Source organism: Siphateles boraxobius, unplaced genomic scaffold (genome assembly GCF_051911475.1).
Source record: "Siphateles boraxobius isolate OS27281-9 unplaced genomic scaffold, OSU_SipBor_1 61, whole genome shotgun sequence".
Classification (NCBI taxonomy): Eukaryota; Metazoa; Chordata; class Actinopteri; order Cypriniformes; family Leuciscidae; genus Siphateles; species Siphateles boraxobius.
Genome location: NW_027509188.1, coordinates 3,985,008 through 4,123,796, shown reverse-complemented (window position 1 = coordinate 4,123,796; position 138,789 = coordinate 3,985,008). Strand labels below are relative to the sequence as shown.

The 138,789-nt window shown below is 42.1% G+C and overlaps 2 protein-coding genes, 2 long non-coding RNA genes and 38 other non-coding genes across 43 annotated transcripts; all 42 read right to left on the bottom strand.

Annotated features, from left to right (window-relative positions):
* Positions 1-37,869: 37,869 nt before the first annotated feature.
* LOC143718510 (uncharacterized) lies at positions 37,870-43,442 on the bottom strand. 2 transcript variants are annotated; one of them, XM_077209552.1, is made up of 13 exons: positions 43,297-43,442; positions 43,071-43,167; positions 42,869-42,978; positions 42,517-42,642; positions 42,259-42,373; positions 42,104-42,166; positions 40,650-40,704; positions 40,382-40,473; positions 40,099-40,216; positions 39,864-39,971; positions 39,611-39,778; positions 39,267-39,431; positions 37,870-38,372 (listed from the first exon to the last, which is right to left on the bottom strand). In XM_077209552.1, exons 1-11 carry the CDS (start codon positions 43,401-43,403, stop codon positions 39,735-39,737), a joined length of 1,035 nt encoding a protein of 344 aa, XP_077065667.1. In that variant the 5' UTR covers positions 43,404-43,442; the 3' UTR covers positions 37,870-38,372; positions 39,267-39,431; positions 39,611-39,734. The 2 variants fall into 2 exon arrangements, with proteins under 2 accessions (XP_077065667.1, XP_077065668.1); XM_077209553.1 differs by having other exon boundaries at positions 40,382-40,469.
* Positions 43,443-56,868: 13,426 nt separating this feature from the next.
* On the bottom strand, positions 56,869-65,272 carry LOC143718509 (uncharacterized). The gene is made up of 7 exons (XM_077209550.1): positions 65,049-65,272; positions 60,859-61,015; positions 60,643-60,756; positions 59,195-59,275; positions 58,794-58,876; positions 58,005-58,048; positions 56,869-57,039 (listed from the first exon to the last, which is right to left on the bottom strand). The coding sequence occupies exons 1-7, from the start codon at positions 65,199-65,201 to the stop codon at positions 57,003-57,005; spliced, it is 669 nt and encodes a 222-aa protein (XP_077065665.1). The 5' UTR covers positions 65,202-65,272; the 3' UTR covers positions 56,869-57,002.
* Positions 65,273-87,349: 22,077 nt separating this feature from the next.
* Positions 87,350-87,423, bottom strand: trnan-guu (transfer RNA asparagine (anticodon GUU)). Its single transcript has one exon. It is a non-coding gene; the product is annotated as a tRNA-Asn (tRNA).
* A 126-nt stretch (positions 87,424-87,549) lies between these two features.
* Positions 87,550-87,622, bottom strand: trnak-cuu (transfer RNA lysine (anticodon CUU)). Its single transcript has one exon. It is a non-coding gene; the product is annotated as a tRNA-Lys (tRNA).
* Positions 87,623-88,416: 794 nt separating this feature from the next.
* Positions 88,417-88,490, bottom strand: trnan-guu (transfer RNA asparagine (anticodon GUU)). Its single transcript has one exon. It is a non-coding gene; the product is annotated as a tRNA-Asn (tRNA).
* A 126-nt stretch (positions 88,491-88,616) lies between these two features.
* On the bottom strand, positions 88,617-88,689 carry trnak-cuu (transfer RNA lysine (anticodon CUU)). Its single transcript has one exon. It is a non-coding gene; the product is annotated as a tRNA-Lys (tRNA).
* Positions 88,690-90,047: 1,358 nt separating this feature from the next.
* trnan-guu (transfer RNA asparagine (anticodon GUU)) lies at positions 90,048-90,121 on the bottom strand. The gene has a single exon. It is a non-coding gene; the product is annotated as a tRNA-Asn (tRNA).
* Positions 90,122-90,247: 126 nt separating this feature from the next.
* On the bottom strand, positions 90,248-90,320 carry trnak-cuu (transfer RNA lysine (anticodon CUU)). Its single transcript has one exon. It is a non-coding gene; the product is annotated as a tRNA-Lys (tRNA).
* Positions 90,321-91,485: 1,165 nt separating this feature from the next.
* trnan-guu (transfer RNA asparagine (anticodon GUU)) lies at positions 91,486-91,559 on the bottom strand. The gene has a single exon. It is a non-coding gene; the product is annotated as a tRNA-Asn (tRNA).
* Positions 91,560-91,685: 126 nt separating this feature from the next.
* On the bottom strand, positions 91,686-91,758 carry trnak-cuu (transfer RNA lysine (anticodon CUU)). Its single transcript has one exon. It is a non-coding gene; the product is annotated as a tRNA-Lys (tRNA).
* Positions 91,759-92,552: 794 nt separating this feature from the next.
* trnan-guu (transfer RNA asparagine (anticodon GUU)) lies at positions 92,553-92,626 on the bottom strand. Its single transcript has one exon. It is a non-coding gene; the product is annotated as a tRNA-Asn (tRNA).
* Positions 92,627-92,752: 126 nt separating this feature from the next.
* On the bottom strand, positions 92,753-92,825 carry trnak-cuu (transfer RNA lysine (anticodon CUU)). Its single transcript has one exon. It is a non-coding gene; the product is annotated as a tRNA-Lys (tRNA).
* Positions 92,826-93,619: 794 nt separating this feature from the next.
* Positions 93,620-93,693, bottom strand: trnan-guu (transfer RNA asparagine (anticodon GUU)). Its single transcript has one exon. It is a non-coding gene; the product is annotated as a tRNA-Asn (tRNA).
* A 126-nt stretch (positions 93,694-93,819) lies between these two features.
* On the bottom strand, positions 93,820-93,892 carry trnak-cuu (transfer RNA lysine (anticodon CUU)). Its single transcript has one exon. It is a non-coding gene; the product is annotated as a tRNA-Lys (tRNA).
* A 1,825-nt stretch (positions 93,893-95,717) lies between these two features.
* trnan-guu (transfer RNA asparagine (anticodon GUU)) lies at positions 95,718-95,791 on the bottom strand. Its single transcript has one exon. It is a non-coding gene; the product is annotated as a tRNA-Asn (tRNA).
* Positions 95,792-95,917: 126 nt separating this feature from the next.
* Positions 95,918-95,990, bottom strand: trnak-cuu (transfer RNA lysine (anticodon CUU)). The gene has a single exon. It is a non-coding gene; the product is annotated as a tRNA-Lys (tRNA).
* A 794-nt stretch (positions 95,991-96,784) lies between these two features.
* Positions 96,785-96,858, bottom strand: trnan-guu (transfer RNA asparagine (anticodon GUU)). The gene has a single exon. It is a non-coding gene; the product is annotated as a tRNA-Asn (tRNA).
* A 126-nt stretch (positions 96,859-96,984) lies between these two features.
* Positions 96,985-97,057, bottom strand: trnak-cuu (transfer RNA lysine (anticodon CUU)). The gene has a single exon. It is a non-coding gene; the product is annotated as a tRNA-Lys (tRNA).
* A 3,830-nt stretch (positions 97,058-100,887) lies between these two features.
* On the bottom strand, positions 100,888-100,960 carry trnak-cuu (transfer RNA lysine (anticodon CUU)). The gene has a single exon. It is a non-coding gene; the product is annotated as a tRNA-Lys (tRNA).
* A 994-nt stretch (positions 100,961-101,954) lies between these two features.
* Positions 101,955-102,027, bottom strand: trnak-cuu (transfer RNA lysine (anticodon CUU)). Its single transcript has one exon. It is a non-coding gene; the product is annotated as a tRNA-Lys (tRNA).
* Positions 102,028-102,821: 794 nt separating this feature from the next.
* Positions 102,822-102,895, bottom strand: trnan-guu (transfer RNA asparagine (anticodon GUU)). The gene has a single exon. It is a non-coding gene; the product is annotated as a tRNA-Asn (tRNA).
* Positions 102,896-103,021: 126 nt separating this feature from the next.
* trnak-cuu (transfer RNA lysine (anticodon CUU)) lies at positions 103,022-103,094 on the bottom strand. Its single transcript has one exon. It is a non-coding gene; the product is annotated as a tRNA-Lys (tRNA).
* Positions 103,095-106,923: 3,829 nt separating this feature from the next.
* On the bottom strand, positions 106,924-106,996 carry trnak-cuu (transfer RNA lysine (anticodon CUU)). The gene has a single exon. It is a non-coding gene; the product is annotated as a tRNA-Lys (tRNA).
* Positions 106,997-107,990: 994 nt separating this feature from the next.
* trnak-cuu (transfer RNA lysine (anticodon CUU)) lies at positions 107,991-108,063 on the bottom strand. The gene has a single exon. It is a non-coding gene; the product is annotated as a tRNA-Lys (tRNA).
* A 1,932-nt stretch (positions 108,064-109,995) lies between these two features.
* On the bottom strand, positions 109,996-110,069 carry trnan-guu (transfer RNA asparagine (anticodon GUU)). Its single transcript has one exon. It is a non-coding gene; the product is annotated as a tRNA-Asn (tRNA).
* Positions 110,070-110,195: 126 nt separating this feature from the next.
* trnak-cuu (transfer RNA lysine (anticodon CUU)) lies at positions 110,196-110,268 on the bottom strand. Its single transcript has one exon. It is a non-coding gene; the product is annotated as a tRNA-Lys (tRNA).
* A 794-nt stretch (positions 110,269-111,062) lies between these two features.
* On the bottom strand, positions 111,063-111,136 carry trnan-guu (transfer RNA asparagine (anticodon GUU)). The gene has a single exon. It is a non-coding gene; the product is annotated as a tRNA-Asn (tRNA).
* Positions 111,137-111,262: 126 nt separating this feature from the next.
* trnak-cuu (transfer RNA lysine (anticodon CUU)) lies at positions 111,263-111,335 on the bottom strand. Its single transcript has one exon. It is a non-coding gene; the product is annotated as a tRNA-Lys (tRNA).
* A 1,357-nt stretch (positions 111,336-112,692) lies between these two features.
* Positions 112,693-112,766, bottom strand: trnan-guu (transfer RNA asparagine (anticodon GUU)). The gene has a single exon. It is a non-coding gene; the product is annotated as a tRNA-Asn (tRNA).
* A 126-nt stretch (positions 112,767-112,892) lies between these two features.
* On the bottom strand, positions 112,893-112,965 carry trnak-cuu (transfer RNA lysine (anticodon CUU)). The gene has a single exon. It is a non-coding gene; the product is annotated as a tRNA-Lys (tRNA).
* A 794-nt stretch (positions 112,966-113,759) lies between these two features.
* On the bottom strand, positions 113,760-113,833 carry trnan-guu (transfer RNA asparagine (anticodon GUU)). Its single transcript has one exon. It is a non-coding gene; the product is annotated as a tRNA-Asn (tRNA).
* Positions 113,834-113,959: 126 nt separating this feature from the next.
* On the bottom strand, positions 113,960-114,032 carry trnak-cuu (transfer RNA lysine (anticodon CUU)). Its single transcript has one exon. It is a non-coding gene; the product is annotated as a tRNA-Lys (tRNA).
* A 1,931-nt stretch (positions 114,033-115,963) lies between these two features.
* On the bottom strand, positions 115,964-116,037 carry trnan-guu (transfer RNA asparagine (anticodon GUU)). The gene has a single exon. It is a non-coding gene; the product is annotated as a tRNA-Asn (tRNA).
* A 126-nt stretch (positions 116,038-116,163) lies between these two features.
* trnak-cuu (transfer RNA lysine (anticodon CUU)) lies at positions 116,164-116,235 on the bottom strand. The gene has a single exon. It is a non-coding gene; the product is annotated as a tRNA-Lys (tRNA).
* Positions 116,236-117,029: 794 nt separating this feature from the next.
* On the bottom strand, positions 117,030-117,103 carry trnan-guu (transfer RNA asparagine (anticodon GUU)). Its single transcript has one exon. It is a non-coding gene; the product is annotated as a tRNA-Asn (tRNA).
* A 126-nt stretch (positions 117,104-117,229) lies between these two features.
* trnak-cuu (transfer RNA lysine (anticodon CUU)) lies at positions 117,230-117,302 on the bottom strand. The gene has a single exon. It is a non-coding gene; the product is annotated as a tRNA-Lys (tRNA).
* Positions 117,303-118,096: 794 nt separating this feature from the next.
* trnan-guu (transfer RNA asparagine (anticodon GUU)) lies at positions 118,097-118,170 on the bottom strand. The gene has a single exon. It is a non-coding gene; the product is annotated as a tRNA-Asn (tRNA).
* Positions 118,171-118,296: 126 nt separating this feature from the next.
* trnak-cuu (transfer RNA lysine (anticodon CUU)) lies at positions 118,297-118,369 on the bottom strand. The gene has a single exon. It is a non-coding gene; the product is annotated as a tRNA-Lys (tRNA).
* A 793-nt stretch (positions 118,370-119,162) lies between these two features.
* On the bottom strand, positions 119,163-119,236 carry trnan-guu (transfer RNA asparagine (anticodon GUU)). Its single transcript has one exon. It is a non-coding gene; the product is annotated as a tRNA-Asn (tRNA).
* Positions 119,237-119,361: 125 nt separating this feature from the next.
* On the bottom strand, positions 119,362-119,434 carry trnak-cuu (transfer RNA lysine (anticodon CUU)). Its single transcript has one exon. It is a non-coding gene; the product is annotated as a tRNA-Lys (tRNA).
* A 2,156-nt stretch (positions 119,435-121,590) lies between these two features.
* Positions 121,591-122,363, bottom strand: LOC143718508 (uncharacterized). The gene is made up of 3 exons (XR_013196416.1): positions 122,204-122,363; positions 121,750-121,959; positions 121,591-121,634 (listed from the first exon to the last, which is right to left on the bottom strand). It is a non-coding gene; the product is annotated as an uncharacterized LOC143718508 (long non-coding RNA).
* An 8,966-nt stretch (positions 122,364-131,329) lies between these two features.
* Positions 131,330-131,917, bottom strand: LOC143718507 (uncharacterized). Its single transcript, XR_013196415.1, has 3 exons — positions 131,851-131,917; positions 131,662-131,748; positions 131,330-131,574 (listed from the first exon to the last, which is right to left on the bottom strand). It is a non-coding gene; the product is annotated as an uncharacterized LOC143718507 (long non-coding RNA).
* Between the last annotated feature and the right edge of the window lie 6,872 nt (positions 131,918-138,789).

The following is a 138,789-nucleotide window of genomic DNA, read 5'->3' as shown; positions in this document are numbered from 1 at the left end:
TTATAACACGCAATTGCGACTTTATAACTCACAATTCTGACTTTATAACACGCAATTGCGACTTTATATCACGCAATTCTGACTTTATATCTCGAAATTCTGACTTTATAACACCCAATTGCGACTTTATATCACGGAATTCTGACTTTATAACACGCAATTGCGACTTTATATCACGCAATTCTGACTTTATATCTCGCAATTCTGAGAAATAAAGTCAGAATTGTGAGATAAAAAGTCGCAATTACCTTTTTTTATTTTTCATTCTGTGGCGGAAACAAGCTTCCATAGTTATCTGAATATACCTACATCAAAAAAAAAAAAAAAAAATCGAGCACACTTTGAAATAGTCAAATTTTCATCAGGCAGCTAGTAGAGTCTCTGCAGAGACTGCTTGTTATTATCAGAGATGGAACGCCGGCGAAGGAGGTACGTGACAAACTCAAAAAAGGAGAATTAGAAATAGAAGGTCAGAAAAGTGTTGCCTGGAATAAGTGTTGCTGTTATTTTCAGCGTGAGCTACTTTACAAACGGCGCCCCATACAATAGCAGCATGTTGAAATTATGTGACAAAATGCGTTTTCTATTAGGCTACAATGAAAATATTGTACAGTAGCCTATCAGATAAGGTCAGGTTTGCCGAAGTGCGTTTAATTTAGGCTATTTATTTATTTTTGTACCTGCGCGCCGATCGGAGACGGAGTTCACTGCTGATATTCTGAGAGCTTTCTAGTCTCGCGGCTGTCATCAGCAGCGCCTTGTATCGCCCAATCAGCGGATGGCGGGCGGGTGCGGTTTTGAAAATTGGTCAAAAAGGTTGGTGCGGATGGATGGCGGACGGATGATGAGTTTTGTGATGCGGTTGCGGATGAAATAATAGCCCATCCGCGCATCTCTACCGTATGCGCCGAAGAGTACTCAACGGTCAACGACGTCACTTCTTGTTTGCGGAAATTCCGATAAGAGCCCTCGAGTTTGGCCTGAATAGAGCTGTCCCCCCAAACATTTATCAAATCAGAAACCTCGCTTCCCTTCCATTGACTGGTCTCAGCATCGTCCGCTCAAGTGGCCTGGGTCGCATTTGAAAAGATCGGATCTGTGTCGTTCAGACTGTCATGAAAAGATCAGATACAGGTCGCATATGGGCAAAAAAATCAGAATTGGGTCGTTTCAACCTGCAGTGTGAACGTAGCCTATGATGATCTGAGAAAAAAGAAAAGAAAAAAAATGTTATGTAAATTCATGAAATCCCAAAACATACATATACATAGTAAAAACATATTTGCTATAGTTTAGAAAATGGTAATAAAATATGACTAGAACAGAAGTTGTTAAACGGTGTCAGAACAAATTCATTCTGATGTTAATCTGTCTGAATAATTTTTGGTCCCAAATTTTTATCAACTTTACTGATAAGACCACTGTATGAAGAATTTTTGGGTATGTCACAGTTTACTTTATTTTTTGTTATTCTCACTTACAAAAGTAAGTAGTGTCCTGCACTGTGTTTTTAATGTATGAATATTACAACAAGGAATTTGTTCTGTGTGGCTTTTTCACTTACCTTCAAAGATATGTGTTAGTTTTAAAAAATATATATATTATGAGAATGGGGTAACAAAGGACTCTTTATCAACTGCATTCAGTGCAAAACATTTCAGAGGGTATTTATTATTTTGAAGGCTGGTGCTCAAATGATGTTGTGTGAATACATCCTTTTGAAGCTTAGCTGGCAACTTCTTGCATTTCTTGATGTATGTGAGAGTTCTTAACAGCTCTTTTCCAAGTGGATACTGAAGGCTATCATGTGAAATCTGACTTTAAGAACATTGGAACTCCAAGGCACTTGAATTATGTTTTAAAAAAAAGTTTAAAAGCCTTTATTTTATTCATGGCTCAAACTTTAAAATTGGTGACTGTCACCAATTTATTCAAAAGTCAATAGCATTTTTGGAAATTGTTATAACTTTTGACCAAAAGGTGGCACCGTCTTGGTGGCAAACTTCTTGGTGGCAAACTTCTCAGGCTCATTTAGGGCAGCGTGGTGATTGCCCATACCGAGTTTCGTGACGATATGATCATGCAGTCATAGAATACATCATTTTATCACATCATTCAAAATGTCCGACAGTCAAAAGGGGCGATCTGGGAAAATTTGGTATCCTTCGACTCAGCGTGACGCCTTGAATCTATAAACACCACTTTTATGATTTTTGGACAAACTGTTCAGAAGTTATGAGCAAACACAGCCATTTTTTGTATCTCCGGACCAGTAGGAGGCGCTGTGCCGAAACGCAGCATGTTGCCTCAGATCATGCTTGTGTTGACATGTACCAAATTTGGTCTTAATCCGATAAAGCGTTGCGGAGATACAGCCTTATGTCCGTTTTCGCAAGCGCTACGTAAAATGCATTTGCGCGGTATTCGAGAACTGTTCTGCGAATCAACTTGATTTCCAACTCCAACTTGGTCTGGAGATGATCTGGTACAAATTTTTGTGAAATTTGGAGAAACGGCCTAGGAGGAGTTTGAAAAAGTATGTTTTTCGTAAAATTCTAATGGCAGAAATATTTCCATGACGCAAAATGATGTCATAGGGTGCAATAGATTCGTCTTGAGCCAAGGAATAAGAGGGAATCATAAATTTGTTAATAGGCCTTACGGTTCCAAAGTTATTAGCATAAACATGAGTGCAACTTTGGACAGCTGGTGGCGCTAAAGGGAATGAGTTGGAGACTCTAACTTTGCTATGTTGATAGTTCAGACTGTCCTCTATCAGTGTGTCAAATTTCATAAGTTCTCCGCAAACGTTTCTATGGGCTTCCATAGACGCCCAGTCGGAAGAAACGGAAACGGAACAAAAAGAATAATAAGAATAAGAATAGAGAATAACCGGAACAGATACAAATAGGTGCCTACGCACCTTCGGTGCTTGGCCCCTAATAAATACACATCTTATCTTACCTTGGCCATGGATGAAGGACATATTTTTATGTTTGTGTAGCCATTAAGGACTGGGACAAGGAAAGGGCTTGCAAGTAAATGTCCACACCAAACACGTCACTGCTCATAAAGGGGTCAATGTTGGCCCTTAAATGCTCCTCGACTGTTTGATGCAAATCCTGAGGAGTTACTGGAACCTCAACAGCCTCGGAGTCTGGTTCTGCAACAGGTCCATCCCAATCAATGCCCCAGTTTGTGACATCAATCTGTTGAAACATGATTCAGATATTGTACCAAGTAATCAGTTAAGTAGTCTTGTCTGCAGAAAACTGGACTTTAAAAATGCAACATGACATCATGACTTTTGCGTAAACATACACAGCACTTTCAAGTCAAGTGGCGTGTTATCTATACGCATTCTGAGCTATCCGCATGTATGTCCACGCCGAAACGAACCGTCATCTTTTGCGTGTATATCTACGCCGTTAAATGTCCGAGTGATTCCGCGTGTATGTGTACGCCGTTAAATGTCCGAGCGAAACGAAGCAAAATCTATAGACTCATAAATGGTATTAACCCCAGTGATGGGTAGGTTTAGGGACGAGGTTGGGGTAGGTCATATATTTATTAGGGATGAACGATTATGGAAAATAATCTAATTGCGATTTTTTTAACCAATATTGCGATTGCGATTTAATATGCGATTACTTTTTAAGTTCTTTACCTTCTGTATTAGTCGACAAAGACAAGTAATAAATCATTGTACAGTAGGGATGGGAATCTTTAGGCAGCTCATGATCCGATCCTCTTTTTTTCTTATTAATTAATCTTAATAACACTTAAAATATGTATTTAATTACATATGTAAATATACATACTTTAAAATGTATATATATATATATATAAATAAACACATTTAATTAAACCAATTACATGTTAAGAATTTTAAATAGGCTATAAACTAATATAGCTTCAAAATATAAGAGCTAGTAAATAAAGAGGAACAAAAAAAAAACATTACAAGCAATAAACAAAGAGTGCTTTCAGTATTTAAAAGTAGGCTGTCTGAACGTTTTCCATTTAAGAGCTGGAGTGATTTCCCTCCCTTTAGATACGATAAGCTGCATTCACACTAATGCACATATCTCTTTTGAAATTGTAAATGTGGTTTGTCTTGTTGGGTTAAGATATAACTGACCGTGTTTACATTAATTTCGCGTCATAAAAGCATTTTGAGATCCAAGTACATTTAACCAATGAGTCGCTCACAGCCGCATGCACGAGCGCTCTTCACAAAGCGCGTGTAAGTATTTTAAAATGAAAGCAGATTTTTATATTTTTAATATATAAGCCAACTGCATTCCAAAAGACATAAACAATGCCTTTGTGGAGCATTTGTAAGGAAAATTCCGGCGGCCAAGACCGCGCACTGCAAGAGTAACATCAAAGCGGCAAAACCTGTGCAATGAAGCCCGCGACTGTCCTTGTAATTCGCTTAAACCCCGAACTTTATGAAAGATTATTTTTCGGAAGGTTCGAGCAGTGTCGTGTGTGTGTGTATGTGTGTGTGTGTGTGTGTGTGTGTGTGTGTGAGAGAGAAATTAGAAGCAAGCAGAATACGGTTGTTTCTAAAGCACACGCAGCGTCATCACGCAGTTAAAAACTAAGCTCAGACTAGATTCTGAAATTCTCTGAATCGATCCAGAAATGTTGGAGAGAGAATAAATAACACAATATCACATACATTAAAAATAAACAGTTCTTTCCTGTATGCCAGACCTATATGCCAAGTTGATGCTTGATGCTTGATCTGCAGACTGCTTTTCTCTCGCGTGTCACGTGACCAGTGTAATCGCAGCTTTTGCGGTTACAAAATCGTGTTTCATCATATCGCGATATTATCGCAAATGCAATTAATCGTTCAGCCCTAATATTTATATATACAGTAATGTAATGTTAAGTCAACGGCGTTGATAAACACACTGAAAAGCGATTATGCGTGTTGATAGCACGCCAAAAATGGAAATACGAATTGCCGTGTCATACATACGCCATATCATGAGATCAGTCTGAAAAATGACACCTGGTAAAAGTCCAACCTGGTCAGGATTTTCTTGTTGCCCCGAAAGCAGACCAGCAATCCACAACTGCTGTGGAGACCGGTTTCCCTCTGTGGAAAGAGGATGCCTGTCCCACATCTGAATGAACTCCTTAAAGTGCCAGTTAAGTCTTGACAGGAAGACATAATGGAGGCAGATGATGTGTAGGTCTTGATCCGGATCCAGCTGATCAATACTTTCAAGGTGCCTGAAGGTAGACCAATAAACAATGCGTTTATTGTTAATAAAACATTATATGTTACACATTATTCAGATTTACAATTAATTTTAAGAATACCTTCCCCATGAACCGATTAAAATCCACACCACTGTATGCAGCATCAAAGTGTGTGTAGTGATGTAAACAACTTATTTATGTGAAAACTTAATTTTTACACTTTAACTTGGACTACAAAATGTTCAGATTATTTTTATTGTTAGGTAACACTTTACATTTACAATATAGTTCTATTACCTAACAGTAGTGAATTCATTAGTTAACCAAAACAGGCAGTGAAAGAAAAAAATATGTAAAGCATTTATTCATTTTAAAATGTAAATTTCTTATTTAATGTTTATGATTTAGACATATCAAAAGTAGAGACTATTATACTATGTACTATGCACAATTTTGGTTTTTTTGTAACATTTAATTAATTAATTTAAATGTTCAGATTTCTTTTTGTTACGGTGGCCGAGAGAGCTCAACGTGCTGCAACTGAAGAAAACGCATGCAAATAGAAAAAAACGCATGCAAATAGAAGAAAACGCATGCAAATAGAAAAAAAACGCATGCAAATAGAAAACAAACGCATGCAAATAGAAAAAACACCCACAAATTAAGAAAACATCTTCATCAGTTTCACAGCACACGTGAGCTCCAAATACTCACAACACCACCCAAATACAGAAACGCGCGGCAAATAACACAGACATAACACAACGGAAATGTTTCCAGGGGGACCAAATAAGTGACGAACCCGGCTGGGACGTGCTGGTGCTTACAGCTTAAAATTCTACTTTATGTATTTATTTATTTTTGCAAAACATACAGAGATACATAGAAGCTGATGATGATGTTTTTTTTAATTTGCACGCGTTTTTTTTCTATCTGCATGCATTTTGTTCTATTCGCATGTGTTTTCTTCAGTTGCAGCACGTTGAGCTCTCCCAGCCACCGTATTTTGTTATAAAAAAGTTAAACTAACAATATAAACTTTTTTCCCAAATTAAAATTTTTCCCTAAACCTAACTACGTACCTGGGTCTCATCTACAGTCGACGTTACTTTCCTGTAATATTTATACACTAGCGCGTCTTCAGTTGACGTCAGCTGAGTCTAATCCTATACTCTAACCCCTTAACCTCTGTTCCCCTAACAAACTTGCTGCGCTGCAATAATAAATATACAGATTTCAGCAAATGTCCTTTAAATGGACATAATACTCGATACATTCTCAGAGAATCTCCTAAGAAGAAGCTAGGCCGGAGGATCTCAGACAAATTTCAGAGAGAATCCCACCATAAAACATGAATACAATAGTTTTTAAATAAAAGGGGCATGGCAAAAATGACATGATACATTACATAATTTCCCTACAATTTGACTGGTTCTTCAATAGACCCTTCAGTTAACAGGTAGAGGCAAACTCTGTTTTCTTGAATACTTCATAATCACAAGGTTTCAATTTTAGACATCTGTCTAGTTTCATTTCCATATTTTTTATTTTTACACTCACACAATCAAAGCCACGAGTTTTCACCAAAGGGGAAAAGTAAATTTAGCCAAAGAACAGGATCTCTTAGTACATTGTTTTAGAGTTTTAGAATTGTTAGGCCTAAAAGGGGAAGTAAGGTTTATATGTTAGAATTGTTTAAATCATGGTTAGTTTAAAAGATACTTTACTATCGTATCTATTAAAAATCCATCACACAACTTATTTCAATAATTACAACAATGTATACAGTGATAAATTGAACATTTGATAGCATCACATGCCCACCACACATCACGCCACAGCCTCTCGATTCTCTGGTTGTGGACGCTCTTCCCAGTGATGTGGCTTCTTCTCTCTGATTTATATCAGTTGCATAGAAGGGCAAGACACGGAAAGACAGACAACTTATTTGTTGGGTGGGGCTTTGAACAATGAAAAATCTGAATAAAAATACATTTCCTGCATTTAATCCAATTTGGTAAGAGCATTAAATAAATCAGAAAAGTTACAGTTACCATATTAACTGGAAAAACTTTTTGGGGTTATATGACCACAGCATTCACATCCTTTGTCTATTTAATAGTCTGATTTACCAGTAATACTATTAAATGCTGTTTCATTTAAAGTGGTATTGGGAGATAACATCCCACGGGCATAACAATTACATGACAATCTTCTTACCAGGTCCCCGTTCTGGATGTTCCAACATGTTTGAAATCTTGAAAAGATTAAAAAAAAACATTTATTTGTTTATTTGTCAATCACCTATATATATTTATATATAGACTTTTGCACTTATTTAGCACAATGAGATTTATAAATGTCTAATAAACTGCACGTCAAGCATGTTATCTGCCCTTTCCTCTTTGTTGTTCTTGTAGCCTACTGTCCGACACAGAGAGCAGAAAATATGCTCGAGTCAGGAGCAATTTGAATAGAACTAAACATTTTGTGCTAATCATACTTTGTGAAAAAGTGCAGATACACCTAACACCAACACTGGGAAGTTTAATGTTTATTAAAAATAAGGAGCAAGTAAAGTCTTGCAAAATCAAAGGAGCTGAGACTAAAGGTGAGGGTACAGTGTCAGTGCAGGAGTCTTCAGGATCCACTGAATCCCCTTTGTGCTTCTTGTGTTGAAAGAGATAAAGGAAACAAAAACGGGATAAATTATATAGTAGTTAGTATATAATACAGTTATGGTATTTATAATACCCCATTTAGCCTAGTGTGATTTGATCTAGATCACGGCTTGCTGCCGTTTTAAGCATGGTTTTTAATCTTACTTTATAAACTTCCATCTCCCTTTCCCATCAATTCAAATCAGCTGCGCTGAAACATAATATAGACAGGTAATAGTCAACAGAAACACAATTAATAAAAAACTCCAACGTTTTTGCTTACTTAAATATGAAATCTAAAATAAGGATTTTTTCCCCTTATCGCACATTTGGTTTCCTTCCATATTAAATGTGCAATAACGGGATTATTGCTCTCTAAATTAGTAGTTTTAGGGGACGTTATCAGGTAAAATAAAGGTCATTGGATAAAGTTAGTACCGCATAACAAACCACGAACAGCCGTTCTATTAATGCATGTTTACGTTATCCTTTGTTATGTAATAAGACGGAAAGACTTCTAAACAACATTAATTTACATATTCAAGCATGAATATGGAATGAAACCATATTAAATGTGCAATAACGGGAAAAAAATCCTTATTTTAAATTTCATATTTGAGTAAGCAAAAACGTATGGTTGGAGTTTATTATTAATTGTGTTTCTGTTGACTAATTTTATCAATTACAACTTTCACACTCCCCAATGTTATATTTAACCCCTGTTTAGAAGTCTTTCCCTCTTATTACACAACAAAGGATAAACATGTATGGCGTTATTTTTTAGTCAAAAGTTATGAGCGTGTAAGACATGCTCACGAGCACATTATGTTATTTCACATGCGCAAAAATGAACCTTCAGCTTGCATGATAAAAGTACTCGCGCACAAATTCAACAACCGAGAGGTGTACAGATAGCTGCGAGCGAGCGCCTGGCATACTCTCATAGGTTAACTCTGCTTGTACAGTGGAATCCTGCTCGCGCGCAGCGGGCTTCTGCTCGCGGAGTGCTGTTTTTTATGTATTAGAAAAGAATTACGACTGTTGTGAGTGCTTGATGGTGTGGCTGAAGGAGTGGCGTGAGTGCTTGATGGTGTGGCTGAAGGAGTGGCGTGAGTGCTTGATGGTGTGGCTGAAGGAGTGGCGTGAGTGCTTGATGGTGTGGCTGAAGGAGTGGCGTGAGTGCTTGATGGTGTGGCTGAAGGAATGGCGTGAGTGCTGGATGGTGTGGCTGAAGGAGTGTCGTGAGTGCTGGATGGTGTGGCTGAAGGAGTGGCGTGAGTGCTGGATGGTGTGGCTGAAGGAGTGGCGTGAGTGCTGGATGGTGTGGCTGAAGGAGTGGCGTGAGTGCTGGATGGTGTGGCTGAAGGAGTGGCGTGAGTGCTGGATGGTGTGGCTTGAGTGCTTGATGGTGTGGCTGAAGGAGTGGCGTGAGTGCTTGATGGTGTGGCTGAAGGAGTGGCGTGAGTGCTTGATGGTGTGGCTGAAGGAGTGGGGTGAGTGCTGGATGGTGTGGCTGAAGGAGTGGCGTGAGTGCTTGATGGTGTGGCTGAAGGAGTGGGGTGAGTGCCCCATGGTGTGGCTGAAGGAGTGTCGTGAGTGCTTGATGGTGTGGCTGAAGGAGTGGCGTGAGTGCTTGATAGTGTGGCTGAAGGAGTGGCGTGAGTGCTGGATGGTGTGGCTGAAGGAGTGGCGTGAGTGCTTGATGGTGTGGCTGAAGGAGTGGGGTGAGTGCTGGATGGTGTGGCTGAAGGAGTGGCGTGAGTGCTGGATGGTGTGGCTGAAGGAGTGTCGTCAGTGCTTGATGGTGTGGCTGAAGGAGTGGCGTGAGTGCTTGATGGTGTGGCTGAAGGAGTGGCGTGAGTGCTGGATGGTGTGGCTGAAGGAGTGGCGTGAGTGCTTGATGGTGTGGCTGAAGGAGTGGGGTGAGTGCTGGATGGTGTGGCTGAAGGAGTGGCGTGAGTGCTTGATGGTGTGGCTGAAGGAGTGGCGTGAGTGCTTGATAGTGTGGCTGAAGGAGTGGCGTGAGTGCTGGATGGTGTGGCTGAAGGAGTGTCGTGAGTGCTTGATGGTGTGGCTGAAGGAGTGGCGTGAGTGCTGGATAGTGTGGCTGAAGGAGTGGCGTGAGTGCTTGATGGTGTGGCTGAAGGAGTGGCGTGAGTGCTTGATGGTGTGGCTGAAGGAGTGGGGTGAGTGCTTGATAGTGTGGCTGAAGGAGTGGCGTGAGTGCTGGATGGTGTGGCTGAAGGAGTGGCGTGAGTGCTGGATGGTGTGGCTGGAGGAGTGGCGTGAGTGCTGGATGGTGTGGCTGAAGGAGTGGCGTGAGTGCTGGATGGTGTGGCTGAAGGAGTGGCGTGAGTGCTGGATGGTGTGGCTGAAGGAGTAAGACTCATTAGCAAACTTAAAAAAGAAAAGCATGGGTGAATTACCATTGTATTCATGTTAAAATTACCTGGGTTGTGTCCACAGCACCCCTGGACAAAGGAAATATTACAGCTTTGCGGAACCCAGCCTTGATGGTTTGGGCTGTCACAGCAGTGGGGTAAACGCTCTTGAGGAAAGGAGAGAACTGCCTCTTCCCCACCACAAGATCCCCTCTTACCAGACCCAGCCTGGAAGCAATGGTAGAGAAGGCCGTCTTCAGCAGGCTGAAGGATATGTGTGGTGTGGGCTGGTAGGCAGATAATTTCGACCTTATTCTCCCTACAGTACATGATAACATTTTTTTGAAATGTGTGTCTCATGTTGATCCAAGATTAATATTAGTGGTCTCTCCTCAGGTGCGTATTGGATAAAATGGTGTAGCCATTTTAAGAATAGCTCAGAATCCATATATCCTTTATCCTGGATTCCATAGAGAGCGTTGGGGGGCCCATCCAGCCTATATGCATTGCTTGGAAGGCAGCCGGGGTAAATTATTAAGGGTGGAATGCTGTCCCCGGCTGCATTCACTCAGCAGTGGACTGTGATGTGCTCCCGGGTTGTGTTCTGCTGCTGGTATATGTGTTTCCTCCCAGTCTGACACAGGACCTTTTCCCGGGAACGTGGCTTGTCCCCAAAGCCCGTTTCGTCACAGTTGTAGATGAGGTGTGGCTTTTCATCCAATCCATGCATCAGATAGAGGGCCTCATATATTTGAATAAAAACCCTCAATGGCCTCTGGTGTAGCACCATGGACTCTGGCTCTGTCCAGGGAGTCTGCCGTCTGTGAGGTCAGTTCCGGATGGCGGGCCTTAAACCTGGACCACCAGACATCACTTGGCCCCTTCTCTAAGTTGACAGTGGTGCTGTCTGTTCTGCCACTCTCCTTGATGATCCCAGTTGCAAGAATTTTTACCAGGGATCTCGTCACTGGGAAGCCATGATCAGCCATCCAAAAAATAAAAGAAATTAGGGCCTCTTCCTCTGCGGGTGTCAGGGCCGAATTAGGATGAGGGTTGTGTAAATATTTTTTTTGTTTGTAGTCTTGTAGAGTTGTGTGGGGAATGCCATATTTTTTTGCAGTGGCCCTCAAGCTGGCTCCTGCTCTCACTTCCTCTACTGCCTGTACTAAGAGCTCCTTCGCATACATCATTTTCTTTCCTGACATCTTGGGTTTCACTTTTTTGTTTAACTTTCCTTTTAGAATGATTATATGTTAACATTTTTTATAACTTCAAATTATATATTACAAATTATATATTACAACTGTGTAAATAAAAACAATGTATAAACAATCATTTGATGTATGAAATCTTTTTAAAAATGTGTGAATATCCTATCATTGTGTAAACATAAGTTAACCTAATGTTAAATAACATGTTAGATTTTATGAAAAGTTGGCTATGAAATAACATCACAGTCGATTGAGTTAATGTTTAATTTGTTAAATTCGGTTCCTTGCCACTGTTGCCTTTGGCTTGCTCAGTTGGGGATATTCAAATTAAATGACCCATCATACCACTGATCAGCTCTACCAAACTTGGATGTCTTTTTCCAGTAATAAACAAACACTGTTAAGTTGTTTTGATTGATACTGTGTAGCAGCTTTGATACAATCTGTATTGTGAAAAGCGCTAACGTTATATAAATATATTTGACTTGACTTGACTTAAATAATGTTAAAATATTCAATTAATGTAACAAGTTATGTTAACATTAACTTAATTGACCCTTTATGAATATAAACATCATTGCACGCAGGATGATGGGCAAACAGCATCTGTGCTGACAGACGTGCTGCCTTTCTGCTGTCTCAGAGTGGCGCCAAACAGTCATCGCCCGCAATCGGTTAAAAATTACCATTTCAAAGCACTTAGTCAACAAAAAGGTCATATATTAAACAATTTGTGGTAACATAATATTCATTTCATAAAGACTAATACTTTGAAAATCATAAATTAAATGGAAGTGTACATTTTCGCTGCTCTAGTTGTCTCCCCACCCAAGCAACTGTATGAGGTGTTAGCTTGCCCACCGGCCATTTTTAAATGCAGTGGGCGCACCTTGCAAACTTACTGAAAAATCACAGGAACAAACGGCTGGGGTGTCTCTATCTTGATTGGATATGAAAGAGAAATAAACGAAGACGACACAGATATATATAATGTGTATGACCTGGAAGTATTTATTCAGTGATTGGCAGTAAAAGTTCGTCTGTACGGAACATCGTTGCTGTACGGAACATGGTTAGTCTACGTTACTTGAAAGAAATAACTTATTTTAAACTTACCTGGCTGTATAAGACATGTTGTTATGTAGAATTAACTGCTACTGCAACACACTGTTAAACGTTTTCAAAATAGACTATATATTATAATGTTTAATCCCGTCAATCGATACCACCTTCTCCTCGTTGCAAAACAACTCTCAAATTCAAAAGTCTACGCTAACTTCTACTAACTAACTATGCTTAACAATACTATACTAACAACTATGCTAATTAACAACCTAGGCTACACGAAATAATCTAAACTACGGTATATAAATGCTATGCTAAATAAATGCTAAAATACAGTACTCTATCCTAATCGTTTTCATTACCCAACTTCTGACTCGCTACAGTGGTTTTGATGAAACAAGATGGTTTTTATACTGCCAAGGGTGTGGTCAGGGCGTGGTAGCTCAAGGGCGTGGTGAGCTGGAACCTGCTTACGTGCAACCGCAAACATCCAATCGGAAAATTCAACTGCAGTAGCCACTGTTCAACCTGAAGAGGGCAGCACTCAGAAAATTTTACCATAGACAGTAGGTTTTTACACCACATATTGTAGAATTAAAACACTTTATACCCAAATGTCAAAAAAGTTACTCGAATCAATGAACAGCACTATTAAAGCGCCATTCTTACAGATCATTAACTAAAAAAAGTTGGTTTAGTGTTTTGTTACCCTTTGATGATTTTTATGGCGGTTGGTATGCGACCTCAAAGTACCGCCACCTGCTGGTTAGGAGTGTGTGGTCGAGATCGCAAAACCATTTTCCTAATTTATCCATTTTTTACAGTCTATGAATTTATCCTAAACAGTAAACACCCTATGTTATTTTATCTAAATCAATCATAGCATTAAACAAATCAGAACGTCATCATATGAGTTCCTTTGTAATATGTTTTGCAAGTCGAAATTCATCTTAATTCTTTTAAAATCGAAAATCGATATTCTCCTTTCATCAGGCCTAATGTTCGTATCCTTTTTTATGCTTCCCCATTTTTCCAAGCTACTAAATGTATGCTCAAATCTAAGTCTAGAAATAATTGAATCTTCCTTTCTATTTCTCCTTGTTTACCAGCATTGGATGTTATTAAGCCATCTTCCTGTTTTTTTTCTTCCTCATTTTTTCTGCCATCTACTTTTCACATTGTTTTATTAACTTCATATCAGTCTTACTAATTTACTTTAATGTCTATATCTTTGGCTTCCTTGGCACATTCACTTGGCAATCCTATATATCCGTTTACTAACTCATGAGGTTGCATTAAAGAAAATGAAAATGTTTGGTATAAATAAAACAGTACATTATTATATAATAATTTTACTACATATCATTAATGCTGAGCCAAACAGAATCTGAAGTAGATAATTGACTCCCAATTTTATTAATAGTTGAATTAGGAGTTAAAGCAGTTAATCTCGGTGTTCGGGGTTGCTTGAAAATTACAGGTGTGTTGGAACTGAAGTCTAGGACAGATGAAGACCCTTATACAAATCTCATGATCTTTTTGGGTACTTATTCTACACACTGCAGTAGAGCAGGGGTTCCCAACCATGTTACCATTTCATGTTTTACATTTTGTATCTCTCCTTATTTGACACACACACCCGCTTCAGGTCTTGCAGTCTAATGAGCTGATGAGTGGAATCAGGTGTGTTTATGAGGAAGACATAAAATGTGCAGTGCTGGTGGGGACTATCCTGGATGTTATAAACATTCCCTTTGGTAAAGAAGTTATTAAGACAATTATCAAAAATCTACAATTAAGAAGAAATGGCAGGACAAATTGGACATGCATAATAATGGAAGAAAATATTAGTGTACAGAAATATATTAATGAGCAGGATGTGATTAGAAGGAACAGAAGGAAGGAATTAATTGTATCCAAGTGATGGATTTGACTTTATTGTTATTTTCAATGCAATAGCCTACTTGATACAACTTTTTGCTATCTATTAAAATCACTGCGTGTTAAATAAAACATTACGAAATCAAAAATAAATAAATAGAAATAAACTTTAAAAAAATACAAAAATATAGATGAATCCAGGTAAGTTAACACATCTCACTGCCTTAGCTGCTAGCAACAACAGTCACTTAAAATACATAAATTATGTCAATACAATATTAACATTTAACATTATTTGATATTTTAAAAATATATATTTCATCCACAGTCTGCTCTTATTCCCGACCTGCAGCTGAACCAGAAAATATGATGTAAATATTTTTCCACCATCAATTATTAGCGATTCATGCATTTCACACATTTATATATAAATCAATTATATAAAAATGTACTGCTTAGTGAATTAGATCAATGGATTTATTTCCATTCAAAGGGATAGAAACCAAATTAAAAACAGTAGACTTAAACGATTCCTTATCCTATGGCGCCCTCTAGTGGGCAACGTTAATATAACAGCCTTCATCCTTTCTAATGGTTTGAGCAGGGGTTATAATACCAACAATTCTATTATAATAGATGTATGAATTTCTGATGCTCCGGAGGAGAAAAGCAAATTCTAAAGCAGGGGTTCTCAACTGATCAGGGTTGGAGCAAAACTCTGCATGAAAGTGGACCTTGAGGACCAGAGCTGACAACCCCTCCTGAGCATCAGACATTCAGACATCTATTATAATTGCCCTTCTATTTGGTCATAAGTTACCATGTTTTTCCTTTGTTGTAACAAAAAAAAAAAAAAACTATATTTTGACAATAAATTGATAAAACATAAGAAACTAAGCATGTTTTCTCAGAATACCTTCTTCTCCACGTCATTAAATGTTGAAGAAAATGTTGAATGACTTAAAGAGAATTAAGGCGAGATCACTAAAACAAGGCAAAAAGAAAAAAAATATGTGCATGGGCTCTAAGGGCTAGTAAAAAAGAATGCCATTGATGTTCAAAATATGTTATTTTTATTTACACTAACGTAACAGCCAATATATTTACACTACCGTTTTTTGAACGGTACGATTTTTAAATGTTTTTAAAAGAAGTCTCTTCTGCTCACCAAGGCTTCATTTATATTTGATTCAAAATACTGCAAAAACAGTGATATTGTGAAATATTTTTACAATTGAAACTTTTTCACAATTTATAATTTATACAATTTAAACTTTTCTATTTAAATATATTTTATATTACTGTGCTGGAAAATTTCAGATACATGCTTTTGTTTTAAACTTTCTATTCATCAAATAATCCTGAAAACAAAATTGTACACAATTGTTTTCAACACTGATACTAATCATAAATGTTTTTGGAGCATTAAATCATCATCATGAGACACTGAAGACTGGAGTATGCTGAAAATTCAGCTTTGATCGCAGGAATAAATTAGGCTACATTTTAAAATATATTCATATTTTAAATTGTATAAATATTTCACAATATTACTGTTCAAAAATATCTTACCGTTCAAAAACTTTTGACTGGTAGTGTATATCTAACAGGGGCGGCGCCAGATAATTTTTTTTACAGGTGTTGAGAGGGTGCTAGATCATTGAATAGGCTATTACAAAAAAAATCAGATGAGCCCACAATATGAACGCAACGTGTTTAATTACACGTTAAGCATTTTCCTCTCATAGAAAACTATTATACGGCTTAATGCAGATTAGAATGTCCCCTTATATGTCGAAATAACGACTTATTATGTCGAAATAAAGAGATATAATGTTGAAACTATTTATTATGTCGAAATAACGAGATATAATGTTGAAACTATTTATTATGTCGAAATAACAAGATATAATGTTGAAACTATTTATTATGTCGAAATAACGAGATATAATGTTGAAATAACGACTTAATATCTCGAAATAACAAGATAAGATTTCTTTTTCGTTTTTTCTTCACCATGCGGTTCAGGGCTTCCATAGAATAGTAATATACAGCCTACAGCCTGAATATAATTGCTTACAGAAAATATTTTTGCTTTGGTCTTTCTTGGGGATGCTGAAGTCCCGCTAGCCCCTCCCTAGCGCCACCCATGATATCAAACATTGAATAAACTTATAGTTATTATGCACCAGGGGCCCTATGGGAAATAAGTTAACTAATTACTGTAAAAGCAATAGCCTATAGCAAGTAGGCCTATATCCACTAATGCAAACTTTAAAATGTTTTAAAGGCGACATACATGGGGACGACGTGTGTATCAGATGTCTTATAATGCGACGTACAGAGGGACGACGTGTGTATCAGATGTCTTATAATGCGACGTACAGAGGGACGACGTGTGTATCAGATGTCTTATAATGCGACGTACAGAGGGACGACGTGTGTATCAGATGTCTTATAATGCGACATTCAGAGGGACGACGTGTGTATCAGATGTCTTATAATGCGACGTACAGAGGGACGACGTGTGTATCAGATGTCTTATAATGCGACGTACAGAGGGACGACGTGTGTATCAGATGTCTTATAATGCGACGTACAGAGGGACGACGTGTGTATCAGATGTCTTATAATGCGACGTATAGAGGGACGACGTGTGTATCAGATGTCTTATAATGCGACGTACAGAGGGACGACGTGTGTATCAGATGTCTTATAATGCGACGTACAGAGGGACGACGTGTGTATCAGATGTCTTATAATGCGACGTACAGAGGGACGACGTGTGTATCAGGCGTCTTATAATGCGACGTACAGAGGGACGACGTGTGTATCAGAGGTCTTATAATGCGACGTACAGAGGGACGACGTGTGTATCAGATGTCTTATAATGCGACGTACAGAGGGACGACGTGTGTATCAGATGTCTTATAATGCGACGTACAGAGGGACGACGTGTGTATCAGATGTCTTATAATGCGACGTACAGAGGGACGACGTGTGTATCAGATGTCTTATAATGCGACGTACAGAGGGACGTCGTGTGTATCAGATGTCTTATAATGCGACGTACAGAGGGACGACGTGTGTATCAGATGTCTTATAATGCGACGTACAGAGGGACGACGTGTGTATCAGATGTCTTATAATGCGACGTACAGAGGGACGACGTGTGTATCAGGCGTCTTATAATGCAACGTACAGAGGGACGACGTGTGTATGAGATGTCTTATAATGCGACGTACAGAGGGACGACGTGTGTATGAGATGTCTTATAATGCGACGTACAGAGGGACGACGTGTGTATCAGAGGTCTTATAATGCGACGTACAGAGGGACGACGTGTGTATCAGATGTCTTATAATGCGACGTACAGAGGGACGACGTGTGTATCAGATGTCTTATAATGCGACGTACAGAGGGACGTCGTGTGTATCAGGCGTCTTATAATGCAACGTACAGAGGGACGACGTGTGTATGAGATGTCTTATAATGCGACGTACAGAGGGACGACGTGTGTATCAGAGGTCTTATAATGCGACGTACAGAGGGACGACGTGTGTATCAGATGTCTTATAATGCGACGTACAGAGGGACGACGTGTGTATCAGATGTCTTATAATGCGACGTACAGAGGGACGTCGTGTGTATCAGGCGTCTTATAATGCAACGTACAGAGGGACGACGTGTGTATGAGATGTCTTATAATGCGACGTACAGAGGGACGACGTGTGTATCAGAGGTCTTATAATGCGACGTACAGAGGGACGACGTGTGTATCAGATGTCTTATAATGCGACGTACAGAGGGACGACGTGTGTATCAGATGTCTTATAATGCGACGTACAGAGGGACGTCGTGTGTATCAGGCGTCTTATAATGCAACGTACAGAGGGACGACGTGTGTATGAGATGTCTTATAATGCGACGTACAGAGGGACGACGTGTGTATCAGAGGTCTTATAATGCGACGTACAGAGGGACGACGTGTGTATCAGATGTCTTATAATGCGACGTACAGAGGGACGACGTGTGTATCAGATGTCTTATAATGCGACGTACAGAGGGACGACGTGTGTATCAGATGTCTTATAATGCGACGTACAGAGGGACGACGTGTGTATCAGATGTCTTATAATGCGACGTACAGAGGGACGTCGTGTGTATCAGGCGTCTTATAATGCGACGTACAGAGGGACGACGTGTGTATCAGATGTCTTATAATGCGACATACAGAGGGACGACGTGTGTATCAGATGTCTTATAATGCGACGTACAGAGGGACGACGTGTGTATCAGGCGTCTTATAATGCGACGTGCCTAGTTCAGATGTCAGATTTTTTTAAGGATTTCTCACATACGCCGTCACCACGTCGCCGTAAGGTATACGTACCTACTGTGACACCGCCGTGACGTCGCCGCCGGTCTGTCCTCTGCCGTCTCTGTCAATTCCATTCAAAAATTGACACGGACTGACGGCGACGGAAGGGTAGACTGCTCCTTCTCCTTCTTTAGGGAAGTCCTAGAAAAGACACTATCCACTCGCCATACACTGCTGATCTCCTCATCCACTTGGGAATGTGCAAACATCATGTCCACTGCAGCTCCTGGGCTTTACAGCTGCAACTGTGTTTTCTACACTGTGAGACTAACTCTGATAATAACTCTCTAACTCTGAGTCTGATAATCGCTGCACTGACCCGAACAACTCGCCCTGTGACGTCAGATGGAACTCGCGCTGCCGGTGACGTCACAGTCGCTGCTCTGCGCGACCGGCAGAACACATTTAAAGAGACAATTCACCAAAAGTTAAAAAGGATCATTATTTAATCACACTCTTATAAATCTTATAAATCATACTGATACTAAATCAGTATGATTTATAAGCTGTTTTCCTCATGGGGACCAAAAAATGTCCCCACACGAACAAGGATTTCAGATATTGCCATCCTTATGGGGACATTTTGTCCCCATAATGTAGGGTTTACCAGGCCACACACACACACACACACACTCACTGATGTGTTTTCTCTCCATCAGATAATCATCAGTTCACACACACACACACACACACACACACACACACACACACACACACACCAGCTATAGGTGGAGAGGAGAGTGATAGAGCCAATTAATGATGATGATGAAGAAGTGTGTGTGAGAGAAGGCACTGCAGTGATGATGATGATGAAGTGTGTGTGAGAGAAGGCACTGCAGTGATGATGATGATGAAGTGTGTGTGAGAGAAGGCACTGCAGTGATGATGATGATGAAGTGTGTGTGAGAGAAGGCACTGCAGTGATGATGACGATGATGATGATGATGATGATGATAAAGTGTGTGTGAGAGAAGGCACTGCAGTGATGATGATGATGATGAAGTGTGTGTGAGAGAAGGCACTGCAGTGATGATGATGATGATGAAGTGTGTGTGAGAGAAGGCACTGCAGTGATGATGATGATGATGAAGTGTGTGTGAGAGAAGGCACTGCAGGGATGATGATGATAATGATGAAGATGATGAGGAGGAGGGAAGAAAGAGACGGACACTTCTCTCTTCTCTAGTGGATCTGACTCCTGTGAGATCAAAGATATCGCGGGATTCTCGCTTGTGCGCGGTGTTGATGATGATGATGAGGAAGATGATGATGATGATGACGAGGAAGATGACGAGGAAGATGATGTTGATAATAAACTGGGTGTAATTTAAGCTCTGTTGCTTTTATATAAAAATAAATATAAAGTACTTAATTCCATTCCAAATACATTCCAAAAATCAACCATTTTTTCTAATTTATTTTTATAAAAATGACATCACATAACCCATATAGAGATCGCACTGTCAGAGAGTTTGGGAATATTCAAAATATTCACAATAATTTACACACTTGTAAAATGTTTTATAATTTGGATTAAGTTTGACTTGTAATGGAGATGTTGGAGATAGTTCAATATAAATCTAGAGAGTGATGTGACTACAAAATAAATGACATCAGCATTACAGCTTATCTGTACTTGGTCTGAGCCAGTGTCTTGTCTGATCACCAGCCAGAGGCTCATGGAGACGAGAAGGAAACAGCGTTTGTGGCTGTGTATGTCATGAATGTGGTTTGATACAGAGCATCCTTTTTTTACCAAGCCCTGAACACAAAGAATAATAAAAACAATTACTGTAATCAGTGTTTATGGCAGCACTGTATAGACCAAGGTGGAGGACTAACATTCAGTATAGACTATATGATAGAAACTGCCAAAGGAACTGTGCAGGACAGTCGATCGGCAGGAGCAGGATTGGGCACCGCTGGTGTAGAGGTTGCCCCGGGACACTCTGTGAAAGACTCCATCAGTGTGTCTCTGTCACACGACACACTCCTGTTAGGCATTCTGGCCTGGGTGGCTACGCAAATTAATAATAGATTTATTATAAATAAGTAGTGAACGTACAAAACATAACAATATCATCTTGACTATATGATGAGACATACAAAAGCTCCATAGTATTCAAAACCACCTTTTCTTCACGTTAGCCTGCAGATCTGGTGTTGACTGGTTCAGTCTGGCACACAATTTATCTGGTCATCGTAGGCTAAAAAAAAAAATGGTGTTATCGTTTATAACGATATGTTATCGTCTTATATTCAGTAATTTTAGAGATTTTAAAATGTTGATAAATACTATTAGTTAATTAACTAATAATTAAATATTATGCCTAACTTTGCAATGACAAACTGAGTTACCGTCACAAACTCAAACTTCTGAGGTAATTTTTACAGTATTATTATTACTATTACGTTTTTATTATTCCTCACAGCGTCGCAAGACGATGTAAAGTACATGAATCTGATTAAACTTGATGTGTTTTATCGAGTTGATGTAAATAGCGCGCGCTCTCTGTAGGCGTGTTCACATTAGCAGATAATGAGTTGCCATGAGAACGACTGACATCTCTATCTTTTCATGCAGATTACATAAACAGAGAATATTTGTTTTGGGTTTGAAATAGATAATTATAAATCTATTTTGTCGCTATGTGAAAAAATCCAGCAAAACATTTTTTTTGTTGACCCCAGAGTTTGTTGACCCGCGTTTGTTGACCCCAGAGGATTAACTTTAGGCTAATAGATAGGAACATAAATTGTGATTAGAAATATATATACGCTATCCTGATCTTTTTCAATACTCGCAATTCCAACTCCTGACTCGCTTCAGTGGTTTTGACGGAACAAGATGTTTTTATACCAGGGGCTGAGGCTATGCTGAGGGCGTGTTGAGCTTGCGCAAGGGGCGCGGTACAACTGCAGTAGCCACCGCTCAACCTGAAGAGGGCAGCACTCACACGTTTTTACACCATATATTGTAGAATTAAAACACTTTATACCCAAATGTCAAAGAATTTATTCGAATCAATGAAGAGCACTAATAAAGCCCCAGTCTTCCAGATCATTAACTAAAAAAAGTTGTTTTAGGGTTTAGTTACCCTTTAAATGAATTATTTTAACTGTGCCGCTTCGACAAAAACGTTTATTTCAAAGGTTGAACAACTAACTATAATACATATATAAAAAACATTTTGTGACACTGGGTTGCAGTTTTCACTCACAAGACAATTTTTAATATACACACATATATACAGTATATAGACAATGCACACACACCACATGCTAAGATGCGTGAAAGAGTCCCGCTCAGCCGCATCCCAAATCCCAATCGCATCTTCTGCTGTGTACCCCTTCATTCCCAATGTTTTTGTTCGTTTCAGTTATTATTTTATGCAATCCAAAACACTCTTTGTATCTCTGTTTAAATCCTTTTTTCCCGCTCTCCCCAAAAAGCTGCTGTTATTTGCTGGTGGAAATCATGGAATTACCATAATAAGCCGTATATTGACGAAAAGCGCATGTCTACTGCCAGGAGCAATTTTGAAAGTGCAAACGGTTGAAGAGTTACGGTAACATGAATGCAGCTTGTTCTCTCAAAATAACCTCCGATGAGATGTTTGTTTTTCTATTTTCTATTGTTTGTTTTTAAATCCATTCGTAATGAGACACCACAGTATTTAACAGACTTGCTACACCCCTATGTTCAGTCAAGGTCACTTAGATCCGCTAACTCCGGACTATTGCAAGTTCCCAGGACAAGATTAAAAAATAGAGGTGATCGTGCCTTTTCTGTCATCGGCCCTAAACTATGGAATACTCTCCCGGTTCATATCAGAACTGCCCCAACTTTATCTACCTTTAAGTCCTCCCTCAAGACGCATTTATTTTCTTTGGCGTTTAATATACCTTGACTTACTGTTTCAGGATTTTACTTTTATGTTTTACACTTATTCTACAGCTTGTGTTTGTTTTATCTTCTTTTGTACAGCACTTTGGTCAACCTCGGTTGTTTTTAAATTGTGCTTTATAAATAAACTTTGTATTGTATTGTATTGTATGTTGATCAGCTGAGCCACCGGCTGGATGTACATTATCCTGCTTATTACACGGTTACTTGTCACATAAGTAGATAATTAGAAACAAAATATTGATCTGAGTTGAAATATTTTATTAGGTCTTTAAACGCAAAAGCTTCCGCGGAGAGAGCAGTTTCAGCGGCAAGTTCAAACTAGACGGACATTTAAGAGATACGGTATACAGTCATTCATACCACTTATTACGCAGTATTTCACCACATAAATAATTGTGGGGATAGGAGATATTGATTTCAGATTAAACTGTTTTAAAATCGTACCTGTTTGTATTTCATAATCAGGCCTGCACGGAATCTGCGCCCGCAGACTTCCGCAGAAACCTCCGCAGATTTCCGCAGATTGTACCCGTCATTGACAAGTAGGCTACAACCTGCGTGCGCGCGATTGTGAGGGGTAGTAGGCTCGGCTGCGCTGATTGGTGTTTGGTTTCATTCATGAGAGAGCATAACTGTCAACCCTCCCGTTTTTTCCGGGTTTCTCACGTATTTTAGCTCTTTTCCCACTGTCTTCCCGTTTTAGCATTTTCCTGTAAAATATCCTGTATTTTTACGCTCTGATTGTGTTAACTCAGAACCAGAACACGCAACTATCTGTGTCTGTGAAGTGGCTTGCACTTGGGTTGCTAGACCTCCAGTAAAGCAGGTGGCAGTATATAGACAGTAGCTTAGGCTACTATCGAAGAAGAAGAAGACAGTTGCAGCGGCGGGCGGGAGGAAGAGGGAAAAAGTAGCGGAAAGTCTGAACTTTAAGGACAGTATAGTAATGGTTAGATGAGTGTGATGATGGATCATGACGCCGACGGCCAAAATCACCGGGACCGAATTAACCACCAACCAAAACTGAGGACATTATGCAGATATTTAAGTAAATGGGAGACCACCTTCCACTACCTGACAAGCAGCCATGTAGGTCCAAATTATGCCTACTGCAAAATGTGTCGCTGTAATTTCAGTGTTGGTCATGGAGGGAAAAACGATGTTTCGCAGCACGACAAATCACTGAAACACAAGCGCGCGAGTGAGTCAGCTAGGAACAACATCTTTATCATCATTCGTGGTGAACCGTGCCTCGTCTGAAGCTGACCAAATATTGAAAGCTGAGGTAAAAATGTCGATGCTAATTGCCAAAAATAACGTCACGTTCAGTTTTTTGGACGACTTCAACCGTAGTGTGGCTGACATGTTCCCGGATTCAGCAATTGCCAAGAAATACACTCTGGCGAGAACGAAGGCTACACAAATCATTAAAGGTAAGACTACATGGTGTTACTAAGCTAAGCTCTTCTAACATTAACGTTACTACGGGCACACCATGAGGGGTTTTCAGGAATCACAACTTATGCCGGGCGTACACCAAAGGATTTTCACAGTCCCAGACTAAAGACCGGCAGTCTTTAGGAATCTTACTGGAGTCTCGGCGTGCTCCCGTCGTCTCGATCGATGTGAGGTGATAATCTGCAGTCGGCAACCCGATTTATGCCAGTCTTTCTCTAGTCTTTCATATCAAACATGTTTGATATTATCGCAAGTCCTAGCGTAGTCGTAGTGAGTAAAACAATCAACAACCAATAAAATCGTTATCAGAAAACCGGAAACAGGAAACAGGAAGCCATCAGTCACAACAAAGAAACATGTCGACGGACATGGAAACACAACAAGCGCCAAGTAGGCGAAAATGGACCGTGAATAAAGAGGAGCGCCTTGTCGAGCTGTGGGCAGAGCAGCCGTGTCTTTTTGATGTAAACTACCATTCATACCACGACAGAGTGGAAAAAGAAAAGAAGTGGACCGATATTGCCGAAGCCATGGACATGCCTGGTATGTGCTAACATGCTAACTCTACCACTCTATTGAATGGCATAACGTGTTAATGTTTTCTGGTACGTGCTAACATGCTAACTCTACCACTCTATTGAATGGCATTACGTGCTAATGTTTTCTGGTATGTGCTAACATGCTAACTCTACCACTCTATTGAATGGCATTATGTGCTAATGTTTGACATTGACATTACTGTACAAGAGCACGAATGAAAGACTGAATGAGAAAGAGAGGAAATCTAGCTTTGCACAAACGGGGAAAATGTAACTAATGCTACCCAATTTATGTTCCAGTTGCTGAGGTTAAAACACGCAGCATGTCTCTGAGGACACAGGTTTGCCGTCTGCTGAGACCTCTACCAAGTGGGAGTGGGGACAAGGCCCTCACTTCTAAACAAAAGTGGATCTTGCGACATTTAGACTTTCTAAAGCCATTTGTCACCCCCCGCAATGCTGAGACTACCCTTGCTGTGAGTATTGTCCATTCTCTGTATTCTATAGTAGATCTGTATCTTTTCTTGTATAATGTACCCTGGAATATTCACTGTGAAACACTTGTTCATAATTTCAATTAGTTCAGCATTTAAAATTATACCCTTTCAAGACATTTAGTTCAAACTATTGTTCTCATCATATAATGATATAGATTCATAACCCCCATTTACAGTCATGTGAAAAAGTTTGTTCATCCCATTAAATAGTCAACTCTTTATTAAGAAATGTTCACATAACAATGTCTAATTTGATTTTTTTTTCATTCCTGGAAAAGAAAGTGATTTATTGTAATTAAACAATATTAATTAACATATTTTTACTCATCAAACAAAAAATATGCATAAAAATGCCTATTTTAATGGAGGAAAAAATTAGGACCCCTAATAACTAGTGATACCCCCCTTTGTTGAAATTAATTCAGTGAGGTAAAATAGTGGAATGGCTGATGTCAAAGTCCTTTGATATCTTTTTAAATCCTTTTCCACACTCATAAGCAGTGTGGGGGAAATATATGGGGGGTGTCCAAATTTATTCCTCCTCAAAAATTGCATTCTTTTAAAATTAAATTTCACAGAGAGTCTTAAAAAGGCCTTCCTTATTTTTAAATAGTTTAAATAGTAAATCACTGGGTCCTTCAGTATTGTTAAAATTGTTATTACATGTCCGTATGTTGAAAAATAGACAGGCTTTCATGGTGTCCTATTTTTTTCACATGACTGCTGACAGCGGTGGCTGGCTGTTTCATATGTGACGTCCCGATTGCTTTGAATGGGGAACGTTTTGTGAACAGGGAACAGACTTAATGGACTGGCAACAATCCCCATAGAACATGAACTGGCACAGAGAATCAAAATAGAGGGTGCAGTTAAGACCTTTGCTGCGATGAAGGCCCGCCGTGCACGCTTCTGAAACGTAAGTTAAGCTTCATTTGCTCTTTAGTCGTTATTTAAGATGCTGAACCTGCTGATGATATAATGTGCTTGCGGACATTTCATTTGTGTGTGTTTTACGCACATAAAGTGGTGTAAAGAGATTTGCAACAGTAATTTGAGGAGGTGAAATGTGATTATTTGGAAAATTCCTGTCATAACTGCTTAAAGAAAAATGCCAGCAGGCATTTGCCTCCTGCATAAACTTTAATATTGTTGACATTTTGGGCACACGCGCGTTGCGCACTATTTGTGTTATATGTAGGCCTATGGCTTATTGGTCTTTGTGTGTTGTTGCTGGTTTTGCGTTATATGTATGGCATATTGGTCTTTGTGTGTTGTTGCTGGTTTTGCGTTATATGTATATGGCATATTGGTCTTTGTGTGTTGTTGCTGGAATACGTTGCAAATAGAGGGGCAGCACAATTGTTTTTTGCCTAGAGCGGCAGAAGTGCATTCGCCGGTCCTGGGGGTGAGTTTCCATAAATATCAAAGTTTGTCGTTTTGTGTTCATTCTAAGAACACGTACACGTTACTCATGTTTAGTCCATGTTTAGACCTTCCCATACCTACCTATTGTTATTAGCTAGCTCAGGAAAGAAAAAAAAGCTGTAAAGCACAGGGGGGGAGCTTTACAGGGGGTATGGCTTATCTAAATGAGATGTAAATGAGCCCTATTGTCACTCCCAGCAGCAGAGAGAGGTGAGAACTGCACAATCTTTAGAGGCCGTTATCTAACCTTTTAGCTTTTTTGACAGCCTACCTTCAAATGGCCACATCGTCTCCAAATATTATCAGATTTCCATGTGTTACACATCGTTGCAAAGCTTGGAAACTACACTTTCAGAATCTATGAATAACTCAAAATGCCACAAGAACCGACTTTTGTCCCTATTCTCCGTGATCGGTCACATATATATCATACATACATGTGGTGTAAGGGAAAGGGCACACATTACATGTGGTCCTCCTGCCATGGTACTTGGCCCTCCGGTGAGTTGAAGTACTTCATCAGGTCCCTCAGGTCTATAGCCCTTTGTGTAGGATTGCGTGCGTGGCCGGTTCGCAAATCATGGAATGCTCCCTGGCCTTCTTGTCTCCAGGATCCAGGGATCCATTCGTGGTCATCAGTCTCCTGGTCTGTCAAGGTTGGTGGCACATACTCTGATCTGCGTTCTCGCAAGAAATTGTGGATCAAACATGAGGCTAGTGTTATTTTCACAACCTTGTCAGGATGTAGACAGATGGTTGTTCTGAAGACCCGAAGCCTGTTGGCGAGAATGCCAAAGGCATTTTCCACGACCCGTCTTGCTCTCGACAACCTGTAATTGTAGATTCTTTGGTCATGGTCTAGCTGTCGGTGGGAAAATGGCTTCTGCAGGTCCGTGCGAAGGGGGAATGCATCGTCAGCAACAAACATATATGGCATGACAGTGGTGGTGTTAGGCAGGGGTTCTGGTGGGGGTAAATTCAGGCGGCCTGTTTCCATTGCTCTGTGAAGGTCACTGTGGGCAAATAAACCACCATCTGACAGTCTGCCCTGGGCTCCTACATTTACATAAACAAATTTGTAATTGGCATCTACTACTGCCATTAAAACAACAGAGAAGTGGCCTTTATAGTTCCGGAATGTGCTACCTGAGTGACCGGGGGGCTGAATGGAGATATGTTTTCCGTCAAGTGCACCCAGGCAATTTGGGTACTGCCACTTGTCCTTGAAGTCTGCGGCGACAGCTCTCCAGGCAGCCTCTGATGTTGGTGTCTACAATAAAATGGCAAACAAACACATCCAGATAACAATTAGTGATCATGTTTGACTTTAACTTGCTATGGGCACCACATAATGTAAGATTACAGATAGACCCATATTCTGTTAAAATGTTATTTTCCCACCTTGAGGTAATCCTCCTTCATAACTTCATACAGAGCATCACACGTTGAGATGACGATCTGTGAAACCGTTGTGCTCCCCATGCGGTATTGGAATCCCAGGGATTTAAAGGTCTCGCCTTGAATGGAAGCAGTAAAAAATAGAAGTATCACCATCTAACTGTAACAGAACAGGTGGAAACTTGCACAATTACAATTGTGTGTGACAGCTTGTACCCTTTAAAAACAGCTACGGTCAACTTTTTATTGAAAAGACGAGTATGTCTCTTGCCAACCTGGTCTCACAGGATTCCGTGAAATGTCCACGTGCCCTTAACTCAAAATCCGTCGAAACAACACGGAATCGCCGTGAATTCCGTGATGCGGCCACGGATATAACTCCAACGCAAGTCAATGACACTCATCTTCCGTGGTCCACACACGGATACCCGTTTGAATGACGGAGTACCGATCTCACCCAACGGACGTGCTTTCTCATTTGGAAACGCAACATTTGAAGTGTTAGTTTCTTTTCCAACATCAAAAACCATAATGACATATTGTTGCACTGTCCTGCCATCATACAAATTCCGTTTGTTTCAGTTAGCCTAACCGAAGTCCCGTGATGGCACCACGGACCTCAACAACCTGACCTCATGGACGTTGTAATGTGGCTGGCTTGTTTAGAAACTCAAGCTTTATGTCGACTCTGTTGCAATGGCATGTAATTAACTTGACATTTTGTCTCGTCCTGTCATCATAAAATCCAGTTTGATGGCGTTTTACACCTATTGTTCGCTTGGCTACGGTCAGAATTAAAATCTGTGATAGGGGCACGGAGTGAGTCTGTGCTGAGACCACGGATAACTCCAGCGCAAGTCAATGACACTCATCTTCCGTGGTCCACACACGGATACCCGTTTGAGTGACGGAGTACCGATCTCACCCAACGGACGTGCTTTCTCATTTGGAAACGCAACATTTGAAGTGTTAGTTTATTTTCCAACATCAAAAACCATAATGAAATATTGTTGCACTGTCCTGCCATCATACACATTCCGTTTGTTTCAGTTAGCCTAACCGAAGTCCCGTGATGGTACCACGGACCTCAACGACCTCATGGACGTTGTAATGTGGCTGGCTTGTTGAGAAACTCAAGCTTTATGTCGACTCTATTGCAATGGCATGTAATTGACTTGACGTTTTGTCTCGTCCTCATAAAATCCAGGTTGATGGCGTTTTACACCTATTGCTCGCTTGGCTACGGTCAGAACTAAAATCTGTGATAGGGGCACGGAGTGAGTCTGTGCTGAGACCACGGATAACTCCAACGCAAGTCAATGACACTCATCTTCCGTGGTCCACACACGGATACCCGTTTGAGTGACGGAGTACAGATCTCACCCAACGGACGTGCTTTCTCATTTGGAAACGCAACATTTGAAGTGTTAGTTTATTTTACAACAATAAAAGCCATAAGTACGTTAACCTCTCTGTTATTGTGGCTATTGCACTGTCCTGCCATCATACAAATTCAGTTTGTTTCAGTTAGCCTAACCGATGTCCCGTGATGGCACCACGGACCAACAACCTGACCTCATGGACGTTGTAATGTGGCTGGCTTGTTTAGAAACTTAAGCTTTATGTCGACTCTCTTGCAATGGCATGTAATTGACTTGACGTTTTGTCTCGTCCTCATAAAATCCAGGTTGATGGCGTTTTACACCTATTGCTCGCTTGGCTACGGTCAGAACTAAAATCTGTGATAGGGGCACGGAGTGAGTCTGTGCTGAGACCACGAATAACTCCAGCGCAAGTCAATGACTCTCATCGTCCGTGGTCCACTCACGGATACCCGTTTGAGTGACGGAGTACAGATCTCACCCAACGGACGTGCTTTCTCATTTGGAAATGCAACATTTGAAGTGTTAGTTTCTTTTACAACATCAAAAACCATAATGACATATTGTTGCACTGTCCTGCCATCATACAAATTCCGTTTGTTTCAGTTAGCCTAACCGATGTCCCGTGATGGCACCACGGACCTCAACAACCTGACCTCATGGACGTTGTAATGTGGCTGGCTTGTTTAGAAACTTAAGCTTTATGTCGACTCTATTGTAATGGCATGTAATTAACTTGACGTTTTGTATCGTCCTCATAAAATCCAGGTTGATGGCGTTTTACACCTAGGCTACTGCTCGCTACGGTCAGAACTAAAATCTGTGATAGGGGCACGGAGTGAGTCTGTGCTGAGACCACGGATAACTCCAACGCAAGTCAATGACACTCATCTTCCGTGGTCCACACACGGATACCCGTTTGAATGACGGAGTACCGATCTCACCCAACGGACGTGCTTTCTCATTTGGAAACGCAACATTTGAAGTGTTAGTTTCTTTTCCAACATCAAAAACCATAATGACATATTGTTGCACTGTCCTGCCATCATACAAATTCCGTTTGTTTCAGTTAGCCTAACCGAAGTCCCGTGATGGCACCACGGACCTCAACAACCTGACCTCATGGACGTTGTAATGTGGCTGGCTTGTTTAGAAACTCAAGCTTTATGTCGACTCTGTTGCAATGGCATGTAATTAACTTGACATTTTGTCTCGTCCTGTCATCATAAAATCCAGTTTGATGGCGTTTTACACCTATTGTTCGCTTGGCTACGGTCAGAATTAAAATCTGTGATAGGGGCACGGAGTGAGTCTGTGCTGAGACCACGGATAACTCCAGCGCAAGTCAATGACACTCATCTTCCGTGGTCCACACACGGATACCCGTTTGAGTGACGGAGTACCGATCTCACCCAACGGACGTGCTTTCTCATTTGGAAACGCAACATTTGAAGTGTTAGTTTATTTTCCAACATCAAAAACCATAATGAAATATTGTTGCACTGTCCTGCCATCATACACATTCCGTTTGTTTCAGTTAGCCTAACCGATGTCCCGTGATGGTACCACGGACCAACAACCTGCCCTCATGGACGTTGTAATGTGGCTGGCTTGTTTAGAAACTTAAGCTTTATGTCGACTCTCTTGCAATGGCATGTAATTGACTTGACGTTTTGTCTCGTCCTCATAAAATCCAGGTTGATGGCGTTTTACACCTATTGCTCGCTTGGCTACGGTCAGAACTAAAATCTGTGATAGGGGCACGGAGTGAGTCTGTGCTGAGACCACGAATAACTCCAACGCAAGTCAATGACACTCATCGTCCGTGGTCCACACACGGATACCCGTTTGAGTGACGGAGTACAGATCTCACCCAACGGACGTGCTTTCTCATTTGGAAACGCAACATTTGAAGTGTTAGTTTCTTTTACAACAATAAAAGGCATAATAACGTTAACCTCTCTGTTATTGTGGCTATTGCACTGTCCTGCCATCATACAAATTCAGTTTGATTCTGTTAGCCTAACCGAAGTTCTGTTACTCACTGGAATCTGGATGTTTTAATGCGTTTGCTCATTTAATCATTAAATAATTAAGTCTTCAGGTCGACTGTTTTACAATGGCAATGCAGCCTACAACATTTACATTTGCTCCATCATTGTAAAATCCAATTTGATCACGTTTTCCATTTAGCATATCTTTACATTTCAGAGAAATGCTGTGCCTCTTGTGACATTACCACGGATCTGGAGTGGATCTGTGGTGGACCCACGGTCAACATGGTCTTGTTCTATGAGTTGCTTTTGATGTTTACTCATTAAACTTGAATACTTCAGGTCAACTGTGTTACAATGGCGCTATTGCACTGTGCTATTATTTATTCTGTTTGATCCAGTTAACCTTCCATGGTCGACACACAGATTCCCTCAATAGCCTGATCTGGATGTTGATTTATGCTGTCTGCTCATTGGCTTCAGGTCGACTTTACAATAAAAACGGGAAATGTAAGTGAACTGACATTTTGCCTGTCAAAATAAAATCCAGTTTGATCATGTTTTGCAGCCATTTCTTTGAATAGATTAAAAGAGAATTTGTAATGCAACCACAGATTCATCCGTGGGGAAAACAAGGACTACAAACTCAGGTTTCACTCAATTAAAATTTATTTTGTTTGTTAATTTCAAAATAATTAATTTTCATGGCGTTATTTTTTTTATTTATTTTTTTTCCACTGAAATCGTGTGATGGACCCATTAATCATTCTTGTCAAATTGAGTTAAATAGGACTATATGGTCACTGTCTAAAAAAAGGACATTGTTATTGTTTGGGCTACTCATGGATTACCAATGCATGAACATTCAATCGGCGGAAAAGTGACCCTAAGCCTATGCACAATCCACATTAACAGGCAATCCATCCATAGTCATTACCTGATCTGGTTAAATTAGGCAACATTAAAAGCATGGAATGCTTGTACAAGGGATTATTATTTGAGCAGTAGTGGTAGTGTGCTCATCCCCACATGTGCGGTGCAGGGCAAAAGGGGGCTGGATACAACTTAAAATAATGAGATGCCCGCACTCTGCTATTTTTCCCATAAATATTGTGCTGCAACGTTTTGACCCCGCATTTTTGCACAATAAAAGTATGAGAGAAATAGCAAAGTGCGGGCATCTAATTTTTAAAAAATTATTACTCATGGATATTTCCACAAAACATGTGAACTAGTCAAGAAGGAATGAACTTACAGAGAAACAAGCATTGTGATATACAAAGTAGACAGGCCAATAATGCAGTGTAGACAGAAGTATACAGTTGGTTTACCGAACATGGCTAAGAGTAATGAAAATGAACTATAAATATGTGCAGTGAATTAGCAGTTACCATAGAAGAGCAGAATATGGATATGTAATATGAACAATGCATGAACAACATGATATGTGAAAAGTAGTATCTGTAACATTATAATAGTAGTAAGAATAATGTGTATGCAGTGTAAGAAAAACAAAATAAATATGGATATTCAGTATGAACCATATAGACATATGTACAGCTATGTGCAGTGTGGTAACAGTACCACTGTAGTGCAGAAACATTATTAGTAAGAATAAGTGTATGTTTCAGGATGAATAGTATGGAGAGCAGTAGAATACGGCTAGATATGTATAAGTGTAATTACAGTGTAAATGTACATAAACAGAACACAATGGGTCTCATTCATGAGACACGAGGAGGAGGAAAAAAAATTGTGTAAATCGTGTGTAAAGTGGTTCCGGCGTAAATTTTCGGATTAATTAAAATGTCCGTATTTTCCAAATGTTAGTTCGTACGAAAGAAATCTACACCTGCTGCCACGCGTAAATAGTGCGTTTAACATCAGAACGTTTAGCTCATAAGGCAGCATTTTAAATTCACCTTAATCGGGTACATGTTTACACATCATTAAATAAATAAAAAATAAATAAAAAAAAAATATATATATATATATATATATACACACATATATATGTGTGTGTGTGTGTGTGTGTGTGTGTAGTAATTGCGTACGGTTTTTCTTTTTACTTTTATGACGAGAGCCAGTAATAGCATCTGCAAATGGAACACAAGTCCATTTTTAGTCCAGTTTTTAAAACTAGTCTGCAAGTCACAAGTGTTGCAGCCAAGCTTCATGTAGAACCATTTTCTTTTCACTTCTGGGACTGTTCGATTAACAGATGAAACTACATTAATAACTGTCACCGTCCCGTATACGGGACGCCTAACTTTACTTCGCGATATAACTATTACATCCTAATCTAATTATAACAAACTATATATCGTTGGAAAGGTCTAAGACTCCTAAATAGATATTCGACTGCTGTTTTTTGCTACAAATTATGTAGGAAGAGTAACCGATGAATTTTTGACAAGAGTGCACCTCAAAAAAATCTGCATCATAACAGGAGTTCTGACCTTTGTCACAAAAAGTCGATGGATCGACTTTTAATCATTGCAACTTCTGTTTTTATGCTAAAAATTCATAATAAAACATATATTCTAGTATTTGTCCATAAAAATTTACAAAATTATGTTATAAAAATAGAGAATATCCATCTAAATAGAGAATATCCATCTATATATGAACATATTCATGTACATTGTCTTGAATGAGACTAATATTTGTATATATATATATTTATAATAATTAGTATAATTATAATGTTCATTTTGTAATAAAATATTTGTTTGTGTGTGGATTTGCTATAATATACTAATTGCTATATTGGTAGAGTCTTCTGACCAGCAACAGCCCACCTTCACACTGTTATGTCCAATAACAGCAAGCCAAGACAGTCTCAGTAGCCAAACAGAGCTTTCATAGCTGTTACTAAGGCTCATTTGCTTTGAAAGCAACAGGTTATCCAATAGAAACTTAGTTTAGGTCTAATTGCAAACACGTGCCAATCACAATCAACCTCCTGTTTGTAAATGCTGCTGAACGTTTATAAACGTGCAGTGCAGAAAGCAGGAGCACACAAACTGCACTCTCATTCTCCACTGCCACACTCACAAAATGGATCCACAGAGGCCTAAAAAGTGTTTTACACTGCTAGAAGTAGTTGAAGAGCTTTGTAAGTCGAGTGATGACGAGCAAAATCATCCTTCCAACAATGATGAGCCTAATCTTCATTCGAGTGATGATGAACCAGACGTGCTTTTGCCAGAGGAAATGTCCGATTCAACTCTAGAACGGTGAGTTATATTTTCTTCTCTATATTCTATTACACAATCTTTACTAATTTTACTGGGTTATGTATAAATGTGATGTAAACATATAATTGTATAGGTATACATTTATATATACTGTATGTATATATATATAATTGAATTATGCATGCATGTACCATGTTAGTTTTATGCTTTATTCGGTTTGCACAATAGTTGCATGTACTGTATTAGTTGAATGCTTTATTCAATTAGTACTATATTGTTGCATGTACCATATTAGTTGTTTTTACTATATTCAGTTTGTACCATATTTTTGCAAATTCTTTGTAAGTTTTATACTATATTCAGTTTGTATATTGTTGCAATAGGTATTCAGATGATGATGGTGAGGACTCATCTGCATCAGCTACTACATCCACTTTCAGTGGGTTTAGTGAAGAAGGCAGAAGGAGAAGCAGAGGAAGAGGGCAAAGCAGAGGAAGAGGGCAAAGCAGAGGAAGAGGGCAAAGCAGAGGAAGAGGGCAAAGCAGAGGAAGAGGAAACAGAGGAAGAGGGCAACACAGAGGAAGAGGAAACAGAGGAAGAGGGGCTGTTTCTTCGGGTACCACAGAGGCAAGATGGCACAGCTCAGATGAACCCGACATCCCACGACCTGAAGTTGTGTTTCGACCAGCTAGAATTCCTGGCCCTCAGCTTCTGACTACAGAGTCGTATAGCGCTCTGGAACTGTTTCGGCAGTTCTTTTCTTCAACAGTGTGTCAAACAATCATTCGCAACTCAAATGCTTACGCAGCTGAGCACCAAGACACAACCAGGAAGCCATGGCAGGACATGTCCCTGAAGGATCTATACTCATACCTGTCAGTGGTCATCTACATGGGTCTGGTAAAAGTACCACAGATTTCAAATTACTGGAGTGGGTCCAGGCTTTACAAATTTGGCTTTCCTGCCACTGTCATGTCTGGCAGGAAATTTCAGGCCATTTCTGGAGCACTGCATCTCAGCGATCCTAAGATGGATGCTGAGAATGCAAAAATGAAGGGGACTCCGGCCTATGATCGCCTGGGTAAATTGAAGCCAGTATACCAGGAGATAAGAGATGCTTGCAAGACCTATTTTCACCCTCATCAACACATCGCAGTAGATGAGAGGATGGTGGCCTCCAAAGCAAGGATTGGGCTGAAACAGTACCAAAAAGAGAAGCCAACAAAGTGGGGGTACAAACTTTTCGTTTTAGCTGATTCAGCCCATGGATACACATGGGATTTTTTTATTTATGAAGGCAAATCCCCTGAAGGCCAAAATGGACAAAGTAAGGGGCTGAGTTATGAATCTGTGATGGCACTAGTGGATGAGAGGATGCTGGGAACAGGCTACAAGCTGTTTGTAGACAATTTCTACACCAGCCCATCACTTTTCAGAGACCTCCTCAAGAAGGGCATCTGGGCCTGTGGGACCATTCGAAGCAACCGGGTGGGCTTCCCAAAAACTCTGGAAAACAAGTTGCCCAGAAATGCTCCCCGTGGGAGTATGCGGTGGATTCGTGATGACCGACTCCTCTTTCTCGAATGGAAGGACACCAGGGAGGTGCTCATGTGCTCCTCCTTCCATTCAGCAGGAGGAGATCACACAGTACGGAGGAGGGTGAAGACGAGAGCTGGAGGATGGACAGAACTCACTGTACCTATACCTACTGCAGTGCACGACTATAACAAGTGAGTCGAATTTATTCAGTGGTGTTGTGTACAAAAATTGTACAAATGAGTTAATTTTATTTACTTTGTTACATTTGTATTTAGATTTGAAATATATTCTATTATTTCCACACAGGTACATGGGAGGAGTTGATCTCTCTGATGCCCTTGTTGGGTATTACAAAATACTCAGAAAGACCAGGAAGTGGTACCGCTCGATTTTTTACCACTTCATCGACATTGCAGTGGTAAATGCCTTCCTCCTGCACCAGCAGTTGGCTGCTGCTCATAATCAAAGAGCAAGAACGCAGCGGGAATTCCGTGAGGATTTGGTAATGGAGCTTGCAGACTGGATGCCTCCATGTGAGCCTGCTCCTCCTGCTCCTCCTGCTCCTCCAGCTCCTCCTGCTCCTCCAGCATCTCACTTGACAGGAGAACCCTCAGGCCATGTCTGCCACCGGCCAATGTACATCACTAATAAAAGTGATGACTCCAGGAGAAGATGCCAAGTGTGCCATCGCAAAACGCTTGTGTTCTGTCAGGGATGTGGATCATACTTGTGTTTCCAAGCAACACGGGATTGCTTCAATTACTGGCATGATGTAAATAGTTTGTAGTTTTCAGAAGTTGTGAAAATTTGAATAAAGTTGTAAATAGTTTGTAAATAGTTAAAAAATTGGAAATAGTTTGATATTTATTTTTCCAGTATTTTTATTTCATTATTCTTTTATTTTATGATTTACTAAGTCTTATTCAAGTTTCAGTTGCAATATGTATAGTAAAGTGAAAATATTTGTGAAAAGTTTGGATAAAAGTTTAAAAAAAATCTCTCTCTCTCTCTCTCTCTATGTTTGTGCTGTGGTGTCAGATGTAAGTTCAAGCAACTAAGTGACCTTTGGGAATCACCAATGAACAGGGGTGTCACCTAGTGGCCATTTGTGGTGTGCCAACTAAAAGTCTTGCAGAAACCTCATTTTTTAAAATATCAAGCTGAAAATTTAAACACAATTCATTTAGACTTGCAGCTTTTACTTTTTAGAATTTTTAGGCTAAAAACTATATTTATTAATATTTATATATTTAATATAATAAAAATAATATTACAGCACATTTTCATAACAATAAACTCAAACTTGAATAACTTTTAGAAACATTAATATTTTTTAATTATTCCACTTCAACAATAATCGTCCATGTGTCTTCTTTCAAAAAAGACCAACCTTTTGTCTGTACTCCAAAGCATTCATGAATTACAGCTGTTTAAGTTTGTATAGTGTAATATCATGTCTATGCCCAAATATGGGGGTGACAGTAAAGGGGTTAACTACATCTGTAATATGCTGCCAAGCATTTTTACCTAAAGCACTTAAGTAAAAGTATTATTACCTAAAAAAATCCTTTTTTTAGGACCCGATACACCACTATGTACGCTTGTAAATAAAATGTGGCGTTTTTAATAAACTTCTGATAATAAAACGCTTTTGAGATGACATTGAAATCCTTCCTTTGGTGTCATAATATGATGCCCATATATAGTTGTCAGTCGGTTTTAATCGGCAGGATTTATGGTAATTGAGAGAATGAGCGTGCACGCACGTCCAATTTACAACATATTGGAATTCATTAACACACACACACTTCTGTGTAATCTGACGTTTTCAAAGTAGTTGTGAATCAGGAGAAGAATTTTCTGCAATGTCTCTTTATGCACAAATCACTCACATATTTACTTGTATATTTACGAACGTTTCATGAATGAGACCCTATGAGTGGGATTGGGCTTAAAAAAAAAAAAAAAAAAAAGGAAAATGAAACACAAAGTTGACAGATTTTAAAAACAAAACATAGAGTGGTCTCTTTCCTAATCTTCTGACTCTGGACTACTAAGGTCATACTCGTCATCAGTGTCCGTACTGCATTCTGTGTCCTGTATCTGGAGGTCGTCAACTATAGCACTGTACGTGCTCACAGCATTTTGGAATAAACTCCCCAGTATGGAGGACCTCCGCATGAGGACACTTTTCCAACCAGATGCAGCATCCTCTGACATGTCACCAAAATCTGTAACATACATAAACATAAGAATTACAAGTATTGTTCCAAAATCATAGCATGTAGAGCCACATAGACAGAAACATTTGGTTGTTTGTCGCATGAAATCTTTAACAAGTGAAACAAGGACATTTAATTGTCATATACTGTGGTTACTGTGGGGGTTGAGGTGAGGATAGACCAAACAAAGTGTGAGGGTGGAGTATGGCTAATATGGGTGTGATGGCAGTGGGAAAAAAACTAAACAAATAGACTGTTACCAGCTCAACATGACTTTTTAGCACTCTGTACCTACCACTTTTGGTTACACCTCTGTTGAGGTTCCAACGATGATATGTAAATATTGGATATTGCTAAGTTGTCATTGTTATCTTCAGCATCGTAATGTCTGAGCATGCCCTCAGCAGCTATCTGTCAGTGTTAGCACGGACAGGACGGCTGATAAGAGTAAATATTGCCATCTCCCCAAAAATGTGTCTGTATTGTGATGAATACAGAATGCTGTTGATTTTATCTGCTATAGTCATTGCTGTTAACATCTTTTCCACGTTGGTGATGTTTACTTTAGTGGCGCTATAGCCACCAGTTACATTAAATGGTACTTTTATGCAGTGGTAAACAAAACGTCTGTAACCAGAGTACCGTAATTTCCCAACTATTAGCTGCAGTTTATATTGATTTTGCAAAATTTCTTCAGCTATGAGGTAAATACACGGGGGCAGTTAATATGGAAATAATATGGTTTTGTTTCTTTTAACTTGCATAAAACACTGTCCTGCGGCTTATACACAATGTGGCTAAAACACAGGAAATTACTGTAGTCAAGTTGAGGCGAGTTGAGCAGTAGGAAAGGGACTAATATAGTGAGGGAAAAAAAGTAAAAAAATTCAGAATTTCACTTACAGCCCATTCTGATGTTCTCTTGAAGCTTATCCACTGCCTTTAACTCCTTTCGTAGAGACGTGATGTGCTGAGACATCTCCTTCACAAGGATGCTCTGCTCCTCCTCAAGCCGTCTAATTAGCATTGTTTGGTCAAAAACAGACCGTTTTAATCTGAAGGAGTGGCCTATGGGTAGAGGGAATTGATGGAAATATGAAAAAGTGATTTAGTATTCACAATTAAGTTACAAAACCAAACATACACATATAGATAGACAGATTGAGAGATAGAGAGAGTTTTTCATTGCTATACCATAGGCATGTTGGCATACATTTTAGAGAACATGTCAAGATAGGCTACCATACCATCCTCACTTCTCTCCCAAGGCAGGATGTAGTCCTCTGTCAAATTGGAAGCTAATTCCCCATCAATCGTATCCTCTGCAATAGTATTGTAGAGTCCAATCTTTTGTCTTAGTTTGTTTTTTAATTATCTTTTTTTTCTTCTCTTTCTTTGTCTGGTCTGGTTGCTATCTGCAAAGTGAAACAATAAAACTCTAAGGAAAACAGAGTTTTTGTTTGCATTTGCAATGTGCCATTTCAATATTTGTCAACCAACCATGCTGACGATAGAGGTCCTGCTTCTTGCGTAGCAGGGCCACTATGATACTTTCTATCTCAGCCCTGAGATCCTCTGTTGCTCCCTGTTGTGTTGTGCTACCTGGCTCTGAATAGGTAACACAGTCAAGCGATAGTTTCATTTGAAAAATTCTGATCACCTTATGTAGTTCATATTTGAACAAAGTAATTAACAGTTGTATTTCTGAAGAGTCCGAGCACTGTGCATGATTTACCTGTGATTGCCCACTGCTGAACATCACACACCCACTGCTGTGCTGTTTGTTCAGTGATGCCATTCCTCTGGCGGAAATCACTGAAGCTGGCAGCTTCCAGCTTTGCCCTCTCTGAGATCTTTAAATCACACACACAAAATTCAGGATCAAGAAATTCCTTAATCTACAGTTTAGAAATCAGTGTATGAATGAGCTTATTACAGATGGCCAGACTCCAGCTACACTGTTTGTTATCAAAATTTATGTTGTGTCAGGCAAGAGGAACATAGCAAAATGTCCTTACCTTGATGTATCTGTTGGCCAAGACCATGTGAAGGTTTGCTGTCTTTTTTTTGTTCCACCCCATGGCCTGTTGAGTGAGCATATTTTCTCTCCCTGATTGAAAAAATAAATCTGTATGAGTGATTGGATCAGTTTAAATGGGAAATACCATTGCAGTTAGACATGACTTAATACAACAATTACTTTAGTGAGAGGAGAACAGGAAAATGACATTTTAGAAGTCAGAAATACCTCATCACAGTGTATGGTTTGTAATATGTCATACCAACCTGCCTTTGTCATGTATTTAGTGACAAGAGCTGCCCTGGAGAGGAAGCTGTTTACCTAGATGTAAAAACAATACAGAAATTAATGTATTCCCATTACTTAACAAAAAAAAAAACACGTAGCCATATTATTAGTATTTTTTTTATAATATCTGATTGTCAATTAGCTCTCCCCCTTGTAATGCCATGGAAACTAAAACGAACACACCCTTTCAGTGGTCTCCATACACAACCAAATTGGCAAGATCGAGGCGGATTGGGAATTGGGAACAACCTTGGATATTATAGTGACATGCATAGCCAACTGGGTCTACATTGGGGGCTGGGGTGTTAACAGTGGCCCAGTGGTTAGGGCCTTTGGCAGATGACTGGTTTGAATGCCGACCAGGATGAAAGTGGTTGTGCGGAAAGTGAAATTTGTCGTGGAAATCGGTTAAACATCGCTGTCCTGTACACATCCACGGTTAAGGTGCCCTTGAGCAAAGCACCAAAACCTTTACTGCTTTCCGGAGACCTTAACAGATGACTGCCCACTGCTTTGAGTTAGTGTGTCACCTCACTGTGTGCTGTGTATGTGTGTCACTAATCCACTCTCCACGGATGGGTTTAAAGCAGACACTGAATTTCCCGAACAGGATCAAATGTGTGCAGGCTATATACTTAAAGCAGGGATGGGCAACTTCAGTCCTGGAGGGCCACAAACCTACAGAGTTTAGCTCCAACCCTGAAAAAAAAAATCACCTGCCTGTAACTTTCTAGTAATCCTGAAGACCTTGATTAGCTTGTTCAGGTGTGTTTGATTAGGGTTGAAGCTAAACTCTGTAGGACAGTGGCCCTCCAGGACCGAAGTTGCCCATCCCTGACTTAAAGGGATAGTTCACCCAAAAATGAAAATTCTGTCAGTATTTACTCACCCTCAAGTTGTTCTAAACCTCTATGTGTTTATTTGTTTTGCTGAACACAAAGGAAGATATTTGGAAGAGTGTTTTAATCAAACAGATCTCAATCCCCATTGACTTCCATATAGTAGGAAAAAATACATACTATGGTAGTCAATGGGGATTGAGATCTGTTTGATTAAAACACTCTTCCAAATATCTTCCTTTGTGTTCAGAAAAACAAATAAACACATAGAGGTTTGGAACAACTTGAGGGTGAGTAAACGATGACAGAATTTTCATTTTTGGGTGAACTATCCCTTTAAATGGTGCAGCTCAGAAGGAACATAGCTTGAAATAGTGATACAACATTTATACAGCTACACTGCTGACTTCACTTTTTACTCAGACATAATGGGTGTTGCAACTGCAGTTCAGAAGATGCCCTGATGGTCACTCTAACAAGCATAGATCTTTGTTTGATATCCTGATGTACTTTATCCTTCACACTCTGCTTATCTCACATGTATCAGTGAAGTCTCCTATGTCCACATAGTTACTAAGTCAGTAATAACATACCTGCTCAACTTCCTCTCCGACAGTGTTCCCTGCTCCATCCTGATTCCTGCCACCCCATCTCACCTGTAACAGTGATTTATCATTACCTTCTAATGGTAAAAGTGTAATGTAATGTATTGTATTAAACTTGCTCCATTTACAGTCATTTCAGGTACCTCGCATTTTGCTGTGTGCGCTTTGGCATGCATGACACTCAGAAATGGCTTCATTTCCATCAACGGCTGCATATCAGTGAAATTATCAGCCACCTTGCTTAGGTAGGGCCAGTACCTAGAAAACAAGAGCATCATTAGTTGGTATTACCAACACAATTTGCTTGGAAATCAATCTAAAACTACGACTGAGACTAAAACATTCAGGTATGTGTCATTTGATATACAGTAGGTTTACCAAATCTGACCAAGAGAAGTTACCTGCAGATAACATCCATTGCGAAGAAGGTAACATTTGCCCTCTCTGCCATGTCCTTTTGAATAAACATTGGATATGCGAAGATTTCTCCACGGTAGTGGTTCAGGGCACGCAATAATATCCCGTGTCTGATTGATAAGAGACAATGAGGTTAGTAATGATCAACATACACAAAGAGTTGCTCAAAATCCTCACGCACACACTAACACACACTTTCTTCTTCTCTCATACACACACAGTCACATTTCTTGTTTTTACTTTACATCAAAAAATTACATTCAGATGAATAAATAGATTAGTGTCCACAACATGAATGACAATGTACAAGAACACTCTCCTGAAATACGAACACACCTGCAAACTGCCACCTGAATGCCCTCTTCATCAATTTTTGAGGAGGATTTGTTGGATGTCTCCTTACTCGCCTTGAACCTCGACACCCCACACGTCCCACTGTCATTTGCCTGTGAAGTCAGCAGTTACTCATTTCAACAAATATACACACACATCTTACACACATAAATAAACAGATTATGGTATGCAGAATCAAACTTACTCTTGCCCCGCTGCTTCCTCTGATTTTCTCCAGAAAGGTCAGAACTTCATCATCTTTGGCTATAAACAAGCCCTCATATAAAGACGGTTCCTCGGTTCTGTACAAATGATCACAAAATACCTAATTTAACTCACGCAGTAAACGCACATTACTCTACATGCAACTATTTCAATGACAATGTTCTTGTTAAATATAATTATAAATCGACTGTGTAGTCTTTACATACCCTCTTGATTTTCGGAAGCGGTAATGTTTTCGGTTGCCATCACAACACACTGCCAACATATCAGGTTGACAGGCTGGACAGCAAAAAGAGTCAACTTCTGACATCATGTCCTCTGAATGTTTGCATAGGCAATATTCAAAATAGCTCTTTTGAAACATATCCACACAGATTTTCCCCATCTATGCAATGAAAAAGAACAATGGATTTAGGAAAGAAAAAAAAACACATATCCACAAAATTACAAATACAGTCATAATTGTGTGTTACAATGTGATTCAGGCAGACTAACCCTTCCTCCTTGAACAGACTGGTGCTCCAACAGCTTTAAAAAAGCATGTCTTGAAAGCGAGGGAGCTGACAGTTTCATGTTAGAGAAAGCCTCAAACACTTCAAATGCATACATACAACGTTTGGCAGTTTGTGGTGCTTGGCCAATAATTGTACTGCATAAGGTCTTTTACCCCTGGAGTCCATTCAGTCTTGCACTTTGGACAGACCTTTCGAGGTAAAGACACCTCATATCGTCCTGTCAAAAAAAGAAACACATAGGGATGTCAATTTTCGGTCGTCGTTCAAATTAACGATCGATTAATCGTTAGCCTTAATACTGCAATATGTGTCATATAGCCAACAGCAGGACAGGGTCTGTAAATGCTGCTCATCACCAAATTAAAGAGAATGTTTTTTTTTTATCTAAGTAAAGGGCTAGTAGGATTGTCAAATATATCGATGTGATTGATAATTAAATTACTTATTTAATAATCAAATAAAAAGACTATAAAACGTCATGTGTCACCAACCGCCTCAGATGTGCTTGTCAGAATGTGTGACTGTTGTGGACGTGCTCTTCCTGGAACAACGCACTGAAAACAGCAACTAAACCCAATGACTTCACAACGAATTAATAAAATAGTGTTCTCATGTTATGTGATATGACAGTCCCAAATTAATCATGGTTATTATTAGTCGTGCATTCTCCTTGAGCGGCGCGCGCTGACTAAATAACCGTTGAGCACTTTGCTAGTGCGTTTTTTTAACTCAAAGAAACACATCCTATGAGATTAATCAGATATATACGAAATAAACATAATATTACTATTTATATCTGCACAAAATGACGTGAATGCACAAGTGAACTTGAACTAGGCCTAATGTTACGTGCCATTCAGAATGACTCATGTTGTGGACACGCTCTTCCAGTAACAACGCGACACAGCAACTAAACCAAAAAAATTCACAGTGTTTTATTCCAATATTGTTTTCTTTATAATGTTATGTAATGTGACCATTGTCGTTTGAGCCGTATGAATGCCGTTTGAGCAGCGCGCGCTAAAGATTATTAACCAAATACATCCAATATGAGATAAAGCAGATACAGATAGGTGCAACTTAAACTAAACTATTACAATTTACATTTCCACAAATCAAAAGGCTGCGAATGCACACGCCAACTTATTGTTATGATGAAGGCATAAAATAGTCCCAAACAAAACTCGGCACGCTCGCTTACATGTTTCGCGGTGGAGCAGCACGCATGCGCATGGTTAATCGATGATCGATAAGTTTTATCGATTAAATGTCTTATCGACGATTAATCGATCGTCGATTAATCGTTGACATCCCTATATTAAACTAACAGGGCTCCAGACTAACTTTTCCACCGGTTGCACTGGTGCTACCAACTTTCTCAGTTGGTCGCACCAGCATATGATTTGGTCGCACCTTTTTTTCTTTTTCTTTTTTTGCTACATGCCATGGGATTAATCAATGCATGCTGATGAATAGTGGTTTTAATGGACCAAGGCTAGCAAAGGCTTTCTGGGTTGCAGCAGAAATACCTGTAATATATTAATTATCATTGCCAAATTTCAGGATTTTCATGGATTTTGGACAGTAATTTTAATCTGTAATTTTAAGCATTTTACATTTGAATTATATACAATCTATCTATTTACATTTGAATCATATTCTATCTATCTATCTGTCTATCTGTCTATTATCATCTTTCTATCTTTTAAAAATCATTAAACATTCAAATGTATGCATTACATTTTAAAAGATTAGAGTATTATAATAAACTGATACAGATTTTTCGTTATCAAAGTTTATAGTTGTAACAAAAAGCAGAAATCTCACACTCCTTACCTTCTGCATTTTATAATAATTTCCTTTTCCTCTGTCGAGCGATCATGAGAGTAATCGCTCGACAGAGGAAAATATAACCGCTGAAAAGACGTAGGAGGAAGGGGCTCTGTGATTCGTGAGACCATTTTTATTTTCCTTAATTTGTGAATTCGTAATTGGCGCGTTTCACCATCAGTGTGCAATGCGCGTGACGTCTACGTTCGTCAATAAATAAACTGCACGTGTCTTGCGGAAGAACATTGTAGACGGAACTTCTCTCCGTTAATGTCTATGGCGAGTCACGCAGGCACTGGGCTACTCCGCAGCCGAGTCGACCCCGGGACAAAATAGTCCGAATATAAACACTTATTATAGGCGTACCGTAGTGATTCAGAATAAGTCAAAAACACGGTTTGGAAAATGGATTCATGATGTAGCCTACTCGTTCATTTTGAACATAAGTTACGGACTGCAGCAGCTGATACAACGGCGTTCTGTTGCTCAAGCGTCCACTCGCACAAATGCGACCACATAACATTTTAACTCGCACATTCTCAAAAAATGGTCTGGAACCCTGACTAAGGATGTTTCATAGACACAATTGTGGTGAAGGGGATTGATAATAGTCATTTGACATGGCATTTGACATTAAAATGTCAATTGATGAAGTGAAACTGCTTTGCTATGCTTGCAGACGTTAAGTTGGTGTGCAAGTTCTGTGGTACTGAAACAAAAAGTGTGACTTCCAGAACATACCATTCATGGTGACCAGTGAGATCTGCCTCCCAGTGGTGACCACAGTCTCTTCCGTGCACCCACATAATCCCTTTTGGTAGGGCAAAGGCAACTGACATACTGCAACACAGAAAATTGTTATTTATTTTTTGTTATTTATTTTTTGGAATTACTCTTAACTAGTTAATGGAAAATGTTGGATGAACATACCTTGCTCACAAAAGTGAGGCTGGCCATTCCCATCCACCACCACAGCTTTTGTTGGTGGAATAGGCTCTAGGTAGCCATGAAATATTGCCATCCTGCCATGGAAGATTTGCCTCCTGTGGACCTCTTTGTCACACTTACCACAGAGGTATTCGAAGTCCAGTGGGACACACTCCAAACATCGAATAAAGGCCTGCCCCTCATGGCATTTCTGGCATATTTGCCTTAATACTCTCTGTGCCGAGAGTTTGGCATCAAGGAGTACTGGCCTTGCTTCCTTAGCTCTTGCTCCAGCGAGTACCTGACGTTGTGTCCAGGTTGTGTCTGCTGTTGCCACTGGAACTTCAAGAGAGGCAAGAGTACCCCTTAACTCTTGAAGACGATTTTCTGAAAAATAAAACAACTGTTTAACCATCTTTATGTTTTGGGGACGCATAATTCAAATTCAGTTTGACCATGGAACATTCAGTTGGTTGAATGCTTTTTTTGACTTGTCCATGTATTACAGTAAAAACAACATTATAAAGTGATAGCCTCCGCCCCCACCACCACACACACACACACAAACAGGCGTAATGGTTTTTATACTGTACAAACTGTATATTCTATCCCCTTACTCTATACCTACCCATCACAGGAAACATTCTGCATTTTTACATTTTAAAAAAACATTACTTAGTATGATTTATACGCTGTTTTCCTCATGTAGGTGATTTCAGGTTTTACTATACTTGTTGGGACATTTGGTCCACACAATGTAATATAAACATGAACACACACACACACACACATACACGGAGACATACAAATACTCACCGAGACTTGCAGTCAATTCTAGTCCTTCTATCGGGACTTCCTCACTCACTGGGTTCACGGAAGCTGCAGAGGCAAATAATTTGGGTTATCTATTCTATCAGACTCTTGAAGTATCATACATTTTTTAGTTTTTATAATTGCCCCAAAAAATCCAAATATCCATCTGTCAAATGGGGTTAACATAACACCATATTTCCACCCACTGATCATTTGTTTATAATCTTTATTATTTAACCATGATAACAGTGCAGTGCACAACAAACCTGATGCATGTGTTGGTGATTTGTGACGTTTGTGACGTCGCCTTGTGACCACTTGATTTGTGACTGCTCTCTTTCTCCTTTTTTTTTTCGGAGGAACAGAAGGGTTTCCCATCGCAGCCTACATGACAATAACAGCAACATCTTCAGATACAATATCAAGATTGTAAACTTATACTTTTCATTGGATTACTCAAACAACAGCAATAGACGGTTTCAACGGCAACAACATAAACAAACGTTACTGCGCATGCGCGCTTTTGTGGCCCAAACTTAACTTCCGGTAGAATCGATAACAACAGAGTTCATCTGTAGCAGAGTCGGTCTTTCTACACAAGCAAATTACATTAGCTAGCAAGTATGTCTAGTCAGTATTATATGGGACTACCAATAGAAGAAAAGAGCCGTTACTTGGACAAACTTAAATGTGATAACGTTACACTACCAGACCCGTTCAACTAAATTTGAGGCAAACATTTTTTTTCTACAGACCTGTCTGATTTACCGGAGGTCAGTCAGGTAAATATATTTGAATACTTAGTCGAGAAGGAATGTGTGTACACAAGGGAGGCGTTCAAGGCATATCGTAGCTTGGATGCCTATAACTATTTTCATTCCGGAAAAGTTAAACAAATTCTAACACACACGGATGGAAATACCTGTATCGTTTACGGGGAAATCGAGGCGGGTCAGACGCTTTCAAAGAGCTACTCCGCCTGGATCATTGCGATGAAGTCCGGCGAAATCCAGAGTGGGCATTGCACCTGCATGGCAGGGTAAGTATGGCTGGCTAGCTAACGTTACATTTTACAATAGCATTTAGATACACTTTTCAATACTTGCATTTATCCCGCCGATAAAATGTCTATCTGGATCTATGCAGCAATGGAGAGGTGTGTAGCCATGTGGGTACGATTTTGGTTGCTGCGGAGCAGTGTGTTCAGGATGGACTCCAGAGTGGCCCATCTGTCAATTCAAAACCAAGTGTTTGGTCACGGGTGACTAAAAAGGGGAGCATTTTAACAATTATTATATTTAATAATTATATCCTAGTCTTTTCAAATATCAGTGTACATTTGGTGGTATTTTGTACAACACTACATATGCCAATTTTCCTTAATAATTATTTTTATTATCATGTATATTTATGTATAATGTACATTTCAAATATCCTTTCAGGCTGATCCACAACCAGTAGCTCAGTGTGATTTCTTGAAACCTGGCAAGAAGATCAAGCTACAAGCTCCCCTCTGCCTTCCCCCACTAAATCCAGATGGGTCACCAAAAAAGCTTTTTAAAGCCCTGAAAGTAAGTTATAGTTCATATATCTCTAACAAATCAACTAGTCTAATGTAAAAGATTCAGTACATATATATGGCAGTGTAGGTAAGGTCTTTTCACCATTTACAGGTGAAACTAGAAAAATTAGAATATCGTGCAAAAGTTAATGTATTTCAGTAATTCAAATTAAAAGGTGAAACTAATATATTTTGTGTATATATAACTATATACATATGCATGATTATACTTATCAGAGGGTCGACATTTCTGTATTTAAAATCCTTTTTTTATTGATTTCATGTAATACTCTAATTTTCTGAGATTTTGAATTTGGGGTTTTCATAATAATCAAAATTATAACTTTTGCACGATATTCAAATTTTTTCACCTGTATTTTAGGAAGTTGTGCCAGGCTGTGCTCTCTTTTCTGTCATGTGTGACAGCAATGAGACAGACACAGCCTCTGAGTCAGGTAGTCAGGATTTCACCAGCAGTCAGGGAGAGCAGGATGCTCAGGGAGAGGAACTCTACGTGTTCAGCAGCTTAGCTCAGCCCCACAGTGAGCATGGTAGTGCTCTGAGCTGTCCAAAGTGCACAACATTTTATGATGCCTTCATTAAACTGAACCCAGATCAAGTGGTGGAACTAGAGAGAAACACTAGAAAACAGAGCATAGAACCACTCTGGCATGATGCGCGCAAGCTACGCATAACAGCAAGCTCAGCCAGCAAGGTGCCTCAGCGTGAGACAACTGACCCGGCTAAGTTTCTCACTGAACACCTCTTCCCAAAGTTCCAGGGGAGCGTGGCCACAAGGTATGGGAAGGAAAGCGAGGGACTTGCTAAGGAGCAGATTAGGGAGAGGGGCTGCATAGTGATGGACAAAGGGTTGGTAGTGTGTGCAGGAGACCCATGGCTGGCAGCAAGCCCTGATGGTATCATTGATGACAAGCTGCTAGAAGTAAAATGCCCTATCACACTCAGTGCTTGCACATCCCTTAATGATGCACTCACTGCCACAAACCAAGACATAAGAGTGGAGGGCGGGCAGTACATTGTGAACCCAAAAGGCCCCAGAGGTTACTACAGGCAGATACAGTTAGGGATGCACTGTCTTGGGCTGAAAACATCCTGTCTTGTTATTTGGACCCCAGCACAGCACCTGGAACTTGATGTGCCTTATGACAATGGTTTTGTCTCCAAATATATGCAAAGGATACGTAGCTTTTACTTTAAACACATGCTGCCAAAAGTTGTGGATGCATTTGTAGATGGAAGACTGCAGTTGAGTGACAGCTACATGAAAATAGTCTCAAAAGCAGCTTAATAGTGCTGATCTGAAATCAGGTTTACAAGAAAAATAGTTATTTTTCTTAAAGCATAGGTTGTTCCTGCCTTTTTGAGCACCAAGCTTTTTCACTTTTTACATCAAATACATACATACATTAAAAACGGAAATCGTAGTCTACAGTACTTTATTCATCAGTCAATAAATCAGTTACTCAATAGTTGTTGGTGTTCATTACTGCATATATAATTTCATTTTATAATTACAATCCATGTGAAACATTGTGATACAACTGCAACACTACAAATATCAATGCATGTGTTTGGTATTTTAATATATTTAATAATAAAAAAAGTAATCCCATAGGTAAAAGTATCAAATTAAAGGGTTAGTTCACCCAAAAATGAAAATTCTGTAATTAATTTCTCTCCCTCATTTCGTTCCAAACCTGTAAGACCTTCGATCATCTTCAGAACACATTTTTGATGAAATCCGAGAGCTTTCTGTCCCTCCATTGACAGCCTAAGTAATTAAAAATAGCTTAATTTGTGTTCCAAAGATGAACAAAGGTCTTGCAGGTTTGGAACGACATGAGTGTTTTTATAGGTGAACTATCCCTTTAAGTTGTGGTTAAGTCCTGCTTTATTTTGGTACAAGTGGTTTCCCCAGATTTGAAAGTGCTGCACAAACAATTAATATTTTATCTATTGTGCAAAGACTGTTATCATTTCTCCGTTTGACCATACTGACTGGCAGGGTGTTCCGCAGAATTCTGAATGTCTTCAGTTTTCCTATGGCCCTTTCCACGTGGATTCCCACTCGGGACATTTTTCTAGAGTGTGTCACCTCTAATCCTGTCAATTGTTTTCTTCCCTTTGTAGAAGCTGGTACAAGAAGACGAACACATTTGGTGGCAAAATATTCAGGAAAATTGAAGCCTCGATCAGCCATTACATGGTCTCCTTGTTCAAGAAGGTCAATTAACCCTGAATTTTTTGTTATAACCTTGTCACTAGCACGACCACCCCAGACTTTTGATAAAAATGTAATACCTCCTGTTGGACTAATACCAACAAGGAACTTCACAGTATTATGTGATTTGTAGTGGGAGTATGTGACTGCCCGTGTTTGCAAACTAGTTGGCCTCTCAATGAACACTTCAGTACAGTCTATTATACATCTAACTTGTTGGAAACCTGTAGTCTTGAAGAGGGTGGGGAGATTTCTTCTGATATCTTTCCTGGATGGCCACCGGACAAGGCATTGTAACTCTTTAGCCATTACATCGAGCCATTCATGAAAGATGTTTGAGACAGTTCCACTACTCACTCTGAAGCGAAAAGCGAGGTCTTGATGAGTTAAGCCTAGACGAAGCTTCATCAGGACCACAAGAAACTGCTCAGGAAGGGTAAGTATGGTTGATGATGCGTTCCATGTTGTTGTCAGGTAACTGAGGAGGGTGAAGAACACAGAAGCAGATGGTAGACCAGTGTAAAAATGAGTGTGCTTGTCATCATTTAAAATAAAATCGGACGGACTGCCAAACATATGATCTTGTAGTCGTTTTTCTTGAGATTCCAGTTTCTTCTCCAGTGAAGCCATTTTTATTTTTAATTCAACATTTTCATTTTGTAGCTGGTCAATATCTGCCATTGACAGATCTGTACCCACAGCAGTGCATCCTTCTTCAGGGTCAGCATGGGTGACCTCTAAGGAAGGTGAATCCATAGACTCAACCACAGATGGTCTCCTCTGTCTCCTCTGGTATCGCTCCAACTTCTGTGAACCATCAATGGTGTTTTTATGAGCGAAAATTGATGGAACATAATCTGGATGGCATGGGTCCACTGATGGCGCACCTAAAATAAAGACAAACAGTGTGTGTTGACAGTATTGCACCTTGCTAAGCATCATACATGCATGATTTGCATAATCCATAACTTTTCGGGTTTCATGTGCATTTCTATGATATTGATTACAACTTATTGATTAAAAAAATATTAGTAGCCTACTAGTACAATGAAATTAGGTCAAAGTCAAATTTATTTCACAATGCACATTGTTTTAAAGCTGCTTTACAGATAAAATATATCAGTGAAAATGTAGTAAAAGTCCATATTTAGTACTTCATTTAAAGCTTCATTACAAGAGCTTTATTCAGCATTATTGTATTTATGTCCCCAGGGAACAAGCCTAAGACGACTGTTATTTGTAAATGTATGTAGGTTATTTGTAAAGCATTGATGGAAAAACATTGTGGCTCTTATGTTTGATAGATATCAGGTATCATAACGCTAGTTTAAATCATAGCTAAAGCGTATCAACTACAACATTGTCGTTGCTGTGTAAAATTAATGTATACAATGTTAGCTACGTGTGTAGTAATCAATTTAGTTAATACATAACTATTGCAGGTTTGTTACTGGTCAGCTAGCTATTATCTGTTGCTTATCATGAGTTTTTTTACCTGTAACGAAGTGAGTGCTACAGATCCTTGAATTCTTGCCTGGCTGCCAAGCCTCTCTTCGCACAGCGGTGATCCATGCTCGCCGTCTCCCTTCGTTTTTAGGAATCCGAAACATTTTTATTTTCGATAAGGTATTTGTTCCAGAGGTCAGGTTGCATCCCACAGCACAACAACCTGAGCCCAACTTCAGTCTAGTCATCACCTTAATTTTAACTGCGTTTGTAGTCGGCGCCATATTACCGACAAAGAGTATAGAAGTAACGTTACTTTGTTACCGATAAACAAACACACCGGAAGTTAACTTCGGGCCAGCACGTAACCCTGGCAACGCGCGTGCGTCCAATAAAACCGTCTATAGCAAATTTAATACAATTGTGAGTAAGCTAATAAAAATTTCTCACCTGGGCCTCAAGGAGTAGCGCATGACTGATTTCAGCATCTATGTGGTCCCTGACCTCAGCGGGATCCGCAAAAAGCATGTTTTTTTTGGACATGGCTGGACAATTGACACACAAAACAGATACACAAAATACAGGAGAGTGTGTGTGTGTGTGTGTGTGAGAGAGAGAGAGAGAGAGAGAGAGAGAGAGAGAGAGAGAGAGAGAGAGAGAGAGAGAGAATGGCTCTTAAAAGTGCCTTTGTTTGTGTTTTTTGTAAAGCTATCTTTGAAATAATCTGTAACAAAGACAAAAAAACATTAAAATGACTTTTAGAATAGTGAAATTAGTTAGATTTTAATAAAAACAATGCAGGGAATAAAGATCCACGTAACATCATGAATCTAATCGTCCGACTAACAAATCGCTCAATAAGCATTCTTGTTTAAAGTTAAATTACACTTTTTTATCCCTGATTTGGAATTTTTTGGGGGTCAAAGTGTAGCGCGTAGGCATAGACATTTTTTTTTTTAAAAATGCTAAAAATTTAAAAATGACTTGACACCCTTTCAGAAACTCCAGCAATCAGACTCAAACGCTCGACCAAACCTGATTAAACGCGCGCAATCAGAGCTAACGTTAGCACCTCCAGATAACATGAGACAAAACTGAATCTGATACAACATTTACATAATTGCAAGAGCATAACAGACATAAATTAATTTTCATGATGCAACCGACACTAATGTCAAGAAATATTTAGGTAATGAGCAACTTTGTTTGGTGCTTCGAAGAAAATAACAATACAAATTACACAGCCAGAGATAGCACATACCGACCTGTAGAATGTGAACGTCGCAATGACTGCAAAAAGGCGCAATTCTGAGGTGTATCCTGCAGAGGATATGACGTCTCGCCGCAATGGCAACATCATCTTAATATTACTATTACTAATTATTATTTATTTTTATTTTATCTCTGCAATTGTTGACTATGTGTTGTTTGGATAGGCATATCTGAACAGTTTCAAGATGGCAAAATTATTAGGAGTTTCGTTTCGGTCCACCTATTCAGATGATTTTTTTTTTTTTTTTTTTTTTTTTACAAAAGGAGACATAATATCGGCTTAATAATAACATTTAATTGTGTAACCCAAAGTGGTGTAAACTACGCCTACTTGTTGTATTCATTCTGTGACAAGGTAGATAAGGCTCACATTTAGGATTATTAAACAAAGATATTTTTTTCTGATTTTCTGGGTTTTCTGATACATAAGTCCTAAAATCATTCAACAATTAATAGCGTGTCCCTGGCCCATTCCGTTCCCTCATGGAAAAAATCCATAATTGTCTAAAACCTCATCACATTGACCATGCTTTGCTCTCGAACTATGTGTCTGCCCACACAGTTTCTGAACATACAACATATACATGTTTGGTTAGTTGTGAGGGGTCTCAAAGTGAAAAATGTGCATCCAATCATGTTTGTTTTACTTTATGATGATATGTGTAAGTGAGATTTGCTTTTAATAATTAAAATTGTCTTTACATGGTAAGTTCAACAAGTCATGGAACACACCCTCTGTGGAAGATAAGATATAGGCCTACTTTATTCTCTAATTCAAAAAAGGTTACAGAAATTTGTCTTTGACAGGGATCCACTCACATTTAGAAAACATGTGGCATAATTAAATACATGGGGGTGTTGAGGTAGCAGCTGACTGAGCAGTGTTCAGGATGGCTATTGCAGAGGGGATTAATTATTTTAGACATTTTTGCGGTCCATGTATGTCATATCGTCGACCTGACGGTAGTAGGAAGGAATGAAGGGGGGGTGAGGGGTCCTCTGTGATTAGGTTGACTTTCCTAATCACTGTACATTTCTGATAGAGGTAGTTTGGAGGAGTCAATTATTATATCAATCTGATTTACTATGCGGGAGAATCTTGTTTTGTGTTTGATGAGTTGGTTGTATAAGGGGGAAATATTGAAGGTGATAACTGATGAGGGAGTGGTAAACCAAAGCTTGTCCTTTCTGACCAGAAAACTTCTGAGTTTCCTGAGCAGGTGAAGTCATTGCGCCATGTATTTGTACGTTGCGTCTGTGTGTGATAAGGACAGGGACCTGCACCTGTTTCACTGGCTGACCTTTGATACTGAGTGGATGGAACAGGGGTGATGTCTTGTCTCTGCATCCACAGCATACCTCTTTGTAATGTTGAGCCCCAAGGAGAGCTTAACAAATGTCCAGATCAAAATGGCCATAGGTGCCATATCACATCTTTGCATTAGCCTATATTACTATAACCACGAGAACCAACCTGGGAGGCTGCTTGACACGCATAAATACACACACACACACACACACACACACACACACACACACACACACACACACACACACACACACACACTCACACTCAGTTCACTCTAAATTATCAACTCCAGGACTCAGTCTATTTGTGTCTTTTTGTGTCAGACTTGTGTTTTTTGTGCTACCTCAGGAGGAGGTGTAGATTGGGAGTGAGGAGGGCAATTATTTTTTGAGCACACTTTTATTAGCCTGATGTTGTCATACTCAAAATTGCACAGTTGCATTTTTAGCTCTGAAACAAACCATTTAGTATTTTTTCTGTTCTGAACCGCCCTGGTTCACGCATAGTTGCTCCTCAACGAAGCAATGCAGACAAAAACTGCCCGACCTCAAATGTTGTGGGTGAGCCTAAGTTTGGCTGGCTCCCAGGCTACTCTTTTATTGGATTTGATTGAAATTCTTGCATCTTTTTAAATTCATTGCAGTCATCTGATCTTCTTTGGGAGGCCAGTGAGCACAGTATCCTAGGCCTAGTCAAGCTTGGAGAATAAGAACATCTTATTATAAGCCTATAACTCATCTTATGTGTCTCGATCAGATATCACCTTTACACAATGGCTGAGACAGCCTAATTTGTGATGCAATAGTGTCATAAAAGAGGGGTAAACATGAACTCTTTTGTCAGCAGTGGAGATTTCTTTAAGATTGCAAGGAAAACTCGGCGTCCCCTTTAATGTAAAAAATAAATAAATGGTCAAATATGTAGCCGTCTATTGTGTTAACATTGTATTGACTAAAAATGCGTTAGAAAACGTTATTCTCAAAGACAAGTTAATTCAGAATCAGCAAAATTCAGCAGGTCGCGACGGGATTTCCTTCTCATACATTTCCCGCAGCTACAGTGTGCATCCCTGTTGAAGCCCAGCTTCCATTGACTTCAATGGGGCTGCTTTGTACAGTTTTTTTTTCCCAGCGCTTCGAAACTAGACGGTCATCATTAGATAAACGCTGTGATTACCGTATGTTCCTCCCACGCCACGGACATGTACCGTTGGGGGTGAATGAGGAGTGGGCTGGTTGGAGGGTCTATGCTGCATCTCCTTTTGATTGACAGCGATTTCATTCCATAAAAAGTCGCTGATGCTGAAGCTCTGTCCCATCGCGGATTTTTCAAGATATAGTCGAAAAACAAACTGCTGCTACCTATTTCTTGGTATTTGCTTGTCGAAATTGTTACTTATACTTAATTAAAACAATACTTGTTACTTATACTTAATTAAAACAATAATTATTAAACTAATCAATTATTATTAGTAGTAGTAGTAATATACTTTATTATATAATTATTTATACCTTTATTATTATTACATTTATACAATTTAACTCTGCTGGTCATTGAGAGGACACTGGTCAAGTCACTGGAAAAGACACCTAGTTGGTAAGACAGGGTCACAGACCATTTTCATGGAAAGGAATGTTGAGCAGAATTTACATATAAATGGACAATTTTTATGATGTAGGCCGAAAATGAGCTTCCACTCTTTGAAAGACCAGCAACTGCCACTGGTGTGCCACCACCTCTCCCCAGCACACAAATCAGCTTAAACAGCATCATGCTAGGATAGGTGCAAGGTTCAAAATTGTGATGTCATTTCAGTATTAGCATGTTTTTTACTTAGAAATTAAGATTGCAAAAGAAAAATACTCAGCATAACATTTTGTCGATTTTATTTTATTAGAGAGAAATAGAAATAGAAACAGAAATAGAAATAGAAAGAATGAGTGAGTGAGTGAGTGAGTGAGTGAGTGAGTGAGTGAGTGAGTGAGTGAGTGAGTGTGTCAGGCAGCTTCCCAGGTTGGAGGCCAGGATTTCCCGCTAGGAAAAAAAGGGTAAGGGATGATTAGTAAAAAAGTCAATAATGAATAATCACTTGATAATCAAAGCTGTAATCTTTACATTGTAACCTTTTTTCCAGTTTGATTTGTAATTGTAGTGGAGGGACATTTAGATTAACCAATGTCATAATAATACCAATTAAAAACACTATGATGAATTTGTATATGAAATGGCACCAATGATGACAAAATTTGGTGTATTTTGAAAAAAAGAAAATGGTGTTTAGTTAGCAAGGTGACAGCTGGTCAAGCATAATTCGAAAAAAAGTATACACAATCTAACGACTAATCAAAGATCTGAATAATCCACAGTATGGAAATATAAAAACTAGCACCTGACACTCTGAATTTACAAAATGTTACAGCATCAACATTTCAAATAACCATATTTACTACTTCAGAATACATTTCTGCATCAACAATAGTTAATAACTTACAATCACTCCAGACAACACTCTTCACCAATTTCCAAACGCATACTGTGCACATCCAATAAGGAAGCACGTATAAAGTTGTGTTACAATATATAGACTGAGTTGTTCTCTACAGTATCTCACAGAAGTGAGTACACCCCGCACAGTTTAGTAAATATTTTAATTTCTCTTGTCATGGGACAACCCTGAATAAATGACACTTTGCTACAATGTAAAGTAGTCAGTGTACAACTTGTATAACAGTGTAAATTTACTGTCCCCTCAAAATAACAACACAAAGCCATTAAAGTCTGAACGGCTGGCAACAAAAGTGAGTATACCCCGAAGTGTCCAAAGAAAAGCTAAATTAAAAAATGTTAAAAAAATGTGAGGGGTGCACTCACTTCTGTGCGATACTTTATGTGTGTACATGTAGCCTATAGTATGTAATTGTTGTAAGTTATGTTTATGTCTGCTGAAAAAACGTAATTTTGTGGATAATTGTATCTGGTGTGGAAGACAACCAACACACCACAGTTTGCAGGGGAGCCAATCAATCAGCTTCTCCATCTTCCCCTGGGAAGGCAAACAAAGACATATAAAATCGGTGCCTTGCTTAAGATAAACATTGCTCTCAACTTTACATTTCATTTAGTTACACTTAAAGGTAGTATTAGCCATTCAGAGCGTTTTGTAAACATATAACACTTTTTGTAATGTTCAGCTAATCTCCTCATTTTCCACTCACTTCCCATTCCCATTATGAGCTGAAAAACATTCCAGTCATTTTACGCAGCTCAGTCACCATAAATTAGAGCATAACAGGGGTGGTGATGATGGCCCAGTGGATAAGACACATGCCTTTGGTGTGAGAGACCGGGGTTCAAATCCACTGTGAGACACCAATGTGTCCCTGAGCAAGACACTTAACCCCTAGTTGCTCCAGAGGCGTGAGACCTCTGACATATATAGCAATTGTAAGTCTATTACATAAAGCGTCAGCTAAATTAATAAATGTAAAATGTAAATAACTGCAGGAAAACATTCTGGGGTTGGTAGAATCTCTAACAAAACATGGCTTGATTTTGTTCACCCTGAGAGTACTGAATGTGGGGGTGAGTTATCTCTGGTGTCTTATCGAGTGTGACAAGAGAAATTTTTAACATAAACACCAACATAAACAAATACAATATCTGGTAGGATCACTGGTACAAATTTTAAATTACTGCCATTAGTGACAATATCAATTAAAACAAGTGATCAATCAGTATTGGTAAATCACCCATTGTTTTCTTTGCAATTGTATTATGTATGGGAATACCTTTCTCTTTCTTGTTTTTAACACGCATCTATATGCGTGCACCTCTTGGCTGTTGTGGGGACAATCCATTTCTTTTTTAGAAACTGTTTAGAAACATAAGCAAATAGTGAAATGTTAATCCAAATGTTAACATACAAAAAAGAAAACAAAAGTACATCATATAACTTATTGTAAAACAGTCCACAGATTAGAAGTATTTGCTGTGACCTGTAACTCAGTAAAGAGGGAGGGGTATATTTGACATCACACATATTGATATTATGCGTACAATTCACATGTAAATTAAGTACATCAATAATGTTAATGTCATAACGGAGACCTGCATAGCAAATTAAATAGCAAACGTAATGGGAATAAAGTTAAATATGGCAGAATATCAGCTTTGAGTTTATTAGGTACACCTTTTGTCCTTTGACGTCTTTTGTAATTTTTTTCCCCCTCATTGGTGTCGGTGGCAGGGCTGGTTGGCAGAGGAGCTTCCACTAAAGTTTAGACACAGAATATACAATATGCAAGAAGGTCAGATATAGACGTGTGGCTGCTCAAGCTCATTCTACAAAAAATTAAAAGAAGGCACGAAAAGTTGAAGAGCAAATTACTAGGCTAAGCACACAAAATTTTGGTGCGATCATTGCCACTTGGTGGGACTTTGGGTTACCTTGCTGGTGCCGAGCAGTCTGTTGTCAGATGTAGCATTGGCCTATGCCTTATCAATGGGGACCCTTTCCTAGATTTTTCTGTTCCGGCACCTGTTGTTCTAGTTATTTATGACTATCTTTCTGTATAACACTGGTCGGACCTTTTGGTTCGTTGAGAAGATGATTCGGCGTACGAGGTAGGACGTAGCGTAGGAAACGTCACGACGGTTCCTACGTTACGTTCGCCGACTTCAATCACCCGTGAACGTACGTAGCGTAAGAACCGCCGCGACGATCGTTGCCAGAAGTCAGATATTTTCATTTATAAAGTTTTAAATATGTATATTTTTACGACAATACCGCACGGATTACCCTCAGAAGGCCTTCGTTTATCACCCTGGAGCCGGATGGATTACTTTTGTGAAGGATTTATGCACATTTTTGGGACTTGAAGGAGCTGGACCCCATGTCTTCACATTATATCCACTGAAGGGTCTAAGACTTTTTCTAAAATTACTGAAAATGTGTTCGTCTGAAACAAGATTGACATATGCATCTCGAACGGCTTGAGGGTGAGTAATGCATGGTTTATATATCATTTTTGGCCGAACTATCCCTTTAAGGCGGAAGAGAAGGTTATGTGCGGTCCACTCTGCTGCTTCTCTTGAGCTGCGCCAGAGCGATCTCACGCCACAGCGGCAAAACGGTAATTGTGTTTTTGAATTTCGTAAGAAAATGAACCTAATTTAAAATCAGAGACTTTGTTTCATATCAATAATAACAAAGCACAAAGATTATTGCAATTTATTGTATGGGATGCGCAAAACAATGCCTTGTCACCATGCCCTGAAGAAGGCTCCATGCCGCTATGCGTGGGCTTTTTAAATTTGTCCGTTTAGGACATGTCATTTTTTCAATAAAGAAATTTTAATTAAGGAGTGCCTCGGGGTCATCAGAGATTTCTTTCTCTACTGTCTCCTAGATGCGCAAAACAATGTTCCATTCATTCATCAACTGAAAACAGGATGACAAATCGATTCTTGGGATTTTAGAAACAATATTTTTCTTAAAAATGAGAATCGATTAAAATTGATAAATCAATAATTTTTACCCAGGCGTAAATAACATACTACAATAATGATAATAATAAGCTGGTAAAGAACACTGTCATAAAAATATGAAAGATAACGATAAAGCTATACTAAGCACACCTTGTTGAGGTGGTGGATCTTGAATGGTCTCCAAATTTAAAACGACAATGGTCTCCTCTTCTGGATCACGTTGCAGATTTCCGGTTGCTGAAGGGTCCGTCGGCACTGTCTTTCCTGAAAGAATACAAGGAACACAAAGAATATACTTAGTTTTTAAAAATTTTCTGAATTTGGATTGTTTAAAGATGTTATAATGTATAGAAAATGTGGAATCACCTTGAACTATCATGCTGTAGATAGTGTTCATGTTGTTTAGGCATATCTTTTCCCCTGAACTTAATTTGAGCCCCTCCGGCAGCAGCGTCTTGACTTTTTTGTTTGGGTACTCAAGAAAAAGCATGGGCCTCCAGCCCACTGCATTCAGCTTCTCAATCTGAAAGAAAAAACATACTCTAAAAACAATAATAAGGGCTTTATGTCTACGTTAAACTGTGCTAGTGTTATGTGTAACAGACACCAGCTCCACAACAGTATGTTTCAGATGCAACTCAGATGCACACTTTTTAACTTATGGAAGAGCTGATGTATACATACAGTAAGCTGATATACATATATAACAGATGATACATTGGGGATGTGGGGAAGGTGTGTGTATATGTGGGTGGGTTTGGTGTGCCTGTCTACATCATGTGCATGATGCATGCATGAACATCTAAGTACAGTAGCATAGTAGGGGTATTACTCTTATCTGGCTTAGACTGTTCTACAGATGATTGCATGATTGAATTGAAACTATAAGCCTCCAAGAGCATCTTCATGTAAAGATCCCTACTAAGAGAAGGTTAAAAGTTTTTGGTCTACCACACATCGCATTAACTTACACACAACTCACATCATATTCTGTGCAATGAGAGAATCTCACTCAGTAATGTGGTCGGATGGTAGCAGCATGTCTTGGTTGAGGGCCCAGTCAGTGCTTCCCTACAGCTGAATACACGTGGTCAAACTGGAGCCGCTCCCACCACACCAAACTGATTGACACAGCCCTCAACAATAGAGGGAATGCGCGTGACGTCACCGTCGGCCGGAGTGCCTGCAGTTACTATGGTTACTAAACAGTGAGTGGCAAAAAGACTGAGCGGCTGTATATGTTTTCAGCACGAATGCCGCGAAAAACAAACACAACACATATAAAGTGGGAAAGAGCTTTGCGATTGACTGTACAATAGATTTGACAAAACATCGGAGGTATATTTTTACAGACTGCTATAGAAAGAGGAGCAAATGGATCGCTGCAATTCACAGAAACAACTGGACTCCAGTCAGCGAAAGGTGGATTTGCGGTTTTCATTTTGTGTCAATATGCTGAATTTAGGAGTAAAACCATACCCATATATTTTGTACGGTTATATACATTAACAACTCATCAATTATATATTTATCATTGCATATTCTGCATTATTGGATGTTTTTTTTTTAATAAACAATGACCAAAAAAACTTATAAAGTTTAGGGCTGGACGATATGATATATATATAGGCTATATATAACACTGATATAAGTGATCACCCGGATACCTACCTATATTATATTTATATAAAGCGTTCACAGGCTTGCTTTGTGTTTAGGTCTATATTGCTTTTATTTCCCCGCGGTGAAATCAGGCAAAAATAAATGTCAGGCAACACGATTCCTGGCTGCATGTCAATATCCATGGATCACTCGATCTTTAGTGAGGAACACTTGAGTCCAACATTTAGTTTAAATTGATAAAATTGTTAGATTTATTCGCATTACCGCAGTTTCCCCTATTAAATCCAGTCACGCAGCAGATCTTTTGCCACTCGGTCAGGCTGAGGGGGTTGTTCCGGCGGGAAAGTGACGTCAATGCATTCCCTCTATACCTGCCGCATTATCACGGTATGCATAAAGACAACGCCAGGCCCGTGCCTCTACAACTAGCTGGCATTGCTCCCTCCCATCCCCGCTCCCCACATGCCACATAAGATGCAGCCCAAGACAGCACAGGAGAGCACACGAGATTGACACCTGGCATCCCCTTCATGGACCGACAGCACCTCCACCACGATTGAAATCCAGATCCAGTTTCCTGCAGACAGTCCCACCTCCAGACAACCAAAGAAACAGCATGGACAACATCTGGAAAGATAATGGAACCAGCTACATACACAAGCCCAGGACTGGATGGAGAGAGGAATCACTCCTACTGAATGTCCCACCAGGGTGGCTAACCTGGAAGACCCTCAACAGACTACGAGTGGAACAGGAGAGGTGCAAAGCACTTATGAAAGCACGGGACCACCAGACAGAAGACACATGCAGCTGTGAAGCTGTACAGACAATGACCCACCCCCAGCACCAAGCTGAAATGACCCCATCAGCTGTGACCAGATAGTGACAGAATGACATCTAAGGTTGCAACAGACTCGAAGAAGAAGAAGAACACGCAAGTGAACGCTATGTACTTACATAATTGGGCATGAACCACTCAGTAGGGAAGAGTAAACTGTGGATGATATGGAGAGCTCTGACGTGTGTTACAGAACTGCGGGCTATCACCTACTGTAGGTGAACCTGGCGGTTTCTTGCCTGTTTCTTTACACTTTTCCAATTATAATAGTTTAAAGTTAAGATGCTGAAACTGATCAATCAATCGCCTTTATTAAAAGTTTCATACAATGTGCAACTGAAAATATGTGCTAACCTGACGTGCTAATCAACTCATGGTCTATGTGAGTACATCTATAGCATAAGTACAATAGAAAAATAGTCGGTTATAATGTAACATACCACCTGTGTCACCACCTGGACCAAGGTAATTTTGAAGACACATTAGTACCAGGGTTCTAAATTAACACCCGCCAACCCGCCAAATGCGGGTTAAAATTCATTTTGGCGGGTGTTAATAAAAACTTACTAGCCAATTTGGCCGGTGATGCATAAGGCTCTGTTCTCGGTCATTTATCCCCCTGGCAGTACTTCCTACATTTCCCATGAACACTGTGCCGTAATGCTACGTGATGACGTTTCATACGCCCATTGGCTGCGCGTAGAACCAGCGCGAGAAATGATCATGGAAATTGGAAACGAACGGAGCGTACGCGTCCTTCCACCAGAAAACACAAGGGAGATGAAGAACGAGCCAGAGCAGGGAGCATAGACTGAAAGAGGAAGAAGCTAGTAAAGTAAAGTAAAAAGTTAAGATTAAACTAAATGCGGCGGTGGTTGGGACAGACGGCCTGGGTTTAAATTTAAATGTCGTTTAACGAGAGATACGTTATTTTTTTTAAGTTTAAGGTTTTTATCATTATTTCTGAACAAGCTTATACATTAGGCAATATACACAACAAGCTTACTATATATCTTAAGGTTTTCTTTTAGTTGAAAACATTAAAAAACAAAAAATATTAACAACAAAAGCATTTAAGCTCAAGCAGCGCAAACGAGGGAAAAACGCAAAAGAAAAAAAGAAGAGCAGACTGCGCAATATAAACGATAATCATATGCTGATAATCATATGCTGATTCGAGTATAGCTACGTTCTGTAAGGTTACTATCTTACAGAACGTAGCTATACTCGAGTCAGCATATGATTATCGTGTTTATATTGTTTCAAGTTCATGTTGAGAAAAACAATAATATCCACATGCTCGAGTGAGAAAACGCGCTGCTGACACAGACGTTGCAGAGACACGTGTGTGTGTGCAAAGTGAAGTAACAGCATGCATTTTTCTGTTCTTAAACCTGTCTCCTGCCTAACCTGCCTAACCCTCGACGTATGTCTCAAAATCATTTTGCTACCAGAAGATATCGGTACAGCTGCTGACCTGCAGTCGTTAATGCAGTGATGGACAGCTGCTTCCTCAGTCGACTGCTGTTTCTTTGGATTTCATGTGATTTCTCATTGTGGTGGTGATATTATGATAACTCAGTTTAATTAATAATTGATTAAACGTAATTCTATTTTGTAATAGGCTATCATTTTCATCAAAGTAATTCCAAACTTCGCGAGGCAGACAACGACATTATGCGATCAAATACAATCCACTTGTTAAACGCTCCACCCAGTACATTTAATTATAACTGCGAAAAAAAAATTGAATAGTATTTTATTTTTTTAATAATAATTACAGATCGAAAATTCGAATATTCGTGCACATCCCTAATAGATAGATAGATAGATCCCAAACTTGAAATGAAATGTTTGCACTTTCTGTGTTGTATTGTACTTTATATGTGTTTTTCATGCCAACAATGTTAATAAAATGATCAAATGCATTCAGTGGCACTCATAATTTCTCTTATTTTCACCGGAAAAAATTTGGCTAGTGGAAATTCTAAATGGCTGGTAACTTTACAAAGTTACCAGCCATGTTGGCTGGTGATCAAAAAAGTTAATTTAGAACCCTGATTAGTACTATGGTAATGTAGCACAAGTTACTTACCAAAATCACGGCATCATCCATTAAATGAGATGTTATATGATTTTTCTTTTTCTTGGACACCCAAGACTCCTTCTCCATCTGGAATTTTTCCTTTTTTTTTTCAGCCTTAGATGTTGCGGCTGTGCTGCCTTGCACATGGGGCAGACCTTGCATCCATTAAATATTTGTTCTTGGCATGCAGGGCACGACTTCTTCAACCCTCCACCAGGCATGCTTTTGTTATTCTGTAAACCATACAAAAGAAAAGGATGATTAGAATAACCACTGTATAAAAATATAAATTCCTTAACTGCGAGAGTTGTGAAGGTTTCCATAAAACACTTTCAGTCTTTCCACTACATTTATCTTACAATTATCATGTAATAGACAAAATTACAGCTATGTCGCGACTGATATGTGGGTATCTAGCATAACACTATGTGACCTGCTGTTCCTACAGCAAAAATGCAAATCATACATCATTATAATGAAACAAAATACAAGACTGTCTTTAAATAACCTAAACTTGTGCTGTGTAGAAAATAAAAATCTTGGGATACTTACTGTATGAAATATGAGTTGAGTTATGGTATGAGTAAGTATGAGTGAGTGAATGTGTGTGAGAGTGTGTGTGTGTGTGTGTGTGTGTGTGAGAGAGAGAGAGAGAGAGAGAGAGAGAGAGAGAAACAAGAAAGAGACAAAAATAGATAAATATGAAAAATGTGAAAGAATGGCTCTTTGGTAAAGCTGTCTTGTATCTGTAACAGACAGAAAATATTATTAGAATAACCATTAGAACAAACATTTCTACATGCATATTTCATACATGAAATTCACATTTCATTTCTACATGAAATTCATTCACGACATGAATCTAATTTTCTTGTGAACCGACAAATTGCTTCATAAACAGTCTTGTTCTGTAGTACACCAGAATGAGTGAAGCACAAGGGTGAACTTCCCAAAGAAGGAAGGGCAGTAAAACTGATTGGCAATACTGTGGTTGAGAATGCCATCTGGCCACATCAACATGCCTAAGTCTTTGATGCAATCAACCTGTTTCTGGGCTGTGTTTTTTTTTACCCTTTTGTGTTTTTTTTTCTTCTTTAACTAATCTTTTACATGTTCTATTGCTTAAGTCAAAATCGAAATATTGTGAGCCCCTTGGAATTATTTGGTTTTCTGTTTGTGTTGCTCTTGAAATGATATTAACTAAATCACTAGCAGCCTATTGGCAAATAAAATTATGCTGACACAAAAGGTCTGTCTGTGAGTATGTGGGTGTCCGTCGCATATAACTGACCACTCATCGCATTGACCCAAGATTTTAGCTGTGGCTTGCAGGGCACGGGGATGTCCTCGATTTTACAAGCTACCAGTACCAGTACTAGGCCTACAGTAACACATAGAGGAACGCGGTGCAATGCATTTCAACACATAGCCTATATTTAAAAATATATATAGGCCTGTATACATAAAAAATTTTTTTAAGATATTCTACATGACTACAGCTAGCAAGAAACGTGCAAAGCAATTAACAGGATTACAGGCCCTGTGCAACCGACACTGGTGTAAAAAAATAAATAAAAGATAGGTAGGCTTTTGATAGCAATTAACTTAACTTTAACTTTTAACTTTAGGGTGCTTCGAAGGAATCAACAATTCACATAACACAAGCTGGAAATAGTGTTACTTACCGATCTGATGACTGTGAACGTCGACCGCAATAATAGGAAAAAGGGCGCAATTCTGGGATGTAGCCTGCATGAGGAAGTAGACGTATGACGCGTCGCAGCAATGACATAATTTTCTCGATATTAATTAATAAAAATAATACAAAGAATCCTAATAAGCCTACATTTTATGTTAAAATGAGTAGCCTATGCCTAGAAATAGTATCAGATTAACAATATTTAATATTGTTACGTACAACAAAACTTTAATCCATGGTTTTGGATATTTTAATTCCAAACTTAATAGCAATGGAACACATTGACATTGTTACACAGTCGACCTGAAGTTTTCACATTTCTAAATGAGCAAACAACAAAAGCAACGCAGAACGAGACCAAGTTGGCCGTGGGTCCACCACAGATCCATTCCAGCTCCGTGGTAATGATAAGGCATTTAATTCCCTCCAATGTGGAGAACGTGATCAAATTGAATTTTACAATGACAGGGCAAATGTCTAGTTAATTAGGCTGCATTACCATTGTAGGATAACAGAGTTGACCTGTTGAATTAATTTAAATGAGCAAGTTCATTAAAACATTCAGTGAGTGATGGAACTTTGGTTAGGCTAACAGAATCAAACTGAATTTTTATAATGGCATGACAACATAGGCCGCCAGGTTAACATGGCATATGGTGTATAAATCTAAGTGAAAAGGCTATTTCAAATGCTGCATTTCTATTTGAGAAAGCACGTCCGTTGGGTGAGATCTGTTCTCTTAAACGGGTATCCGTGTGTGGACCACGGAAGATGAGTGTCATTGACTTGCGTTGGAGTTATACGTGGTCTCAGCACAGACTCACTCCGTGCCCCTATCACAGATTTTAGTTCTGACCGTAGCGAGCAGTAGCCTAGGTGTAAAACGCCATCAACCTGGATTTTATGAGGACGATACAAAACGTCAAGTTAATTACATGCCATTGCAATAGAGTCGACATAAAGCTTAAGTTTCTAAACAAGCCAGCCACATTACAACGTCCATGAGGTCAGGTTGTTGAGGTCCGTGGTACCATCACGGGACATCGGTTAGGCTAACTGAAACAAACGGAATTTGTATGATGGCAGGACAGTGCAACAATATGTCATTATGGTTTTTGATGTTGTAAAAGAAACTAACACTTCAAATGTTGCATTTCCAAATGAGAAAGCACGTCCGTTGGGTGAGATCTGTACTCCGTCACTCAAACGGGTATCCGTGAGTGGACCACGGACGATGAGAGTCATTGACTTGCGCTGGAGTTATTCGTGGTCTCAGCACAGACTCACTCCGTGCCCCTATCACAGATTTTAGTTCTGACCGTAGCCAAGCGAGCAATAGGTGTAAAACGCCATCAACCTGGATTTTATGAGGACGAGACAAAACGTCAAGTCAATTACATGCCATTGCAAGAGAGTCGACATAAAGCTTAAGTTTCTAAACAAGCCAGCCACATTACAACGTCCATGAGGTCAGGTTGTTGGTCCGTGGTGCCATCACGGGACATCGGTTAGGCTAACTGAAACAAACTGAATTTGTATGATGGCAGGACAGTGCAATAGCCACAATAACAGAGAGGTTAACGTACTTATGGCTTTTATTGTTGTAAAATAAACTAACACTTCAAATGTTGCGTTTCCAAATGAGAAAGCACGTCCGTTGGGTGAGATCTGTACTCCGTCACTCAAACGGGTATCCGTGTGTGGACCACGGAAGATGAGTGTCATTGACTTGTGTTGGAGTTATCCGTGGTCTCAGCACAGACTCACTCCGTGCCCCTATCACAGATTTTAGTTCTGACCGTAGCCAAGCGAGCAATAGGTGTAAAACGCCATCAACCTGGATTTTATGAGGACGAGACAAAACGTCAAGTCAATTACATGCCATTGCAATAGAGTCGACATAAAGCTTGAGTTTCTCAACAAGCCAGCCACATTACAACGTCCATGAGGTCGTTGAGGTCCGTGGTACCATCACGGGACTTCGGTTAGGCTAACTGAAACAAACGGAATGTGTATGATGGCAGGACAGTGCAACAATATTTCATTATGGTTTTTGATGTTGGAAAATAAACTAACACTTCAAATGTTGCGTTTCCAAATGAGAAAGCACGTCCGTTGGGTGAGATCGGTAGTCCGTCACTCAAACGGGTATCCGTGTGTGGACCACGGAAGATGAGTGTCATTGACTTGCGCTGGAGTTATCCGTGGTCTCAGCACAGACTCACTCCGTGCCCCTATCACAGATTTTAATTCTGACCGTAGCCAAGCGAACAATAGGTGTAAAACGCCATCAAACTGGATTTTATGATGACAGGACGAGACAAAATGTCAAGTTAATTACATGCCATTGCAACAGAGTCGACATAAAGCTTGAGTTTCTAAACAAGCCAGCCACATTACAACGTCCATGAGGTCAGGTTGTTGAGGTCCGTGGTGCCATCACGGGACTTCGGTTAGGCTAACTGAAACAAACGGAATTTGTATGATGGCAGGACAGTGCAACAATATGTCATTATGGTTTTTGATGTTGGAAAAGAAACTAACACTTCAAATGTTGCGTTTCCAAATGAGAAAGCACGTCCGTTGGGTGAGATCGGTACTCCGTCATTCAAACGGGTATCCGTGTGTGGACCACGGAAGATGAGTGTCATTGACTTGCGTTGGAGTTATATCCGTGGCCGCATCACGGAATTCGCGGCGATTCCGTGTTGTTTCGACGGATTTTGAGTTAAGGGCACGTGGACATTTCACGGAATCCTGTGAGACCAGGTTGAAATGAAAGGACACATGAGTATATCTTTCTTAAACAGTTCAATTAATTACTGATACTTCTTAAAATATAACTTATGTAAAGGAAATCTATTAATTTTAAGATAAATTACGGTCACCCCAAATGACTTTTTTAAGGTCGTTGCCCTATTCATTTGAGTTTAAAAGCACTAAAATATCTTTGTTTGAAGTTTTCACACACATGCATGTGTAGACTACACTCCAAATGTTTAGAAAATAGCCAAATATATTATTATTTCAAGTATTTTAAAAATGGGCCTCTCAAAGGCCTTATACGTCATTGACCCAATTACAGTTTATTTTCGGACGCGTTTCAGAATGGACTTAACTGACAGAGAGAAGGCAGAACGCGCATCATCTTTGTTTTTCTTTATTTGGCGAAAAGCACAACACTTTGTTTTTATTGTGAGTATCCACAAAAAAATAGACACTTATCAGGATCTAATGATGTACAACAATTAATATGTAAGATCAAAATCAACAGAGTATTTTGAGTTTCTTTTGCACTGATAAGAAAAAAAGCGAGACTATCGCGCGGGCGGGTTAAGCAAAGGAAGACCGAACAAACCAAAAAGGTCATTTCATTTACATTTTAACCTCTCAAATGGTCAAGATGGTCAAATCTCCTCTGGGACCCCTGTTCATAGACGAATCCAATAAACCTGTGTCACGCTTTTGGTTACAGAAACGGCTCAAATCCGTTCTACTTCAGTCAGGAATTCCAGTAAAGAATTTCTCAAGTCACTCCTTCCGTATCGGGGCAGCAACTTCGGCAGCTTCAGCGGACGCAGCAAGAACTTTTCCGGTAGAGCACTTACGTTTCTCTTACGTCCAGCGAGCATGGGTCTCCCAGCGGACGTACTGTGTACTTATCTCTACTCTCTCCCATCCAGTGAGCATGGACGCAACATCGATGCCCATCCCTCCAAACGCTACAGCCTTGGAACCAACCCGCTCCCGCACTGTACGCCCTGTAAAAGACCACAAAATATTCAAAACGCCTTTCAGATAGCTTGGAAAGCAAGTCAAAGCTAGTTTGGTTCCAACACCGCAGTCAAGTCAAGTCAAGTCACCTTTATTTATATAGCGCTTTTTACAATACAGATTGTATCAAAGCAGCTTCACAGTAATAACATGAAAATAATATAACAGACTTTGTTTCTAAAATAAAATTGAGTCGACGTCCACCTTAAGTAAGGCAGATCAATAATATTATTGAATATTAAATGTCCCCAACTAAGCAAGCCAAAAGCCAAGGCAACAGTGGCAAGGAACCAAAACTCCATCAGGTGACAGAATGGAGAAAAAAACCTTGGGAGAAACCAGACTCAGTCGGAGGGCCAGTTCTCCTCTGTCCAACGAAGGAACAGTGCATGATTTATGATTCGGGCAGCATTACAAGTCAGATTGGATCGGAACATTTAGAATATTTATCCATTTCCATGTTTTGGAAGTCCAAGTAATCACGCCGGTGTTGAGACGAGTTGTTGAGGATCAGTGCCGTCCACCATAGAGGGTCCATATCGCCGGTGTTGAGTCGTCTCTTCACAGGCTTTGTGATTGGCGTATCTGAAGTCTCTGTGAAAGGCTGGATACAAACTGGAGCTGACGAACGCCGTTTTTCTCGGGACTCGCGTCCCGAGATAACAGCAGAAAAGCAAAAAGGGAAAATAATTAGCGTAGCTGCTGTTCATAATGATTACCATAACATGGGGGTAAATGATAAAAAACATGAAGACAGTGATTCTTGCGCCCCAGAGTCACCCCCTTCCGTCCCCCACTCAACTCAGCCCTGCTTACTGACCTCTACATCCCTCCTGCTGCTGAGACCCAACCACAATCTCTCCGCAACCCAACCATACGCGCCGACCCGTTTGACTAAGGCTGTCGAGCCCCACTGTCGTCGTTAAAGCAGGTTCAGTGGCAACGATTCCGTATGGCATACCACCTACCGCAAAACATAATATCTACCCAACCACCCGTCATTCACGCAATATACACAGGAACGTAATGACTGTAAATACTATGCTACCTATACAAATAACCTACAGACTCTTCAAGTTTTATAATATTAAATGCATTTGATCTGATTCAGCAGTGGTATAAAAGGTAAGCATTATGTAAATGCTTGGCTAAAGAGATGCGTCTTTAATCTAGTTTTAAACTGGGACAGCGAGTCGGAGCCTCGAACAATATCAGGAAGGCTATTCCAGAGTTTTGGAGCTAAATGTGAGAACGCCCTTCCTCCTTTAGTGGACTTAGATATCCTAGGAATGACCAGAAGCCTCGAATTCAGTGATCTTAAAGAACGCGATGGATTGTAGGGCGATAGAAGGTCTATTAAATACACAGGAGCTAAACCATTTAGGGCTTTATAGGTCAGTAATAGTACTTTGTAATTGATACGGAACTTGATAGGTAACCAGTGTAGAGATGATAAAATTGGTGTTATATGATCATATTTTCTTGACCTAGTAAGAACTCTAGCAGCTGCATTTTGCACTAACTGTAGCTTGTTTATTGAGGATGCTGGACAGCCAGCTAATATAGCATTACAATAATCTAGTCTCGAGGTCATGAATGCATGAACTAACTTTTCTGCATCAGAAACAGATACCATGTTACGTAGCTTTGTAATGTTTCTAAGGTGGAAAAAGGCTGTTCTTGTAACATATGAAATATGATTTTCGAAAGACAAGTTGCGGTCTAGTATAACACCCAGGTCTTTTACTGTAGTGGATAAAGTAACTGGACAACCTTCTATATTAAAGTTGTATTGTAAGTGAGTTTGTGGGTAGTTTTTTGGACCAATAAGTAATACCTCCGTTTTATCTGAATTTAGTAGCAGGAAATTACGCGTCATCCAGCATTTTATATATTTGAGACACTCTGTCAAATTTGATTAGTTAGTGTTTTCATCTGGCCGTGATGAAATATATAATTGAGTGTCATCAGCATAAAAGTGGAAATTAATTCCATGTTTTCTTATAATATTACCAAGTGGGAGCATATATATTGAGAATAGCAGAGGGCCTAACACCGATCCTTGCGGCACTCCATAGTCTACTGACGTTATCTTTGATTTTTCCCCATTTAAACAGACAAAATGATAACGGTCTGATAAGTACGATCTAAACCAGCTTAATGCCTGTCCCTGAACACCAGTGTAGTTTTGTAGTCGATCCAGGAGTATTTTATGATCGATAGTGTCGAACGCAGCGCTTAGATCGAGTAGAACTAGTATTGAGATACAGCCTTGGTCAGAAGCTAAAAGTAAATCATTTGTAATTTTAACTAGCGCAGTTTCTGTGCTATGATGCGGTCTGAATCCTGACTGGAATTTTTCATATATCTCATTTTCTTGCAAGAAAGAGCACAATTGAGCGGACACAATTTTTTCTAGTATTTTAGACATTAATGGAAGATTTGAAATGGGTCTGTAATTTGCTAAGTTATTTGGGTCTAATTGCGGTTTCTTAATGAGAGGTCTTATTACTGCCAGCTTGAATATTTTTGGAACATGACCTAAAAATAAAGACGAGTTAATAATATTGAGAAGAGGCTCTTCCACTACAGGTAACACTTCTTTCAGTAGTTTAGTGGGTATTGGATCTAATAAACATGTTGTTGGTTTCGATGCAATGATAAGTTTATTTAGCTCTTCCTGTCCTATAGTTGTAAAGCGGTGTAGTTGTTCCAGAGGGGCGATAATTGAGGCTGAATCATAAGACACCATAAAAGAGTGTACATTTACAATTGTGTTTCGGATGCTTTCTATTTTCTCATTAAAGTAGTTCATAAAATCATTACTACTATACTGTAACGGAATATTTTGCTCTGGTGATGTCTGTATATTTGTTAGTCTAGCCACGGTGTTAAATAAAAACCTTGGATTATTTTGGTTATTTTCTATTAGTTTGTGGAGATGCTCAGCCCTGGCTGCTTTTAGAGCCTTTTTATAACGTGACATACTGTCTTTCCACGCGATTCTAAAGACCTCTAAATTAGTTTGTTTCCATTTACGCTCTAAGTTACGAGTTTCTCTCTTGATAACATGCGTAGCACTGTTGTACCAAGGTGCTTTAGTTTTCTCTCTAACCTTTTTTGATCTAATTGGTGCAACAATATCTAATGTACTAGTGAAAATGGTGCTCAAACTGTTAGTCATTTCCTCTAGTTCATCTGTTTGTTTGGGTTCACTGAGCAGCTGAGATAGATCAGGTAAGCTATTTGAGAATCTATCTATAGTGGTTGGAACGATTGTTCTGCCTGGTCTATAACGTGGCGCAACATGACAAATTTCAGCAGTACGTATTATACAAGTTACCATGTGATGATCAGTGAGATCGTCACTTTGCGGTATAATATCTATATCAGTTGGATTGGTTCCATATGATATAATTAAGTCTAGTGTATGATTTAGATGATGAGTGGGACCACTGACGTTTTGCTTGACTCCAAAAGAGTTTAATAAATCTGTAAACGCAGTCCCTAACGCATAATTTGTGTTATCTACGTGTATGTTAAAATCTCCAACAAATATTGCTTTATCGGTATTGACCAATAGATCTGAGAGAAACTCTGCAAACTCTTTTAGGAAATCAGCATAGGGCCCTGGAGGTCTATATACAGTAGCCAAGGCAGTATCATCTCTTCCTTTCCATCAGGAGTTCGTTCTCCAGCCAAATGGCTCATTGGATAATTTGAAAGAAAGTCAGAACCAAGTCTTTCCACTACAGCATAATCTACTCTGCTCCCGCAGGAGTTCCATTTCTCCATCCAAACTTGATCCTCTGCCACAGCAGCATTATCTTTTCTGCTCCCGCAGGAGCCCAGTTCCATGTCCAACTTACCTTTTTGGACAGTTGAATTCAGAAAGCAAGTTTGACCCACTGCCGCAGCAGTGTCGTCATCTCCACTCCCGCAGGAGTTCCATTTCTTACTCCAACTAGCTCCATTCCCGCGGAACCATTATCTCTTCTGCTCCAGCAGGTGCTCAATTCTCCATTCAACTCACCATAGGATACTTGGAAGCAAGTGAGAAGCAAGTTTTCCACTGTCGCAGCAGTGTCATCTATTCCGCTCCCGCAGGAGCTCCGTTACTCCATCCAAACTTCTACCACTGCAGCGTTATCTTTTCTGCTCGCGCAGGAGCCCAGTTCTTAGTCCAACTTACTTTGGACAGTTGAGTTCTGGAAACAAGTTGGTCCACTGCCGCAGCAGTGTCATCTACTTCGCTCCCGCAGGAGCTCCGTTTCTCCGTCCAAACTTGCTCCACTGCCGCAGCAGCATTCTCTTCCGCTCCCGCAGGAGCTCAGTTCTCTGTCCAAAGGATAGTCGGAAAGCAAATCGAAAGCAAGTTTGGTCCACTGCCGCAGCAGTGTCATCTACTCCGCTCCCGCAGGAGCTCCGTTTCTCCGTCCAAACTTGCTCCACTGCCGCAGCAGCATTCTCTTCCGCTCCCGCAGGAGCTCAGTTCTCTGTCCAAAGGATAGTTGGAAAGCAAATCGAAAGCAAGATTGGTCCACTGCCGCAGCAGTGTCATCTACTCCGCTCCCTCAGGAGCTCCGTTTCTCCATCCAACTCGCCTTCACTGCTGCAGCAGTGTTCCCTCCTCCCACCCAACGACTATTCAATTCTCCATCCAATTCGCCATCAACGAGGCCACGCATCCGATGCCACGACAATCAACTCCCTTCCGACGATGCAAGAAGACCTCCCCATCCAGCGACTAAATTCGCTCCCTACGATTGGCACCATAAGCTTACACTCTGCAAGTTTTTGGGGGGTCATCAACATCATTTCTGGCGGTTGTCCCGCATTTATTGCAACTTTTGAGGGAGTACTCTGGGTTCGGTCCAAATATCCGAGCTCGGAGCCCTCTCCCGGACAGCACGCCAAATATGCATACCATTTATTCTATCTAACTTAATTTTAAGTGTGAACTAGTGAAATTATGTTTTATAAACAAAGTTCGGGAGGAGCATGTTCAAATAATTGATCCAATTATCACATCATTCCAACCAGCTGTCGACAATCAGTAATCAACATGTCTATCCAATCAGAGTTGGAGACCTATATATACACACATTTGACTCACCTATGTTCTTTGACAGTTTTTCAGCATCCCTCCACCACCCCGTCTCCTCACACTCGCCTGGTTACTTCTTAAACCAGCAATACGGGGGGAGTACTCTGGGTTCGGGCCAAATATCTGAGCTCGGAGCCCTCTCCCCGAACAGCACGCCAAATATGCATACCATTTATTCTATCTAATTTATTTGTAAGTGTGAACTTACAAATAGAACTCAAAGAACTTGAAACTTGTAAAAAAAGAACTGATTCTATAAAAAATTTACTATTTACATATTTACATGTCCTCCTATCTACTGGACAACACTGGGAGCATGTATTGGGTGTAGAAGTTCTCCAGGAGGAGATTTCCACACCAGGGTCTTTGAGGATGGACAGGATGATTGCTTCCTTTGTGGTCCACACCACAAAATAACATAACTCATGGCCTGTGATGTACAGCTGTCCTTGGACCTGGTGCCAGTATGGGTGATCCTTTTTCAAGACGTATGACCCACCCTCCACACGTAGACAGAAAGATGATGACTGGACTGCCTCTGTGATGGTCATGTTCCTCTGGCTGTGTGGACAGTTAACTTCCAACAGGGCAGATGGCTCCACAAGTCCATCGGGTGATGCTTCCAGAATACCTGACTCACAAAGAGACGAGACCCGAGCACCTCCAGCTGACAGGCCTGCTCAAAAGCTTTCACCCCTTCAGCCTCGTTCACTACACCCCAGTTGACAGCCATCACTCCATCCAGGTTGTTCCCCCCAAGCACCCTCATGAGGGATGGGCATGGAGTCGATGAGCGCTGTGACAACAGCACAGCACCAAAATTGCTGACTGTCAGTCTACCCTACCTCCGGGGATTTCGCCGCTGTCCCACAGTGGCAGTCTAGATGGCAGCTTGCAGGTCTTTTGTCAGTCGCATTGAAGCAAGAATTGCCTCTGAATCGCCAGCTGATACTGATAACAAGAAGATTATGAATACTTACATAACTCAAGTTGGCAGTTTTATAAAACACCCAACAATACTCCACTTCATTACACTATAGTGATTTTCTAACCATTTTCACACACAAATATCTAGCAATTCTGAAATCAATAAGCATTTACTTTAAAAAAACAAGAAAAAATATCTTAATTTTCTTTGATGAAACATATCAATTAGCACATTATGCTTAAAACAAACCACATTTAAGTGCACCCACATTCTAAAACTTAAATATTAGAAATCTACTATATATACTGTATATATATATATATATATATATATATATATATATATATGATGAAACAATATAAAACATGTCTTCGTAAATATATTAAGTTAACACATTACATTGAGCATAAACTCATTTCAACTAAAAATATCTGATATGCTTTCCATTAGTTACATTATTAAACAAACATTAAGGTTAAATTGACTTATTAACCAAGTATTCATTATATTAGACATTTGCAGTGCACCTGCACCACTATTAAATAAATAGTTTGCCAAAAATCAACATCACATGCCTATTAAATTTTAAAATTCCCCATACAAAAATGTAATATATGGCCATATATGTACTTATATTTTAAATAGCATGACATATATCTATACATATATTTGACTTATCTGAGAACACAATATATGCCCGCAACATATATGAACGTGTCCAAACATGTGAAGAAAATATTTGAGTTCATCCATATATGATACCATATATCTACATATATTACAGTATAGTATTGGTTTCTCGCATATATGGACAACATTATAAATATGTGACATACATATTTGTTTTCCACATATTTAATAAATGTATGTAAACATACATGCATGTGATACTGATGCATTGAAAAAGTACATATATGCATATACATATATGCGTCTTACATTTATGCAGATTATACAGGAAAATATATGGCACTTACATGAAAACGGCCATTTTTGCTATATTTTGAAATATATGTTTCATATATGTCTATTTGTTTTATATATATGAATTTTGCATATATATTCTCATATTCGTTCGGTTCACATGACGTCACTGTAGCTTTGCGCCGCCAACTTGACGACCGACGGTCTCAGTAATGCCTGCAACATGTTGTGCAGTTAGCTGCAACAACAGCCGAAAGAGGAACGCCGAACTGGAATTTTATTCTTTACCAAAATAAAAGGATAGAAGAAATGTCTCATATTGAATGACTTTCTCATATTGTATCATGTCTCATCTTTCTGTGCGCACACACCTGACCCGAAGTGTGCAGCCATAGAGCCCTAAACAGCGCGCGAGTAATGAATTGAGCTCTGTTTCGTGTCTGAATGGACAAATACACACAACATTATGTTTAAATCTCCGTTTTGGAGAGTATTCACATAAAATATGTCGGTTATGTCTTAAACAGAAGTGTGATCCAGTCTCTTTGGTAGAGAGAGAGAGAGAGAGAGAGAGAGAGAGAGAGAGAGAGAGAGAGAGAGAGAGAGAGAGACGAGGAGAACAAAGCATGCAAATGGAAATTATCGTGGCCGGAAAAATTATCGAGATAATTTTTTCTATCTTAATGTAGGGGAGATGGTGAATAAGCCCTATTTCAAAAAGGGGTGGAGTGTTCCTTTAACAGTTGTTCTTTCCACCCCCACATTTCTTTGTATACTATACAAATGTCTTCCTCTTATTTCATTGTCCCATATCCTCTGCCACCTCTTTTTCACTTCAATCCCAATCAGCCCCTTAATTTCCGCTTTACTCATCTGTACTCTGATGTTGATCTCAGGATATTTCAACAACTCCTTTGCCAGTTTATCAGCTTCCTCATTCCCCTTTACTCCGACATGGGCTGGCACCCACAAAAAACTCACCCTTACGCCTAAGTGCTTTATGGTATATAACTTCTGCAATGTTTCATTTAAAATATCTTGTCTTGCTAAGGATGTTTCACTCTCTAAACTTTGCAGAGCTGATTGTGAGTCTGTACATATCACACTACTACTAGGCTGCTTTTCTTCTATCCATTGTTAAGCTAATGATATGGCTATCAGTTCTGTTGTAAAAACAGATATATGATCTGTTACTCTTTTTGAAATTTTAACATAGTCCTGAGGCATATACACTGCTGCAGTTGCTCTACCTGTTATGCGGTCTTTTGATCCATCTGTGAATATTTGAGTCATGTTGTTGTATACTTGATTAATGTATGTTGAACGATTACTTTTAATGGCAAATTTGGTTAATTTTTGTGTATCTGCTTATGTATGTATAGGTCTATTTCTGGCATTGGGTATAGCCATGGGGGTCAGGGTTCTCAAGTTTTATCAAAAGCTTGGAGTGAGATCACATGCGGTTAGGGGAGGAGCCCTAATGTAGCCCCGCCCCCCAATTTAACCAAATTGTTCATAATTAACCAGCACAAATTGAAATTATAACAATTGGTAAATCTGATAAATGACAGAGCAATTCATCACATCAAATATACTCTTTAATGTAATATTTCAAAATTGCAAATATACAAAAATTACAAAAATATAACAAATCGCTCCAAACAGTTTGGAAAAACAAATTACCTAGTTACGAACGTACGGTGGCCGAGAATGTTCAGTCAACTTCCGTGTGTTCGCGCATCTATGATGCCTAGTAACGAACGCAATCTGCCCGAGATACGTGCTGGCGACAGGAAACTTCACTTTGTTTGCCTGCGCCTCGTATACAACGTTTTAAAGCTTGCAGGACAACTTGGTTGGCATTGGCTTTTCAGCGTGAGAAATACACAGTGTGGTGTGTGAGCGTGTGAACTGGTTGAATTGCGTGTGTCTCACGGCCAATGCTTGAGACTTGAGAACCCTGGTAGATGAAATTATTCTATCTCATTTATAGCTACTTCTATCTCATTTATACCCATTTCTTTTCAACATTCTGTCACAGTCACCATCATATCGTCATCCTCACTGTCTATCGTTTATCCCTGTCTGCACTACAACTCCCAGCATCCTCCTTGGTCCACACCTGCACCTCCTTCACCATCACGGACACCTGCCCGCAATTATCATCATCACCACTCACCGTCTTCAACTGTTGTCCCCTTATTCCTCTGTGTATTTAGTTCCTCTCTTGTCAGTGTATTATGTTGGTTATTGTTTGTGTATTGTGCACACTGTTTTGTGTATTTGGTTATTTTTTCCCTGTTCCTGAATATATATCCTTATTATTCATATCTTGCTTCGATTCGATTGCTTAATCTATGGGGGCTTTCACACTGGCAGTGTAGTTCGGAACGGGGCACGGTTCGCATGAAAAATCGCTAATGTGAACGCTGTCATGTGGACCCGGGTGCGCACTGGGTCCCGAACCCGAGACTACCTGGAGGAGGTGGTCTGAGCTCAGTTGCTCCCGAACAGTGCTGCGGTTCGCGTGTATGTGAAAGCAACACGGACTGGGGTGCGCACTTCTTCAGGAAGTAAAGTATCCTGCGCATGCGTTTTAGCCGATTATGATGTATTTAGTTAAATAAAGCACACGTAAGAGATGAAGATTTACCTTGGATACGAACAAGAGTGAGTCTTCAGTGTTTTCGCGCATAGTGCGTGCAATCAGGGCAACAATTTAATGGAAATCCACTGTCTCCTCAAAAGAGTCCATTTGCAAGCAGCGGAAAGACAGCTTATGCGACACACACACACACACACACACACACACACACACACACACACACACACACACACACACACACACACACACACACACACACACACACACACACACACACACACACACACACACACACACACTGCGTTGTTTACTCAGCTATGCATAATAGCACCAAATTAATAAAAAACACAATATATTGACCCGGGTCGTGTTTTCTATCATGCGCCGTGCACATTTGCAATGACGTAATATGCACGCAAACGCACCAGAGTTCGATAGAATCAAGTTGAGTGTGGAACCAGACCAACGCTGCGGGGGGCGCCGGGAACAATCGCGCTCGGCCTCGGACCGCAGCAAACTAGCCCAGTGTAAAAGCCCCCTATGACCAGCTCAACCCCACCTTCTCAAGAAACACAAAAAGTAGTCTCCTTGTTTGCCTGCTTTATAAAACCTCATATAATTATGAATTGATGGAAAAACATTACACTACTTTACTACTCAATATCAAATAACCAAATATTATGCAATGAATTAATCATTTCAATATTTACGTAATATTTAATTAGCATGATTGATTTTTGTTCTGTACAAATTAACAAGAAATTAAGTAAAATAACAACAAATTTTTAAGAGGCTTCATAATTAGTTGACCAATCAGGTGAATCTTATTATCAAAAAGCTTAAAAGTAACTGAAAATTGTCTTTCATTATCTGCAAGCCTAATATACTGTAGTGTCACAGGTTTGTCTATATCCACCTTTAATGACTTTTAAATTCAGAGTATGACTTTAATATTTTCCTGATAATGTTTGGTGTATTTTAAAAATTAACTATACATCACAAACATATGTCTGATGATTATAACTACATTATGAAAGTGAAAGTGACGGCCAAGTATGGTAACCCATACTTGGAATTTGACCTCTGCATTTAACCCATCCAAGTAAGTGCACACACATTAGGAGCAGAGTAGTGAGTAGTGAACACACACACTGCAAACGTGGATACACACACCCAGCCTTGAGTGGCACCCGGGGAGCGATTGGGGGTTAGGTGCCTTGCTCAAGGACACCTCAGTCATATTTCTGCCGGTACTGGAATCGAACCAGCAACCTTTGGGTCACCAGTCCAACTCTGTTACCATTAGGCCATGACTGCCCCACACTAATTATGTTGAATTAACACAAAAAATAATTTGCATATTCATTATATACACATGTGGCTCATGGAAGTCATGATCCCATTAGTTGATCTTAAATAGTTTTTTATGGTGCATGCTATATTTCTTATAGATATGGCAAGTTAATCTAAACAGCATTCAGAGTGTAACTGGATACATACACCAGGTTAGCTCTATGAAACAGGGCCCCCCAACAATTTTTGCCAGGTGTTATATTACCTAGCCTCAAGATTGATTTGATGGCTTTAAGGGTAACTAAACCCCTTGTCAGAGCCTGACTCCACCCACTGGCAATATTTGAAAAATGCTGGAAAAGCGGGCAGAGCCCAGCAGAGGGGGCCGTGCACCTGAGACGCATCTCTTTAGCTGTGTCCCAATGTGAAGGCTGCATCCTCCGAAGGCCATATTTGAAGGCCGCTTGGCCGAATTTGAAGGCCGATTGCGTCACAGCGGCGCAATGAAGGACGTCCCAATTCAAAGGCTGCACCCTCTGAAGGCCGTATTTGTAGGCCGGTTGCGTCCCCGCGGCGCGACGAAGGCTTCCCTGATTCAAAAGCGACGCCATATGCACCCTTCGTTTCCCCGTGAAAGAGAGGATACATAAATGGATCCTTACTGGTCTATCCTACCCCATAAGCCATTGAAGCTGGGGAACAATAGTCTGTTAGAGGGGGGGGAAAAAGAGGAAAAAGAGAGAAAAGAAGGGAAAAGGAGAGGAAAAGAGAAGAAAGTGTTTTTTATGACTTTCTCCCCCCAACATCAATATTTTTGAAAGTCTACGTTTGTCATAAATTATTGCAAAAACTGTTTTTTTGAATCTTCCTATACATTTATATGGGAGTAAAGCTGATCACAAGGTTGGCGGTTCGAATCCCACTGCTGCCAGAAATTAAGATTACTGTGTTATGCTGTGAATTATGTTTTATCGTTAAAAATAACAGTTTCCATGTTGCAGAAATCAGTTCTGATCTGTCATTTTACAATACAAATTATTATTGTACTACAGATATATAAATGGTTCTAAATATTTTATTTATAGTAAATTATACTATAGTTTCAATTATATTTCTGCTTCAGTTCTTTTCTAAAAACTATTGTAAAAACAAGTCAATTATTTTATTACTGAATACATCCATTACAACATTTTTTCACAAGTGACTATAACTTTTGAATGATACTATAGTAAAGGAAAACACAAAAAACAAGGAGAAGCATTTATGATAAAAAGACCAAACCTGAATTTTATTGTCATCCTTTTTTTTAAAAAGTGCAATAAAACAGGAAACTGGAAATTATATACAATGATAACTATATACAATGATAACTATATACAAGATAAAAAAAAAAAATTGTATTTTTTTTTTTGTATCCTCCAACCACTGCTCCTTTGGCACTGTCTCTACTGAGGGGCAAAATACAATGCCCTTGTACTGGCTGTGCCCAGTCTCTGCTGTTCTGAATATCCCGCATTTCTTGCATGTGTTGTGCTGCACTTTGCGGGTCAGTTTTCGAATTGGAGCTGGAGCAGGAGTTGAGTGCCTGGGCGTGGGGGAGGAGGAAATAGTTGCCGCTGGGTAGGTGGTGTCTCAGGTGCTGGTGCCAAAACCACTGGGGCTGAAGGGATCTTCCTCTTCCTCTACACCTGTGCCGGGCCCACAGTGCTACTTGGCAGGTGGTACTGGTGAGCCGGGCCTGGCTGGGGGGGGCGCAGATGGGGGGCGCACATTGGCAGGGAGCAGAGGGTCAGCAGCCACAGACAAGCGGCTAGGTAGTTCCAGCCCCTGCATTACTACCGCATTGTCCTGTCTTTTTACCCGGCTGTTGTGCCACTGAACCAAGGTGGTGTGGCTCATGTCCACCAGCTGGATGGTGGTCTGTTGCATGACTGTTGCATTTCCCAGAATGCACCGCCTGATTTTTCTATAGTCCTCCAGGATGAGGTCCCATCTGGACACTGTGCCAGTCCCCTTTTTCTTGGGACTCCGGTGAATGGCACAGAGCCTGACAAAAATAGTCTCAATCACGCGAGAACAATCTGGCCACTGGGCAAGTGGGGCAGTGGTGGTGAGTGCATGCCTCTTCACACTCTCCACCCCTGGAGTGAACTCCTGCCTCTTCTTGGGTGACCTGAACCTCCCAGTATCCAGCTTGCTCCTGTGTCTGGAAGAAAACACGACTCTCCTCTTGTCGAAGTCCAGCAGGTTTTGCCAAATAGCAACAATATTGCTCACCAAATCAGAGAAGAGCATATAATACAGAGCAAATGAGAAAAAAAACAAGCAAGCGTAAACATGTATGACAAGTCAAAGAGGGAAAGTATAAAAAGTTGGATGATCCTGACCTGCTGGTTGGTGAGTGCCAGAGAGGGATGTTTCCTGAGTTCCACTAGACACTTCGCAAGGCTGTCAACTCTGTCCATACCTGGCACACCAAAGTCATCCACAGCCTGAAAAAAATAAAGATATGAGCAACAATATGAGAACAGTGAAGTGAGATAAAACACAGATGCATATACACTGGTCTATATAAATACCAGGATTTATTATTGCATTCCAAAATGTTAGCAGACGGTGACAATAATTTAGACGCTTGTAATAAAAAAAGTATTTACATACTGCAGACTCATCAGATGATGTAGAAACACCTGGCTGCGGCATGGAGGAGGCAGTAGACTGGGTGGAGGAGGCAGCGGAGAAGGCAGCAGACTGGGGGGTGGAGGAGGCAGCAGACTGGGTGGAGGAGGCATTATGGGTTGAGGCAACAGGCTGGCAGGAGGGAACAGGCAGGGCAGGCTGAGACGGGGTGGCAGCAGGCTGAGAGAAGGTGGCAGGCGTGGTGGAGGAGAGAGACTCAGAGGGCATAAAGCAGGAGGAGACAGAGAAGCTAGGGTCATCGGTAAGACTTGACACAGTAATGTCATGAGTCTGGTCTTCCCCGAAGCCCTCGTCTTCTTCGTCCACGCCTTCATCCACATTCTCTAGCATGTTCTCTGTCTCCTCTGAGTCGGGGTTCACCACCAGGGGCTGTCCAGTCTGACTCAGGAGATAGTCAACACCAAGCAGCTCTCCTATGAAAAAGAACAAAAAACCACACACGTACATGACTAATTATATTCAAAGCATCCTGTCAAGTTATAATGCAACTGTAATCAGACTCAGTGTATGGTTGGCTTTGTTAATGGGAATAATAAAATGATAGATTCAATATCTAGATGAAAAATTGAAAACGCACAAATTAAAAGTATAATGTAGCCAGATAAGGGTAAGACATACCAGTGTATTTGGCAGGTGCCCTGAAAGTTGGCATAAAAGCCCGGAAAGTTGGCATAAAAGCCCGGCTGGCTTGCCGGTCACTGCCGCAGTCCCCCGATCCTGATTCCACCTGTTCAGGCCTTCCAGGAGGTACAGCTGGAAGTTCAGTGCATTGGCACTGGTTCCAAGAAGAAGAACAAAACATTTATACCACTGTAAAAGGATTTGCCTTTCAATCTGAATAATGCATAGCAGTTATTTAAGACATCATACATGTGAGACACTAACCTGGAATAAACCTGTTCAAGTGGCAATGGAACGATTCAAGGGATGTGGACCCTCTGGCACAGCGATACCTGGTCAGGGTGACCACCGCCTTTTTGGTGGTGCCTACCTCAGTGCAGAGTGGCACTTCTGGCAAGTCCTGGATGCACCTGACATGGCGTTTCTGCACACGCCAGATGTGCTCCATGCGCGCTTGATCTAGCAGTGGCACACCCATAAGATCCCTCCCATTTGCCCCCCCTAGCTCCTGCAGCAGCCTCTCAATGAGGCGAATGGTGTCCTCCTCACCGCGCGTCCTCCTGCGGCAGTAAAGGCTGAGGTCCCTTTTACGGATGCTCCTGTCCACCAGGAGGTCAGTAATAGCTGGCATACTCTCCTGCATCAGCTGTTGTTTTTTGGCCTGCCGCAACAGGCTGAGGTCCCCCGTATCCCACTCAAAAATGCAGGCAGACAGGCATCCCATGAAGGTTGGGTAGAGGGGATGGGCATCGCTGGTGCAGCCCACGGCCAGCCTTCTCATAAAGTGCCAGATGTCCAGCCGTATGTGGAGGTCTGGCCATTGCCCAAACCTGGTCTGCAGCTTGCTAGTTGCCCCTTCACTACTCACGCAGCAGCCACAGTCCACATACAGCAGCACTGGGGGTGGAACTGCTGCCAGGCGGTACCGGTCCATGACACCAGCCACCATCCTGTCCAGTCCTTGCCCCTCCTGCACCGACAGGACACTGGTCAGTATCTGGCCGACCTCGTTTCCAATAGAGCTCACCCAGAGTGCTGTCCCCCGTCCATGGCCAGCCAGCTTCTTTGTGATCTGGAATTTACCAAAGTAACGACACATTCAGAGGTCTGAACTTATTGTTTTAAGAGAGAAAAATCTCATTTGAGAATTGAGCCAAAGCCATTGAGAGCCATCCGTAAAGTCAGCACACTCCCCAAGATAGTGTGCCAACCGATTCAGCCATTCTTCCCCATGGTTCTCTTTCAACTGCCTCACCTATCGAGCTGGACTGTTGCCCAGCGTCCGGTCCCGAAGCAGCCTAATGACACAGATGTCACAGGCATACCTGAAAACACATTGTTGCTGTGATTAGTTACATGTTAATTGAAGGGTCAATTCATTGGTTTAAGTCTTCACAATCAACATCTTTTCTACTGATTTACATTTAGCTGACGCTTTTATCCAAAGCGACTTACAATTGCTATATATGTCAGAGGTTGCACGCCTCTGGAGCAACTAGGGGTTAAGTGTCTTGCTCAGGGACACATTGGTGTCTCACACGGGATTCGAACCTGGTCTCTCACACCAAAGGCTTATCCACTGCACCATCACCACCTTTTTTAGTAAGCAAGTAAGCATTTACTTACTTGCGGGTCAGGATCAGCCGGAACATTTTCTGGTGAGGCAGGTCAAGCTGGTCCCGGACAGTCTGACTTGTTGACAGATAGTTTAGAGAACACACAGTGCATCTGAGTGTCTCTGTCACCATCAGGTAGTACCTTTCAATGTCCAGGACCTTCCGAGCCCTCTTGTGAACACCATACCCCGTCAAGTTCTTGCCACAATCTGGGCAGGATACCCTCACCTTCCACAGGTGGTAGGACATCCACACCATCAACCGATGGGTGAAGAACCGGTCTGGAGTTGGTGCCTAAATTGCGCCCGTGAAAGGGAGCCTCACATTTCGCACAGGCTTGGCATAGCCTCTTGCGGGTAAATTCAGGGTTAAGCCTAGAGGTAGGCTTAGAGTGTACTTTGTTTGTTTGAGCCATATCTGTTGTTGGGGGATACAATTTGACCCAGTAGAGCAGGCCAATAAAATGCACAACCCGGAGCTAAAGTTCCGTTTCGGTCTGTCGAGTGAGAGAGCGGTTACCGAAGGCATCCTTCTCCAAATATCCAAAGGCGAAAGTGAGTCATACAACAAAGAGTTGGAGGGACACAACCTCCAACCGGAAGCAAAAAAGCTAGTACATATAGGCCTATGCCGAATCGATTGACCTGATGCCTGAGAGCCTGATAGGTTACAAGTTACCGGTGCCCTCCTTATGAGAACAAAATCCACGTTCGATCAATATTGGAAGTTATTACGGATGCTCGATGGTGTTTTAAAAGGAGTTTTGAGCAGGTCCTCTCTGGAACACAGGCCTCCACCACCCGGAACAAAACATGAGTATTCCATCCACGCGCCACAGGAAACATAAGATGATGTAAACTTTCACAACACCCGCTGTCTTCTTTGAACACAAAGCAACTGACCAAGCTGTAAACGCTAAAAGGGGCCAAGAAACGTCTTGTCATGCGTCCGAAATGACACGGATGTGTTAGTGGACACACGTGTGCTAAATTCTGCAGCTGTGTTGGTGGTTGCATGGCCGGACGTCAACGAAAAACACCGTTCGTCCCTGGGTGGGCTCGAACCACCAACCTTTCGGTTAACAGCCGAACGCGCTGTCCGATTGCGCCACAGAGACCTACGGCTAACCAGTCAGTGGGTCAGCTTATAAAAAAAAGCAGACCTGGACTTTTCTGGCAATGGCAGGCTCGCTTACCACGCTGGAAACCGAGACCCCGTTGGGAAGAGAGAGGGCTAATAGATGCGCCCAACGTGGGGCTCGAACCCACGACCCTGAGATTAAGAGTCTCATGCTCTACCGACTGAGCTAGCCGGGCAACTGCGGTAAACTGCTTCGGGCTGGTTGCGGTCTTTATCCGTGCCTAAATTGCGCCCGTGAAAGGGAGCCTCACATTTCGCACAGGCTTGGCATAGCCTCTTGCGGGTAAAGTCAGGGTTAAGCCTAGAGGTAGGCTTAGATTGTACTTTGTTTGTTTGAGCCATATCTGTTGTTGGGGGATACAAATTGACCCAGTAGAGCAGGCCAATAATATGCACAACCCGGAGTTAAAGTTCCGTTTCGGTCTGTCGAGTGAGAGAGCGGTTACCGAAGGCAAACTTCTCCAAATATCCAAAGATAAAAGTGAGTCATACAACAAAGAGTTGGAGGGACACAACCTCCAACTGGAATCAAAAACGCTAGTACATATAGGGCTATGCCGAATCGATTGACCTCATGCCTGATAGCCTGATAGGTTACAAGTTACCGGTGCCCTCCTTATGAGAACAAAATCCACGTTCGATCAATGTCGGAAGTTATTACGGATGCTCGATGGTATTTTAAAAGGAGTTTTGAGCAGGACCTCTCTGGAACACAGGCCTCCACCACCGGGAACAAAACATGAGTATTCCATGCACGCGCCACAGCAAACATAAGCTGATGTAAACTTTCACAACACCCGCTGTCTTCTTTGAACACAAAGCAACTGACCAAGCTGTAAACGCTAAAAGGGGCCAAGAAACGTCGTGTCATGCGTCCGAAATGACACGGATGTGTTAGTGGACACACGTGTGCTAAATTCTGCAGCTGTGTTGGTGGTTGCATGGCCGGACGTCAACGAAAAACACCATTCGTCCCTGGGTGGGCTCGAACCACCAACCTTTCGGTTAACAGCCGAATGCGCTGTCCGATTGCGCCACAGAGACCTAAGGCGAACCAGTCCATGGGTCAGCTTATAAAAAAAAGCAGACCTGGACTTTTCCGGCAATGGGGGGCTCGCTTTCCACGCTGGAAACCGAGACCCCGTTGGGAAGAGAGAGGGCTAATAGATGCGCCCAACGTGGGGCTCGAACCCACGACCCTGAGATTAAGAGTCTCATGCTCTACCGACTGAGCTAGCCGGGCAACTGCAGTGAACTACTTTGGGCTGGTTGCGGTCTTTATCCGTGCCTAAATTGCGCCCGTAAAGGGAGCCTCACATTTCGCACAGGCTTGGCATAGCCTCTTGCGGGTAAAGTCAGGGTTAAGCCTAGAGGTAGGCTTAGATTGTACTTTGTTTGTTTGAGCCATATCTGTTGTTGGGGGATACAAATTGACCCAGTAGAGCAGGCCAATAAAATGCACAACCCGGAGTTAAAGTTCCGTTTCGGTCTGTCGAGTGAGAGAGCGGTTACCGAAGGCAAACTTCTCAAAATATCCAAAGGCAAAAGTGAGTCATACAAAAAAGAGTTGGAGGGACACAACCTCCAAACGGAAGCAAAAACGCTAGCACATATAATCCTATGCCGAAATCGATTGACCTGATGCCTGAGAGCCTGATAGGTTACAAGTTACCGGTGCCCTCTTTATGAGAACGAAATCCACGTTCGATCAATGTCGGAAGTTATTACGGATGCTCGATGGTGTTTTAAAAGGAGTTTTGAGCAGGACCTCTCTGGAACACAGGCCTCCACCACCCGGAACAAAATATGAGCATTCCATCCACGCGCCACAGCAAACATAAGCTGATGTAAACTTTCACAACACCCACTGTCTTCTTTGAACAAAAAGCAACTGAACAAGCTGTAAACGCTAAAAGGGCCAAGAAACGTCGTTTCATGCGTCCGAAATGACACGGATGTGTTAGTGGACACACGTGTGCTAAATTCTGCAGCTGTGTTGGTGGTTGCATGGCAGGACGTCAACGAAAAACACCATTCGTCCCCCCGTTTCGGTCTGTCGAGTGAGAGAGCGGTTACCGAAGGCAAACTTCTCCAAATATCCAAAGATATAAGTGAGTCATACAACAAAGAGTTGGAGGGACACAACCTCCAACTGGAATCAAAAACGCTAGTACATATAGGCCTATGCCGAATCGATTGACCTCATGCCTGATAGCCTGATAGGTTACAAGTTACCGGTGCCCTCCTTATGAGAACAAAATCCACGTTCGATCAATGTCGGAAGTTATTACGGATGCTCGATGGTATTTTAAAAGGAGTTTTGAGCAGGACCTCTCTGGAACACAGGCCTCCACCACCGGGAACAAAACATGAGTATTCCATGCACGCGCCACAGCAAACATAAGCTGATGTAAACTTTCACAACACCCGCTGTCTTCTTTGAACAGTAAAGCAACTGACCAAGCTGTAAACGCTAAAAGGGGCCAAGAAACGTCGTGTCATGCGTCCGAAATGACACGGATGTGTTAGTGGACACACGTGTGCTAAATTCTGCAGCTGTGTTGGTGGTTGCATGGCCGGACGTCAACGAAAAACACTGTTCGTCCCTGGGTGGGCTCGAACCACCAACCTTTCGGTTAACAGCCGAACGCGCTGTCCGATTGCGCCACAGAGACCTACGGCTAACCAGTCAATGGGTCAGCTTATAAAAAAAAGCAGACCTGGACTTTTCTGGCAATGGCAGGCACGCTTTCCACGCTGGAAACCGAGACCCCGTTGGGAAGAGAGAGGGCTAATAGATGCGCCCAACGTGGGGCTCGAACCCACGACCCTGAGATTAAGAGTCTCATGCTCTACCGACTGAGCTAGCCGGGCAACTGCGGTAAACTGCTTCGGGCTGGTCGCGGTCTTTATCCGTGCCTAAATTGCGCCCGTGAAAGGGAGCCTCACATTTCGCACAGGCTTGGCATAGCCTCTTGCGGGTAAAGTCAGGGTTAAGCCTAGAGGTAGGCTTAGATTGTACTTTGTTTGTTTGAGCCATATCTGTTGTTGGGGGATACAAATTGACCCAGTAGAGCAGGCCAATAATATGCACAACCCGGAGTTAAAGTTCCGTTTCGGTCTGTCGAGTGAGAGAGCGGTTACCGAAGGCAAACTTCTCCAAATATCCAAAGATAAAAGTGAGTCATACAACAAAGAGTTGGAGGGACACAACCTCCAACTGGAATCAAAAACGCTAGTACATATAGGGCTATGCCGAATCGATTGACCTCATGCCTGATAGCCTGATAGGTTACAAGTTACCGGTGCCCTCCTTATGAGAACAAAATCCACGTTCGATCAATGTCGGAAGTTATTACGGATGCTCAATGGTATTTTAAAAGGAGTTTTGAGCAGGACCTCTCTGGAACACAGGCCTCCACCACCGGAAACAAAACATGAGTATTCCATGCACGCGCCACAGCAAACATAAGCTGATGTAAACTTTCACAACACCCGCTGTCTTCTTTGAACACAAAGCAACTGACCAAGCTGTAAACGCTAAAAGGGGCCAAGAAACGTCGTGTCATGCGTCCGAAATGACACGGATGTGTTAGTGGACACACGTGTGCTAAATTCTGCAGCTGTGTTGGTGGTTGCATGGCCGGACGTCAACGAAAAACACAGTTCGTCCCTGGGTGGGCTCGAACCACCAACCTTTCGGTCAACAGCCGAACGCGCTGTCCGATTGCACCAGACCTACAGCTAACCAGTCCATGGGTCAGCTTATAAAAAAAAGCAGACCTGGACTCCACCACCCGGAACAAAATATGAGCATTCCATCCACGCGCCACAGCAAACATAAGCTGATGTAAACTTCAACAACACCCGCTGTCTTCTTTGAACAAAAAGCAACTGACCAAGCTGTAAACGCTAAAAGGGCCAAGAAAAGTCGTTTCATGCGTCCGAAATGACACGGATGTGTTAGTGGACACACGTGTGCTAAATTCTGCAGCTGTGTTGGTGGTTGCATGGCCGGACGTCAACGAAAAACACTGTTCGTCCCTGGGTGGGCTCGAACCACAAACCTTTCGGTTAACAGCCGAATGCGCTGTCCGATTGCGCCACAGAGACCTACGGCTAACCAGTCAATGGGTCAGCTTATAAAAAGAAGCAGACCTGGACTTTTCTGGCAATGGCAGGCTCGCTTTCCACGCTGAAAACTGAGACCCCGTTGGGAAGAGAGAGGGCTAATAGATGCGCCCAACGTGGGGCTCGAACCCACGACCCTGAGATTAAGAGTCTCATGCTCTACCGACTGAGCTAGCCGGGCAACTGCGGTAAACTGCTTCGGGCTGGTCGCGGTCTTTATCTGTGCCTAAATTGCGCCCGTGAAAGGGAGCCTCACATTTCGCACAGGCTTGGCATAGCCTCTTGCGGGTAAAGTCAGGGTTAAGCCTAGAGGTAGGCTTAGATTGTACTTTGTTTGTTTGAGCCATATCTGTTGTTGGGGGATACAAATTGACCCAGTAGAGCAGGCCAATAATATGCACAACCCGGAGTTAAAGTTCCGTTTCGGTCTGTCGAGTGAGAGAGCGGTTACCGAAGGCAAACTTCTCCAAATATCCAAAGATAAAAGTGAGTCATACAACAAAGAGTTGGAGGGACACAACCTCCAACTGGAATCAAAAACGCTAGTACATATAGGGCTATGCCGAATCGATTGACCTCATGCCTGATAGCCTGATAGGTTACAAGTTACCGGTGCCCTCCTTATGAGAACAAAATCCACGTTCGATCAATGTCGGAAGTTATTACGGATGCTCGATGGTATTTTAAAAGGAGTTTTGAGCAGGACCTCTCTGGAACACAGGCCTCCACCACCGGGAACAAAACATGAGTATTCCATGCACGCGCCACAGCAAACATAAGCTGATGTAAACTTTCACAACACCCGCTGTCTTCTTTGAACATAAAGCAACTGACCAAGCTGTAAACGCTAAAAGGGGCCAAGAAACGTCGTGTCATGCGTCCGAAATGACACGGATGTGTTAGTGGACACACGTGTGCTAAATTCTGCAGCTGTGTTGGTGGTTGCATGGCCGGACGTCAACGAAAAACACCGTTCGTCCCTGGGTGGGCTCGAACCACCAACCTTTCGGTTAACAGCCGAACGCGATGTCCGATTGCGCCACAGAGACCTACGGCTAACCAGTCCATGGGTCAGCTTATAAAAAAAAGCAGACCTGGACTTTTCTGGCAATGGCAGGCTCGCTTTCCACGCTGGAAACCGAGACCCCGTTGGGAAGAGAGAGGGCTAATAGATGCGCCCAACGTGGGGCTCGAACCCACGACCCTGAGATTAAGAGTCTCATGCTCTACCGACTGAGCTAGCCGGGCAACTGCGGTAAACTGCTTCGGGCTGGTCGCGGTCTTTATCCGTGCCTAAATTGCGCCCGTGAAAGGGAGCCTCACATTTCGCACAGGCTTGGCATAGCCTCTTGCGGGTAAAGTCAGGGTTAAGCCTAGAGGTAGGCTTAGATTGTACTTTGTTTGTTTGAGCCATATCTGTTGTTGGGGGATACAAATTGACCCAGTAGAGCAGGCCAATAATATGCACAACCCGGAGTTAAAGTTCCGTTTCGGTCTGTCGAGTGAGAGAGCGGTTGCCGAAGGCAAACTTCTCCAAATATCCAAAGATAAAAGTGAGTCATACAACAAAGAGTTGGAGGGACACAACCTCCAACTGGAATCAAAAACGCTAGTACATATAGGGCTATGCCGAATCGATTGACCTCATGCCTGATAGCCTGATAGGTTACAAGTTACCGGTGCCCTCCTTATGAGAACAAAATCCACGTTCGATCAATGTCGGAAGTTATTACGGATGCTCGATGGTATTTTAAAAGGAGTTTTGAGCAGGACCTCTCTGGAACACAGGCCTCCACCACCGGGAACAAAACATGAGTATTCCATGCACGCGCCACAGCAAACATAAGCTGATGTAAACTTTCACAACACCGGCTGTCTTCTTTGAACACAAAGCAACTGACCAAGCTGTAAACGCTAAAAGGGGCCAAGAAACGTCGTGTCATGCGTCCGAAATGACACGGATGTGTTAGTGGACACACGTGTGCTAAATTCTGCAGCTGTGTTGGTGGTTGCATGGCCGGACGTCAACGAAAAACACCATTCGTCCCTGGGTGGGCTCGAACCACCAACCTTTCGGTTAACAGCCGAATGCGCTGTCCGATTGCGCCACAGAGACCTAAGGCGAACCAGTCCATGGGTCAGGTTATAAAAAAAAGCAGACCTGGACTTTTCCGGCAATGGCGGGCTCGCTTTCCACGCTGGAAACCGAGACCCCGTTGGGAAGAGAGAGGGCTAATAGATGCGCCCAATGTGGCGCTCGAACCCACGACCCTGAGATTAAGAGTCTCATGCTCTACCGACTGAGCTAGCCGGGCTACTGCGGTGACCTGCTTCAGGCTGGCCGCGGCCATGATCTGTGCCTAAATTGCGCCCGTGAAAGGGAGCCTCACATTTCGCACAGGCTTGGCATAGCCTCTTGCGGGTAAAGTCAGGGTTAAGCCTAGAGGTAGGCTTAGAGTGTACTTTGTTTGTTTGAGCCATATCTGTTGTTGGGGGATACAATTTGACCCAGTAGAGCAGGCCAATAAAATGCACAACCCGGAGCTAAAGTTCCGTTTCGGTCTGTCGAGTGAGAGAGCGGTTACCGAAGGCATCCTTCTCCAAATATCCAAAGGCGAAAGTGAGTCATACAACAAAGAGTTGGAGGGACACAACCTCCAACCGGAAGCAAAAACGCTAGTACATATAGGCCTATGCCGAATCGATTGACCTGATGCCTGAGAGCCTGATAGATTACAAGTTACCGGTGCCCTCCTTATGAGAACAAAATCCACGTTCGATCAATATTGGAAGTTATTACGGATGCTCGATGGTGTTTTAAAAGGAGTTTTGAGCAGGTCCTCTCTGGAACACAGGCCTCCACCACCCGGAACAAAACATGAGTATTCCATCCACGCGCCACAGAAAACATAAGCTGATGTAAACTTTCACAACACCCGCTGTCTTCTTTGAACACAAAGCAACTGACCAAGCTGTAAACGCTAAAAGGGGCCAAGAAACGTCTTGTCATGCGTCCGAAATGACACGGATGTGTTAGTGGACACACGTGTGCTAAATTCTGCAGCTGTGTTGGTGGTTGCATGGCCGGACGTCAACGAAAAACACCGTTCGTCCCTGGGTGGGCTCGAACCACCAACCTTTCGGTTAACAGCCGAACGCGCTGTCCGATTGGTTGCATGGCTGGACGACAACGAAAAACACCATTCGTCCCCCCGTTTCGGTCTGTCGAGTGAGAGAGCGGTTACCGAAGGCAAACTTCTCCAAATATCCAAAGATAAAAGTGAGTCATACAACAAAGAGTTGGAGGGACACAACCTCCAACTGGAATCAAAAACTCTAGTACATATAGGCCTATGCCGAATCGATTGACCTCATGCCTGATAGCCTGATAGGTTACAAGTTACCGGTGCCCTCCTTATGAGAACAAAATCCACGTTCGATCAATGTCGGAAGTTATTACGGATGCTCAATGGTATTTTAAAAGGAGTTTTGAGCAGGACCTCTCTGGAACACAGGCCTCCACCACCGGAAACAAAACATGAGTATTCCATGCACGCGCCACAGCAAACATAAGCTGATGTAAACTTTCACAACACCCGCTGTCTTCTTTGAACACAAAGCAACTGACCAAGCTGTAAACGCTAAAAGGGGCCAAGAAACGTCGTGTCATGCGTCCGAAATGACACGGATGTGTTAGTGGACACACGTGTGCTAAATTCTGCAGCTGTGTTGGTGGTTGCATGGCCGGACGTCAACGAAAAACACAGTTCGTCCCTGGGTGGGCTCGAACCACCAACCTTTCGGTCAACAGCCGAACGGGCTGTCCGATTGCACCAGACCTACAGCTAACCAGTCCATGGGTCAGCTTATAAAAAAAAGCAGACCTGGACTCCACCACCCGGAACAAAATATGAGCATTCCATCCACGCGCCACAGCAAACATAAGCTGATGTAAACTTCAACAACACCCGCTGTCTTCTTTGAACAAAAAGCAACTGACCAAGCTGTAAACGCTAAAAGGGCCAAGAAAAGTCGTTTCATGCGTCCGAAATGACACGGATGTGTTAGTGGACACACGTGTGCTAAATTCTGCAGCTGTGTTGGTGGTTGCATGGCCGGACGTCAACGAAAAACACTGTTCGTCCCTGGGTGGGCTCGAACCACAAACCTTTCGGTTAACAGCCGAATGCGCTGTCCGATTGCGCCACAGAGACCTACGGCTAACCAGTCAATGGGTCAGCTTATAAAAAGAAGCAGACCTGGACTTTTCTGGCAATGGCAGGCTCGCTTTCCACGCTGAAAACCGAGACCCCGTTGGGAAGAGAGAGGGCTAATAGATGCGCCCAACGTGGGGCTCGAACCCACGACCCTGAGATTAAGAGTCTCATGCTCTACCGACTGAGCTAGCCGGGCAACTGCGGTAAACTGCTTCGGGCTGGTCGCGGTCTTTATCTGTGCCTAAATTGCGCCCGTGAAAGGGAGCCTCACATTTCGCACAGGCTTGGCATAGCCTCTTGCGGGTAAAGTCAGGGTTAAGCCTAGAGGTAGGCTTAGATTGTACTTTGTTTGTTTGAGCCATATCTGTTGTTGGGGGATACAAATTGACCCAGTAGAGCAGGCCAATAATATGCACAACCCGGAGTTAAAGTTCCGTTTCGGTCTGTCGAGTGAGAGAGCGGTTACCGAAGGCAAACTTCTCCAAATATCCAAAGATAAAAGTGAGTCATACAACAAAGAGTTGGAGGGACACAACCTCCAACTGGAATCAAAAACGCTAGTACATATAGGGCTATGCCGAATCGATTGACCTCATGCCTGATAGCCTGATAGGTTACAAGTTACCGGTGCCCTCCTTATGAGAACAAAATCCACGTTCGATCAATGTCGGAAGTTATTACGGATGCTCGATGGTATTTTAAAAGGAGTTTTGAGCAGGACCTCTCTGGAACACAGGCCTCCACCACCGGGAACAAAACATGAGTATTCCATGCACGCGCCACAGCAAACATAAGCTGATGTAAACTTTCACAACACCCGCTGTCTTCTTTGAACACAAAGCAACTGACCAAGCTGTAAACGCTAAAAGGGGCCAAGAAACGTCGTGTCATGCGTCCGAAATGACACGGATGTGTTAGTGGACACACGTGTGCTAAATTCTGCAGCTGTGTTGGTGGTTGCATGGCCGGACGTCAACGAAAAACACCATTCGTCCCTGGGTGGGCTCGAACCACCAACCTTTCGGTTAACAGCCGAATGCGCTGTCCGATTGCGCCACAGAGACCTAAGGCGAACCAGTCCATGGGTCAGCTTATAAAAAAAAGCAGACCTGGACTTTTCCGGCAATGGCGGGCTCGCTTTCCACGCTGGAAACCGAGACCCCGTTGGGAAGAGAGAGGGCTAATAGATGCGCCCAACGTGGCGCTTGAACCCACGACCCTGAGATTAAGAGTCTCATGCTCTACCGACTGAGCTAGCCGGGCTACTGCGGTGACCTGCTTCAGGCTGGTCGCGGCCATGATCTGTGCCTACATTGCGCCCGTGAAAGGGAGCCTCACATTTCGCACAGGCTTGGCATAGCCTCTTGCGGGTAAAGTCAGGGTTAAGCCTAGAGGTAGGCTTAGAGTGTACTTTGTTTGTTTGAGCCATATCTGTTGTTGGGGGATACAATTTGACCCAGTAGAGCAGGCCAATAAAATGCACAACCCGGAGCTAAAGTTCCGTTTCGGTCTGTCGAGTGAGAGAGCGGTTACCGAAGGCATCCTTCTCCAAATATCCAAAGGCGAAAGTGAGTCATACAACAAAGAGTTGGAGGGACACAACCTCCAACCGGAAGCAAAAACGCTAGTACATATAGGCCTATGCCGAATCGATTGACCTGATGCCTGAGAGCCTGATAGATTACAAGTTACCGGTGCCCTCCTTATGAGAACAAAATCCACGTTCGATCAATATTGGAAGTTATTACGGATGCTCGATGGTGTTTTAAAAGGAGTTTTGAGCAGGTCCTCTCTGGAACACAGGCCTCCACCACCCGGAACAAAACATGAGTATTCCATCCACGCGCCACAGAAAACATAAGCTGATGTAAACTTTCACAACACCCGCTGTCTTCTTTGAACACAAAGCAACTGACCAAGCTGTAAACGCTAAAAGGGGCCAAGAAACGTCTTGTCATGCGTCCGAAATGACACGGATGTGTTAGTGGACACACGTGTGCTAAATTCTGCAGCTGTGTTGGTGGTTGCATGGCCGGACGTCAACGAAAAACACCGTTCGTCCCTGGGTGGGCTCGAACCACCAACCTTTCGGTTAACAGCCGAACGCGCTGTCCGATTGGTTGCATGGCTGGACGACAACGAAAAACACCATTCGTCCCCCCGTTTCGGTCTGTCGAGTGAGAGAGCGGTTACCGAAGGCAAACTTCTCCAAATATCCAAAGATAAAAGTGAGTCATACAACAAAGAGTTGGAGGGACACAACCTCCAACTGGAATCAAAAACTCTAGTACATATAGGCCTATGCCGAATCGATTGACCTCATGCCTGATAACCTGATAGGTTACAAGTTACCGGTGCCCTCCTTATGAGAACAAAATCCACGTTCGATCAATGTCGGAAGTTATTACGGATGCTCGATGGTATTTTAAAAGGAGTTTTGAGCAGGACCTCTCTGGAACACAGGCCTCCACCACCGGAAACAAAACATGAGTATTCCATGCACGCGCCACAGCAAACATAAGCTGATGTAAACTTTCACAACACCCGCTGTCTTCTTTGAACACAAAGCAACTGACCAAGCTGTAAACGCTAAAAGGGGCCAAGAAACGTCGTGTCATGCGTCCGAAATGACACGGATGTGTTAGTGGACACACGTGTGCTAAATTCTGCAGCTGTGTTGGTGGTTGCATGGCCGGACGTCAACGAAAAACACAGTTCGTCCCTGGGTGGGCTCGAACCACCAACCTTTCGGTCAACAGCCGAACGCGGTGTCCGATTGCACCAGACCTACAGCTAACCAGTCCATGGGTCAGCTTATAAAAAAAAGCAGACCTGGACTCCACCACCCGGAACAAAATATGAGCATTCCATCCACGCGCCACAGCAAACATAAGCTGATGTAAACTTCAACAACACCCGCTGTCTTCTTTGAACAAAAAGCAACTGACCAAGCTGTAAACGCTAAAAGGGCCAAGAAAAGTCGTTTCATGCGTCCGAAATGACACGGATGTGTTAGTGGACACACGTGTGCTAAATTCTGCAGCTGTGTTGGTGGTTGCATGGCAGGACGTCAACGAAAAACACCATTCGTCCCCCCGTTTCGGTCTGTCGAGTGAGAGAGCGGTTACCGAAGGCAAACTTCTCCAAATATCCAAAGATAAAAGTGAGTCATACAACAAAGAGTTGGAGGGACACAACCTCCAACTTGAATCAAAAACGCTAGTACATATAGGCCTATGCCGAATCGATTGACCTCATGCCTGATAGCCTGATAGGTTACAAGTTACCGGTGCCCTCCTTATGAGAACAAAATCCACGTTCGATCAATGTCGGAAGTTATTACGGATGCTCGATGGTATTTTAAAAGGAGTTTTGAGCAGGACCTCTCTGGAACACAGGCCTCCACCACCGGGAACAAAACATGTGTTGTGGGTTGCATGGCCGGACGTCAACGAAAAACACAGTTCGTCCCTGGGTGGGCTCGAACAACCAACCTTTCGGTCAACAGCCGAACGCGCTGTCCGATTGCACCAGACCTACAGCTAACCAGTCCATGGGTCAGCTTATAAGAAAAAGCAGACATGGACTCCACCACCCGGAACAAAATATGAGCATTCCATCCACGCGCCACAGCAAGCATAAGCTGATGTAAACACAGCAAACATAAGCTGAGTTGGAGGGACACAACCTCCAACTTGAATCAAAAACGCTAGTACATATAGGCCTATGCCAAATCGATTGACCTCATGCCTGATAGCCTGATAGGTTACAAGTTACCGGTGCCCTCCTTATGAGAACAAAATCCACGTTCGATCAATGTCGGAAGTTATTACGGATGCTCGATGGTATTTTAAAAGGAGTTTTGAGCAGGACCTCTCTGGAACACAGGCCTCCACCACCGGGAACAAAACAGCTGTGTTGGTGGTTGCATGGCTGGACGTCAACGAAAAACACAGTTCGTTCCTGGGTGGGCTCGAACCACCAACCTTTCGGTCAACAGCCAAACGCGCTGTCCGATTGCACCAGACCTACAGCTAACCAGCCCATGGGTCAGCTTATAAAAAAAAGCAGACCTGGACTCCACCACCCGGAACAAAATAGGAGCATTCCATCCACGCGCCACAGCAAACACAAGCTGATGTAAACTTCAACAACACCCGCTGTCTTCTTTGAACAAAAAGCAACTGACCAAGCTGTAAACGCTAAAAGGGCCAAGAAAAGTCGTTTCATGCGTCCGAAATGACACGGATGTGTTAGTGGACACACGTGTGCTAAATTCTGCAGCTGTGTTGGTGGTTGCATGGCAGGACGTCAACGAAAAACACCATTCGTCCCCCCGTTTCGGTCTGTCGAGTGAGAGAGCGGTTACCGAAGGCAAACTTCTCCAAATATCCAAAGATAAAAGTGAGTCATACAACAAAGAGTTGGAGGGAAACAACCTCCAACTTGAATCAAAAACGCTAGTACATATAGGCCTATGCCGAATCGATTGACCTCATGCCTGATAGCCTGATAGGTTACAAGTTACCGGTGCCCTCCTTATGAGAACAAAATCCACGTTCGATCAATGTCGGAAGTTATTACGGATGCTCGATGGTATTTTAAAAGGAGTTTTTAGCAGGACCTCTCTGGAACACAGGCCTCCACCACCGGGAACAAAACATGAGTATTCCATGCACGCGCCACAGCAAACATAAGCTGATGTAAACTTTCACAACACCCGCTGTCTTCTTTGAACACAAAGCAACTGACCAAGCTGTAAACGCTAAAAGGGGCCAAGAAACGTCATGTCATGCGTCCGAAATGACACGGATGTGTTAGTGGACACACGTGTGCTAAATTCTACAGCTGTGTTGGTGGTTGCATGGCCGGACGTCAACGAAAAACACCGTTCGTACCTGGGTGTGCTCGAACCACCAACCTTTCGGTTAACAGCCGAACACGCTGTCCGATCGCGCCACAGAGACCTCCGGCGAATGAGTCCATGGGTCAGCTTATAAAATAAAGTAGACCTGGACTTTTCCTGCAATGGCGGGCTCGCTTTCCACGCTGGAAACCGAGACCCCGTTGGGAAGAGAGAGGGCTAATAGATGCGCCCAACGTGGGGCTCGAACCCACGACCCTGAGATTAAGAGTCTCATGCTCTACCGACTGAGCTAGCCGGGCAACTGCGGTGACCTGCTTCGGGCTGGTCGCGGCCATTATCTGTGCCTACATTGCGCCCGTGAAAGGGAGCCTCACATTTCGCACAGGCTTGGCATAGCCTCTTGCGGGTAAAGTCAGGGTTAAGCCTAGAGGTAGGCTTAGAGTGTACTTTGTTTGTTTGAGCCATATCTGTTGTTGGGGGATACAATTTGACCCAGTAGAGCAGGCCAATAAAATGCACAACCCGGAGCTAAAGTTCCGTTTCGGTCTGTCGAGTGAGAGAGCGGTTACCGAAGGCATCCTTCTCCAAATATCCAAAGGCGAAAGTGAGTCATACAACAAAGAGTTGGAGGGAAACAACCTCCAACCGGAAGCAAAAAAGCTAGTACATATAGGCCTATGCCGAATCGATTGACCTGATGCCTGAGAGCCTGATAGGTTACAAGTTACCGGTGCCCTCCTTATGAGAACAAAATCCACGTTCGATCAATGTCGGAAGTTATTACGGATGCTCGATGGTATTTTAAAAGGAGTTTTGAGCAGGACCTCTCTGGAACACAGGCCTCCACCACCGGGAACAAAACATGAGTATTCAATGCACGCGCCACAGCAAACATAAGCTGATGTAAACTTTCACAACACCCGCTGTCTTCTTTGAACACAAAGCAACTGACCAAACTGTAAACGCTAAAAGGGGCCAAGAAACGTCATGTCATGCGTCCGAAATGACACGGATGTGTTAGTGGACACACGTGTGCTAAATTCTGCAGCTGTGTTGGTGGTTGCATGGCCGGACGTCAACGAAAAACACCGTTCGTACCTGGGTGTGCTCGAACCACCAACCTTTCGGTTAACAGCCGAACGCGATGTCCGATTGCGCCACAGAGACCTACGGCTAACCAGTCCATGGGTCAGCTTATAAAAAAAAGCAGACCTGGACTTTTCTGGCAATGGCAGGCTCGCTTTCCACGCTGGAAACCGAGACCCCGTTGGGAAGAGAGAGGGCTAATAGATGCACCCAACGTGGGGCTCGAACCCACGACCCTGAGATTAAGAGTCTCATGCTCTACCGACTGAGCTAGCCGGGCAACTGCGGTAAACTGCTTCGGGCTGGTCGCGGTCTTTATCCGTGCCTAAATTGCGCCCGTGAAAGGGAGCCTCACATTTCGCACAGGCTTGGCATAGCCTCTTGCGGGTAAAGTCAGGGTTAAGCCTAGAGGTAGGCTTAGATTGTACTTTGTTTGTTTGAGCCATATCTGTTGTTGGGGGATACAAATTGACCCAGTAGAGCAGGCCAATAATATGCACAACCCGGAGTTAAAGTTCCGTTTCGGTCTGTCGAGTGAGAGAGCGGTTACCGAAGGCAAACTTCTCCAAATATCCAAAGATAAAAGTGAGTCATACAACAAAGAGTTGGAGGGACACAACCTCCAACTGGAATCAAAAACGCTAGTACATATAGGGCTATGCCGAATCGATTGACCTCATGCCTGATAGCCTGATAGGTTACAAGTTACCGGTGCCCTCCTTATGAGAACAAAATCCACGTTCGATCAATGTCGGAAGTTATTACGGATGCTCGATGGTATTTTAAAAGGAGTTTTGAGCAGGACCTCTCTGGAACACAGGCCTCCACCACCGGGAACAAAACATGAGTATTCCATGCACGCGCCACAGCAAACATAAGCTGATGTAAACTTTCACAACACCCGCTGTCTTCTTTGAACACAAAGCAACTGACCAAGCTGTAAACGCTAAAAGGGGCCAAGAAACGTCGTGTCATGCGTCCGAAATGACACGGATGTGTTAGTGGACACACGTGTGCTAAATTCTGCAGCTGTGTTGGTGGTTGCATGGCCGGACGTCAACGAAAAACACCATTCGTCCCTGGGTGGGCTCGAACCACCAACCTTTTGGTTAACAGCCGAATGCGCTGTCCGATTGCGCCACAGAGACCTAAGGCGAACCAGTCCATGGGTCAGCTTATAAAAAAAAGCAGACCTGGACTTTTCCGGCAATGGCGGGCTCGCTTTCCACGCTGGAAACCGAGACCCCGTTGGGAAGAGAGAGGGCTAATAGATGCGCCCAACGTGGCGCTCGAACCCACGACCCTGAGATTAAGAGTCTCATGCTCTACCGACTGAGCTAGCCGGGCTACTGCGGTGACCTGCTTCAGGCTGGTCGCGGCCATGATCTGTGCCTACATTGCGCCCGTGAAAGGGAGCCTCACATTTCGCACAGGCTTGGCATAGCCTCTTGCGGGTAAAGTCAGGGTTAAGCCTAGAGGTAGGCTTAGAGTGTACTTTGTTTGTTTGAGCCATATCTGTTGTTGGGGGATACAATTTGACCCAGTAGAGCAGGCCAATAAAATGCACAACCCGGAGCTAAAGTTCCGTTTCGGTCTGTCGAGTGAGAGAGCGGTTACCGAAGGCATCCTTCTCCAAATATCCAAAGGCGAAAGTGAGTCATACAACAAAGAGTTGGAGGGACACAACCTCCAACCGGAAGCAAAAACGCTAGTACATATAGGCCTATGCCGAATCGATTGACCTGATGCCTGAGAGCCTGATAGATTACAAGTTACCGGTGCCCTCCTTATGAGAACAAAATCCACGTTCGATCAATATTGGAAGTTATTACGGATGCTCGATGGTGTTTTAAAAGGAGTTTTGAGCAGGTCCTCTCTGGAACACAGGCCTCCACCACCCGGAACAAAACATGAGTATTCCATCCACGCGCCACAGAAAACATAAGCTGATGTAAACTTTCACAACACCCGCTGTCTTCTTTGAACACAAAGCAACTGACCAAGCTGTAAACGCTAAAAGGGGCCAAGAAACGTCTTGTCATGCGTCCGAAATGACACGGATGTGTTAGTGGACACACGTGTGCTAAATTCTGCAGCTGTGTTGGTGGTTGCATGGCCGGACGTCAACGAAAAACACCGTTCGTCCCTGGGTGGGCTCGAACCACCAACCTTTCGGTTAACAGCCGAACGCGCTGTCCGATTGGTTGCATGGCTGGACGACAACGAAAAACACCATTCGTCCCCCCGTTTCGGTCTGTCGAGTGAGGAGCGGTTACCGAAGGCAAACTTCTCCAAATATCCAAAGATAAAAGTGAGTCATACAACAAAGAGTTGGAGGGACACAACCTCCAACTGGAATCAAAAACTCTAGTACATATAGGCCTATGCCGAATCGATTGACCTCATGCCTGATAGCCTGATAGGTTACAAGTTACCGGTGCCCTCCTTATGAGAACAAAATCCACGTTCGATCAATGTCGGAAGTTATTACGGATGCTCAATGGTATTTTAAAAGGAGTTTTGAGCAGGACCTCTCTGGAACACAGGCCTCCACCACCGGAAACAAAACATGAGTATTCCATGCACGCGCCACAGCAAACATAAGCTGATGTAAACTTTCACAACACCCGCTGTCTTCTTTGAACACAAAGCAACTGACCAAGCTGTAAACGCTAAAAGGGGCCAAGAAACGTCGTGTCATGCGTCCGAAATGACACGGATGTGTTAGTGGACACACGTGTGCTAAATTCTGCAGCTGTGTTGGTGGTTGCATGGCCGGACGTCAACGAAAAACACAGTTCGTCCCTGGGTGGGCTCGAACCACCAACCTTTCGGTCAACAGCCGAACGCGCTGTCCGATTGCACCAGACCTACAGCTAACCAGTCCATGGGTCAGCTTATAAAAAAAAGCAGACCTGGACTCCACCACCCGGAACAAAATATGAGCATTCCATCCACGCGCCACAGCAAACATAAGCTGATGTAAACTTCAACAACACCCGCTGTCTTCTTTGAACAAAAAGCAACTGACCAAGCTGTAAACGCTAAAAGGGCCAAGAAAAGTCGTTTCATGCGTCCGAAATGACACGGATGTGTTAGTGGACACACGTGTGCTAAATTCTGCAGCTGTGTTGGTGGTTGCATGGCAGGACGTCAACGAAAAACACCATTCGTCCCCCCGTTTCGGTCTGTCGAGTGAGAGAGCGGTTACCGAAGGCAAACTTCTCCAAATATCCAAAGATAAAAGTGAGTCATACAACAAAGAGTTGGAGGGACACAACCTCCAACTTGAATCAAAAACGCTAGTACATATAGGCCTATGCCGAATCGATTGACCTCATGCCTGATAGCCTGATAGGTTACAAGTTACCGGTGCCCTCCTTATGAGAACAAAATCCACGTTCGATCAATGTCGGAAGTTATTACGGATGCTCGATGGTATTTTAAAAGGAGTTTTGAGCAGGACCTCTCTGGAACACAGGCCTCCACCACCGGGAACAAAACATGTGTTGTGGGTTGCATGGCCGGACGTCAACGAAAAACACAGTTCGTCCCTGGGTGGGCTCGAACAACCAACCTTTCGGTCAACAGCCGAACGCGCTGTCCGATTGCACCAGACCTACAGCTAACCAGTCCATGGGTCAGCTTATAAAAAAAAGCAGACCTGGACTCCACCACCCGGAACAAAATATGAGCATTCCATCCACGCGCCACAGCAAGCATAAGCTGATGTAAACACAGCAAACATAAGCTGAGTTGGAGGGACACAACCTCCAACTTGAATCAAAAACGCTAGTACATATAGGCCTATGCCAAATCGATTGACCTCATGCCTGATAGCCTGATAGGTTACAAGTTACCGGTGCCCTCCTTATGAGAACAAAATCCACGTTCGATCAATGTCGGAAGTTATTACGGATGCTCGATGGTATTTTAAAAGGAGTTTTGAGCAGGACCTCTCTGGAACACAGGCCTCCACCACCGGGAACAAAACAGCTGTGTTGGTGGTTGCATGGCCGGACGTCAACGAAAAACACAGTTCGTCCCTGGGTGGGCTCGAACCACCAACCTTTCGGTCAACAGCCAAACGCGTTGTCCGATTGCACCAGACCTACAGCTAACCAGTCCATGGGTCAGCTTATAAAAAAAAGCAGACCTGGACTCCACCACCCGGAACAAAATAGGAGCATTCCATCCACGCGCCACAGCAAACATAAGCTGATGTAAACTTCAACAACACCCGCTGTCTTCTTTGAACAAAAAGCAACTGACCAAGCTGTAAACGCTAAAAGGGCCAAGAAAAGTCGTTTCATGCGTCCGAAATGACACGGATGTGTTAGTGGACACACGTGTGCTAAATTCTGCAGCTGTGTTGGTGGTTGCATGGCAGGACGTCAACGAAAAACACCATTCGTCCCCCCGTTTCGGTCTGTCGAGTGAGAGAGCGGTTACCGAAGGCAAACTTCTCCAAATATCCAAAGATAAAAGTGAGTCATACAACAAAGAGTTGGAGGGACACAACCTCCAACTTGAATCAAAAACGCTAGTACATATAGGCCTATGCCGAATCGATTGACCTCATGCCTGATAGCCTGATAGGTTACAAGTTACCGGTGCCCTCCTTATGAGAACAAAATCCACGTTCGATCAATGTCGGAAGTTATTACGGATGCTCGATGGTATTTTAAAAGGAGTTTTGAGCAGGACCTCTCTGGAACACAGGCCTCCACCACCGGGAACAAAACATGAGTATTCCATGCACGCGCCACAGCAAACATAAGCTGATGTAAACTTTCACAACACCCGCTGTCTTCTTTGAACACAAAGCAACTGACCAAGCTGTAAACGCTAAAAGGGGCCAAGAAACGTCATGTCATGCGTCCGAAATGACACGGATGTGTTAGTGGACACACGTGTGCTAAATTCTGCAGCTGTGTTGGTGGTTGCATGGCCGGACGTCAACGAAAAACACCGTTCGTACCTGGGTGTGCTCGAACCACCAACCTTTCGGTTAACAGCCGAACACGCTGTCCGATCGCGCCACAGAGACCTCCGGCGAATGAGTCCATGGGTCAGCTTATAAAATAAAGTAGACCTGGACTTTTCCTGCAATGGCGGGCTCGCTTTCCACGCTGGAAACCGAGACCCCGTTGGGAAGAGAGAGGGCTAATAGATGCGCCCAACGTGGGGCTCGAACCCACGACCCTGAGATTAAGAGTCTCATGCTCTACCGACTGAGCTAGCCGGGCAACTGCGGTGACCTGCTTCGGGCTGGTCGCGGCCATTATCTGTGCCTACATTGCGCCCGTGAAAGGGAGCCTCACATTTCGCACAGGCTTGGCATAGCCTCTTGCGGGTAAAGTCAGGGTTAAGCCTAGAGGTAGGCTTAGAGTGTACTTTGTTTGTTTGAGCCATATCTGTTGTTGGGGGATACAATTTGACCCAGTAGAGCAGGCCAATAAAATGCACAACCCGGAGCTAAAGTTCCGTTTCGGTCTGTCGAGTGAGAGAGCGGTTACCGAAGGCATCCTTCTCCAAATATCCAAAGGCGAAAGTGAGTCATACAACAAAGAGTTGGAGGGACACAACCTCCAACCGGAAGCAAAAAAGCTAGTACATATAGGCCTATGCCGAATCGATTGACCTGATGCCTGAGAGCCTGATAGGTTACAAGTTACCGGTGCCCTTCTTATGAGAACAAAATCCACGTTCGATCAATGTCGGAAGTTATTACGGATGCTCGATGGTATTTTAAAAGGAGTTTTGAGCAGGACCTCTCTGGAACACAGGCCTCCACCACCGGGAACAAAACATGAGTATTCCATGCACGCGCCACAGCAAACATAAGCTGATGTAAACTTTCACAACACCCGCTGTCTTCTTTGAACACAAAGCAACTGACCAAGCTGTAAACGCTAAAAGGGGCCAAGAAACGTCATGTCATGCGTCCGAAATGACACGGATGTGTTAGTGGACACACGTTTGCTAAATTCTGCAGCTGTGTTGGTGGTTGCATGGCCGGACGTCAACGAAAAACACCGTTCGTACCTGGGTGTGCTCGAACCACCAACCTTTCGGTTAACAGCCGAACACGCTGTCCGATCGCGCCACAGAGACCTCCGGCGAATGAGTCCATGGGTCAGCTTATAAAATAAAGTAGACCTGGACTTTTCCTGCAATGGCGGGCTCGCTTTCCACGCTGGAAACCGAGACCCCGTTGGGAAGAGAGAGGGCTAATAGATGCGCCCAACGTGGGGCTCGAACCCACGACCCTGAGATTAAGAGTCTCATGCTCTACCGACTGAGCTAGCCGGGCAACTGCGGTGACCTGCTTCGGGCTGGTCGCAGCCATTATCTGTGCCTACATTGCGCCCGTGAAAGGGAGCCTCACATTTCGCACAGGCTTGGCATAGCCTCTTGCGGGTAAAGTCAGGGTTAAGCCTAGAGGTAGGCTTAGAGTGTACTTTGTTTGTTTGAGCCATATCTGTTGTTGGGGGATACAATTTGACCCAGTAGAGCAGGCCAATAAAATGCACAACCCGGAGCTAAAGTTCCGTTTCGGTCTGTCGAGTGAGAGAGCGGTTACCGAAGGCATCCTTCTCCAAATATCCAAAGGCGAAAGTGAGTCATACAACAAAGAGTTGGAGGGACACAACCTCCAACCGGAAGCAAAAAAGCTAGTACATATAGGCCTATGCCGAATCGATTGACCTGATGCCTGAGAGCCTGATAGGTTACAAGTTACCGGTGCCCTCCTTATGAGAACAAAATCCACGTTCGATCAATATTGGAAGTTATTACGGATGCTCGATGGTGTTTTAAAAGGAGTTTTGAGCAGGTCCTCTCTGGAACACAGGCCTCCACCACCCGGAACAAAACATGAGTATTCCATCCACGCACCACAGCAAACATAAGCTGATGTAAACTTTCACAACAACCGCTGTCTTCTTTGAACACAAAGCAACTGACCAAGCTGTAAACGCTAAAAGGGGCCAAGAAACGTCTTGTCATGCGTCCGAAATGACACGGATGTGTTAGTGGACACACGTGTGCTAAACTCTGCAGCTGTGTTGGTGGTTGCATGGCAGGACGTCAACGAAAATCACCATTCATCCCTGGGTGTGCTCGAACCACCAACCTTTCGGTTAACAGCCGAACGTGCTGCGCGATTGCGCCACAGAGACCTACGGCGAGCCAGTCCATGGGTCAGCTTATAAAAAAAAGCAGACCTGGACTTTTCTGGCAATGGCAGACTCGCTTTCCACGCTGGAAACCGAGACCCCGTTGGGAAGAGAGAAGGCCTGATAGGTTACAAGTTACCGGTGCCCTCTTTATGAGAACGAAATCCACGTTCGATCAATGTCGGAAGTTATTACGGATGCTCGATGGTGTTTTAAAAGGAGTTTTGAGCAGGACCTCTCTGGAACACAGGCCTCCACCACCCGGAACAAAATATGAGCATTCCATCCACGCGCCACAGCAAACATAAGCTGATGTAAACTTTCACAACACCCACTGTCTTCTTTGAACAAAAAGCAACTGACCAAGCTGTAAACGCTAAAAGGGCCAAGAAACGTCGTTTCATGCGTCCGAAATGACACGGATGTGTTAGTGGACACACGTGTGCTAAATTCTGCAGCTGTGTTGGTGGTTGCATGGCAGGACGACAACGAAAAACACCATTCGCCCCCCCGTTTCGGTCTGTCGAGTGAGAGAGCGGTTACCGAAGGCAAACTTCTCCAAATATCCAAAGATAAAAGTGAGTCATACAACAAAGAGTTGGAGGGACACAACCTCCAACTGGAATCAAAAACGCTAGTACATATAGGCCTATGCCGAATCGATTGACCTCATGCCTGATAGCCTGATAGGTTACAAGTTACCGGTGCCCTCCTTATGAGAACAAAATCCACGTTCGATCAATGTCGGAAGTTATTACGGATGCTCGATGGTATTTTAAAAGGAGTTTTGAGCAGGACCTCTCTGGAACACAGGCCTCCACCACCGGGAACAAAACATGAGTATTCCATGTACGCGCCACAGCAAACATAAGCTGATGTAAACTTTCACAACACCCGCTGTCTTCTTTGAACACAAAGCAACTGACCAAGCTGTAAACGCTAAAAGGGGCCAAGAAACGTCGTGTCATGCGTCCGAAATGACACGGATGTGTTAGTGGACACACGTGTGCTAAATTCTGCAGCTGTGTTGGTGGTTGCACGGCCGGACGTCAACGAAAAACACAGTTCGTCCCTGGGTGGGCTCGAACCACCAACCTTTCGGTTAACAGCCGAACGCGCTGTCCGATTGCGCCACAGAGACCTACGGCGAACCAGTCCATGGGTCAGCTTATAAAAAAAAGCAGACCTGGACTTTTCCGGCAATGGCGGGCTCGCTTTCCACGCTGGAAACCGAGACCCCGTTGGGAAGAGAGAGGGCTAATAGATGCACCCAACGTGGGGCTCGAGCCCACGACCCTGAGATTAAGAGTCTCATGCTCTACCAACTGAGCTAGCCGGGCAACTGCGGTGAATCTGCTTCGGGCTGGTCGCGGTCGTTATCCGTGCCTAAATTGCGCCCGTGAAAGGGAGCCTCACATTTCGCACAGGCTTGGCATAGCCTCTTGCGGGTAAAGTCAGGGTTAAGCCTAGAGGTAGGCTTAGATTGTACTTTGTTTGTTTGAGCCATATCTGTTGTTGGGGGATACAATTTGACCCAGTAGAGCAGGCCAATAATATGCACAACCCGGAGCTAAAGTTCCGTTTCGGTCTGTCGAGTGAGAGAGCGGTTACCGAAGGCATCCTTCTCCAAATATCCAAAGGCGAAAGTGAGTCATACAACAAAGAGTTGGAGGGACACAACCTCCAACCGGAAGCAAAAACGCTAGTACATATAGGCCTATGCCGAATCGATTGACCTGATGCCTGAGAGCCTGATAGGTTACAAGTTACCGGTGCCCTCCTTATGAGAACAAAATCCACGTTCGATCAATATTGGAAGTTATTACGGATGCTCGATGGTGTTTTAAAAGGAGTTTTGAGCAGGACCTCTCTGGAACACAGGCCTCCACCACCCGGAACAAAATATGAGCATTCCATCCACGCGCCACAGCAAACATAAGCTGATGTAAACTTCAACAACACCCGCTGTCTTCTTTGAACAAAAAGCAACTGACCAAGCTGTAAACGCTAAAAGGGCCAAGAAAAGTCGTTTCATGCGTCCGAAATGACACGGATGTGTTAGTGGACACACGTGTGCTAAATTCTGCAGCTGTGTTGGTGGTTGCATGGCCGGACGTCAACGAAAAACACTGTTCGTCCCTGGGTGGGCTCGAACCACAAACCTTTCGGTTAACAGCCGAATGCGCTGTCCGATTGCGCCACAGAGACCTACGGCTAACCAGTCAATGGGTCAGCTTATAAAAAGAAGCAGACCTGGACTTTTCTGGCAATGGCAGGCTCGCTTTCCACGCTGGAAACCGAGACCCCGTTGGGAAGAGAGAGGGCTAATAGATGCGCCCAACGTGGGGCTCGAACCCACGACCCTGAGATTAAGAGTCTCATGCTCTACCGACTGAGCTAGCCGGGCAACTGCGGTAAACTGCTTCGGGCTGGTCGCGGTCTTTATCTGTGCCTAAATTGCGCCCGTGAAAGGGAGCCTCACATTTCGCACAGGCTTGGCAGAGCCTCTTGCGGGTAAAGTCAGGGTTAAGCCTAGAGGTAGGCTTAGATTGTACTTTGTTTGTTTGAGCCATATCTGTTGTTGGGGGATACAAATTGACCCAGTAGAGCAGGCCAATAATATGCACAACCCGGAGTTAAAGTTCCGTTTCGGTCTGTCGAGTGAGAGAGCGGTTACCGAAGGCAAACTTCTCCAAATATCCAAAGATAAAAGTGAGTCATACAACAAAGAGTTGGAGGGACACAACCTCCAACTGGAATCAAAAACGCTAGTACATATAGGGCTATGCCGAATCGATTGACCTCATGCCTGAGAGCCTGATAGGTTACAAGTTACCGGTGCCCTCTTTATGAGAACGAAATCCACGTTCGATCAATGTCGGAAGTTATTACGGATGCTCGATGGTGTTTTAAAAGGAGTTTTGAGCAGGACCACTCTGGAACACAGGCCTCCACCACCCGGAACAAAATATGAGCATTCCATCCACGCGCCACAGAAAACATAAGCTGATGTAAACTTTCACAACACCCACTGTCTTCTTTGAACAAAAAGCAACTGAACAAGCTGTAAACGCTAAAAGGGCCAAGAAACGTCGTTTCATGCGTCCGAAATGACACGGATGTGTTAGTGGACACACGTGTGCTAAATTCTGCAGCTGTGTTGGTGGTTGCATGGCAGGACGTCAACGAAAAACACCATTCGTCCCCCCGTTTCGGTCTGTCGAGTGAGAGAGCGGTTACCGAAGGCAAACTTCTCCAAATATCCAAAGATATAAGTGAGTCATACAACAAAGAGTTGGAGGGACACAACCTCCAACTGGAATCAAAAACGCTAGTACATATAGGCCTATGCCGAATCGATTGACCTCATGCCTGATAGCCTGATAGGTTACAAGTTACCGGTGCCCTCCTTATGAGAACAAAATCCACGTTCGATCAATGTCGGAAGTTATTAAGGATGCTCGATGGTATTTTAAAAGGAGTTTTGAGCAGGACCTCTCTGGAACACAGGCCTCCACCACCGGGAACAAAACATGAGTATTCCATGCACGCGCCACAGCAAACATAAGCTGATGTAAACTTTCACAACACCCGCTGTCTTCTTTGAACACAAAGCAACTGACCAAGCTGTAAACGCTAAAAGGGGCCAAGAAACGTTGTGTCATGCGTCCGAAATGACACGGATGTGTTAGTGGACACACGTGTGCTAAATTCTGCAGCTGTGTTGGTGGTTGCATGGCCGGACGTCAACGAAAAACACCGTTCGTCCCTGGGTGGGCTCGAACCACCAACCTTTCGGTTAACAGCCGAACGCGCTGTCCGATTGCGCCACAGAGACCTACGGCTAACCAGTCCATGGGTCAGCTTATAAAAAAAAGCAGACCTGGACTTTTCTGGCAATGGCAGGCTCGCTTTCCACGCTGGAAACCGAGACCCCGTTGGGAAGAGAGAGGGCTAATAGATGCGCCCAACGTGGGGCTCGAACCCACGACCCTGAGATTAAGAGTCTCATGCTCTACCGACTGAGCTAGCCGGGCAACTGCGGTAAACTGCTTCGGGCTGGTCGCGGTCTTTATCCGTGCCTAAATTGCGCCCGTGAAAGGGAGCCTCACATTTCGCACAGGCTTGGCATAGCCTCTTGCGGGTAAAGTCAGGGTTAAGCCTAGAGGTAGGCTTAGATTGTACTTTGTTTGTTTGAGCCATATCTGTTGTTGGGGGATACAAATTGACCCAGTAGAGCAGGCCAATAATATGCACAACCCGGAGTTAAAGTTCCGTTTCGGTCTGTCGAGTGAGAGAGCGGTTACCGAAGGCAAACTTCTCCAAATATCCAAAGATAAAAGTGAGTCATACAACAAAGAGTTGGAGGGACACAACCTCCAACTTGAATCAAAAACGCTAGTACATATAGGCCTATGCCGAATCGATTGACCTCATGCCTGATAGCCTGATAGGTTACAAGTTACCGGTGCCCTCCTTATGAGAACAAAATCCACGTTCGATCAATGTCGGAAGTTATTACGGATGCTCGATGGTATTTTAAAAGGAGTTTTGAGCAGGACCTCTCTGGAACACAGGCCTCCACCACCGGGAACAAAACATGAGTATTCCATGCACGCGCCACAGCAAACATAAGCTGATGTAAACTTTCACAACACCCGCTGTCTTCTTTGAACACAAAGCAACTGACCAAGCTGTAAACGCTAAAAGGGGAAAAGAAACGTCATGTCATGCGTCCGAAATGACACGGATGTGTTAGTGGACACACGTGTGCTAAATTCTGCAGCTGTGTTGGTGGTTGCATGGCAGGACATCAACGAAAAACACCATTCGTCCCTGGGTGGGCTCGAACCACCAACCTTTCGGTTAACAGCCGAACGCGCTGTCCGATCGCGCCACAGAGACCTCCGGCGAATGAGTCCATGGGTCAGCTTATAAAATAAAGTAGACCTGGACTTTTCCTGCAATGGCGGGCTCGCTTTCCACGCTGGAAACCGAGACCCCGTTGGGAAGAGAGAGGGCTAATAGATGCGCCTAACGTGGGGCTCGAACCCACGACCCTGAGATTAAGAGTCTCATGCTCTACCGACTGAGCTAGCCGGGCAACTGCGGTGACCTACTTCGGGCTGGTCGCGGCCATTATCTGTGCCTACATTGCGCCCGTGAAAGGGAGCCTCACATTTCGCACAGGCTTGGCATAGCCTCTTGCGGGTAAAGTCAGGGTTAAGCCTAGAGGTAGGCTTAGAGTGTACTTTGTTTGTTTGAGCCATATCTGTTGTTGGGGGATACAATTTGACCCAGTAGAGCAGGCCAATAAAATGCACAACCCGGAGCTAAAGTTCCGTTTCGGTCTGTCGAGTGAGAGAGCGGTTACCGAAGGCATCCTTCTCCAAATATCCAAAGGCGAAAGTGAGTCATACAACAAAGAGTTGGAGGGACACAACCTCCAACCGGAAGCAAAAAAGCTAGTACATATAGGCCTATGCCGAATCGATTGACCTGATGCCTGAGAGCCTGATAGGTTACAAGTTACCGGTGCCCTCCTTATGAGAACAAAATCCACGTTCGATCAATATTGGAAGTTATTACGGATGCTCGATGGTGTTTTAAAAGGAGTTTTGAGCAGGTCCTCTCTGGAACACAGGCCTCCACCACCCGGAACAAAACATGAGTATTCCATCCACGCACCACAGCAAACATAAGCTGATGTAAACTTTCACAACAACCGCTGTCTTCTTTGAACACAAAGCAACTGACCAAGCTGTAAACGCTAAAAGGGGCCAAGAAACGTCTTGTCATGCGTCCGAAATGACACGGATGTGTTAGTGGACACACGTGTGCTAAACTCTGCAGCTGTGTTGGTGGTTGCATGGCAGGACGTCAACGAAAATCACCATTCATCCCTGGGTGTGCTCGAACCACCAACCTTTCGGTTAACAGCCGAACGTGCTGCGCGATTGCGCCACAGAGACCTACGGCGAGCCAGTCCATGGGTCAGCTTATAAAAAAAAGCAGACCTGGACTTTTCTGGCAATTGCAGACTCGCTTTCCACGCTGGAAACCGAGACCCCGTTGGGAAGAGAGAAGGCCTGATAGGTTACAAGTTACCGGTGCCCTCTTTATGAGAACGAAATCCACGTTCGATCAATGTCGGAAGTTATTACGGATGCTCGATGGTGTTTTAAAAGGAGTTTTGAGCAGGACCTCTCTGGAACACAGGCCTCCACCACCCGGAACAAAATATGAGCATTCCATCCACGCGCCACAGCAAACATAAGCTGATGTAAACTTTCACAACACCCACTGTCTTCTTTGAACAAAAAGCAACTGACCAAGCTGTAAACGCTAAAAGGGCCAAGAAACGTCGTTTCATGCGTCCGAAATGACACGGATGTGTTAGTGGACACACGTGTGCTAAATTCTGCAGCTGTGTTGGTGGTTGCATGGCAGGACGACAACGAAAAACACCATTCGTCCCCCCGTTTCGGTCTGTCGAGTGAGAGAGCGGTTACCGAAGGCAAACTTCTCCAAATATCCAAAGATAAAAGTGAGTCATACAACAAAGAGTTGGAGGGACACAACCTCCAACCGGAAGCAAAAACGCTAGTACATATAGGCCTATGCCGAATCGATTGACCTGATGCCTGAGAGCCTGATAGGTTACAAGTTACCGGTGCCCTCCTTATGAGAACAAAATCCACGTTCGATCAATATTGGAAGTTATTACGGATGCTCGATGGTGTTTTAAAAGGAGTTTTGAGCAGGACCTCTCTGGAACACAGGCCTCCACCACCCGGAACAAAATATGAGCATTCCATCCACGCGCCACAGCAAACATAAGCTGATGTAAACTTTCACAACACCCGCTGTCTTCTTTGAACAAAAAGCAACTGACCAAGCTGTAAACGCTAAAAGGGCCAAGAAACGTCGTTTCATGCGTCCGAAATGACACAGATGTGTTAGTGGACACACGTGTGCTAAATTCTGCAGCTGTGTTGGTGGTTGCATGGCAGGACGTCAACGAAAAACACCATTCGTCCCTGGGTGGGCTCGAATCACCAACCTTTCGGTTAACAGCCAAACGCGCTGTCCGATTGCGCCACAGAGACCTACGGCGAGCCAGTCCATGGGTCAGCTTATAAAAAAAAGCACACCTGGACTTTTCCGGCAATGGCGGACTCGCTTTCCACGCTGGAAACCGAGACCCCATTGGGAAGAGAGAAGGCTAATAGATGCGCCCAACCTGGGCTCGAACCCACGACCCTGAGATTAAGAGTCTCATGCTCTACCGACTGAGCTAGCCGGGTAACCGCGGTGAATTGCTTCGGGCTGGTGGCGGTCTTTATCCGTGCCTAAATTGCGCCCGTGAAAGGGAGCCTCACATTTCGCACAGGCTTGGCATAGCCTCTTGTGGGTAAAGTCAGGGTTAAGCCTAGAGGTAGGCTTAGATTGTACTTTGTTTGTTTGAGCCATATCTGTTGTTGGGGGATACAAATTGACCCAGTAGAGCAGGCCAATAATATGCACAACCCGGAGTTAAAGTTCCGTTTCGGTCTGTCGAGTGAGAGAGCGGTTACCGAAGACAAACTTCTCCAAATATCCAAAGGCAAAAGTGAGTCATACAAAAAAGAGTTGGAGGGACACAACCTCCAAACGGAAGCAAAAACGCTAGCACATATAATCCTATGCCGAAATCGATTGACCTGATCCCTGAGAGCCTGATAGGTTACAAGTTACCGGTGCCCTCTTTATGAGAACGAAATCCACGTTCGATCAATGTCGGAAGTTATTACGGATGCTCGATGGTGTTTTAAAAGGAGTTTTGAGCAGGACCTCTCTGGAACACAGGCCTCCACCACCCGGAACAAAATATGAGCATTCCATCCACGCGCCACAGCAAACATAAGCTGATGTAAACTTTCACAACACCCGCTGTCTTCTTCGAACAAAAAGCAACTGACCAAGCTGTAAACGCTAAAAGGGCCAAGAAACGTCGTTTCATGCGTCCGAAATGACACGGATGTGTTAGTGGACACACGTGTGCTAAATTCTGCAGCTGTGTTGGTGGTTGCATGGCAGGACGTCAACGAAAATCACCATTCATCCCTGGGTGTGCTCGAACCACCAACCTTTCGGTTAACAGCCGAACGCGCTGTCCGATTGCGCCACAGAGACCTACGACGAGCCTGTCCATTGGTCAGCTTATAAAAAAAAGCAGACCTGGAGTTTTCCGGCAATAGCGGACTCGCTTTCCACGCTGGAAACCGAGACCCCGTTGGGAAGAGAGAAGGCTAATAGATGCGCCCAACGTGGGGCTCGAACCCACGACCCTGAGATTAAGAGTCTCATGCTCTACCGACTGAGCTAGCCGGGCAACTGTGGTGAACTGCTTCGGGCTGGTCGCGGTCTTTATCCGTGCCTAAATTGCGCCCTTGAAAGGGAGTCTCACATTTCGCACAGGCTTGGCATAGCCTCTTGTGGGTAAAGTCAGGGTTAAGCCTAGAGGTAGGCTTAGATTGTACTTTGTTTGTTTGAGCCATATCTGTTGTTGGGGGATACAAATTGACCCAGTAGAGCAGGCCAATAATATGCACAACCCGGAGTTAAAGTTCCGTTTCGGTCTGTCGAGTGAGAGAGCGGTTACCGAAGACAAACTTCTCCAAATATCCAAAGGCAAAAGTGAGTCATACAAAAAAGAGTTGGAGGGACACAACCTCCAAACGGAAGCAAAAACGCTAGCACATATAATCCTATGCCGAAATCGATTGACCTGATCCCTGAGAGCCTGATAGGTTACAAGTTACCGGTGCCCTCTTTATGAGAACGAAATCCACGTTCGATCAATGTCGGAAGTTATTACGGATGCTCGATGGTGTTTTAAAAGGAGTTTTGAGCAGGACCTCTCTGGAACACAGGCCTCCACCACCCGGAACAAAATATGAGCATTCCATCCACGCGCCACAGCAAACATAAGCTGATGTAAACTTTCACAACACCCGCTGTCTTCTTCGAACAAAAAGCAACTGACCAAGCTGTAAACGCTAAAAGGGCCAAGAAACGTCGTTTCATGCGTCCGAAATGACACGGATGTGTTAGTGGACACACGTGTGCTAAATTCTGCAGCTGTGTTGGTGGTTGCATGGCAGGACATCAACGAAAATCACCATTCATCCCTGGGTGTGCTCGAACCACCAACCTTTCGGTTAACAGCCGAACGCGCTGTCCGATTGCGCCACAGAGACCTACGACGAGCCTGTCCATTGGTCAGCTTATAAAAAAAAGCAGACCTGGAGTTTTCCGGCAATAGCGGACTCGCTTTCCACGCTGGAAACCGAGACCCCGTTGGGAAGAGAGAAGGCTAATAGATGCGCCCAACGTGGGGCTCGAACCCACGACCCTGAGATTAAGAGTCTCATGCTCTACCGACTGAGCTAGCCGGGCAACTGTGGTGAACTGCTTCGGGCTGGTCGCAGTCTTTATCCGTGCCTAAATTGTGCCCGTGAAAGGGAGTCTCACATTTCGCACAGGCTTGGCATAGCCTCTTGCGGGTAAAGTCAGGGTTAAGCCTAGATGTAGGCTTAGATTGTACTTTGTTTGTTTGAGCCATATCTGTTGTTGGGGAATACAAATTGACCCAGTAGAGCAGGCCAATAATATGCACAACCCGGAGTTAAAGTTCCGTTTCGGTCTGTCGAGTGAGAGAGCGGTTACCGAAGACAAACTTCTCAAAATATCCAAAGGCAAAAGTGAGTCATACAACAAAGAGTTGGAGGGACACAACCTCCAAACGGAAGCAAAAACGCTAGCACATATAATCCTATGCCGAATCGATTGACCTGATGCCTGAGAGCCTGATAGGTTACAAGTTACCGGTGCCCTCTTTATGAGAACGAAATCCACGTTCGATCAATGTCGGAAGTTATTACGGATGCTCGATGGTGTTTTAAAAGGAGTTTTGAGCAGGACCTCTCTGGAACACAGGCCTCAACCACCCGGAACAAAACATGAGCATTCCATCCACACGCCAAAGCAAACATAAGCTGATGTAAACTTTCACAACACCCGCTGTCTTCTTTGAACACAAAGCAACTGACCAAGCTGTAAACGCTAAAAGGGCCAAGAAACGTTGTTTCATGCGTCCGAAATGACACGGATGTGTTAGTGGACACACGTGTGCTAAATTCTGCAGCTGTGTTGGTGGTTGCATGGCAGGACGTCAACGAAAAACACCATTCGTCCCTGGGTGGGGTCAAACCACCAACCTTTCGGTTAACAGCCGAACGCGCTGTCCGATTGCGCCACAGAGACCTAAGGCGAGTCAGTCCATGGGTCAGCTTATAAAAAAAGCAGACCTGGACTTTTCCGGCAATGGCGGACTCGCTTTCCACGCTGGAAACCGAGACCCCGTTGGGAAGAGAGAGGGCTAATAGATGCGCCCAACGTGGGACTCGAACCCACGACCCTGAGATTAAGAGTCTCATGCCCTACCGACTGAGCTAGCCGGGTAACTGCGGTTACCTGATTAGGGCTGGTTGCGGTCTTTATCCGTGCCTAAATTGCGCCCGTGAAAGGGAGCCTCACATTTCGCACAGGCTCGGCATAGCCTCTTGTGGGTAAAGTCAGGGTTAAGCCTAGAGGTAGGCTTAGATTGTACTTTGTTTGTTTGAGCCATATCTGTTGTTGGGGGATACAAATTGACCCAGTAGAGCAGGCCAATAATATGCAAAACCCGGAGTTAAAGTTCCGTTTCGGTCTGTCGAGTGAGAGAGCGGTTACCGAAGACAAACTTTTCAAAATATCCAAAGGCAAAAGTGAGTCAAACAACAAAGAGTTGGAGGGACACAACCTCCAAACGGAAGCAAAAACGCTAGCACATATAATCCTATGCCGAATCGATTGACCTGATGCCTGAGAGCCTGATAGGTTACAAGTTACCGGTGCCCTCTTTATGAGAACGAAATCCACGTTCGATCAATGTCGGAAGTTATTACGGATGCTCGATGGTGTTTTAAAAGGAGTTTTGAGCAGGACCTCTCTAGAACACAGGCCTCCACCACCCGGAACAAACCATGAGCATTCCATCCACGCGCCACAGCAAACATAAGCTGATGTAAACTTTCACAACACCCGCTGTCTTCTTTGAACACAAAGCAACTGACCAAGCTGTAAACGCTAAAAGGGGCCAAGAAACGTCTTGTCATGCGTCCAAAATGACACGGATGTGTTAGTGGACACACGTGTGCTAAACTCTGCAGCTGTGTTGGTGGTTGCATGGCAGGACGTCAACGAAAAACACCATTCGTCCCCCCGTTTCGGTCTGTAAACTTTCACAACACCCGCTGTCTTCTTTGAACACAAAGCAACTGACCAAGATGTAAACGCTAAAAGGGCCAAGAAACGTCGTTTCATGCGTCCGAAATGACACGGATGTTAGTGGACACACGTGTGCTAAATTCTGCAGCTGTGTTGTTGGTTGCATGGCAGGACGTCAACGAAAAACACCATTCGTCCCTGGGTGGGCTCGAACCACCAACCTTCAGTTAACAGCCGAACGCGCTGTCCGATTGCGCCAAAGCTGGGGAAAAATAGTCTGTTTGAGGAAGGGGACAAGGGAAAAGAAGGTGAAGAAGAAAAAAGAGAGAAAAGAGAAGGAAAAAAAAGGAAAATGAAAGGAAAGGGAAAAGGTAAACCCACCTTTCACCCTTCTGTGTGATTTTTGGTAGATTGGTATTCATATTTTATAGAAAATTGGCTTTTTTTTTTTTTACTAACGTGAACGACGTTGGTTCGAGTCCCACCTCTGACAAGTTTGAAATCACCCAATATCTTTTCTAATCTTTTCTTAATAAATGAACACATATGTATAGATTTCATGTGCTTTTATGCCTTAAGACTTATTTTATAAAAACGTATTTCTCATTGTATGGATACATGTTAAAATGTATTTATTATATGAATATGTTGTTTCTTGAATTATTAAAATATGTGTATTATTTATTTTATTATTTCACCATTGAATGTAATAAATCTTTATTATCTTTTTAAAATTACTCTTTTTTCTAACTGAACTATATTTATTTTTTTAGTAAATTATGAAATGGAGCATTGACATCACGCTGACATTATGGACACATCAGAGGTGATTAATAAAAGCTTGAAGTAAATTGTAAATTACAGTTTTCTTGAGTCGCTAACAAGCGTTTGTCCAACCAGTTGTCACATTTTTCAATACTCTAAACACAATTAGCACAGCATCTGTGTTTTGTGGCCATACCAGAAACAGAAACAGGACACAGAAACAGAAAAAGACAAACACTGTAATGTCTGGACGAGGAAGAGTAAGAGCAAGGCGCCCAGGGAGAAGAGCAGGCCCAGTGAGAGATGCAGTGAGAGGTCCAGGTGCAGTGAGAGATGCAGTGAGAGGTCCAGGTGCAGTGAGAGATGTGGTGAGAGGTGCAGTCAGAGATGCAGTGAGAGGTGCAGTGAGAGATGCAGTGAGAGGTCCAGGTGCAGTGAGAGATGCAGTGAGAGGTCCAGGTGCAGTGAGAGATGTGGTGAGAGGTGCAGTGAGAGATGCAGTGAGAGGTGCAGTGAGAGATGCAGTGAGAGATGGAGTGAGAGGTCCAGGTGCAGTGAGAGGTGCAGTGGACATCCTGCAAGGCCCTCCCTGTCTGGCGGTATAGGTAATCTATACCTATTAGCTCCCCTGGGACAGACAAGAAAAAAGAATAGAGGAAAATTTACTTTTCATAAAATTCATAAAAAGTAATTCAATTTTATGGATATAGAAAATATCCTCATGATGGAAAGCTTAAACTAACCAGTGTAAACAGCAGGTGGCTGAAAAGAGGGGACAAGTTTCCTTCCAAGCACCTTGACACTGTAGTTGTTGACATAGTGAACAAGGTCGCCTGAGTAGCTGAGCAGTGATGGAGGCCTGACTGCCAGGGATGCAGCTTCACAGTCCTGATTCCATCTGTTAAGGCCTTCCAGGAGGTACAGCTGGAAATTCAGGCTGTTGGCACTGGTTCCTTAAGACAGTACAAATATGAGCAATATTGTTAGGTTAACTTGTTGTGTTTGGTTCATTGACAGACATTAACTGTGTCAGCGTTTCCAGGATAATAACAATAATTATGATGATAACAATACTACTACTACTACTACTACTAATAATAATAATAATAATAATAATAATAATAATAATAATAATAATAAAATGTTTAACTCCAAATATATAATCTTGCTGATGAATAAAAAGTGATTCCTACTGACCTGGAATGAACCTGTTCAGATGCAAGTGGAAGGATTCAAGGTATGTGGACCCTCTCGCACAACTGTAGTTTGGCAAGACAATGCCCCCCTTTGTAGTGGTGCCAGTTACAGTGTACAGAAGGACACCTGGTTCATCCTGAATGCACTTCACGTGCTTCTTCTGGATTTACCAGATGTGCTGCATCCTCTCGTGGTCCAAGAGAGGGACACCAAGAAGGTCTCTGCCCTTTACCCCCATGAGCTCATTAGAGCAGGTCAATCATTATGATAGTCTACGTCTCCCCTCTTGTCCGCCTCCTGCAGTGCAACCCCAGTTCCTCCTTGGTTATCTGCTGGTCCACGAGTTTTTCAGTGATCCTAGGAACACCTCGTTTAAGCTGTTCCCTCTTAGTTTGACACAGTAAGGCAACATCTCCACTGTCCCACTTAAAAATGCAGCTTGACAGTCTGGACATGAAGATGGGGTACAGAGGATGTGCATCCTTTGTACACCCAGATGCCAGTCGCCGCATGTCTTATAATAATAATAAAGGTTTATTCGGTTACTAAACACAAAACAGAATATATACAACAAATTCATTACAAACAAAGAAGGTAACCGAACAAGTGTAGGCTGAAGCCATGGCTTATTACGCCTACCCTATTTACATCATTTACATCAACATCTACCCATCAAAATTTGAACATAAACAATATACATGTATAAACATATGCAAACATACACTCATTCCTATACACATACTGCATACTCATATACATACATATATACATACATACAAACCTCTGCACTTGATTACAAATATTTATTTATTACTTATATTATTGAAATCTAAACACAACAATTATGCATAAACTTATCTTGGGCAATTTTTCTTAAGCATCCGAATATTTGTCAAAAATTAAGATTTTAAACTGTTTTTTAAAGTAATGAATGGAATTACTCCTCTTAATATCATCAGTGAGACCATTCCACAAGTCGACCCCTTTTACCGAGATGGTGTTCATTTTAAAGTTTGTTCTGACCATCTGTTTTTTAAACATGTTCTCTCCTCTTAAGTTATATTTCTGTTCCCTGTTTTCAAACAAACATAGAATATTTTCAGGCACTATTTTCCTATTAACTTTGAACATAAAAACGGCAGTATTCAGACTGACTAAATCAGGAAATTTTATTGCTTTAAATTTACAGAATAGAGCATTTGTCGGTTCATTATACGGTGAATGATTGACTATCCTTATAGCTTTTTTTTGTAAAATAAAAATGGGTTTTGTGTTTGTGGTGTAGGCATGCCCCCATATTTCAACACAGTAAGAAAAATATGGAACAATAAGAGAACAATACAGAATATACAAAGACGGCGTATTTAAAAAATACTTTGTTTTATGTAATATAGCTATTGTTTTAGACAGTTTTGATTGAACATGAGCGATGTGAGGTTTCCAGGATAGTTTATGGTCTAATATTATTCCAAGAAATTTGTTTTCATTTACCCTTTCTAGTTCCACATCATCAATCTTTAAGCTCATGCTGGTTTTAATTTGTCGATTACTAAATATAATATATTTGGTTTTACTTAAATTAAAAGATAGTTTATTTCGGTCAAACCATTGCTTAATTCTAGATAGTTCTCTAGTCACATCAGAAATTAATTGGTGAAGATTTTCCCCAGATACATACAGTGTTGTGTCATCTGCAAATAATACACATTTTAACAAATTGGATACCTTACAGATGTCATTAATATATAAAATAAACAACTTAGGACCAAGCAAAGAACCCTGGGGCACCCCACAAGTTACTTTACGCATTTCTGATTGATGCTCATTAAAATGAACATACTGGTGTCTGTTGTCAAGATAGCTTTCTAACAAGGAGTAAGCACGGCCTCTAAAACCATACTGCTCTAGTTTATTCATTAACAATTTATGATCTATGGTATCAAAGGCTTTTTTGAGGTCGACAAAAACACCCAAAGTAGAATACTTTTTGTCTAATGCAGATGCTATATAATCAACTAATTTAATAACTGCCATTGAAGTCGATCGACCACTCCTGAATCCATATTGATCGTCACTTAATATCATGAATTTTTCTATGAAACTATCAAGCCTCTTCAAAAAAAGTTTTTCCAGTATTTTTGAAAATTGGGATAATAATGAAATTGGTCTATAGTTTGAGTATAAATGACTATCACCACTCTTGTAAATTGGTATAATTTTTGCAATTTTCATCTGATCTGGAAACACTCCAAATTTAAAGGACAAGTTGAAGATATAAGTCAGGGGTTCTAATATTAAATGGATTATATTTTTAACTAGTTTCATATCCATATCTGTCCAATCGGTTGACCTTTTATTTTTAAAACCATTCACAATCTCCAATATTTCATTTTTGCTAATGTCAGACACATACATCGAGGAAAAGTTCCTACTGATATTTTCACAACTCTTTATATTTTTACTTTTTGATTCAGTAATACCTTTTGCCAAATTGAAACCAACATTAACAAAGTAATCATTGAATTCATTTACTATCTCCTTTGGATTTCTAATAAGGACTTCATTGTCATTCATGAAATAACTTGGACACTCTCGTTTGTTATTCGTTTTTTAAATAATTTTGTTTAATACTTTCCAAGTTCCTTGCATATTTTGCTTTTGTTGTTCTAAGAGGGTATGAAAATATAGTTTTTTACTATTTCGGATAATACTTATCAATTTATTTTTATATTTTTTGTATTTTTCTTCCGACTCAATAGTCCTTTTTTTTTTTTTACAAATTTCACATATAGTGCATTCTTCTTTTTACATGCATTTTCAATACATTTTGTTATCCATGGCTTTTTTGCTGATCTATTTTCTTGGTTATGAATCATCTTCATGGGGCAATTGATATTATACAACTAAATCTATACAAAAAAGTATCGTATGCTACATTTACATCACTTTCTGCATAAATATCAGACCAGTTTTGGTTACTGAGTTCCTTTTTGAATTTTTCAATATTTTTTGCCGTACATCTTCTTATGAATTTATTACTGGTATGGGATTTCTTTTTTCGTATAAAAAAATTTGGAAATATTGCAAATACTGGCAAATGATCACTGACATCCGTAATAAATAAGCCCCCAACAACTTTTCCCTCAAGTTTATTGGTAAAAATATGATCTATTAGGGTTGCAGTGTCTGATGTAATTCTACTTGGCTTATCAATAAGTGGACATAAATGATTACTGTACATCATATTTATAAACTCAGAAATACCTTTAAAGACACATTGATTAAGTATATCAATGTTGAAGTCTCCACACACTATTTGTACTTTGTCGGTGGTCATATTGTTAAGCAAATCTATAATTTTTTCATTAAATGTTGACAAACATGTTCCTGGTGGTCTGTACACACAGCTAATAATTATATTACTGGAATGTTCTACTTCAATTTCCACTGTTACACAATCCAGAACATTGTCTATGCTGTATGAAACATTTTTTACAATTTTACTTCTTAATGATTGATCTATATACAAAGCCACTCCTCCACCCTTTTTATTATTCCTGTATGGTATATGTCATGTAGTGGTATATGTCAAGCTTTACAACCAGGTCTGGCCACCCATCAAATCTTTGTTTGAGTTTTGCCTGTCCAGTGCCCTCCCGACAACATTCACAATCTACATAGAGAAGCCGAGGAGGAGCCACACCAGCATTGCTGTACCTGCGGATGAGATCAGCAGCCATGTTGGCAAGAGCAGGACCCTCCTGAGCAGTCAGGACACTGATGAGGATTTGGCCCAGCTCATTGCTCACAGATGTAAGCCACAATGCAGTCACCTTGGCAAGGCCTGATAGCTTCTTGGTGATCTGTGATCACACAGAAAAGACAGTGAGTGCCTAAAGCCCAAATAAACTGTTTATTTTATATGTAAAACACTGAAATAATACTGTTTTTTACACAAAGCAATAATTGAATTTTTCAGACGTTTTTAATGCTAATGTTGTATTTTAGACTTTTGTTTGTAAGGTGTGATTCTACAGTGGTAAGAGTAAAAAATATATACCTTTTTTGTGGAATCCATTTTTAATATATTGCCAAAGGTTGATGTTATGCTGGCTTTGATGTGATCTAGTCTGCTTAAGATGTCTCGGCCATAAACAGCCAGCATCCGAGTGTGGGAAGGAATAGCCACTGGCTTCGGAGGGTCGTGGACAGGGAGCAGGCTTGGCTGGGCAACAAAGTCTGAGCATGCGCCAAAGAAGCGACAAACACGCTTAAGCCACTCCTCGCTGTGATTTTCCCTCACCTGCCTGACCAAGCGGCTGGGGCTATTACCCAAGGTCCTCTCTCTCCAAAAACGAATCACCCGCATGTCACAAGCGTATCAGAATCAGAATCAGAAAGAGCTTTATTGCCAAGTGTGCTTGCACACACAAGGAATTTTCCTTGGTACTGAAGCTTCCAGTGCACATATACAAATACAAATACAACAAGAAACATAGTAATACAAATTCTACAAATAAAATTATAAAAAATATGAAAAAACTATATAAATATATGGTCACAGTTGGGTTTTGTCAGAATAAACATTTACAGATTATGAACGTATTTACAGTATTTTGAATAGTATGAATAAATATAAATAAATATAAATATCACCTGAATTTTTGAGATATTGCATTAAACAGTGGGAGTATTGCACTTACAGGCATATGCCTTGGGAGATATGTTAACTGTTCAGAAGGGAAATGGCCTGTGGGAAGAAACTGTTCCTGTACCGAGATGTTCTAGTGGCCAGTGATCTGAGTCGCCGTCTTGACGGTAACAGTTCAAACAGGAGGTGTCCAGGGTGAGTGGAGTCTGTGATGATTTTACCTGCTCTCTTCCTAACTCTGGAAGAGTACAGGTCCTGGAGGTTTGGCAGGGGGGCACCAATGATCCTCTCCGCAGTCCGGACTGTCCGTTGTAGTCTCCTGGTGTCTGATTTGGTAGCTGAACCAAACCAGACAGTGATGCAAGTGCATAAAACTGACTCAATGACGGCTGAGTAGAACTGAATCAGCAGCTCCTGTGGCAAGTTGAAATTCCTCAGCTGGCAAAGGAACTACAGTCTCTGCTGGACCTTTTTCACAGTGAAGTCAATGTGATTGTCCCACTTCAGGTCCTGAGAGATGGAAGTGCCCAGGAACCTGAATGACTCCACTGCTTCCACAGTGCTGTTCATTATGGTGAGTGGGGGGAGTGCTGGGCTGTTCCTAATGAAGTCCACGATCATCTCCACTGTTTTGAGCGTGTTGACCTCAAGGTTGTTATAACTGCACCAGACAGCCAGCTGTTCAACCTCCAGTCTGTAAGCAGACTTGTCACCGTTTTGGATGAGACCGATGACAGTGGTGTCGTCTGCAAATTTCAGGAGCTTGACAGTGGGGTCTTTAGAAGTGCCGTCATTATTGTACAGGGAGAAGAGCAGTGGGGAGAGAACACACCCTTGGGGGGCGCCAGTGCTGGTAGTGAGAGTCCTGGATGTGTGTTTCCCAAGTCTCACTACCTGCTGCCGGTCCATTAGGAAGCTGGCGATCCACTGACAGATCGAGGATGGAATGGAGAGCTGGGTCAGTTTGGCTGTGAGAAGACCAGGCATGATGGTATTGAAGGCCGAACTGAAGTCCACAAAGAAGATCCTTGCATAAGTCCCTGGTCTGTCGATATGTTGCAGGATATAATGCAGTCCCATGTTGACTGCATCATCCACAGACCCGTTTGCTCTGTAAGCAAACTGTAAGGGATCCAGCAGGGGTCCAGTGATGTCCTTCAGGTGGGCCAGCACCAGTCTTTCAAACGACTTCATGACCTCAGACGTGAGAGCGACAAGTCTGTAGTCATTAAGTCCAGAGATTTAGTTTTTTTGGGGGGACAGGAATGATAGTGGAGCGTTTGGAGCAGCAGGGAACTTCACACTGCTCCAATGATCTATTGAAGATCTGCGTGAAGACCGGGGTCAGTTGTTCAGCGCAGGCTTTTAGACAAGCAGATGAGATGCCGTCTGGGCCTGAGGCTTTCCTAGTCTTCTGTTTTTTGAAGACTCGGCTCACGTCCTCCACACAGACCTTAAGCTCAGGTTGGATGGCAGGAGGAGGGAGTAATGGGGGTGCAGGAGGTGATGGTGAATGTGTGAAGTGCAGATCAGACCGGGTGTGTGTTGTGAATGAGGGCTTTTCAAACCTGCAATAAAATGATTTTAAATCATCAGCCAGGTGTTGATTGTCCACAGATCGGGGGATGGTGACTTGTAGTTGGTGATGTTCCTCAGGCCATTCCAGACTGATGATGGGTCGTTGGATGAAAACTGTTTTTTCAGTTTTTCAGAGTAGCTTCTTTTAGCAACTCTGATCTCCTTTGTCATTCTGTTTCTGGCCTGGTTATACAAGATTTTATCCCCACTTCTGTAGGCATCCTCTTTGGCAAGACGAAGGTGTTTGAGTTTCCCAGTAAACCATGGTTTATCCTTAGTAAATGATAAGAATGACCTGGTAGGAATGCATGTATCCTCACAGAAACTTATATATGATGTTACAGTATCTGTGAGCTCATCCAGATCATTGGTAGCAGCTTCAAATACAGTCCAATCAGTGCAATCAAAGCAGGCCTGTAGATTCTGCTCTGCTTCATTAGTCCATCTTTTTACAGTCCTTATTACAGGTTTAGCTTTATTACAGGTTTTTTCTGCCTGTAGGTCGGTATGACATGAACCAAACAGTGATCAGAGAGCCCCAAAGCTGCCCGTGGGACGGAGTGATACGCATTTTTTATTGTGTTGTAACAGTGGTCCAGTATTTTACTGTCTCTCGTGGGACATGTAACGTGCTGTCTGTATTTTGGTTGTTCACGGGAAAGATTTGCTTTGTTAAAATCCCCAAGAATGATTAAAAGAGAGTCAGGATACCTTTGTTCTGTTTCAGCTATTTGTTCAGCCAGCTGTTGTAGCGCCGCGCTCACACATGCATCTGGAGGGATGTATACATTCACAAGAATGAAAGAGGAAAACTCCCGAGGCGAGTAGAAGGGTTTACAGTTTATGAAATGTGCCTCCAAATTAGGAGAGCACATATTCTTTAGTGTTGTTACATCTGAACACCAACTTTCGTTAATGTAGAAACACAATCCACCACCTCTTGTTTTCCCCGTTAGTTCCGCAATGCGATCTGCTCGGAACAGCTGGAAGCCCGGCAGATATATTGCGTTGTCCGGTATGGCTTCACTCAGCCAGGTTTCAGTGAAGCACAGAGCAGCAGAGTTTAAAAAATCCTTGTTAGTGCGGGTGAGGAGAAGAAGTTCGTCCGTTTTGTTAGGAAGGGATCGGAGATTCGCAAGATGAATACTGGGGAGTGCAGTGCGGAGGCCGCGCTCGCGGAGTTTAACCAGCGCGCTTCCCTCGTTTGTGTCTGACTGCGCGTTTGAACAACAACGCTGCCCCTCTGACGAGAATGTCCTGAAAGACGTCCGAATAATCAAAAAATGTAGAAGAGTTATCTGGTGTGTTTCCTAATGTCCAGTAGTTCGTCTTTGGTGAAACTGCTAGGAAAAGAATGACTAAACGCAGAACAAACGAACAAAAACAACACAATAGCTGGAGAGCTCCACACCGAGGCAGCCATCCGCGGCGCCATGTTGATCTCAATCTGTATCTGTATTAAGAAACAAAGTGAAAAAGTGGCAAACATTAAAACAAGCTAATTTCTAGTGTGTTTGAATGACAAACATTTGTGACACAGGCTAAATCATTTCAGTATACTCACCTTCGTGTCAGGATCAGTCGGAACTCAATTCTGTGTGCCAAATCCAGCTGGTCCAAGATAGTCTTGCTACTGGAAATGTAACTCGTCTTACAACCAGCGGCACTGCACCAGAGGGTCTCCGTGATCATCAGGTAGTACCTATCGACATCCAAAACCTGGCGGGCTCGCTTGCGGGCTCCATAACCTGTGAGCTGTTTTCCACACACAGGACAGCACAGCCTGACCTTCCAAAGGTGGTACGGCATCCACAAGAGAAGCCGGTGTGTGAAAAAATAGTCTGGAGTGGGGGCCTGATGATAAATAAGCGCTGGCTCTGGTGGATCTTACCACAGCTTCAGGTCAGTGTGCAGCCGGTGGTTCCTCCACAGAGCAGATGAAATCCACTTCTGATCCTGAGGTGGTATGGTCCCTATCAGCTTGGCAGGCAGCCAGCCAGGCTCTGGACCAGGAGCAGTCTCAATGTCAGCAGTGGGGAGAGTTGAGCGACCAACCACAGATGGAGCAGCAGAGCTGACGAAAAAAGGGGTGGCAGTGGCAGATCCAGAGGGTGCAGTGGCAAGAGGAGCAAAGGAGGTACCAGAGGAGGAGGTGGTAGCTGACACTTCCTTTATAAATAAAAAAGGCAAATAATGAAGGATGATTATTTGAAGTTAAGTGTCATTGTGAAGAAAACCACTTAATTTAAGAGTTTCTCACAGCTCTAGCAGCTACCGATGGTATCGAAGATGTAGTTGTGGACACAGGAGAGGGAGGAAGAGACAGAGGAGAGACAGTCTGAATGTACATCCTGGGAATGCAGGCAGGCGATGGTGTCCTCCTTGTCATGGCACTTGTGACAGTGCTGGACATGGCAGTAGAGTCGGAAGTGCAACTGAAGGGCTGAGAGAATATAACCACAGTTTACAACATTATATATAACATTAATCTGGCCTTATTAGGAATTACAGCAATGACAACATCAATTGAACATATCTTTATGGATTGAAATTAACATTAGCCTCACAAGAATACCCAGGCATAACAATAATTTGAGTGCATATTATACGATTGTATTATACGATTGATTATATGATTGTAAAATCAAAATCAAATTCAAACTGTCATTCTCTTTACATTACCTTGGTTGCATGCTTCCTGCCCAATTCTAAGTTTGGCTTTAAAGCGGCACCGTGGGACCCACCGAACGGTGGCTTTATAAACTGAAAAAAGTTTTATAAAAAGTAATCTTAAGTGGAGCCTTGTAAATTAAAATGCATATATTTGAATATGCTAAAATTTAAATATCAGTATCAGTAAATACTCATTACTTACTGATGTCATAGTCAAAGTTGGCTTGCAGGGTGTGAGAGCAGGTGTTGCCATCTGCCCAGATGTTGCCGGGAGAGCAGGTGTTGCCATCTGCCCAGGTGTTGCCATGAGAGCAGGTGTTGCCATCTGCCTAGATGTTGCCGTGAGAGCAGGTGTTGCCATGTGCCCAGATGTTGCCGTGAGAGCAGGTGTTGCCGTCTGCCCCGGGGTAGCGGCAGATGATGCAGATGAGGGACCTGGTGTCATTGAAAAGGACACTGACCTGGAAGGCTACAGGTTAAGAGAAAAGAAAATGAAATTTAATAATAGAGACAACAACACCAACACTTCATAATTTTAGGAAAAGTTTGTTGATACCTTTGCTATATGAAATCCACAAATACAAGTCTGTATCCCTCCAAACAAAGGCATTTGTCCCCTAAACTGCACTTGACATTTTTCACTCTGTAATATTGTTTGGCAGTGAATCATAAGAATGTGACCCCTTTCAATATGACATAGCTTTATGTTTTATGATTGTACATATAACACTTTATCTAAATTTACCTTTAGATACAGGTCATGCCACTTTCTCTGGCGGGGTGACGGCCTGTTTCCTGCGTCAGAGGGCCAGACCCCTACAGTAGCAAACCTATTTTTGTATGTACTGGCAGGGTAGAGTAGTGAGATACAGACGCTAACGTTACGTGTTTACTGATGTATACGTTAGTTCGTTGACAGATTGATGTTGAAAAACTTTTTTTTGGTAGATGTAGGCTTGTCATAATAATGTATATTATGAATTATATTGAGAACGTCGTAAAATTACATAGAAAACATGCCGTAATATACCCTGAGTGAAAACATTAGGCGCATTCATCGTGAAGAGTGCAAGAGTGAAGATTTGCAAAGATTAATATTTAAAGGTTAATAAAACGTTACACTCACTTCTTCTGGAGTTGCAGCAGGAACACGAATAGTTGGTACCGATTCTGTTTTCAGGACCAGCTTCTTAGCAAAACCAGATTTACACTGACCCTCGTTTAGAAAGCAGTCTGGTGAGAAATGATTAGCGCAAACATAAAAGCATTTATGTTGATCGTTTGCAATATTCCCTTCAAAAATAAAACTCAGCCACTGCGTCTTCAGCGGTTCGAATTTAGGAACATTAAAATGACTGCTGTGTTCGTTATTACAGCCAAGAACAGAACACCACAATCGCTTAGACGCCATTCTGCTGCAGTGTATCAACAATGGCGGACTACGATGACAGCTTGCTCAGGGCGGGTCTGTGTTGAAACGCTGCTGTCAATTAGGTCTGGACGCTATTGGGAAAAAAATTACATCGCGATATTTTATTTTTCTGCGATATATATCGTGATATGAAAACAATTTTACCAGATGACTTTGGAAAGAATGATTCATCTGAATGACTGGGGAGATATTGTAATGGAGTAAATCCACATAGAAACTATTATAGTTAACTAATGTAGTTAACTAGAGTTTAATAAATGGAACCTTATTATAAAGTGTTACCGTTAATTTGTTATGTATCGTGAGTTCAGTGTTGGACAGATCAGTTGTTTTAACCATTCATTAGAGTGAATCGGTTCAAATGAGTCATTAGTTCGCGAATTGGGGGTGTCATTAACTGACCAAGACACACGTGTGATTATCCCGGCAGTTAGGACATCGCACAAGATTTGTCTCAACACAGAAAACATTTAATCACTGGATAGAAGTAGTTATAACCATACAGCATATGTCAAAATGATTTATGACCCTATGATTGACAGGTGGGCGGGGCTAACCTTTGACCTTCCTGAGGGTGTTCCGGAGGTCCTTTGATGTAGGGATTAATCTTTGACCTTCCGGAGGGGTGTTCCAGAGGTCCCTTTGATCTAGGGATTAACCTTTGACCTTCCGGAGGATGTTCCGGAGGTCCTTTGATGTAGGAATTAACCTTTGACCTATCGATCGATCAAGTTGACAGTTGTCTTTTCCCTATTGATTTTGGCCTATTGACCCCGGGGGGGGAAATAACTTCTTGGTGTGGGAAATCCCCTCCATGCCAGCCGTGTCGGGGTGAGAAAATAATTTTTCTAATGTCGCATATAGATTAGAATAGATTAGAATTACAAAAGTAAAATCATCTTACCGTTTCACTATGGTGAAAAAAAGTTCCTCCGAGTGATTCTCTCCTTTTGCATCTGACAGTCTCCGCACTGTGTGTGTGTGTGTGTGTGTGTGTGTGTGTGCATCTGTCTGTGAGTGACATCCGATATCCTGGCATTCCTGAGCACGCTATATAAATGGGGACTGTGAGAAAAAGAGATTTTCTAATAATGCTACATATCTCACACACTAAAGTTGAAAAGCATGCTGCTCCTTTAAAATGGTTATAAATTTTAGTCATTTACAAATATCTTACATTAAAGTTGAACACATTCTGTTCTTTAAAAAGCATATAAATGATTATAAAAAATCTTTTAAAAACAAAAATAAAATCATCTTACATTTTAAAGAGTTGAAGAAGTAAATCCCAACACATCATTGTCCATATAACGTATGAATGTATTTACAAAGATGCAATAAGTTTAAAGTTTTGATACAAAATATCCCCTGAGTGTTTTTCTCCCACACCAGCATTTTGACACTGTGTGATTCAGAGTGGTGGAGGAATGTGTGTGTGTGTGTGTGTGTGTGTGTGTGTGTGTGTGTGTGTGTGTGTGTGTGTGTGTGTGTGTGTGTGTGTGTGTGTGTGTGTGTGTGTGTGTGTGTCAGGCCAGCAGCAGTATGAGAATTAATCAATTCAATTAATTATTTAAAGTCTTAATAAAAACATTTTAATACAGTCGAATCTTCTATTTATCTTTTAGAAGATTACTGTAATGATTTTGTTTAACGGAGACCTAAAGTATAATGTTTATTAATATAGTCATAGCCATAATGATTTTTGTACTGTAACAGCATATTCTATCCCGTACACCTAAACACGACCATCACAGATGGTTTTGCACTCACACACACACACACACACACACACACACACACACACACACACACACACACACACACACACACACACACACACACACACTAACCCGGCTCCATAAAATTAACCAATCTCTATTTTTAAATTAAATGATTATAAATAAAGTATATAACTCAATGAATATTAACAAGTATGTTACTAAAATGAATTCAAACTATTTAAACATAGTTTTAGCTAAATGAATTTATATATAAATAAAAAAGTATATAAATATAAAAATACCTTACATTTCCACAGTGCTGAAGATGTAGTTCTTTATGCAATGATAAAAACAGTCCAAAGTCATAAACAAAATTTTATTCCTTTTATATTCCTTCAGTGATAAACTACAGGGTGAAATGAATGCATGACCCCCTCACAGAGACGAGAGGAGTTACAGGACAGATGAGCCTCTGGGATGTGCCAATGTCATAGCATATGTAAAGTTAGTCTGCTTTCCAGAGTTTTATTCATACTAAATTCATTTGAAATATTAAAAGTTTAAATTAGATCTTTTAAAATTAAAAGACTGTTTAAATCAAAGCTTTAACGTTTTATTAAAATCGTATCTTCTATTTATCTTCTTAGAAGACTTCTGTATGATATAAATGATTTTACATAAATTTAACCTAAGGTATTATTTTTACTAAAGTGTCTGTTAAAAAAATAAAGCAAAAACTGTACTTTGGTATCTTAATATTATACAAATTATTTCAAACAGTATTTTTGTCCATGCCGCATGAAACATGTTGTCAAAGTTTGTCACAATGTTTTTTTTGTTTTTGTAGTTGTTGTTTTTGTTTTTAAGAAATCCCAGGACTCTACATTGCTCTTATTTAGATTACGTTGTATCATTTAGAAAACCACCGTACATTTTCAGAGACGCGATGTACCTTTTTTTGGTCCATCACACAGCATATTTAATTTTACTCATCTTAATTCAAAGCATGATCTTACTTTTTCTACGGTAGCTATGATCTATTGCACGTATAAGGTGTATATCATTTTTTACTTTTCTTGTATCTCCCGAACTATCCTTAATCAGTGTGGAAACATACAGGCTGAACCCCTTTACTGAGAATATACTATCGGTTATCTACTCAAAATATATATGTAGAACTTTAAAATGTTAGCATTTGTTGATGCGACAGTTTGTCTGTAGGCTGCATGAACAGACTTTGGGGAGAGCTGATGATACTATATAGCAGGAGACATGCCCTTTGACCTCCTCCATTTTGGAGGCTTACAGCTTAGTCCTAAAGCGGCTACAGTAATTTATTGGCATGTGTAACCTGAAAAAACAAGAGGTGATAAAAAATGTTAACGATGACCTCATGGCTACGGCTGTGAGAGGACTCCATTCCCTACTGAAAGAACATTGTGGACACACAACTCTGACGTTTTCCAAGAGTATTTTGCCCAGCCTCTTCTTTATAAACAGCCAAGACAAATCATTTCTGGACCAAAAACTTTTGCACCCTCACTCCTCTTACCACCTCATCAAAAGACATGTCTAAAAGTGAGTATTGTCTTTATAATTCATTTATGCTACAGTGAAAGATTGTTTACACATAAGGAAAAGACGGTATAATTCATTAGTGTTTTAAACATGCTATTGCTGTTATAGCATGCTTTGTTGCTCTTACACATTGTTATATGTTCGATATCAAATGTTTTTGACGTCATATACGTTTCAGAATATATATATATATATATATATATATATATATATATATTTTCCCCATCCAATCACATTTTACTGTAGTTGGCCGCTGGGGGGTTTCCATAAAGGACATTAAAATAAATGTTTTAAATATTATTTAGATTATATTTGTCAGACATGGTTATATCTGCATAGGCCTATTTCATTATTTAATCTGTATTTTATTCCTTTTCAGTTACTTACTTTTTAAATTTCGGTAGGCTACTTTTTAATTCTTCTTTTACTTTGTCTTTGATTTTAACTTTTAGCACTTAGCATGATAAAATTGTTTAAAATGTAAGCTATAAATATGAATGGCACAATGTGATAACCAAAATATATAAAAGTTAAGTCAAAGCTATTTATATAGCCTAGCGTTTTTCACAATACACATTCTCATAATTTAGTTATACATTCTGACGCCGGGCACCGTCCAGCGTCTTCTTTCAGATGGTTCAATATTTATGATATTATGCGCCCCTGAATGGAAAAGAACTGTAAACTTCATCATTGTACTGTAATGAACTGCGTTACTGCCTATAGGATGATTGCATGATTTTTTTCCATTTAAAATAACATGGTCTTTCCTTTTCTCTCTCTCTCTAGAGACAGCAAACACTGCAGGATGACCGGACATCCAAGTAACATGTTAGTGTGGTTTATATTTATTTTTAATGAGAAACATTATAGAGTGCAACAGGCGTTTTCTGGAAGTAAAAACACTTCCGGTAACCAGCGACTGTGAAAAAGGGGGCAGGTACTCTATTGGCTGTATAATGAACAGATGAACTGACAGATATTTTATGTAAACAGGCAAAATCTCTTCATCTGATGGTGGCCATGTGTTTTCGCCTATCATAACTGGTTTAACTCATGGCTCCTCCATTGACATCAACATGACTTCTGCCGAATCAAATGTACCGGCAAATTGTAAGTGTAATAAATCAGTTTTGCCTATGCGATGTATTAAATTAATCTTAATTAAGCAGTCCGAGTTAACTATTTGGGACCAATTGGAAATTTACATTCTGACCTAACAGCGTCATGTACAAATTTGTCAAGCTCCTGGATTATTTTACTATAGCCTTTTATTTACTGCTGATTTTATCAAAGCCACGAATTAACTCAATTCATGGTTCCAATAATAAAATAAATGAACAATTGACAGATGAACTGACAGATATTTTATGTAAACAGGCAAAATCTCTGCATCTGATGGTGACCATGTGTTTTCGCCTATCATAACTGGTTTAACTCATGGCTCCCCCTTTGAGATCAACATGACATCTGCCAAATCAAATGTAGCGGCAAATTGTAAGTGTAATAAAACAGTTTCGCCTATGTGATGTATAAAATTAATCTTAATTAAGCAGTCGGAGTTAACTATTTGGGACCAATTTTAAGGAAATTTACATTCTGATCCAACAGCGTCATGTACAAATTTGAAATATTTTTGGTACTATTGAATCAGGTTTTGTAGAATTAGCCATGATGAATTTATCTCATCTGGTGTCATGCTCCTGGATTATTCAGAAATGTAACTACAGCCTTTTATTTTACTACAGATTTGATCAAAGCCAAATACTGCCCAGAAGGGGCGACTGGGAAAGAAGAGAAACGGGTCAATACAAGGTTAGATTCAATCTTTATATTCTTTCCCCATTTTGCCTTCATTTTCCTTTTCCTGTTTTAATTTTTCAATTTTTATATTCTCAGATCATCAAGGGTTTCTGAAAGCAAACACCAGTCAGTTGGTTGAAAAAATGAAGAACATTGATCCAATCATTGACGATCTTGACTTGCACAATGGATCAGTTGCAAATGTGCGAGCGAATCCAACACGCCGGATGAAGATGAGGGAACTGGTGGACTGTGTGATGAAGATGAGGGAACTGCTGGACTGTGTGAATTGTGAAAGCATTGCCAAGGACCTGGTCAATGCTTTGTGCAAGCCCATCATCAAAATGTTTTATCATATCGTAAATTTCAATTGTTTGATAAATTATCTAACGATTATACCTAACTATCAACAGTTATATGTGAAACGAGCTCAGTCGCCTTAGAGATGGATTCTTTTTTGTGTTGAACATTGTTATTGAACCACATGTTTAACAGCTCTAGGGTTCTTAAATTGTTTACCGCGGTTTCATTTTGAACAACACTATCGTAACACTTATCGTATCACCGGGTGTGATTGTAATGTTTTGTATGGTGTTTTTCTTTACACTTTCCCCTGGATATCTGGTTCCTACAGTTAGCGGTAATGTTAGTCAACTCTATGTCTTCTCTTTGTTCATATACGACAGTATTCGCATGAATTGGCGTGATTTAATAAAATGACGGTTTAAACCATCATCTTCGCTTGAGACATTTACATTATATTATACCATCCTAGTTTTAAATAGCGCTTAAATGTATATTTAACCCCTTTATGCGGCTACAGAATACCGCACAAGGATCTCTGAAATATTTTGTGTGTAAAACATCTATGTAGATCTATGTATGTTTTTAAAAATACACCAAAACAAAGAATGAAGACATCTTTCTATAAGTGTCCCTCAACAACTGTGCATACAACAAAACACAGTGCATCCGTGTACGATGATTTATCAGAAAATTACTTTTTTCTGAATAATCTCACCAAGTGCGGGTGTTTGATAACTATTGAACAACCCTGAATTCGGTTACTCAATAAAAAACTCAATAATGCGCTAAAGGTCTATAACTGAACTTTAACATCTTAATAGTTGGTAAAAGTTCACTTAAAGTC

Bases quoted from the DNA above. Each gene is read 5' to 3' on its own strand.
- LOC143718510 (XM_077209552.1), bottom strand. From the start codon at position 43,403: ATGATGTCAGAAGTTGACTCTTTTTGCTGTCCAGCCTGTCAACCTGAT. The intron at 43,168-43,296 runs GTATGTAAAGAC...TCATTTGTACAG, and splicing joins CGCTTCCGAAAATCAAGAGG to AACCGAGGAACCGTCTTTAT. The intron at 40,217-40,381 runs GTAAGGACATTT...TGTGATTTAAAG, and splicing joins TGGCCAACAGATACATCAAG to ATCTCAGAGAGGGCAAAGCT.
- LOC143718509 (XM_077209550.1), bottom strand. From the start codon at position 65,201: ATGCAAGGTCTGCCCCATGTGCAAGGCAGCACAGCCGCAACATCTAAG. The intron at 60,757-60,858 runs GTGATTCCACAT...GTATTCTTTCAG, and splicing joins CTACAGCATGATAGTTCAAG to GAAAGACAGTGCCGACGGAC. The intron at 58,877-59,194 runs GTGTACCTAATA...GTTTCTAAACAG, and splicing joins AAGACGTCAAAGGACAAAAG to TTTCTAAAAAAGAAATGGAT.